Source organism: Apium graveolens, chromosome 4 (assembly GCF_009905375.1).
Source record: "Apium graveolens cultivar Ventura chromosome 4, ASM990537v1, whole genome shotgun sequence".
Classification (NCBI taxonomy): Eukaryota; Viridiplantae; Streptophyta; class Magnoliopsida; order Apiales; family Apiaceae; genus Apium; species Apium graveolens.
Genome location: NC_133650.1, coordinates 143,140,783 through 143,284,961, shown reverse-complemented (window position 1 = coordinate 143,284,961; position 144,179 = coordinate 143,140,783). Strand labels below are relative to the sequence as shown.

The 144,179-nt window shown below is 36.4% G+C and overlaps 2 protein-coding genes and 2 non-coding genes across 5 annotated transcripts; 3 read left to right on the top strand and 1 right to left on the bottom strand.

Annotated features, from left to right (window-relative positions):
* The first annotated feature begins 58,226 nt into the window (after window positions 1-58,226).
* Window positions 58,227-67,677, top strand: LOC141720331 (protein EMSY-LIKE 3-like). Its single transcript, XM_074522688.1, has 10 exons — window positions 58,227-58,694; window positions 63,867-64,069; window positions 64,156-64,265; window positions 64,362-64,608; window positions 64,697-64,918; window positions 64,992-65,060; window positions 65,248-65,490; window positions 65,568-65,636; window positions 65,719-65,782; window positions 67,316-67,677. The coding sequence occupies exons 1-10, from the start codon at window positions 58,667-58,669 to the stop codon at window positions 67,354-67,356; spliced, it is 1,296 nt and encodes a 431-aa protein (XP_074378789.1). The 5' UTR covers window positions 58,227-58,666; the 3' UTR covers window positions 67,357-67,677.
* A 2,673-nt stretch (window positions 67,678-70,350) lies between these two features.
* On the top strand, window positions 70,351-71,978 carry LOC141720330 (uncharacterized). Of its 2 annotated transcripts, none has more exons than XM_074522687.1 (3): window positions 70,351-70,582; window positions 71,019-71,062; window positions 71,305-71,978. In XM_074522687.1, the coding sequence occupies exons 1-3, from the start codon at window positions 70,451-70,453 to the stop codon at window positions 71,768-71,770; spliced, it is 642 nt and encodes a 213-aa protein (XP_074378788.1). In that variant the 5' UTR covers window positions 70,351-70,450; the 3' UTR covers window positions 71,771-71,978. The 2 variants fall into 2 exon arrangements, with proteins under 2 accessions (XP_074378788.1, XP_074378787.1); XM_074522686.1 differs by having other exon boundaries at window positions 71,284-71,978.
* An 18,771-nt stretch (window positions 71,979-90,749) lies between these two features.
* On the bottom strand, window positions 90,750-90,856 carry LOC141722321 (small nucleolar RNA R71). Its single transcript, XR_012575340.1, has one exon. It is a non-coding gene; the product is annotated as a small nucleolar RNA R71 (small nucleolar RNA).
* Window positions 90,857-138,795: 47,939 nt separating this feature from the next.
* On the top strand, window positions 138,796-138,902 carry LOC141722572 (small nucleolar RNA R71). The gene has a single exon (XR_012575585.1). It is a non-coding gene; the product is annotated as a small nucleolar RNA R71 (small nucleolar RNA).
* The last annotated feature ends 5,277 nt before the right edge of the window (window positions 138,903-144,179 follow it).

Genomic DNA, 144,179 nt, shown 5'->3' with positions numbered 1-144,179 from the left:
ATGAACAGAAAGTAGAACGGAATGAATCAAATAAATATAATGGACAAGAGGAGTAGCACTGAAATAAAGGGGACAGAATCCGTACCTCGAATATTGCAAACTCTAGTACTAATGAAATCTGCAAACGACACCGCTAAATTATTGCCCCAATCTATTTTAAAAGTTATAAGTTAAAATTATCACAATTATAATTATATTATAGGACTACACTATATAACATATTGACAATATAAATTACAGCACTAACAAAATTTTATAACTCCCTTATTTAATTATAAGATTTTATTTTATAACTAAACTGATGTAATTAAAATACCTCCTCGTTGTTTTCTAATAAAGTATAAATAATACTCTCTCTAGAAAGGCTAAACACATGTACAACTATGACTTCACTCCTGGATTATGAAACATAACCTTTATATTATTATTTAATCAACTCGCCAATCTGAATGCTAAGCCAATTCATGTCACTGTGCTGCATATTCGTTGGATTTATTACCATCAAATAGAATATATTTTTAACACTTAAAACATGATTTTGACTCCAACCTTACAAAACTAATGTCCTGATTTTAAGGCATAAACACACACGCAACACCCTTTTAAGTTAATAAAATAGTATCATCATAACTTACATTAATGCTAAGGCTTTTCAATTTTTAATACTCTAATATTATAACTTGTAATACATCATGTACCAGTCATGAAAATCACATGTCATGCTAATGAAGATTTCAATTAATGCTATAATCGTAATAAAGAATCTGCACAACTAGCATTATATTATTTAATTAATTACACAATACTATATTAGTAGTAATAGTAGTACCTGTTCTCGTCGTTGATATGAAAAAGAAACAGAGTGAACCACGAACCAACTCGGCGCCTATGTTTTCATTCTCCACATGCAATTTTAGGGTTTTATTATAACAACTCCATCTATGTTTATATGCAGGGGTGCACTAATGTCCTACAACTAATAGAATTTTAATAAATAAAATTTCTATTATCAATCCTTTTTCTTTTCTAAATGATCAATATATTTAATCACTAATTCTTATTCTAATCTACTTCTATTTTGTTATTATTATTATTATTATTTAATTATTATTATTATTAAATTATTAATATTATTCAAAATATATAAAATTTTATGTACATTACAGATATACCCCCTTAAAAATGGATTCCGTCCCCGGAATCAAACAAAACTAAATACTCGTACCTTAATCGAATAAATGTGGATATTTCTCACGAATAGACTCCTCTAACTCCCAAGTTGCCTCTCTCTCAGAATGATTTTTCCACAAAACTTTCACAAATGGAATGGTATTCCTCCTCAAAACTCGCTCCTCTCGAGCTAAGATAGCCTCAGCCTCTTCTTCACAAGAAAGATCCTCTCTAATCTTATGTAATGGATATTGAACCACGTGTAATGGATGATATTTGTAGCCCCTCAAAACTGACACATGAAATACATTATGTACATGAGATAGTTGTGGCGGCAACGCAACTCTATAAGACACTTCCCCCACTTTCTCCATAACATCAAAAGGTCCAACATATCTCGGACTAAGTTTTCCCTTCATACCAAAACGCTTAACACCCTTACAAGGAGATACCTTCAAGAACACATGATCACCTGGCTCAAATCCCCCAAACTTCCTATGTTGGTCCGCGTAACTCTTTTGACGAGATTGAGCTTCCTTCAAACTTTCTTTAACTTTCTATATCTTCTCATTAGTGATTCTAACCAACTCTGGCCCTTCAATGACTCTCTCACCAACCTCATCCCAACAAGATGGTGCCCTACATCTCCTACCATACAGAGCCTCAAATGGTGGCATACCAATACTCGAGTGCCAACTATTATTGTACGCAAACTCAACCAGATACAGTTACTTGTCCCAATCACCTGTCCACTCTAACGCGCAAGCCCTCAACATATCCTCCAATGTCTGAATCGTCCTCTCTGACTGTCCATCGGTCTGCGGATGATAAGTTGTACTAAAATTAAGCCTCGTACCCCAAGCTTGCTGGAATCCCTTCCAAAAACGCGATGTAAACCTCGTATCTCTGTCAGAAACTATCGACACAGGCACACCATGAAGTCTAATAATATCTCGCTGAAAAATCTTTGCCAACTCACGAACAGGAGTAGTCTCTCTAATAGGCAAGAAGTGAGCGGAATTAGTGAGTCTATCAACCACCACCCATATGACATCGTTCTTCTTGAAAGTCCTCGGCAAATGAGTCACAAAATCCATAGTAATGTTTTCCCACTTCCAAACTGGAATATCTAGCTGCTGCAACAATCCACTAGGCCTCTGATGGTCTATCTTCACTTGTTGACATGTAAGACATTTTCCCACAAATTTTGCTATATCTCCCTTCATTCCACTCCACCAGAAATGCTTCTTTAAATCTCCATACATCTTGGTGGAACCTGGATGAATAGAAAATGAAGAACTATGAGCCTCCTTCAAAATTTCCTCACGAATCGTCAGGTCTGCGGGCACGCACAATTTACTACCCAACCACATCACACCCTCATCATCGACATGAAATTATGTTTGCTTTCCACCAGCCACCTCGGATCTAATAGCTTCCAAACCTGTATCACTCTTCTGAGTTTCCTTAACCCTTGAAACAAGATTCGGTTCCACTTTCAAATTTGCAATGCTACCACTTGATCCTCTAACATACAACTCAACACCCAAGCGCTCCAAATCTGAAATAAGGTGCGGCTGAGTAATGAGAGATGCAACACTCCCCAAGTTTTCCTACTAAGAGCGTCTGCCACTACATTCGCCTTTCCCGGATGGTACTGAATATTTGCATCATAATCCTTAAGAAGTTCAAGCCACCTCCGCTGCCTCATGTTAAGCTCCTTCTGAGTAAAGATGTATTTGAGACTCTTGTGATCAGTAAAGATGTCACAAGTCTCTCCATAAAGATAGTGTCTCCAGATCTTCAAAGCAAAGACCACTGCTGCTAACTCCAAGTCATGGGTAGGATAATTCACCTCATATGGTTTAAGCTGCCTAGAAGCGTAAGAAATCACTTTCCCATGTTGCATAAGAACACACCCCAATCCTCTCTTAGAAGCATCACTATACACCTGAAAACCTCCACTCCCTGATGGCAACACAAGTATTGGAGCTGACACCAACCTCTTCTTTAACTCTTGAAAGCTCTTCTCACGATCATCATTCCACTCGAACTTAATTCCCTTCCTCATTAGCTAAGTCAATGGCAAAGCTATGGAAGAGAAACCTTCCACAAAACGCCTGTAGTAACCTGCCAAACCCAAGAAAATCCTCACCTCCGTCACATTGCTAGGTCTGGGCCAATTAGTAATAGCCTCGACTTTCGCAGGATCCAACTCAATGCCCCTACCAGATACAATATGCCCCAAGAATGCCACTTCCTCCAACCAGAATTCACACTTGGAAAATTTCGCAAACAACTTCTTCTCCCTCAAAATTTCAAGTACAGTACGTAAATGCTCCTCATGCTCCTCTCTGCTCCTAGAGTATATCAAGATATCATCGATGAAGACCACCACAAATTTATCCAGATAATCATGAAAGACCCAATTCATCAAATCCATAAATACCGCTGGTGCATTCGTCAACCCAAAGGACATCATGAGAAACTCATAATGACCATAACGAGTGCGAAATGCAGTCTTCGGAATGTCTTCCTCCCTAACTCGTAACTGATGGTAACCAGATCTCAAATCTATCTTCGAAAAGTACTTCGCCCTTTGCAACTGATCAAATAAATCATCAATGCGTGGCAAAGGATACCTGTTTCTGACAGTCACCTTACTCAACTCCCTATAGTCAATGCACAATCTCATAGAACCATCCTTCTTCTTCACAAACAACACAGGAGCGCCCCATGGAGACACACTTGGTCTGATAAATCCCCTATCCAACAACTCTTGCAGCTGCTCCTTCAATTCTTGCAACTTAAGTGGTGCCATTTGATAAGGCGCCTTAGAAATAGGCTCGGCACCTGGAACAAGTTCAATAGTAAACTCCACCTCTCTATGTGGTGGCAAACCTGGTAGCTCATCAGGGAACACATCTTCATACTCCCTCACAACTGGATAATCCTCGATGCGAGGTTCATCCTTCGATGTATCCTTCACGAAAGCAAGGTAGCCATCACAGCCCTTAGACAACAATTTACTCGCCTTTAGAGCAGAAATTAACTTAACATCCCCCTTCGGCTGAGACCCTTGGTATACAAATTCTGGTTTATCTGCATCCCCAAATATCACCCTTTTTCCTTGACAATCAATTGTGGCACGATGTTCACTCAACCAATCCATGCCCAAAATAATGTCAAAGTCATGCATCTCCATGGGAAGCAAGTTAACCTTACAACTTCTATCTCCAACAGCTATCAGACACTCTCGATACACATCAGAAATAACAACAGAATTCCCCATCGGGGTAGAAATAGACATATGAGGATATAATAATGAAGGTGCAACGCCTAGATGACGAACAAACGATAAAGACACAACAGAATGGGTCGAACCAGTATCAAATAACACATAAGCATCACGTCTACCAATAAGAAGTGTTCCTGAAACGGTACCTGAATTAGATACTGCTTGATTTGCAGTCAATGTAAACACTCTGGCTGTAGAATTCTGCTGACTTCCACTGTCACTACCACCGCCAGCTCCTCCTCCACCAGGGTTGCGTGACACTGTGCAATCCCTTGCCTTATGGGACATGCTACCACACAAGAAATAAGCCCCAGTCTGTCTGTAACAAGCTTTACCTGGATGATGTCCACCACATGTAGCACAAGGAGCCACTGGAATCATATTGGGGTTTCCCCCATACACTGAGTAACGGCTCTGTCCCTGATGACGATTCTGCCACTGTCTAGGCTGCTTCTGTCGCTGAAACTGCTGATTCTGATTCTGACCAACATACTGATTCCGGCCATGGAATGACTGACCACCCCTATTCTGATTCTGTCCGCGCCACTGTCCCTGCTGACCATTCTGACCTCCATACCACTGTCTACCCTGTGCAAAACCCTGATCATCCCTAGTCCTCTTACTACCACTGTTAGACTTGGAAGTCCTGAAATCTATGCGCTCCTTCTCAACATCCTTTGCTGCATCAGCCGCCTCTGCCACATCATCAAATTTAAAAGAAATTATGGAACCCCTCAGATGAGACTTCAACCCCCATTTAAATTTATCAGCCTGCTGCGCAGCAGTCCCTGCAACTGTCCCAACAAATCCAGCCAATCTTATAAACCTTGCCATATAATCAGTAATGCTCTCATCCTGGTGCTGCATAATAGAATGAAATTCCCTGAAATAAGCCTCCCTATCAGCATTAGAGAAGTACTGCTCATAGAATACTTCCTTGAATCTCTGCCATTCCAAAGCCTCTGCATACTGCTCCCCTTTAGTAGGTTTCACTCCTCTCCACCACCTCTGAGCATCGCCCTCCAACTTATACACAGCTAACCTGACCTTCTGAATCTCATCACAACCCAGTGCATCAAAAATCTTCTCGAGATGAACAATCCAATTTTCAGCATCAATGGGAGTCGGTGCTACTAAAAGAGTCGGGTTTCTGCTTCACAAACCTCTCCAACCATACAAACGGCTCCAGCTGATGGCCCTGACCATTCTGATTCTGATTACCATTGCCATTCTGATTTCCGTGTCCATTTTGATTTCCCTCTCCATTCTGATTTCCTTCTCCATTCTGATTTCCCTCGTCATTCTGATTTTCTTGGTTTGCCAAAGCCTGATGTACAGCCTGAGCCACTGCTTGCCCTATCATCTCAGTAAACTGAGCGGGGTCAATGTGAAAAGAATCACGTCTAGGAGGCATCTACAATATAAGATAGCGAACGAATGAAGATTACGAGAATAAATATGATGAAGCAGTTATAAACAGATTTTAGAATGATGAAGCAGAATTAAATGATAAAGAGCAGAATGAAACAAAATTAAATAGAACACCCATCCTATCGTCTACCCAAACTCACAGGTCAACCTAAGTAGGTTTTCTACAAGAAAGAACCTAAGCTCTGATACCATCTCTGTAACACCCCCTTCTTTAAATAGAAGGGAGATATTACTTAAAATCCAAAACCTGCAAACAAAGCACTAATATATTTCTAAACAATAATTAAACAGTCTAAAATCTCCAAAATAATATTAAATCTCCAAAATGTCTAAACCAAAAATATAAACGCTGAAATCTCTAATAAGTAATTATATCTCAATAATGATAGAAGTCTGAAATCCTAAGAACAAAATAAAGGGAGCTCTCCATTCACACAGTCCCAGATCCCCCTAAGCACCTGCCAGAAAAAGAATACGGCATGAGCCAAACGCCCAGTACGGATTTGGAATACAATTTATAAAACAAAATATCAGAAATAAATAATCAGCAATTTATAATAAAACAACAATTTTAAAAATAAGTAAGGCTGAAGCAACGAGGGGTTAGGATATTTTATACCGAGATCAGAACAGATACAAATACACACATCATAGGTACCTAATGCGTGCAACAATATGGATAACGTGTACGGCATATACAACGTCACCATAAATCAAATCACAAATCAAACTCTGGGTGCACCCACGTATCCTGAACAAATATCAAATGCGCAAAAGCTCCTCCCGAGAGCTAACAGAAGGATACGCCGTGACCAATCACACTGTCACGGAAGTGTCATGTCACTGGTGCCGCAATGACATGGCTGTAGTACCCCTACAGCTGGTTAACTCGGTATACCCTATATCACGCTAAGGGTTCAAAATAAATATTCTCGCAAAAATTTAAAACTCACCTGAGATAAGTGATACAAATTTCCAAAGTAGGTGGGTGTCATAAATAATATTTGAAAACCGCGTAAACAGATATCTAAATTTTCAAAATCAAATTTTAAAACAATTTTCGGAAGTTAAAACGGTCAAAGCAAATATTAACGGAATGAACAGAAAGTAGAACGGAATGAATCAAATAAATATAATGGACAAGAGGAGTAGCGCTGAAATAAAGGGGACATAATCCGTAACTCGAATATTGCAAACTCTAGTACTAATGAAATCTGCAAACGACACCGCTAAATTATTGCCCCAATCTATTTTAAAAGTTAAAAGTTAAAATTATCACAATTATAATTATATTATAGGACTACACTATATAATATATTGACAATATAAATTACAGCACTAACAAAATTTTATAACTCCCTTATTTAATTATAAGATTTTATTTTATAACTAAACTGATGTAATTAAAATACCTCCTCGTTGTTTTCTAATAAAGTATAAATAATACTCTCTCTAGAAAGGATAAACACATGTACAACTATGACTTCACTCCTGGATTATGAAACATAACCTTTATATTATTATTTAATCAACTCGCCAATCTGAATGCTAAGCCAATTCATGTCACTGTGCTGCATATTCGTTGGATTTATTACCATCAAATAGAATATATTTTTAACACTTAAAACATGATTTTGACTCCAACCTTACAAAACTAATGTCCTGATTTGGAGGCATAAACACACACGCAACACCCTTTTAAGTTAATAAAATAGTATCATCATAACTTACATTAATGCTAAGACTTTTCAATTTTTAATACTCTAATATTACAACTTGTAATACATCATGTACCAGTCATGAAAATCACATGTCATGCTAATGAAGATTTCAATTAATGCTATAATCGTAATAAAGAATCTGCACAACTAGCATTATATTATTTAATTAATTACACAATACTATATTAGTAGTAATAGTAGTACCTGTTCTCGTCGTTGATATGAAAAAGAAACAGAGTGAACTACTAACCAACTCGGCGCCTATGTTTTCATTCTCCACATGCAATTTTAGGGTTTTATTATAACAACTCCATCTATGTTTATATACAGGGGTGCACTAATGTCCTACAACTAATAGAATTCTAATAAATAAAATTTCTATTATCAATCCTTTTCCTTTTCTAAATGATCAATATATTTAATCACTAATTCTTATTCTAATCTACTTCTATTTTGTTATTATTATTATTATTATTATTATTATTATTAAATTATTAATATTATTCAAAATATATAAAATTTTATGTACATTACACAACGTGACATTAAGCATCCATTCAAGACTTCAAGTAGATTCGATATTAAGTATATGTTTAAATTGTAGAATACAGTGGTGGGGTTTTGTAGGCGCACTTCAGCATAGATTTTCAAAAATTTGAAAAGCAAAACTAAACTCTTCAAATAGCAATCCCTTTACGATGGCAGCCCAGTTATATCAGATGCCTAACAATTTCTGAACTCTGCAGTTTAAATAGCATTCTAACTATATCAAAAATAATTTCACCAACCACGCTATAATGGTTATTATTCTTATCAATAAAGATGAATTGTAGCCCCCTGTAAAATCAGAATATATAGGGCCAAAAGGCGGCGAACCTCAAACATTTCCAAAAGATAAATGTACTGAAATTGATGATACATAAAAAGAAGATGAAATGCTGTACAAATTCGAGTAGTTTCTAGAACAAGCGATGCAATAAATTATGTGTAGAAGTGCCCTAGATAAAATATATGCTAATAATAATATCATACAAGACACAGCGGCCACTTGATGTCTATGTGAGTCGCAACTTATGAGTATGACAATTATCTGAAAGTACATAGAAGCAAGTATGACAATTATCTGAAAGTACATAGAAGCAATATTCATGTACATGTAATCTTCACAGTCCTGTGAGTTGAAAGAAATAAACAAACAAGCATTGTTTTTATGTGTCCTTTGTCCTTTGTCCTTGCCCTGTTAACCAGTGTTTCTGTAACAGCCCGCACTTCCGGACTATTAATTCTAAATATAAAATTTAAATAAAATTAATTTTTATTCGATAATTCAAAATATATAACGAAGGTCAAAATATCGGTCAAACTTAATAATCAAAATCACAAAAATCAGAGACGCAGCTCCACAAATCCGATAATAAATGTCTAACAGTTAACTCAAATTTATTCGATAAACACGATAAGTCTTTTCCAATAAATTGCATCTAAATCAAATAGCATCAAAATCCACGTAGTTCACATCTTTAGCTTCCAAATCCCAAACCTGAAATATATTAAAACAATGAGCTGCAAAACCCAACAAGTAACCATCGTTTAACGACTCCAAAATATCTTTTTAAATAAGTTCAAAAATTCTGAATTTCTAAATCGATCAAATAATCTTTAACAGAACAAAATATTTTATTCTCACAATTCTAAATTACGCTCACACTATGCCAGCGACACGGCTCTATAATTCGATGATTCGATGGGGGCTAGTTTACGCCCTCGTTAAGACAAACTCAACAAGGCATCTATGTGTTCCGGAACGTGTGTAAAACTAGTTCTATGTTCTATGTATAACACTAACCAGTGACCAGGTTCTATAATTCGATGCGCAATCTAAAACCAGGGGATTCTATAAAAATAATCTTTTCAAAAATTCTATTTTCGATTTCACAAATTTTCGGAATTCAAACCAGACAGATTTATATATTGCAAAACAAATATTATAATTTAAGTGAATAACGAATAGTCACTTACCTTAAAGTCGACACTAAAAATCCAAAATTGATAACGCGAACAAATCCTAAAATTTAATAAGCCCAGAACAAATAATTATTCAATCTATAAATAAATCTCGATCATGCATTAGTAGAGTAAGATCACAGTAAATCATAATAGATCGAACCGAGATGTTATCTTAACACGAAAGAAAGGATGCAAGTCAGTGCACATCACACTATATATATTATTATACTGACAACAATTAATCACTTAAAACTTATTTATGCAGGATAACAAACAACCACTAAAACATTACTATTTAGATTATTTAAAGGGATAGCTAAATGGGCCTAAAGGCCCGATAACATATTACTTAGAAATTAACTTGTAAATTGTACACAGTCACTTCTTTTTAACACAGATGCACTAAAATCAATACACCACACATACTAGTAACTAGTTGCCCACCTTGAATCAAAATTTTAATATGCTTCTTAACTAAGTCAAATTAATCATTTTAATCTTCCATACACATGATCAAGTTCACTAAATATACATAGAATGTTTTTTTTATTAAATTAGAGTGATCACAAGAATTTAATAAATTCATAACTTCGATTTTTTTGAAAATTTATAAAATAAATGGTTTTCGATATAATAATTTTAAACTAAAAACTGTTACAAAACAAAAAATAAAATAAAAATAATTCATAAATAAATATAACAACACGTATGATAACATATTAAATATTAAAATATATATTATCTTATATCTTTAATTTGCTTTGAATGATACTCTAACTAGCATGCATACACATTCTAAATAAACCTAACGACATGAACAACAGTGTATCAAATTCAAAACCTGAATAAGAATATTTAAAACCATAGTAGAGTCATTCAAAAACTAATATATAAAATAATGTATGCATAAATCAAGTAACACACAAAACTTGCTTACTTGTATTAACTATACATGCGACTAACCACACACAAAAAAATATAATGAATTAAGTCACTGAGCATGGCAAAAAAGAATAGACTAACACATAATAATAATAATAATAATAATAATAATAATAATAATAATAATAATAATAATCAATATACTTCCTCCATGGCGAGAACATGGAACAAACAGAGGGCATAATTATGATCACGAAAACAAAAGAATCGGAAGCGCACAAAGTAAAGAAAATTAGGGTCGTACCTTTTTTTTGTGATCGAGAGCATGCACGAATTTTTCTTGATTATTAGAGGTTTTTATATAGGCACACCAAATCATTTGTCTAACTAGTAAATAATATAATTTCTATAAGTAAATTTCTAAAATAACTTATTTGACATACACAATTACCTAAACTAAAAGATATCGATTTTTTTTATTATTATTCTCACACTTCTTACCACAAATAACAACTCTTTTACCAACCCAAATAACTTGCACAAAAAAAAATTCAGAAAAATTTTAAATTAAAATATTTATCTAAACGAATTTATATCTAATATCTAATAAATAAACTAACTATAAAATTATGGATTTTACATTCTTCACTCCTTAAAAGAATTTGGTCCCCAAATTCACAAAAATAAAAATAAATTAAATAAGTCACTAAAAGAAAAGAAATTTTACCTTAATTGCGATAGTTATCATTTCCTGTGAGCTGAAACACACGTCCTTTTCCCATCTTGTTATCTGCTTCCTTTTCTTGGTGGCGGGTTGTGAGGACATTGAGCAATTCTGTGTCCGACTTCCCCGCAATGAAAACACGCGCCTCTGTTCCAGCGACATTCCGTATGTGCATGGTTCCCGCCACACCTGGTGCAATTTTCTTGATTTCCTTGACCACTACCTTGATCGTACACGTGTTGTTTCTTGAGTGGTCCCCCTTGAAAAGATTGTCCACCAGTTTGAGTGAACCGCCTCTTATTCCAGCTGCCAGACGCCTTTTCAGATTCTGCCAAGCCTCTCTCGATCACTAATGCTTTATTTAGGACAACCTCGTATGTCTGAAGTTCAAAAGACGCCACTGAGTTCCTGATATCACCTCGAAGTCCCTCTTCCTATCTTCTTGCTCGACTGCTCTCATCTGCCACTAAAGTCGACGTGTACTTCGCAAACTTTGCAAATTCTGCTTCGTATTGAATGACGGTTCTGTCACCTTGCTGAAGCCGAATGAAGTCCCTCTCTTTCTGCAGACGAACTGTTCTAGGAAAGTACTTGTCCTCTAAAGCCTTCTTGAACTTTTCCCATGTATACGGTTCAGAATTTTCTTCAAGACTCGTTGTTGTCTCGTTCTTCCTCTTTTCCATGAGCCACCAGTCGTAAGCGTTTCCTTGTAGTTGATACACAGCTAAGGTCATCTTCTGTTGCTCATTGCTCCCTAGAAGTCCGAAAGTTTTTTCCATCTCTTGGATCCACATCTCGACTACTGCCGGATCAGTTGCTCCATCAAAAGTTGACGGGTTCAAACGCTTGAACTGAGAGATGATGTTGGGCTTCAGTTGCTGATTCGCAAGTACAGCTAGAGTTTCAGCCAGCTGGTCAAAGACGTTTCCTCCTTCATCATTGTTGCGCTGATTGCCATTATTGTTCTGATTTTCGTTGTTGTTCTGGTTGTTACCGTTCTCCCCGTCCATCTTTTCTAAACACACAAAATAATTTCTAAACTTATAGTCAATAATCAAAAAGCACAAAAATCAAGCATATCAAATAATCACACAAACAAATGCCTAAATCTAATATAATTTCCTAAGACTTATACGATAGTCCAAAGGATCGCATCATAGGGAATGTACTAGTCCCATACCTAATACACTCCGAAGGATAGCCTGCTCTGATACCAACTGTAACAGCCCGCACTTCCGGACTATTAATTCTAAATATAAAACTTAAATAAAATTGATTTTTATTCGATAATTCAAAATATATAACGAAGGTCAAAACATCGGTCAAACTCAATAATCAAAATCACAAAAATCAGAGACGCAGCTCCACAAATCCGATAATAAATGTCTAACAGTTAACTCAAATTTATTCGATAAACACGATAAGTCTTTTCCAATAAATTGCATCTAAATCAAATAACATCAAAATCCACGTAGTTCACATTTTTAGCTTCCAAAGCCCAAACCTGAAATATATTAAAACAATGAGCTGCAAAGCCCAGCAAGTAACCATCGTTTAACGACTACAAAATATCTTTTTAAATAAGTTCAAAAATTCTGAATTTCTAAATCGATCAAATAATCTTTAACAAAACAAAATATTTTATTCCCACAGTTCAAAATTACGGTCACACTATGCCAGCGACACGGCTCTATAATTCGATGATTCGATAGGGGCTAGTTTACGCCCTCGTTAAGACAAACTCAACAAGACATCTATGTGTTCCGGAACGTGCGTAAAACTAGTTTTATGTTCTATGTATGACACTAACCAGTGACCAGATTCTATAATTCGATGCGCAATCTAAAACCGGGGGAATTCTATAAAAATAATCTTTTCAAAAATTCTATTTTCGATTTCACAAATTTTCGGAATTCAAATAAGACAGATTTATATATTGCAAAACCGATATTATAATTTAAGTGAGTAACGAAAAGTTACTTATCTCGAAGTCGACACTAAAAATCCAAAATTGATAACGCGAACAAATCCTAAAATTTAATAAACCGAGAACAAATAATTATTCAATCTATAAATAAATCTCGATCATGCATTAGTAGAGTAAGATCACAATAAATCATAATAGATCGAACCGAGATGTTATCTTAACAGGCTAGAAAGGATGCAAGTCAGTGCACATCACACTAGATATATTATTATACTGACAACAATTAATCACTTTAAACTTATTTATGCAAGATAACAAACAACCACTAAAACATTTAAAGGGATAGCTAAATGGGCCTAAAGGCCCGATAACATATTACTTAGAAATTAACTTGTAAATTGTACACAGTCACCTCTTTTTAACACAGATGCACTGAAATCAATACACCACACATACTAGTAACTAGTTGCCCACCTTGAATCAAAATTTTAATATGCTTCCTAACTAAGTCAAATTAATCATTTTAATCTTCCATACACATGATCAAGTTCACTTAATATACATAGAATGTTTTTTTTATTAAATTAGAGTGATCACAAGAATTTAATAAATTCATAACTTCGATTTTTTTGAAAATTTATAAAATAAATTGTTTTCGATATAATAATTTTAAACTAAAAACTGTTACAAAACAAAAAATTAAATAAAATTAATTCATAAATAAAAATAACAACACGTATGATAGCATATTAAATATTAAAATATATATATTATCTTATATCTTTAATTTGCTTTGAATGATACCCTAACTAGCATAATTAGGATCACGAAAACAAAAGAACCGGAAGCGCACAAAGTAAAGAAAATTAGGGTCGTACCTTTTTTTTTGAGATCGAGAGCATGCACGGATTTTTCTTTGATTATTAGAGGTTTTTATATAGACACACCAAACCCTATGTCTAACTAGTAAATAATATAATTTCTATAAGTAAATTTTTAAAATAACTTATTTGACATATACAATTACCTAAACTAAAAGGTATAGATTTTTTTATTATTATTCTCACACTTCTTACCACAAATAACAACTCTTTTCCCGACCCAAATAACTTGCACAAAAAAAATTCTGAAATATTTTAAATTAAAATATTTATTTAAACAAATTTATATCTAATATCTAATAAATAAACTAACTATAAAATTATGGATTTTACAGTTTCGCATATTTTCATTTCAAATTTCATTTTCATGTGGACAATAGAATTTCTCTTAACAATCCCCTTCCACTCAATATCGAAAAAAATAAATAAAATTCCCATTAGTTTGCTAACATGGAGGAATGCTAATAAACAGAAACAATAATCTCCGGGCACCTAAGGAAGGAAGCACATGAAAATTCGATAATCACGACATTAAAAGGGGGGTGTGGAGAATTACCAGAAAAGAGAATATTGTCATCAAATTTATCCAGAGGAACAAACTGGGTGAGCTGTCTTTTTCCGTTACAACCAGTAGATTGTTTGTGAGCTTTAACACAAACGGAGCTGCATGTTCTTACAAAACAACCTGGACACTTGTACTTTGGTGCCTTCATTTTACACACTTGGCATGTTGAAGCTGCCTCGAGATTTGAGCTTTTTGCTGCCAATTCTTCTGGCGCCATTGTCGTAAAAAGGGAGGGCTTTTTCAAGAAGTCTTTCCATGCTTAACCTTGTTTTCTGTTCACTTTCTCAAACTAACCTACTTTGTTCAATTCTTCCCAAAATAACCTACTTTTTTCAACTCTTCCCAAACTAACCTACTTTTTATATTTTCTAACTTTTAGTTATAATTATAAATTATACATTATTATTAAATTATATATATATGTTGAATTAAACAACTTAATAAACTAAAACACATAGACATAATATTTTTATTTAAACCGAAAATATTACAACTTAATAAACTAACAACTTAAAATTAAATTAAAAATATTACATTAAAGATCTTTTTGTGGACAACATGCACCGCGTCTCGTGTGACCTTGTTGTCCACATTTTCCACAAATTTTACCAGTCTGCGAGTTATCCATTTCTGTGCGAATTCTTTGACTTTGACCTTTGCTGTGCTTTTTCTTCTTTTTCTTCCTCCAATCCTCATTAGGTACGAGCTTTCCATACCCCTCCCAATTATTTGTTATTGGAAATGTCCAATATGATTGATGCGGTATTGGGGAAAATTCATATTGCCACATCTCATATAATTTTGGTAGAGTATGATATGGTTCAATGTATTGCTTCCAATCTAGGTTACATGTCATACAAGCAGCAACTATATGAGAACAAGGAGAGTGATACATGTGCCATTTTCCACAAGAACAATATCCTTTAGAGAGATCTATATGATGCTTGTTGCCACCTTTCCAAAATCCCTTATCTGTTTGTATCTTGCAGTAGTCACCTCAAATACCCCTCTTTCTTGATTGTATGGAATAATCTTATGTGCCGATGCCTTTTCTTCAATCTTTTGAAAGAGCTCTCTCGAATTCTTGCAATATACATGACCATTTTGAAGATCGTTCAGTGTTTGAGTTCGTCTTTCAGCAACAAGTTTGACACTCCGATATATATGTACTCAACCATTGAAGTGACTGGGAGATGACGAGCGGACCATAATTGACCATTATATGTTTCAACCATATTTGTTGTTGCTTGACCATATCGATATCCTCCATCATGAGACATAGTCCACATCTCTAGTGGAATGTCTCGTAGCCATTATTTAGCACTCGAACTAAGGTCTTTGATTTTTTTCATTGCTCTTTCAAATTTCCTCACTTGAGATGTATTTCCAGTGTTAGGAATATATGTGCATTAGTTTGATGATATGTTTAACAAAATACTTAAGTAGAAATTTAGTGTCAGTAGCCTCAACGGATAAGACCACTTTGGCTATCCGTTGATGGTGTAGCTTTACTTAGAAATAAGTCTAGTATTGTAGCATATTTCAGTCTCTGTATTTAAAATGTAATTCTTAGAAGTTGAGAGAAACTATAAGTCATGTTGACTACTAGATGATATGCAGATAGGAAGGCCAATTGTAAATATTTCATGCCTTGTAATTTTGTATAAATGAAGTGGTATCAACGGATGACTTAAAGACCTTCAACGGATGAGAAGCTAAGCTTCAACGGATGTCTCTAAAGCTTCATCGGATAACATCCTTCAACGGATGAGAGCATCAACGGATAAATGCATCAACGGATGAAAGCTTCAACGGATAACATCCTTCAACGGATGAAGTCATTAACGGATGAAAGCTTCAACGGATGTTCTGCTAATTAGCCGTTGATAAGTGGTAGTTGTACCTACAGACAGAGGCACATGGGTTGACAGAGAAAACTGAGATGTGGTAGCCAAATTTCAGGATCAACAGAAAAAGCAGCCGTTCTTCTTTAGTACAAAGATGCAATAGTCAACAAAGTACTGGAGTGAACAGGAAAAGAAGCAAGTGAAGAACTTATTTTACTATTGTAATTTTATATTGTTTTTCACTTGTACACTTGGTAATATATAAACCAAGAAGAAGCTAGTAATTAGAGAGAGATTTTCCAGAGCTGTTAAGAAATATCTTGAGAGAAAATTCATCTAGTTTGTACTAGGATGCAGCTGTGATCAACATTGTTGAACACAGATTTTCTAATATACCATCTCTGGTGGAACAACAAATCCACCAGAAAAGTTTTTAAAGTTTGTTGTGTTCTTTACATTTTGTGTTTGAATATATATCTGTCTGCATTAGCTCAAAGCAATTCATACACTTGTTCATCTAGAACACACTGCTTTAATAAACTTCTCAAAACCTGAAAAAGTTTTGAGATTTACATTCAACCCCCCTTCTGTAAATCTCATTGTTAGTCCTCTAGGAATAACATCCAGCCAACCAACATAACAACTTCAAATGTGCACCTGGATGAGCTGAAGAAAAATTACTACGAATATGTAAAAGACAAAAACGATGGATACCCATATCACCTGTGAAACCATTTCTTTCCTTTCTCATCGCTTCAAGGATTCCGGCATGACAATCCGAAATGATGCAAACACCCATTCTTTCCCGGCATACATATCTTCGAAGATGATTCAAGAACCAAGACCAATTGGAGGTTGTTTCTTTATCGACTAAACCGAATGCGAGTGGATATTGTTGGTTATTAGAATCGAACCCCATTACAATTAATAAAATCCCATTATACCTTCCTTTTAAAAATGTACCATCAATATTGATAACTGGTCGAGCATGTTGCCACCCCTCTATCATCGGTTTGAATGTCCACCACACACGTTTACAAACAGATGTATCGACTGTTGTAGCATCAGCTTCAGCTTCAATTGAAGCAATAGTTCCTGGATTATAGTACATCAATGCACTTCCAAATTTTAGAAGTTTGGAGTACGAAGTCGTCCAATCACCATAAACATCTTATCCTTTTATTGTAGATAGGATAAGAGTAATTTTGTTTTGTGTTTTGATTGGTTGTCAAGATTATATTGATATCAACCACAACTTTTAGATATTTTATTAAATTTTAAAGATAAAACATTATCTCAATATCTTCATTTCTATTGGTTGTCCGGATTTTATATTTGATCATATCTGATATCAATAATGTAGTGTGGTTGTCCAAACAAGTTTTTTTTAATTGCTCAAACAAGAAATATGCGAAACAAAATAGAAAAAAAATTAAAATATGCATTATATTTAACCAAGTATTAATGAATTATTATATTTTAATTTTATTTATTATTGAAAATGTTATATTAAAAAATTAATTCAGCATATATATAATTTAATAATAATGTATAATTTATAATTATAACTAAAAGTTAGAAAATATAAAAAGTAGGTTAGTTTGGGAATAGTTGAAAAAAGTAGGTTATTTTGGGAAGAATCGAACAAAGTAGGTTAGTTTGGGAAACTGAACAGAAAATAAGGTTAAACAGGGAAAGGCTTCCTTTTTCAAACTACTTCTTTTTTAAATTGATAGCGTTTTTTCAAACCGACAACTGCTATAATATATTGGGCGGGGCGCTTTTGTATTTAAATACTAACATTTTTAGGGCTAGGTATAAATTTTGGGCGTGATAAAAAAAATTGATCCAACAGTATTACAGCGATATATTATTAAGAGCATCTCCGTGGTGATTATGAAAACTCAAAAACTGTTAGCTAAAATGTAATAAAATAATAATTAGCTAAACTTTTAGCTAAGAGGAAGGTTGTGTACTTCAATGGTGTTATCTATAATTATGATATGTAAAATTATACCAGGGCATATTATTTTACATATTCTTTAAAATCACCACTTAGATGCCACATAGATATTTTAGCTAAGGGTTTTGTTTCCTTGGAGATGCTTTTTTTTTATCATAGCGAATCTGCAGCCGCTAACCTTCGAATGCACACTGGGTAAACCCCACGAGTTCACACAATAGTCTGCAAACCACGTGAACCTAGATAAACCGCACTTATGCGACATGCTCTGTTTCAGGATGCATAATCATAAATTTTACTCCTATGAGATTTGAACATGTAACCAAGAGGATAATTATCCCATTTTTAACCAACTGAGCCAACACTTGCGGGCCCCTTGGAGATGCTTTAACACAATCTCTTCGAGCCATGATGTGACAAAACTTTGTTTCTTTCAAATTGATTTAGTGCAGGAACCAACTTCCAAACTTTGTTTTTTTCAAATTGATTTAGCTCTTCTTGCATAAAAGATATTCAGTCAGGATCAAGTAGAGCTTCCTCAGTTTTCTTGGGCTCAATTTGTGACAAAAAGCATGCATGTAGACATTCATTAACAGTTTCACTTCTAGTCCTCACACCAGCATTTGGGTCACCAATAATTGCCTTTCTTGTGTGAATCATGTCCCAATTCTGGTATGATTTTGTTTAGTTGACTTTTCTGCATTTTCCTCACCATTGGCATGACTTGCAGAACTTTCTCCTCTTTCTCCCCCTAAGTTTGTGCTATCAAATTTAGGTGTTTGGGATGAGCTTCTATTCTCATGATTCACTTGCTCAGTTGAATCTTCATTCACTCTGTTGCTTGTGTTGATCTCAACTTCATCTTCTGAATCACTATCAATGTTGAGATTTTCAAACTTAAGGGCATCAGCTTCATTTTCATCAAGGCATTCCAAGTCTGGACACTTGTCATCATCAAAAGTCACATTTGTACTTTCCATAATTTCTTTTGTTCAAGCACAGAAACTCTGTAAGCAGTTCTTTCCAATGAATATCCCAGAAAAATTGCTTCAAAAACTTTAGAGTCAATTTTTCCCACATATTCAGAGTTGTCTTTTAGAACATAACACTTACTTTCAGACACATCACTACATCATATTTGACCTGTAGCAACACTTTTTTCGGTGTTACAAGCAAAACTGTTGCCTTAAATCACTAAATGTTGATCTAAGGTAACACTTTTTTTTGACGTTGCAGAGGATAGTCGATGTTACCATAGATATGATCAAATTGCTATTGTAACATAATATATAGTGTTAGTATTGATATTAAAATAATTGTTACCATAAGACTAAATATTTAGGCGGCATATAAAATTTTGACCAAAATGTTGGGCCGCCAAAACTAAATCCAGCCCGCTCAATAATTTGTCTAAAAAGCAGTCTTTGAAATTACACCTAGAGAGGGGGTGAATAGGTGAATATGGCTAACTAGAATTACTTTTAAATTTTACTTGATAATAGCTTACTGAGATTTTACCAACAGAACTATAATCTGACAATGATAGTAAGCTGAGATGACTAAATGCAATGCAGAAAATAATGTGCAGAAAAGTAAATAGAACACACAAGAATTTTAGGCAGGTTCGACCCCTAAGCCCCTATGGTCTACGTCCTGGTCCCTTACCAACTTGGTAAGAGAATATATTATTGATCAATGAAGATTACAATTACAAGATACAACAATATATCTCCCTTTAACCCAGCTGCTGATAATGGCTTGCTGAAACCCTATTTAAGAACCTGCTCTCTAAGTACTATACTACCCCGTAGTACAAACTCCTCTAGCAAGTACCACTAAACCCTTGTTTCCCTTAGCCAACTTATCCAGCAACTAATCAATACAAATTGAACAATACAAATCGAATGATAAAGTGATTACAACTCAAACTATAGACTCTCTCTAAGATAAAACACGTGAATATAATTAGAGCTCGAGAGTATTTTGAAATCAATAAAGATCAGGAGTTGTATGTATTCTTGCTTGCAAATCATCAGTCATAAAACTGCAAGAAACCACATATATAACCACACATTAACGTTTGAAACATTCTCAACAACTTACAACGGCTAGAATCCAATTCTACCGTTTAAGATCGTTGGGATGGTTTCCAACGTTCATGTGTACGTTAGATAGAAGAGAAAGAAAGATGTTCAACGTACAGAAAATATCTCTTCTATTTTGTAGAGGATAAAACGTTTTAATCAGAAGATAGAAGAAAGAGTTTGAAAGAGAAACAAACTCCTATTCTTTAGGAAATCAATTTGAATAAGTAAAAATGTTTTATAATTGAGTTCTCTATATATCATGCACGTATATTATATTAGAGAAGTCCTTACAACTAATATATATGAAGATCCTATAAAATCTCCATGAAATTCGACTTTCTTGTTGAATCTGGACTGTGCATCTTGGATTGTTGTTATTCTGAAAAACATGATCATAACTTGCTGAAATAGATTACTGTCTTATTACAGCTTGCTGTCATGATACTTAAACAGCAATGGCATTAAGCTGTTATATCCTGCAAACATTCTCAAATAACAACATGATGGCTTGCTGTGTTGTGATCATCAAAACTAAGGAGTTACAGTCTTATCTCTCTCCATCTTATTTTCACTCTCTTCTCTGTATCTCTTTCTCCCTCCCTCCCTCCCTCTCTCAATTTTATGTTTAAAAATCAGATAGTTTAATCAGATATGGCTGTGATTGCAATATGTTTGTGGATTCAATCTGTGACGCCCTCAATCTCGGGGTTAGGAAATGAGGACCCACACACCTTTAATCTAATAATTAAATAAGCATAAACCCCGATTAACTACTAACAGGATCAACAGGATAAAGTATGAGACAAGATTACAACTACCAATCATAAAATATAACTTACAACCTCAAAATATTATTAAATAAACAATATCAATTCCGGCTGGGAACCGACAGATAACCCATTGTATCTTTACAGATTTCCTTCTAAGCGCTTGCTCACTCAAAATACCACTACCTGCTCTGGCAACCGGAAGCCCTCAACACGACAGGGACCACCAGGTACGCTCTTACGAGCAGTGCGTCTAAGCCTGGCCATCTTCTTGCTTAACTGTCATGGTTAGATTAAAACAAAACATGTGAGTATAAAACTTAGCAAATAACTATATAGCAGTTCTACAATATTAAATCCATAATATACTTTACCAAACTCAGGGCATTCTACTCTATTTGTTCTAGGTGGCAGATTTCCAGCTTTGGGTTAAGGAAAAGTTATGAAGGAAAATGTGGGGCTTTCAAGGAACAGGGCTCAACGCAGGATGAAAGTCGACAGTCATCACAAATCATTAAAGGATCAGAATAGATCTTTCAGAAAGAGGAAAGCAACAGTATTACACTATATGGGATCAAATTTATGATCAACAGATTAAAATCAGGGTTCTCGATCTTTAATCTCAACATTAACACAATCAACTCTTTTCAAAACAATATAAACCATTTTTCATTTTCAAGAATCAATTTCTGAATAGGAAATTTCAGTTTCATTTTAAGTAATCAATATAGAACCCTTGATTGGACCACTTTATCTTTTCATTTCATTTTAATACGGGTGATCAGCCCGTACCGACCTCCATCCAGTCTTTAAGATACCATACGGCATAATTTCAGCCTTAAACTGGACTAGCCCCGCTAGCCTCTTACACTGATTGGACTAGTCCCACTAGCCTCTTACGTCCAATCCAATCCATCAGGAATTCGTTTGGAAAACCTTGAGTTGGAAAAAATAGGTTTTCTAAATTCATTTTTATCATTACCAGGAATATGAAATCATTCGGACTCTTTCAAGTCGAAACTCATTCTTAGATTCAATTTCAAGAATTCAAAGTTAAGGAAATGAATCAAGGATAAACAAGATGAAATTCTAAGGGTTTTGATTCAATGATAACAAGGTATTTAAGTTAAAAGAATCATACTATTCCAAGGATCAATAGGGTGATCAAGTAATGAGGTATCATTAAATAGGTTTTGTAAAGGTAATTATAGGGTTCAATACAATTCATGTCTTAACAAATAACTTGAACTGAAAAGGCAGGTTACCAAAGGGTTGAATCAGTAAGCTTATAAATAGCAGTTTATTAAGATCGAAACGGGATATCTCAAATCATTAACAGTTCCATACTCTACATGGTATGAACAATAACCTCTCTATAACTATTTTTACAAGTAATGAGAGTTACTTGCCTGGATTTGCTTTCCTGAAAGTTGAACTACTGCCACCTAGTATACCCTTTCCTTTCCTAGCCTGAATGCCCTCACGCTCCGAATCTACAATAAAACCAAAATCTTAATCAGTTCTCAACTCTCGTTCCCGGAACGATCACTCAATACGATTGCTCGATTATACTCTTGACTCAGTATACGAGTATAGCTTATACACATAAGCACATAGCACATCACACATCATATACTTTAACCTTAACCTTTATACCTAATATATATACTCAACAATCAACTTAAATCATACTGGTATAGCTTTTACGAGTACATGATTTATTCATGACTAAATCTTTTACGACCATAACTGTCACTTAGAGCTCTTTGACACCAAACCACTTTATTTCCTTTTCTTTTATACTTTAATTCGAACCACAACAACCACAAATAAGTCACCTATCTCATAGAATTTCACATGCAATTACTTAGCAAGGTATTGGAACCAATTCATCCACTTTTCTACTTGTATTCCATTCGGCCATACACATAAAACACAATCACATATACTCAAATTCATTTTCATATAATCAAACACAATAAACTCCTTTGGTAAGCATATTAAAAGCTTCATTCTTTTAGTCCAAAATTTGAATCATATTCATTTAAGAATCAACTTCGAACAGAAACATATTCCAATCAATGTCATGCAACCAAGTTCTTATTAGTAATTAGCATATATTCTCACAAAAGTCCACTTAATTCTCTTTTAATCATATGACCCATTCGGGTTTTTCAATAAATCACACATGCAAGGATCAATTTTTGACATGCAAAGTTGTATGTCACATTTCCCACTTGTTTTAAACCTTAACTTAGTCATTCAATTCATTTTCATCAAGATTTCTAAAGCACAAAACCAAACATCACCCAATGACTCAAACCTTAATCAAATTATTCAATCAACATGCATGCATTCACTTAATCATCAAATCAATCTCTTCTAAACCCATTTTTCATTCGGCTAAATCATGTTCTACAATCTCAAGGATCAAACAATGACATGCATTACTTGTTCTTCTTTAAAACTAACATGCAACCACTTTCTATACTAAATAGGCTTAGTTTACACTAAGATCAAGCCATCAAATTTAATTCCCCTTTTTAATTAGCACAAAGCCGAATTATAAACCCAACATGCAACCTTAAATTTTGATTTCCTAAACATCAAATGACTTACACACATATCAATAATCAAAACAATCCATTTTCAATCACATACTAAATTTTCAAAGAAAATACCAAAAACCCTTTTTTGATCTTTCAAGAACCAAACATGCAAGGCTTAAAAAAAATCAAATTAACACATCATTAAAACTCCACCGGCTCTCCTTGGATCATATCCGGTGGGGGTCGAACTTAAGAGAGCCCGCAACGGGTCTCCTCTCGAGTTTTAAACCACAAAATCTCCTTGATTTCACTCTTATGATCTTGTATCAAGAAATCAATTTCCTTGTACACTACCATAGAGATTATCACCAAAACACTTACACAAATACTCACACGCAAATGGAATTTGAGAAGTATACCGAAAATAGAAACTATAGAGAGCAATATCTTTGAGTTTGAGTGAAGATTAGGTGTTGCATGCAAGGAAGAGAGAAGAGAGATGGAGGGAGCCGAGAGAGAGAGAGAGAGAGAGAGAGAGAGAGAGAGAGAGAGAGAGAGAGAGAGAGTAGCCGAGAGAGAGAGAGAGTGAAAAAAAAGAAAGAGAGAAGGGGAAATGGGGTGCACGGGAAAAGAAAAGAAAGGGGGGGGGAGAATGAGTTTATAAATGATCAAGGACAAGGGCAATTTAGTAATCTACCAAATCCCTTTTAGGCTTATTTGATCCTTTCTTTTTACTCAAATATAATAAAAATCAAATATAAAATATATCTCTCTCGGAAAGTTGAAAATTATTGCAAATGACAATTTTAATATGTAGATCTCGAAATTAGCTTTCCAACCATTACTCATAATAAACTTTTGAGCGTACGGTTGATTTTATATGATTTCCGCAAGCTCGCCTTAATAATAACATTTTTCCACATAAAAATCAATTTAAAATGCAATGACCACCAAATAAATCTATTCATTATTTTTAAAAAGTCTCTAGAACTATTATGAATATAACAAAACAAATCCCATGTTTTTATCTTACTCAGATAATTTATAAAAATGCGCGAATGTTAAATAAACCTTCATTTAAAACAAATAATTCCTCTAAATTCATAAAAATGTCACAGAGCACATAGTCATGCACACATATAAGCAATCACACTTATACGATCACCTAACAACTCAGGTCTGATCATAGAATTTGTCCTTCTTTAATCTTTACCCTTTTCTACGCGTATCGGGTCACGTTCAGCCTGACGGCCCGACGCTTAGCGTTTCGATTACGCTTCTCATTATCACTATCGACCGACACGTCACTTAGGACGAAATACTATATTTAAACATTCATTTCACTCAGTCACACATAATTCACATTTTATATTCTTTAAATCCTTATTAGGACGGGTTCCATTCTACCTGACGGCCTGACACCACAGCTTAACTCCTAAGCTGACTCTTTAAATTGGAACGTTTTTACTTACGCTCCTATATTCCAATATACAGCAAAGACAATTAATCAACACTTAATCACATAATTATAATCACATCACATAAAACATACTTTATTGACTTAATTACGTCAAAAAATTCTCAGTCGTCACAATCTACCCTCCTTAAAAGGATTCTGTCCCCAGAATCTAGTCTAAGCAAATAGATAGGGATACTTCTCTTTCATTTCACTTTCTAATTCCCAAGTCGATTCTTCGACTAGCGGATTTCGCCACAATACTCTAACTAGAGGTACGACTTTATTTCTAAGTATCCTCTCCTTTCGGTCCAAAATTCAAACTGGCTGTTCCACATAAGACAAATCTGGTTGGATTTCTACTGGTTCCAATTCAATCACATGACTCGCATCCGCATTATACTTCTTTAGAAGAGATACATGAAATATATTGTGCAGATGTTGCATTTGCGGAGGTAGCGCCAATTCATATGCCACCTTCCCAACTCGTCGTAGTACTTCAAACGGTCCAATATACCTAGGACTCAACTTCCCTTTCTTTCCGAATCGGGTTAAACCTTTCCAAGGAGATATCTTTAATAAGACTTTGTCTCCAGATTCGAATTGCACATCTTTTCGTTCTTGATTTGTGTACTTTGCTTGTCGATCTTGAGCTGCAATTAATCTCTTTCGAATCATTTCTACCTTTTCCTTCGTTTGTTGAACTAGCTCTGGGCCAATTAATTTGCGCTCACCAACTTCGTCCCAATATGTAGGGGATCTACATTTTCTTCCATACAACGCTTCATAAGGCGGCATGCCAATACTCGCGTGATAACTATTGTTGTAGAAAAACTCAATTAACGGCAAATGATCGTCCCAGTTTCCTTTGAAATCTATTGCGCATGTTCGCAACATATCTTCAATTATCTGAATTGTCCTTTCACTTTGTTCGTCTGTCTGCGGATGATATGCCATACTCATTTTCAACTTAGTTCCCAAATGATCATGGAATTGTTGCCAAAATCTCGAGTTAAACCTTGGATCTCTATCAGACACGATAGATACAAGGACTCCGTGACGCATCACAATCTCATCCAAATACAATTTGACCAACTTTTCCAACGAAAATCTTTCATTTATCGGTAAGAAATGTGCTGACTTTGTCAGCCGATCGATTACCACCCAAATTGCATCATGATTAGACCTGGTTTTAGGTAATCCCACCATGAAATCCATCGCTATATGCTCCCATTTCCATTCTGGTATATCCAGTGGCTGAAGCAATCCGCTCGACCTTTGATATTCCGCTTTGACTCTTTGGCACGTATAACATTTACTTATCCATTCTGCAATTTCCTTCTTCATTTTTGGCCACCAATAACTTTCGTTTAAATCCTGGTACATTTTCGTACTTCCAGGGTGAATTGAAAATCTCGAGTTATGCACTTCTTGAAAAATCTCGTGCCTTAGTTCCACGACATTAGGTATCCAAATACGTGAGTTAACACTGTATATTCCTTTTTCATCATTTTGAGCTTTAATTTCTTCTCCCGTCAACTTATCCTTTTCGCGATTCATTACTTGCTCTTGACAACATCGGATCTTTTCCAAAATTTCGGCTTGAAATGACATCGCATATATAGCTTCATCTCCAAATTCTGGAGTCTGCACCTCTATTTCCATCTTTTCAAAATCTCTGATCAATTCTTTCGATGATGTTAACATATTCAACCTTTCCTTTCGATGATAGTTTATCGCACACTCATAATCTTTGATCAATTTCAACCACCTTCTTTGTCTCATATTCAATTCCTTTTGAGTGAAGATATACTTTAAACTCTTATGATCCGTGTAAATTTCGCACTTTTCCCCGTACAAATAATGCCTCCAAATCTTAAGGGCAAACACAATTGCTGCCAATTTCAAATCATGCGTTGGATACTTTTGCTCGTGCGGCTTGAGTTGCCTTGACGCATATGCTATTACCTTCCTGTGTTGCATTAACACACATCCAAGTCCTTTATATGAAGCATCACTGAATATCACGAATTCCCCTTTTTCATCTGGTAATACCAATACTGGGGCGGTTACCAGCCTCTTCTTTAACTCTTGAAAACTTTCCTCGTACTTTTCTGTCCATACAAACTTCTCATTCTTTCTTGTCAACTTCGTTAACGAAACGGCAATCGTAGAGAAATCTTGCACAAACCTCCTCTAATATCCGGCTAATCCCAGAAAACTTCTGACTTCCGTAGGAGTCTTGGGTCTTTCCCAATTCATTACAGCTTCTATCTTGGCTGGGTCCACTTTGATTCCTTCTTTATTAACTACATGCCCAAGAAGTTGCACTTCTTTTAGCCAAAATTCACACTTTGAAAACTTAGCATACAGCTTCTCTTTCCTCAGAATTTCCAAGGAAATCCTCAAATGCTCCTTATGATCTTCTTCCGTCTTGGAGTAAATCAGTATATCGTCAATAAACACAATAACGAACTTATCCAAATATTGCTTGAACACTCTGTTTATAAGATCCATAAATGCGGCTGGCGCATTTGTCAAGCCAAATGCCATTACCAAAATCGTAGTGCTCATATCTCGTTCGAAATGATGTCTTGGGTATATCTTCCGCTTTAATCTTTAATTGATGATACCCAGATCTTAAATCAATCTTGGAGAAACACGAAGCTCCTTTTAACTGGTCAAACAAGTCATCGATCCGCGGTAGAGGGTACTTATTCTTAATCATCAATTTATTCAATTCGCGATAATCAATGCACAACCTCATACTTCCATCCTTTTTCTTTACAAACAACACCGGTGTGCCCCACGGGGATACACTCGGTCGGATTACTCCTTTGTCCAACAATTCTTGCAACTAAGCTGCCAATTCCTTCATTTCAACTGGCGCCATGCGATAGGGAGCTTTCGATACTGGTTCCGTTCCAGGAGCCAAATCAATCGTAAACTTGATCTCTCTGTCTGGAGGTAGTCCAGGCAATTCATCAGCAAATACATCCGGAAAACCTCTTACTATTGGAATATCCTCGATCCTTACGGATTCTTTCTCCACATCCATGACATGAGCCAAATAAACTTTTGAGCGTACGGTTGATTTTATATGTTTTCCGCAAGCTCGCCTTAATAATAACATTTTTCCACAAAAAAATCAATTTAAAATGCAATGACCACCAAATAAATCTATTCATTATTTTTAAAAAGCCTCTAGAACTATTATGAAGATAAAAAAACAAATCCCATATTTTTATCTTACTCAGATAATTTTATAAAAATACGCGAAGGTTAAATAAACCTTCATTTAAAACAAATAATTCCTCTAAATTCATAAAAATGTCACAGAGCACATAGTCATGCACACATATAAGCAATCACACTTATACGATCACATAACAACTCAGGTCTGATCAGAGAATTTGTCCTTCTTTAATCTTTACCCTTTTCTACGCGTATCGGGTCACGTTCAGCCTGACGGCCCGACGCTTAGCGTTTCGATTACGCTTCTCATTATCACTATCGACTGATACGTCACTTAGGATGAAATACTTTATTTAAACATTCATTTCACTCAATCACACATAATTCACATTTTATATTCTTTAAATCCTTATTAGGACGGGTTCCGTTCTACCTGACGGCCCGACACCACAGCTTAACTCCTAAGCTGACTCTTTAAATTGGAACATTTTTACTTACGCTCCTATATTCTAATATACAGCAAAGACAATTAATCAACACTTAATCACATAATTATAATCACATCACATAAAACATACTTTATTGACTTAATTATGTTAAAAAATTCTCAGTCGTCACACAATCGAACAGCTTAAGGTTCTAATAATTAGGGTTTGAATTGGGGATTTTGGGTTTTATAACGGGTTAAATATCAAGTAGGTCACTTACTGCGTCCAAATGTTTCAAGTGAGTCACTGGTTACAAAACTGACTCAAATGAGTCACTCATTTAAATATTTATATCAAAAATATCACTCTATCATTAGTCGAAATTCTTAAAAATATTATATATTGAGTTTCACACATTTTTTATGAATGATATTACATCCAAATGAAAGATTCTGAGTTCTAGTATTTTAGATAATATTTTTAAATTTTTTAAAATTTATTTACTATTTATTTTTATTTAAATCAAATAATACAATCAAAAAATTAAAAATAAATAGTTGATAAAATTTTAAAAATCTAACAATATTATCTAAAATAGTAGAACTCGTAACCTTTCATTTGGATGTAATATCATTAACAAAAAATATGGAAAACTCGATATATAATATTTTTAAGAATTTCGACTAACAATAGAGTGATATTTTTTATATAAATATTTAAATGAGTGACTCATTTGAGTCAGTTTTGTAACCAGTGACTCACTTGATACATTTGGATGCAGTAAGTGACCTACTTGATATTTAACCCGTTTTATAACAGTTATAGTAATAGGTTATAACAGTTGTATCAATCTGTTTCTTCTCAGTTGGGTTATAGGGTTTGTATACTTCTTATTTTCATGCTCATATTTATATGTATATCATTTTGTGTTCAACAGCGATGAAAGGAGAAGCCGTCAAAAATCCTGGGAATCGGGGCCTGGGGGAATGCTAGTTAAATTGACCACTTTTTGAGAAGTCGTCATTCTTTTCATTCTACTATCTGGTAAAGTAGTGAGAGCTCAGTCCTCTATCTTTATAATTTTGTCAAGGTAAATTAGCATCAACTTTGAATTGATATTATTTGAAAGTTGTTTTAAGCTGCTGAGTGAATGATCATCTTAGCCTATTTGTATATCTATGGAGCTAAAATGGTATTACTGGTTTTTACTCTGATCAGTTTGCTAAATGGTTCTATACTCTGGAAATCTATACTTCATAGATTATTAACAATCATTTAAGATCTGAAATGAATACACCCCCTATTTTTGCATTGAAACTGAACTACGAAAAAAGTTTTTTTCTTCCTTTCCAACATACTGAAATTGAACAGCAGTTGAGGGGAAATTCCTGCTACCTATAAGTTTGTATTAAGAAATTAAACTAGAAACACATGATGAAGCTGCATTGAAAGCTTCCTCCTGCCTATGTTGCCTCCTCTATTAACACCCATTTGAACATTCATCCTATCTTCTTGATTAGCATCAGGAATTTTTGGTTGCTATACACGACCTTATGGATGTTAATCTAAGGGCATATAACCACTTAATTTTTCAGTTCTTTATTCACCTTGATGATATAAGTGTTAATATGAGAGGGCACCAGCCTTCTGTCGTCCATTGATCACATCCACATCCTTCATCGCCTTAAGGGTGTATTGATTTATTGTGTGGCTATAGGTAAAGCGTTAACGAACACCTCTATTACCACCGAGACGCTGACATTGCAACTATATCAACTATCAGTGTTACTGTGTATCCACCACAAAAATGCAAGACCGGTGCATTGATCTTTTGCGATATGAACTGCCTTGGTTGATTCTCCGACATATTAAGTCCGTTTCGATGGGCACTTGTTTTCGGTCACAACTTCTGACATCACCCTATAGGTTGTAGCACTACAAATACCAACTGAAAAATGTAATATATATGATTACAGTGAGGTTCTGTTTCCATGACAAACTACTATATATATAGCAAACATTGATTAAATGGATACGTCGCCCACATTTGTGTACCTAAGAGCAAATGGGGCGATTTTACTGCTCTTCAATTTTATGGTTTTCTATTGTAAACTGTACTTTGTTTGAATGTCTACACGTGATTCTAGCTAAAGTAGGTGGGTTAGATTGGTTTAAGTAATAGAGAGGCGGATAATTCACTTTATGTTTTTACTTTAAGGAGTACATTTCATATTTTCTGACATTGTATGCTCTGGACTCAAGTGATGCCCGCATATTCATTAAGATTTAGCTTCATTTCTTTCGGTTGCATGTCACTATGACCCTAGACTTTTTCAAAACCCTGTTAAAAATTTGCCAAATAATAAACCTAATGAATTTCTTTGGTATGTTATGCAATTCTACATATTTCTTCAGACCACTCTTGTGACCTTATCGTTGCTACCACATTTTATAATGTTCTTTACAAATGAAGAGATACCTAGATCGCCAAGCAGTCTTGCGACCACTTTCCTTGCATTTGGTAAGATTTACTACCACTACCTGTGCTGGATGACTTGCATTGCCATAGTAGTGTCTATTTTGTTTTTTCAGGGCCCCTCTTTTTCTTTCACATATATATTAACATGATTATTTTTTTACATCCAGTACTAAATCTAGCTTTTGCGTTGAGTGTTTTCGAATTCCTAATAATGCATATATCACTGGTGTCTGGTAATACTATAACTATTGAGGTATAAGTTGCTTCTTTGCTATATCTTGTTAAACTGATGTTTTAGTTGTTAAATTGTGAATGACTTGATTTTTGCTCAGGCATATAAAAAGAAGACCACTCTAAAATGGCGATTCGACCTCGGCCGAAAGAAATTTTTTCAAAAGGTGAGCTTCGCTTACTCTCTCACAGCAATGTTCAGAATGACATTAATTAAGCTATTTGTGGTGCATGACTGGTGTGAATATCAATTTATTTGCTCGAAGTCATTGCTACACTTTTCTAGGCATAGATGGAAATATAATTCGTTTATATTAAACTTATGACTGGATACTTGTATAGGGTTTTAAGTTTTCATGGAACTATCCTCTATACTCATATGGACCCTTTGGAGAAGTTTGGTTTTGTTTCAGGAACTTACTAAATTCTGATATAAATTAATATGCAGGCTCAAAGAAACTCCAATAAAAGGTCATATTTAGGTCAAACAAGTGGTTTTGTCTCCAGATGGTGATCTAGCAGCAGAGTATTTGCCTCAAGGTCTACAAGTTGCGGCCAGGTGTACCTATGGACGTCGTCATGCTAGTTGCTGCTGGAAAATGTACTATCTGCATTGGAATTGATTTGTATTTCATAAACATTAAGGGTGTGTATAAAACAACTCCCACATATGTGACTTGAAACTTTGTATTGTGTTGAATTTGAACTTTAATTTGAGTTTTTAAGTTAAATGTATTTAAGTTTTTAGTGTTTCAAGTGTGACCGATTGATATATTTATGTTAGTAAAAATTGGAAAAAGTGTTACAATAAATACCAGAGTGTTAAAAAAGAATGTTACAATCAAATATAAAATTTTTACCAAAAGATTGAATTGAGTGTTATAATAGCAAATATGGTGTTACAAAAGAGTCTATTCCAACATATTTTTGGTGTTACTAAAGGGTAAGATGTGTTGCAACAGAACTGTGGTTACACCTTCAACTTGTTACCATAGAAATAGAAAATGTAACTATAGGCACTCTACTGTAACACATTGAGAGGTGTTATCAAAATTTCAAAAAGTATAACCGTAGACACCTATTGTAGCAGGGGGCAAGTCCAACATCCCCAAATTTTCAAAAATTGTAACCATAGCCCGTTTTTTTGCTTTAGGTAACACTTTTTGGCCATTTTAACAATTTTTTTGGTGTTGCTATAGGTCAAATATGGTGTAGTGCATGCAGATGCTTCACAGTAGGATTCCTTTTTGATAAGATTGAGTAGGGTGATTTGCTAAGATTTTTGGTGATGAGATATCTATTTTGAGTGTAGCATGCAATATTGACAGCTTCTTCTCAAAAACTTGTTGTCAAATTGGCATCTTGTAGCATTGTCCTAGCAGCCTCAACCAAAGTTCTATTCTTCTTTTCAACTATCCCATTTTGCTGAGGTTTTCTTGCAGCTGAGAACTCTTGAACAATACCCTTGTCTTTGCAGAATTTAGTTAAGATTGCATTTATAAATTATGTGTAATTGTCACTCCTCAATCTTTTCACACAATTCTGACTTCAGTCTGCTTCTGAATTTTCTTGATGTGTTCAATAATGATGTGTGGGGTTTCATCCTTTGAATACATAAAATCTACCCATATGTACCTTGAGTAGTCATCCACCATCACAAGTGCATATTTCTTCCTTGAAATTGATAAGACATTAACTGGTCCAAACAGGTCCATGTGAATAAGTTACAGAGGTGCACTTATAGAATTCACAACTTTGCTTTTATGACCAGACCTTTTCATTTTTCCTTTTTGACAAGCCTCACAAACTTCATCTTCAGCAAACTCCAGATTTGGCATGTCTCTCACTAACTCCTTTTTAACCAATGTATTAAGTGCTGTGCAATTCAGGTGAGAGAGCTTCTTGTGCCACAGCTTGCTTTTCTCAACAGATTCTATCCTTATTTGCTGAGAATAACTCTACAACAAACAAGCTTCCATTTCTTTCTCATTTCAAAGCAAATTCACCAGTCTCTTGGCTGATAATTGAGCATTCTCCCCTGTCAAATGAAACCTTGAATCCTCTATCTGTGAATTGACTGACACTCAGGAGATTCACCTCAAGACCAACTACCAGTGCTACATCTTCAATGACAACATTTCTAGAAACTAACTTGCCATATCCCATTGTAAATCCTTTGTTGTTTTCTCCAAAAGTCACTAATGGGCCAACCATCTCCTCAAATTGTGATAGCAAGGCTTATCACCTGTCATATGCCTGGAGCATCCACTGTCTATGATCCATATGACCTTCTTCACCTTACCCTGCACACAATGAGGATTAAGTGTGTTTAGTTACCCAAGCAGTGTTGGGTACTTTCTTCTTGTTAACAGAATTTGCAGAAGTAGAATTTGATGATTCAGAAAGAACATTATTCAGTGACTGATTTGCATTTTCCTTTTTAGTTGTAGATCAAATTTTAAGTTCTTTGAGATCTACTCTCAGTCTATAACAGCTTGTCATCACTTTTATATTGCAAGGAATGCAATCAAATTTGTCACAGGAGGAATAGGGATCTTCAGCCTTTGCTTCATTGTATTTCCATGCTCTAACTTTTGGCTCACTAACAGCCTTTTTACAAAGATGAGTTAGATGACTTGTAGAGCCACACTTTTGACATTGTTTCCCGGGAGCATATACAACAAATGCAAATTTGTTGTTCTTGTTTATTCTAATATTCCCATTCCTGTTCTTCTTTTTCTTTCCTGCATTCTCAATCTTGATTTCTTTGATTGGTGTCTTAGAAACTTGGTTTAGCATAGGCTTCTTCTTGATTTTAGAAGTATGGGTGGTTTCTCCATTTTTCTTTACAGTATCTTCATCTGCAAGATCTTTCTTGATGACCAACTCTTCTTCACCGAAATTAACTTCACATGCCTTGAACGAAGGTGCATCAACTTTTTTCAGTATAATCGGGACATCTTGATTTGCAATTGCTTTATCTTTGTCACCTTCACTTTTCTTATTGATGTTCAAGGCATCATATTCCAAACCAATAGCTATGTTAGCACATGGTTTGTTTTTCTCATGGTACTGTCCAACCAACTGATATGTATTTATGAAAGACTTTAGCTTCACCTCATCCTTCTCCAACTTTTCCCTCAACACAGCTTCTTTTTCTCTTGCATACTTGAGCTTGTTCTTCAAATATTCATTTTATTTCTTGAGAGTTTCAAGCTCAACAAGATGCAGTTCCAAATCTTGCTTCTCAATCTCAAGCTTCTCATATATCTTTGACAACATACTCACTTACTCGGTAGCTGCCACCATGCTTGTGTGGATATGAAACATCTCTAGACTCATCTTTTCAACAATTTCTTTATATTGGCTTGTATTTAAATCTATGGTAGTTAGAGTTGGTACATCTGATTTTGATGAGGATGATTCTCCTTGCTCAAGAGCCATAAGTGCATAGCTTCTAAACTCCTCATTCTCATCTTCTTCATCAGTGTCATCCCAACTCTTGACTTCAGCTATGTAAGCCTTTCCTTGCTGTTTCCTCAAGAGAGCTTCAGACTTTGCCTCCAATTCCAAATAGGCTTTATCCTTCTTCACTTTCTTTGGCTTCCTACACTCAATAACAAAGTGACCCAACTCATCATAGTTGAAGCACCTTATCTTTGATCTGTCAACAAATCCAGTTTTGTAGCCACCTTTGCTAGCTGAGTTAAACTGAGTTTTTGGTTTCCAATTTGTTACTATTTGAGGACTGTCCCTTGTTCTTGAAAAACCTTGGCTTTTTAACCCTGGTGTTAGAGAATTTTCTAGCCAGGTAAGCCATTGATTGATCCATCTCATCTAGCTCATCAAGGGTGTAGTATTCATCTTATTCTAGCTCCAAAACAACTTGTTTCTGAGGTCCCTTGTTCTTTTGCTCAACAACATGAATGACTGGAATTTGAGCATCTTGTTCATCTTCACTTGCTTCACTATCATTGACAACTAAGGCACTGGAACCATCAACCACTATCCTTTTCTCCAAAAAGTTTCCAACCTTTACAATCACCACTATCAAAAAATTGATGTTGTTGACTGTAAAATTCGTAAATTTTATTTTTAATTTATTTATCAGATATTAGATATTAATTCGTTTAGATAAATATTTCAATTGGAATATTTCAGAAAACTTTTTATGCAAGCTAAGATTTGTTAATTGTGTAAAGAAGTGTAATAATAAATTAGAAAATTGAGATCTTTTTAATTTTAGAATTTATATGGATAGAATATTTAATTTTAGAAATTTACATAGAGAAATTGGAGAAACTTTAGCACCGAGTTTTAGAGTAACGTTAATTACCAATTTAGAGTTTTTTTGTCTATATAAGGACCCTTTTAACTCTTGAATAAGTCGTACAGAATTTTGCTCCCGCGAGGATTTGCTTGTCTTATTAATTTCGGAATTTTAATTGTCGACTTTGAGGTAAGTGACTTTTCGTTGCTCACTTAAATTATTAAATATGTTTTATAATATATCTGATCGATTTGATTTTCAAAGTTCTGATATCGAAAATAGAATTTAGAAAATAATTTTGATAGAATTCCCCCGGTTTTAGATTATGCATCGAATTATAGAACCCGATCACTGGTTAGTGTGATACATAGATTATAGAACTAGTTTTATGCACGTTCTGGAACACATAGATGCCTTGTCGAGTTTGTCCTAAAAAGGGCTTAAACTAGCCCCCATCGAATTATCGAATTATAGAGTCGTGTCGCAGGCATAATGCGGCCGTAATTTAGAACCGTGGAAATAAAATATTTTTATTTTGTTAAAAATTATTTGATCGATTTAGAAATTCATAATTTTTGAACTTATTGAAAAATAATATTTTGGGAGCCGTCATATGGTGGTTACTTGCTGGGCTTTGCAGCTTATTGTTTTAATATATTTTAGGTTTGGGCTTTTGGAAGCTAAGGATGTGAACTATAAGGATTTTCGTGCTATCTATTTTTGAATAAAGATTATCGTTGTTATAGAATGAATTTGATTATCTGTTAGACATTTATTTATCGAATTTGTGGAGCTGCGTCTCCAATTTTATGGTTTTTAGATTTAATAAGTTTGATCATTGTTTTGGCTTTCGTGGTATTTTGGATTTTTAAAATAAATTATGTATTTTATTTAAGTTGTGTATTTAGAATTAATAGTCCGGAAGTGCGGGTTGTTCCAGTTGTTATCAAGAGCAGGCTGTCCTTCGGAGTGTATTAGGTATGAGACTAGTACATTCCCTAGGATGTCGATCCTTTAGACTATCGTATAGATCTTAGAAAATTATTTTGGATTTAGGGCATTTGTTTGTATGATTATTTGATATGCTTGAGTTTGTGCTTTTTGATTATTGACTATAAGTTGAGAAATTGTTTTGTGTGTTTTAGAAAAGATGGATGGGGAGAACAATAACAACCAGAACAACAACGAAAATCAGAACAACAATGGCAATCAGGGCAACAATGATGAAGGAGGAAACGTCTTTGACCAGCTGGCTGAAACTCTAGATGTACTTGTGAATCAGCAACCAAAGCCCAACATCGTCTCTCAGTTCAAGCGTTTGAACCCACCAACTTTTGATGGAGCAACTGATCCGGCAGTAGTCGAGATGTGGATCCAAGAGACAGAGAAAGCTTTCGGAATTCTAGGGAACAATGAGTAACAGAAGGTCACCTTAGTTGTGTATCAATTGCAAGGAAGTGCTTACGATTGGTGGCTCGTGTAAAAGAGGAAGAACGAGATAACATTGAATCTTGAAGAAAATCCTGAACCGTACTCATGGGAAAAATTCAAGAAGGCTTTGGAGGACAAGTACTTTCCAAGAACAGTTCGTTTGCAGAAAGAGAGGGACGTCATTTGGCTTAAGCAAGGTGGAAGAACCGTCATTGAATATGAAGCAAAATTCGCAAAGCTTGCGAAGTACGCGTTGACCTTAGTAGCAGATGAGAGGAGTCGAGCATAAAGATTGGAAGAGGGATTTTGAAGCGACATCAGAAATTTTGTGGCATCGTTTGAACTTCAGACATACGAGGTTGTCCTTAACAAGGCGTTAGTGATCGAGAGAGGCTTGGCAGAATATGAAAAGGCAACTGGCAGCTGGAATAAGAGGCGGTTCGCTCAAGCTGATAGACAATCTTTTCAAGGGGGACCATTCAAGAAACAACATGTGTACGATCAAATTGGTGGTCAAGGAAATCAAGAAAACTGCACTAGGTGTGGAGGGAATCATGCACATACGGAATGTCGTTGGAATAAAGGCGCGTGTTTTCATTGCGGGGAAGTCGGACACAGAATTGCTCAATGTCCTAACAATCCACCACCAAGGAAGGAAGTAAATAATAAGATGGGCAAATGACGTGTTTTTCAATTTACAGGAAATCATGACAATTATCGCAATTAAGGTGTGGTTTCTTTTCTTTAGTGGCTTATTTAATTTATTTTGTGAATTTGGGGACCAAATTCTTTTAAGGAGGGAAGAATGTAAAATCCGTAAATTTTATTTTTAATTTATTTATTAGATATTAGATATTAATTCGTTTAGATAAATATTTCAATTATAATATTTCAAAAAAAAAATTGTTCAAGCTAAGATTTGTTAATTATGTAAAGAAGTGTCATAATAAATTAGAAAATTGAGATCTTTTTAATTTTGGTATTTATATGTATAAAATATTTAATTTTAGAAACTTACATAAATTAATTGGAGAAACTTTAGCACCAAGTTTTAGAGTAACGTTAATTACCAATTTAGAGTTTTTTGTCTATATAAGAACCCTTTTAACTTTTGGATAAATCATACAGAATTTTGCTCCCACAAGGATTTGCTTGTCTTATTAATTTCAGAATTTTAATTGTCGACTTCGAGATAAGTGACTTTTCGTTGCTCACTTAAATTGTTATATATTTTACAATATATCTGATCAATTTGATTTTCAAAGTTGTGATATCGAAAAAAGAATTTAGAAAATAATTTTGATAGAATTCCCCTAGTTTTAGATTATATATCGAATTAAAGAACCCCATCACTGGTTAGTGTGATACATAGATTATATAACTAGTTTTACGCACGTTTCAGAACACATAGATGCCTTGTTCAGTTTGTCTTAACAAAGGCGTAAACTAGCCCCCATCAAATTATCGAATTATAGAGTCGTGTCGCAAGCATAATGCGACCGTAATTTAGAACCGTGGGAATATAATATTTTTGTCCAGTTAAAAATTATTTGATTGATTTAGAAATTCAGAATTTTTGAACTTATTAAAAAATAATATTTTGGGAGCCGTCATACGGTGGTTACTTGCTGGGCTTTGCAGCTCATTGTTTTAATATATTCAAGGTTAGGGCTTTTGGAAGCTAAGGATGTGATATGTGTGGATTTTCGTGCTATCTGTTTTTGAATAAAGATTATCGTTGTTATATAATAAATTTTATTACCTGTTAGACATTTATTTATCGAATATGTGGAGCTGCATCTCCAATTTTATGGTTTTTAGATTTAATAAATTTGACCGTTATTTTGACTTTCATGATATTTTGGATTTTGAATAAAAGAATGTATTTTATTTAAGTTGTGTATTTAGAATTAATAGTCCGGAAGTGCGGGTTGTTCCATTGACCAAAGCTCTCTTGTAAGTGATGTAGTTGTTGTGAAGAGAGACTCTTAGCAAAATTAGTAGCTCATTGAACTCCTTATCTTGAAAGGGTCCTTCTGCAGCTTTGTGGAGTCTGTCTTTACTGACATCTTGAGAAATTTTGATTTGAGTAGAGCTCTGGATAGATTGAGATGTAGATTTTCCAGCTTCCTTTTATTTTTGAATTATAACTTATATCTCCCCTTAGTCTTGGTAGCAGGCAGGAGTAGAGGAGTTGGAACTTCTAGACTAACAACTTTAGGCAATGCAGGTAGCGGAACATTCAAGGCACCCGTAATAGCTCCCGAAGAGAGAGAATTATTGTTAGGAATATGTTGTGTACTTCATGATAAGCTAAACAAAACACCTTAGTAGATTTAACTTAGTGAATTTTGTAGCACCCGACGGATGATCAATTATAGTCCCGGCGGATGATTCAATATAGTCCCGACGGATGACTAATTGATATCCATCGGGTGAGTAGCTTATGTAATAATAAGTCATGTAGCACATTTCTGCAAATAACTTTGTATAGTTTCTGTAGTAGCTTATGAGTCATGGAGACTGCTAGTAGATGTGCAGAATAGGTTGATTAAATGTAAATATAAGATGTCTTGTAATTCTACACAAATAAAATGGAGTCAAGTGATTAATGGCTACCCGATGGATGATTAACAAAGCTACCCGGCGGATGATCAACAAGGCAACCCGACGGATAACAAACATGTACCCGACGGATGATCAATTCAAACATCAGTTGACAGTGACAATACAGTCACATGCGTTGGGTGTTTGCAAAAGGAATGTGGCAGCCTGTTTAGCAAGAAAATTAGAACAAAGAAGCATTGCCATTTTCATTCAAGCTATGAAGGTTTTCAAAGATGCTGGAATAGAGTAATGAAGTAGCATAGAGTTAGACTTGATAGTTTTTTTTATTATCTTGTCTTTTTGCTGTATAAACTTGGTGATATATAAACCAAGTGCAACAAATAGAACAACAACTAACAAGACTAAGAAAATAGATTCTCAGAGAAATATTTGTTAGCTGTATCCTTTAGCATTTCTCTGCAAGTTTTAGTTGTTCATACTTGTAAGCAGCTGTGAGCTTATTTGAGCTACACAGAGTTCTCTCGATATATATATATATATATATATATATATATATATATATATATATATATATATCTAGTGGATACATTCAAATCCACCAGAAAGTTTTAAAGACTTGTGTTATTATTACTTGTGTTTTGATTTATATAATCCTTTCATTTCGTACTTTGCAAATCAAACACATATATATTATTGAGTTAGAACCAGTTTTCAAAAATCTTAAAAAGAAACCAGAATTACATTCAACCCCCACTTTTGTAATTCTTGTTGTATTGTTAGGGAATAACAATTGGTATCAGAGCAAGCCCTTGAAGTACAAAGAGTTTAAAGATCACAACAAAACAACAAGATGAACAAGAAGGATGTTGGAGTGAAGATTTCATTTCTGGACAAAGACAATTATCACCATTGGAAGGTGAAAATGCACCTACATCTTCTTTCTCAAGATGAGGCCTATGTGGATTGCATAGAAAGAGGTCCTCATGTACCAATGAGAGCTGCGACAGGGAATGAACCATTTGTTCCCAAGCCTAGGCATGAATGTTTAGATCCTGATATTGAGCAAGTTAGGAAAGAAAAGAAGGCCATGAATATATTGTTCAATGGAGTTGATGGTGATATGTTTGATAACATCATTAACTGCAAGACTGCCAAGGAGGTTTGGGATATAATTCAGATTATCTGTGATGGTACTAAGCAAGTAAGGGAAAATAAGATACAACTGCTAATTCAACAATATGAGCACTTTCATTGTGAAGATAGTGAGTCTCTCACTGACATTTTTAGTAGGTTTCAAAAACTACTAAATACTCTGAAGTTGCATGGAAGAGTCTATCAGACAAAAGACTTCAATCTCAAGTTTCTTAGATCTCTTCCAAAGGAATGGAAACCAATGACAGTCTCACTGAGAAATTTACAGGATTACAAGGAGTTTACCTTGGAGAGACTGTATGGCATCCTGAAAACTTATGAGCTTGAAATAGAGCAAGATGAGAGGATGGAGAGAGGAAAGAAGAAAGGAGGATCTATAGCACTGGTTGCTGAGTTGGAGAAAGAGAAGAAGGTGAAGGTAGAAGCTGTTGAGTCTACTTCAAAGGTCTGTGAAAACAAGGGCAAGGGGATGGTAGCAGAAAATGAAGATTCTTTGAGCCAAGATGATATGGATGATATTGATGAACATCTTACATTTCTTTCCAGATGATTTGTCAAGCTCAAGTTTAAAAGCACTTTGGAGCAGCTAAGCCAAATAGATTCATGGTGGATAAAATAGTCATAGTAATCCTCCTATTCAACTACTTCGACCATTTCCGAATCAAAATTTAAATGTTTCAAATGTGGCTTGGCAGGGCACTTTGCCAGTGAGTGTAGAAAGTCAGATTCCAGCAAGAAGAAGTTTGAGCCTGTGGATTATAAACAGAAGTATTTTGAATTGCTCAAACAAAAGGAAATGACTTTTATTACACAAGAAAATGATTGGGCAACAGATAGTCTGGATGAGGATGAAGATGTCAGCTATGTCAATCTAGCCCTAATGACCAAGTTTGATAAAACAGAGACAAGTTCTTCAAGTAATCAGGTAATCACCACTAACCTTGCACATTTATCTAAAGCTGAGTGTAATGATGTAATTAATGACATGTCTACAGAATTATATCATTTGCATGTTACACTTAAGTCCCTCACAAAGGAAAATGCTAAAATCAAAGAAAACAATTTATTTTTGAGTGAGAGGAATAATGTGCTAGAGTCTCAGTTTATTGAATTTGAAAAATTGAGAATAGAATGTACAATTGCTAAGGATGAATTAACTGAGTCCTTGAAGAAAGAAGAGATTTTGAAGAAGCAGCTTGAACGAGAGCAAGAGGTGATTAAGGCATGGAAATCATCTAGAGATGTACATGCTCAAATCACCAAAGTTCAAGGAATTGAGTCCTTCTGTGATGCATCCTGGAAAAAGAATAAAGAGAAGCTGGAATCCAATTTGGTTGAAGGATTGCTAACAGATGTAGACTCAACGGATGATGAGAGTCATCCGTCGGATAATCAAAAAGATTATCCATCAAGTGACATAAATCCTCATTCGTCGGCTGTGAGCAAACCTGTGAGTAAAGCCAAACTTGCCAAGTTAAATGAAAAATATAGATCAGTTTCCAAAAACTTTATTTCAGGAGAATCTAGTCAAGTGAAGAAGGAGAAGGAAGTGAATGTTGGTCATCTGTCCATCAAGCAATTGAATGACAGACTAGAAAAGATTGAGGTTAAAACAGAGGCTAAAAAGAAAAAAACAATAGAAATGGGAAAGTAGGGATTAACAAACATAACAACTACACACCTGATAAGTATGTTCCAAGAAAAATCTGTGTTAAGTGTGGTAGTGCTAATCATTTGTCTGTTAATTAAAAACTTGCCATGCCTACTTCCACATCTGTACCACCTTCTTTTCCCAACATGAGTGTTATGCCTTCTATGCATATGAATGCTATGTCTGCACAGAATATGAATGCACAATTTGCTAATATGCCATTTGTACTTAATCCTTATTATGCTGCATTTAGTATGCCTCAAATGCCATTTAGCATGCCCTACTGGAATAACATGTTTGCAAATAGCATGCCATTTCCTGTTAATCAAAATGTGCGTGATAATTCTGTTTTAATGACTGGTTTCAAAGGTCCAACTCAGATGACTAAGGATGAATCTGATATCCCCAAGTCAAATGAGATTAAACCTAAGAAACAAAAGAAGAAAGCTAACAAGGGAGGACCCAAGGAAACTTGGGTACCAAAATCAACTTGATTTGGTTTTGATGTGTGCAGGAAAACAGAAAGAATATGTGGTACTTGGATAATGGTTGTTCAAGACACATGACTGGAGATTCTACCCTACTCACAGAGTTCAAGGAGAGAGCTGGCCCAAGTATTACTTTTGGAGATGACAACAAGGGTTATACTGTGGGATATGGCTTGATTTCTAAAGACAATGTCATCATTGAGGAGGTTGCCCTAGTGGATGGTCTCAAGCATAATTTGCCGAGTATCGGCCAACTTTGTGACAAGGGCAATTCAGTAACCTTCAATTCAGAAGCCTGTGTTGTGACAAACAAGAGGAGCAATAAATTGGTTCTCACTGGAGTGAGAAAAGGAAATATGTACCTAGATGACTTCAACTCATCAAATGCAGAATCTGTTACTTGTCTTCTCAGTAAATCAAGTCAAGATAAAAGTTGGCTATGACACAAGAAGCTGTCCCATCTAAACTTCAAGACCATGAATGAGCTTGTCAAGAAAGAACTGGTTAGAGGTATTCCTTAAGTGGAGTTTTCTAAGGATGGATTGTGTGATGCTTGTCAGAAAGGAAAACAGATCAAAGCATTATTCAGAAAGAAGCTTGATTCAACAATTGAAGAACCTCTGCAATTACTATACATGGATTTGTTTGGACCAGTTAATGTGTTGTCCATCTCAAGGAAAAGATTTTGCCTAGTAATGATAGATGATTTCTCAAAGTTCTCTTGGACATATTTCCTAAAGTCTAAAGATGAGGCTAGTGAAATCATCATCAATCACATAAGGCAGGTCAACAATCATCCTGATTTCAAAGTTAGAAGAATCAGGAGTGACAATGGAACTGAGTTCAAGAATTCTGTTATGAGAGAATTTATGAAGAGAATGGGATTATGCATGAGTTTTCAGCAGCAATAACTCCACAACAAAATGGAGTAGTGGAAAGAAAGAACAGATCACTTATTGAAGCTGCAAGGACAATGCTTGAAGAATCAAAATTACCAACATACTTTTGGGTTGAAGCTCTAATACTGCATGTTACACTCAGAATATTTCTTTGGTTAATCAAGCAAAGTGTATGACACCCTACCAATTGTTCAAGAACAAAAAGCCAACCCTAAATTTTCTTCATGTCTTTGGATGCAAATATTATATCTTGAGAAATCAAACTGATCAAAATAGAAAGTTTGATGTTAAAGCAGATGAATGGATTTTTGTTGGATATGCTGTTGGTAAAGTATATAGAGTCTATAATCTAAGAACCAACATTGTTATGGAATCAATACATGTTGTGTTTGATGATAAGAAGATTGAAGGACTGCAAGATGGAGATTACAATGAGAGGCTCAAATTTAATAATGTGGAGATGGTTAGAGATGATAGTGATGATGAAAGTGATCAGGAAACAATGACAAAGGATATTGCAGAAAAATCTACTACTAATGAAGCACAAAATTCAAAATCTGTCGAGTTGCAAAATGCTTCATCCGTCGGGAGACAAACTGCTTTATCCGTCTGGAGATAATCAGCTTTATCCGTCTGAACTCAAAATACACCATCCGTCGGGTCATCAAAAGAAGCTGAGAGTCAGAATAGATCACTCACAGAAAGTTCCCCTTTCTCAAATCAAAGATCCATAAACTCAGGGGGAGTTTCTAATAATCAAAACTCAATCACACATCAAGATAAAATTGAGGCCTCTTCATCTAGAGCTAATCTACCTCAACAAAGAAAATGGATAAAGGATCGCCCATTTGAGCTCATCATTGGTGATGTATCTTCTAGAGTTCAAACAAGGAGAGCAACTCAAGAAGAATGTCTATATAGCAGCTTCCTATCTAAGGACGAACCAAAGAAGGTAGAAGAAGCTCTGTTGAATCCTGATTGGATTTTAGCTATGCAGGAGGAGCTAAACCAATTTGAAAGGAATAAAGTATGGAAGCTGGTACCCAAGCCTAAAGGAAAGAATCCAATAGACACCAAATGGGTATTCAGAAACAAGATGGATAAAAATGGCATAGTAGTCAGGAACAAAGCTAGATTGGTTGCTAAGGGCTATTGTCAACAAGAAGGAATAGATTTTGATAAAACCTTTGCTCCTGTTGCAAGACTTGAAGCCATCAGAATTTTTTTAGCCTATGCAGCCCATGCCAATTTCAAGGTCTATCAAATGGATGTCAAGAGTGCCTTTCTAAATGGAGATTTGGAAGATGAAGTCTATGTAAGTCAGCCTCTTCGTTTTGAAGACCCAAATTTTCCAAATCATGTCTACTATCTTTTGAAAGCACTCTATGGACTGAAGCAAGCACCTAGAGCCTGGTATGACACTTTATCAAAGTTCCTTTTGGAAAATTACTTCACAAGAGGTACTGTGGATAAAACTTTATTCTTTAGAAATGTTAATGGCTCTAGTATACTTGTTCAAATATATGTAGATGATATTATATTTGGCTCTACGGATGAAAAACTTTGCAAAAAGTTTACCAAATTGATGCAGAGTAAGTATGAAATGAGCATGATGGGAGAACTAACTTACTTTCTTGGTTTCCAAGTTAAGCAAGTTAGTGATGGAATATTTATTAGTCAAACTAAATATATTCATGATCTTTTAAAGAAGTTTGATCTAATGGATTGCACATATGCAAAAACTCCCATGGCCACTGCAACTAAACTTGAATTAAACACTACTGAAAAGTCTGTGGATATTTCAAGTTATAGGGGCATGGTTGGTTCACTTCTGTACTTAACAGCTAGTATGCCAAATATAATGTTTTCTACTTGTCTTTGTGCTAGATTTCAGGCTGATCCTAGAGGACCTCATTTAGTAGCTATTAAGAGAATTTTCAAATATCTCAAGGGAACACCAAAACTTGGCATTTGGTACCCTAGAGATTCTGGTTTTGATCTAACTGGTTATTCAGATGCAGATTATGCAGGTTGTAAAATAGACAAAAAAGGTACAACAAGAACCTGTCAGTTTCTAGGAAACAAGCTTGTGTCCTGGTTCAGTAAAAAGCAAAATTCAGTTTTTACTTCTACAGCTGAAGCTGAATATATTGCTGCTGGTAGTTGTTGTGCACAGATTCTATAGATGAAAAACTAATTGTTGGACTATGGTCTACAAGTGGATAAGATTCCTATTTTCTGTGGTAACACAAGTGTAACTGCCATCACTGAAAACCCAATACAACATTTAAGAACAAACCACATAGACATCAAGTACCACTTCATAAGGGAACATGTGATGAATGGTATCGTGAAACTGCATTTTGTTCCAAGTTAAAAATGGCTTGCAGACATATTCACCAAGCCACCGGATGAATCCACCTTTTCAAGGTTGGTAAGTGAGTTAGGTATGCTTAATTACTCTTGAATCATTTTAGATATTTTGCAAGTTGTAATGCAGCCAGAAATTTAATTGATTCTTCAGTTTTGGATGAAATTTTGGCTAAGTCAAAATTTACATCCCGACGGATGATCGTTATCCATCGAGTTCGATCATCCGTCGGTATACAAATTTGTTAATAAAATCAATTATTTTTCTGGAATAATTTATAACTCAACGGATAATTGATTTATCCTCATCTGTCGAATTATCTCAATCCTAGCCGTTAATTCTCTGAATATTATCCATCGAGTATACTTACACTTTGTAAGCATAACACGACAAATAATTGATGGAATTTTTACATTTTATTTTTAAAAAATGGCTATTTTGGGCAATTTTTATTGGTCACTTTATTTTACTTTATTATTTTTGACAATTATTTTTTGAGATCGTATAAAAGCAATTTCACTTTTATTCATTTCTTTTATCATTCTCAAGATTTAATTGCTCTAATTTCTTTCTTCTCAAAAGCAAACTCTCTCTCTCTGCAAATTCCAAATCTCTAACAATGGCACCTGTAGTGTAAATCATGTCTCAAACTGCTTATATCTATGAGAAAAACAACTTCTCAGCTTTGGTGAACAAAGAGATTCAACAGTCTGGTGACTATCACAAAATGATGGATTTTGTGTAGAACTGCAAACTCAACTATGCCATGTTGGAATCAACCACCATTTACTGTGAGGTTGTTGAAGAGATATGGACAACTGCAGTGTGCAACTCAACAGATAAAACCATCATATTCACTTTGAAAGGTAAGCAGTTTTACATAAATAGTGATGTTATTAAAGCATGCTTCAAGATTCATGATAACACTGTAACTGCCTCACACACAGATTCTGATATTGTTGATATGCTTAATTCCATGGGCTATGCACTCACTACTTCTAAATTAAGTGAAATTAGGAGGTTGGGTCTTAGGAAAGAATGGAGTTATTTGTGTGATGTAGTAACTAAGGTGTTTTCTGGTAAAGTTAGTAACTTTGATTCCATAAATATTTCTATGCTCAACATGCTTTACATGCTAGTTAATGATAAATACTTCAATTTCAGTGACTTAATTTTGTTTGAGTTAGGCTATAAGTTAGGAGAGGTCAATAAGAGAGGTAGAAGTGTCTATTATGCTAGATTTTTCATGATGCTTGCTAACCATCTTGTTGAGGAAATTGCAATTGAGAACCCAACAAACAAGCTAAATTGTTGGGTTCAAGAAAGAAGGATAATTGCAGATTTAAACAGAGCAAACCATCACAAGGAGGTTCCCTTGTTTTACTTTCCAGTAATGGAGGGACCTCAGGTAAGTGAGGTAATTTCTCCTGTATCCGCTCTTCCAACCTCACAAATTTCTTTGCCTTCTAGTGTAGCTATGGCAACTGTGTCAATGACCCAACAGTTGCCTACCGAAGCTACCAAATCAACAAAAGTTTCAAAATACAAAACTAAGAAAGCCCCCTCTGATTTCTTTCAAAAGAAATCAGTTGTAAAATCCACCAAACCTAAAGAGGGGAGTGTGAAGGTGGGTAAGAAAGGTGAGGGACAAGGTGAAAATTAAAGAAGCCCTAAGAATAAGGATGTAGAGGTGAGAGATTCCCAGCCTAGCCACACTGCAGTTTCTCAACAAACTGCAGTGCTTAATAAGGATTCTAGCTCATTTCTGGTTTCATCCTTCCAAAAGGATGTTACCATTGAAACAAACTCTCAACCAAGAGCACAGGCCAAAAGGGTAAGGGACACAAGCTCACCCCAAACTTATACTAGAAAGAAGAAACCAAAAACCCTTGGGGATGCACAGGGTTCACACACTGTGCAAACTGGTACTAAAGACACAGTCACTGCACCTTCTCAAAGTCAGGTTGATGTGGCTCCAATAAATGTGGAGTCACAGCCAAAATCTTTAATAATTGAAGCGCCTGATACACCAAACTCTCCCACACACTCATTGGATGTTGACATTATAAACACATCACTTCCAAATTCTCCATCTTTAACTCTATTGGAGAAGCCAAAAATCCAAGCAAGTGAGCATCATCTTCTAGATGATTTGTTTGCTCACTTGCCATTTCTTTCTGAGATTGTTGAGACATCTGTGCCAAAATTTTCATCAATCTGCACAGAGTCCACAATAGTCTCCACTCCAAACTCAATTATTTCTTCTATCCCGATGGATATCTCTCATCCGTCGAGTAGTGATTGTATCCCGACGGATAAGCTTAACAGCAGTCATCCGTCGGATAGTCAAACTGCTAACCCGATCGATATTACTCATACGTTGGGTTTCTCTACACAACTTCAAATTTCATCAATCATTACAAGTGCAGAAGACTTAGTAGTAGTGCAATCACTCTTAGGACTGAGGGAAGGGAGTGATATGAGTGAGAGTCTGGGTTGCTCCCAGGAAAAAGGAGAGGAAAAGAGTGAACCAATGCAGTCCATTTCTTCAGGACTGACAAAAGTGAGTGAGAGGAGTCCCACCTTAGATGGTGAAGGTGAGGGTGTGAGGGTGGGGAGCCAAGGTGAGACCCTGATGCAAAAAAAGAGAGATAATGAGAGAAATGCAGGTACATGAGATATAAGGGTGGATGTCATTGTAAGTGAGTTAATGAATGTCCAGGATGCTAATAGGGAGGAACTATTTCAGCAAAGTCAAGATGTTATAGATTCAACCTCCTTGGATGCTGAGGCATTTACTCACCATGTTCCAGCATACCAACTTCTAGCTGGATAGGGCAATGACAATGCAGAAAGGATGCTAAATTTGGTGCACACCACACAGTCTATGCAAAGAGCAAAGGATGCAATCACAACTCTACCCTCTACAGCTGGTGATATTGACTATAAGACTGGTGGTTCAGAAGATTTCTTTGGTGGCGAGGATGCAGAAAGTGAAGAAAGGCCATTGGACATAGGGGGAGAAGTAGGCCCTAGTTCCAGATCAGGTATGCCATCTTGGGCATTTTCAAAGCAGTGTGATGAACACTATTTCAAGACAACCCTGATTCAACTTATAAATCAGACACATTATGCTCTTCACACCACAAAAAATGCCAGCACCAAGAAACTCCTTCAAGCAAGCCTTGCTTCTCTGCAACTACAACAAATCCAAGGTTTTCAACATACTCAGGATGTCACTACTATCAAAGGTGAAATTGATCAAATGAAAAGGGACATCTCTGAAAGGTTGGATTCTAAACTTCCAGAAGCTACAATGCTTGACATTAAGAGACAACTCAGGAAGAACTCTGATATTGACATAAAGATAGATGCCTTGGATACAAGAATGACAGCAATGGAAGCCTCTCTAATAGCAATTCATCACCAACAAGCACAACAAATAGACTTGCTTCAAAGGCTAGTGGCAGCACAAACCTCCTCTTCTACTCAACTTGCTGATAATAAAAAGGGGGAGAAAGAAACCTCTCCTAAGGGAGAAAGCTCAATTATCTTATTCAGTCAAGGGGAATCAAGAAGTGAGGGGGGAGCAAAAAGTACTCAATGTTCAAGTAAGTAAAGCAATTGTGCCCACAATTGTTTTCACAAAGCCACCTGCTAAAGATATCATAGATCTAATCAAAGAAGCAGCATCCAATTTGAGAGCAACTGAGAAGAAGCAATTGAGTCCAATCAATTGGAAGAAAATTGATGAGAACATCCAGAAGATATTTAGCTCAACACAGAAGCTAGACAAAGTCTTCAATCATCACTCTAAAGTAATGAAAATCTCTGTGAATGATATAAATATGAACTATCTGGAAAGGGGTCAAACTTCCTGTGTCAAATCTCCAAAGAAAGATCTCATCATGAAGGCCAAATGGAACTATTCTAAGTTTTTAGACAAGAATCCTATGGATACAGTGTTTGAGACACCAAATCCAGATGAAAAGAAACTGTTGTCAAGATCTATTGCATTCTACAAGGATCCAGCTGATTCAGCATTGAAAGGAAGAATTGCCAAAATTTACAGAAATGGTAAGGAGATTTGTGTGGTGGTTGGACACTCATTGTTTGTGGAAGTTAAGAAGGAAGAGAAAGAAAGAATAAGGCTAGAAAAGAAGCAAGCTGCTTTGGATGCTAAGAAGCAAAAGCAAAAGAAAGAATAAGCTGTTATCTTGGCCAAGTTTCAAGCTGTAAAAACCACAACAGAACCTCATGTACAACCAACTGTAATCACTGAACCTAAGGATTTGAAAATGCAAGAAGAATCACAGCAGAAAAGGAGATTTAGATACAAACTCCATTCCAAGAGGAAAGTGAACTTTAATGATGAGGAATTGGAAGATCAGTTTCCCAAAAAGCCTACAACTACAACTCAGACATCAAAACCCTCAGTGGTATTTGAAGAATTCAAAGTGGTTAACCCAACAAGAAATATTCATGGTGAACCAATTGTTCCCAAGGATGAGCCAGTAGACTGGGATAGTTTACCAATTCCTGAGCTAAATTTGCCCATCTTCAAGACAAAGAAGACAAATACTAGAGCTAGAAAGAAAGTGAAGCATGTATCTCTCAAATCCAAAGCTCTAACCAAATCCCAACCCACAGTCAACAAGAGAGATCTCATGTACATGTGTGATATCAAGGAATTTTCAGACTTGAATCTCTACTTGGATGAACTGGAAGAAGTAAGAGGAATTGATGCTTACAGACATCTTCCTGAAAGACTGCTATTTAGATATAAGGGAGGGAAAGAGATGACATGGCCTTTTCACAGATGTCTCCAAGAAAGCCAATCTGTTCTGATTAAAGTCTACTCATCTTTCAAAAAGAACTTTGAATACAATGTGACTGCAAGAAGAATAGTTCTAGAGGAGCATTTTGATAACAATTGTAAGCAATTTCTTTGTGTACTTTGTATTGTTCAACTTTCAGAAAATTTGTAGCACTTATCAGTTTTATCTACTATTTTTCAATCTGTATTTTCTTTTTGGGTGTTTTGTTATAATCAAGTTTCTATTAATTTATGGCTACAATTCCAGTATATTTAAATTGGGGGAGATTGTTAGGAATATATTTTGTACTTGAGAATGCCATACAAAAGCTCATAGGTTTTGAGAATGCCATACAAAACCTCCAAAGTTATTCTCCCTAGATCTTTTCCTTCTCTTATTGCAGAGATCTTTTGTTCTAAATGGTCAGGAAGAGTGAGCAAGAATTTAAGGTCAACTTCCTCAGCTTCATAGTATTTGTCATGAAGATGCAAGTCATTTATTAACTTGTTGAATCTTTCAAAGACCTCAGTATTGCCTTCTTTAGGTTTAGCCATGAAACCCTCATATTGCGAGACTAAAATCCTTCTTTGGTTTGATCTCACCTCTTTAGTACCTTCACACAAGATCTCTATCTTTTCTAGATCTGCTTAGCTGACTCACAGTTGATAATATTGTTGTACATCACATTATCAAGAGATTAAATGAGAATGACTTGCAAGCTACTGTCAGTGAAACTTTCTCCTTTTCTGGTTAAGTGTATGTAGATGGATCTTTATTTGCAAAGTGTCCAGGAATAACCATATTACCATCTGTTGCTTCAAGCACCCTTATTATAGGAATGAAGGGTCCATGCTTAAAAATTTCAATATACAGTGGATTTGCCATCTTGATGAACAACATCATCTTCTTAGTGTAGTTCACTTTGTCAAATACTGGGATCTTGATAATGCTAAGTTTCTGTGTACTCATACTTCCAAGATTTAATCTGTTTACTTTCAGATTTTGCTCTGATACCACTTGTTAGGTATAAAGTGCAACACAGAGGGGGGTGAATGTGTTTTCCTTTTTTTGTTGATGAATTATGAATGTTTTTGGCTTGTGGAACTAAACAACAAGATGCATTTGTAGTGATAAAAGGCTATATATAAACACACAAGCAATCTATCAAAAACTCACCTGATTTGTATTAAATCAAACTTGTTTTGCTACAATTCCATGTTCTTGAAAATAAGAACTAATCTACTTCTCTTGAGAGAATTACAAGATTTTCTAGATCTATTTTTTATACCTAAACAAAGGACCCGTAATATGTTTTATAGATCAACATGGAGGGTTTAAAGAACTTGCATTAAAATAGACTAACACATTTTCTAAAGCTCATTTGCGTGTTTCTATTTCTAGTGCAGCATATATGTACAGAATCTACTAGGTATATGACCCTCCTTTGTCCAGTTCATCTTGTCCCTTGATCTTGTATCCTTCAACTTGTATTTTTAGACTTTCCAATTTGGTGATAGTATTGTTTGTTGACTGATAATCTTGGATCTTCAAGTAGTCTGTATTCTGATTTGTGAAGTTGTTTGTCGAGATCTCTTTTATTGCATTGAAATGTCACATATCGATAAGTAAAAAGACTTATCGATATCTCCAGTTCTCTACATAGGCTTTTGACTTATTGAGGTCTCCAGTACTCTATAAGTATAAAACTTGTCGATATCTTCAGTTCTCTACATAAGATTTTGACTTGCCGATATCTCCAGTTCTATATAAGTAGAATAATAACTTGTCGATATCTCGAGTTCTGTACATAGGCTTTTGACTTGTCGATCTATGGTTCTCTACATAAGCTTTTGACTTGTCGATATCTCCAGTTCTCTACATAAGCTTTTGACTTGTCGATATCTCCAGTTCTCTACATAAGCTTTTGACTTGTCGATATCTCCAGTTCTCTACAAGTAGAATGACTTGTCGATATCTCTAGGGACTTCTTTACATGCCATTTGTGACTTCTCGACATATATCTCCATATTCCTTGATCTGTGACTTGTCGATATCAGACTTTGAATATTTTTCCTAGAACAACATTGTTCAACTCCAAGTTTCTACACTTCTATTTGAGACATGATCAGGATTGATCTTCTTTCAGAGTTTATTCTTTAGTTTGATGGTTGTTCACAGAAAAATCTTCCAGTCTTATCTACTTAGTATTTTTACAGACTCAAGAAATACAATTAAAAAATACAACGGGATTATCATACAACTTATCCTTAGGGTTATCAAGGTGACTTAGTCTTGTTATATACAGGCATATCTTGCATAACAATCTCCATGTAGGGTAGGTTTGGGGTTTGGGGATCGGGGCGGGGATAGTACTTCCCGACCCCGAGTGACCCGATGCATATTCTTATAGACAAACTTCAAATGTTTTCCTTGTAATAATATAGTTTTGATTTTTTTAGTAATTAGACCTATATACCTTAAAATAAGTGTCTAATCTCAAAATTTTTGGGTTGATCGAGAATCGAACTTTACAAGAAAAATTAGACTTAATAATTGGTCTACTGATCTAATATTTTTATTTTAAAAGTTAAATTAACTGAAACATGTTTTATACATTATTTATAATAGTTTGGTAGTTAAATTTTAAATGTTATCCCTATATTTTAGTTGATGTAAAATATAATTTGACGATATTAATAATTTGGAAAAATCGATAAAATAAAAAATAACTCGAGTTTTGATTATTCTATTTAAAATTATTTGGTCTCTTAATAAGGACATAACTTGTCTCTTAATAAGGACATAACTTGTACTAATACAATAACCATTCGAGGACGAGTACAAGAACTCAAGCAATTGGCATTATTCATAGTTAATAAGTTTGTGCAGTATTACAAAAATGTAAAGAAATTTATAATATTTGCCTCACGAAATCGTTCTCCTTTAACTAGCCAAATTGGCATTTATCAGAATGCTCGGGGTTATTGCGAGTGCTGGACATCGCCATAAATTCAGAAAATTAACAAACAACTTAACATACACTGCCTTCAAAATTATCAAAATATGAATGTCATGTTCGGTCGAACACATGAAACACCCCTCCGGATCTACCTTCAACATCTTCACAAAATAACACACTAATTATTTCACTCGCTCTCAGTTATGAATGACTTCCATTAGATACCATCCCATCATGGTACTTTGCATATTTATGTTCACGACATTTATTTACTCCAACGGAAAATGAAAACGTATAAGAAATAAGAACAACAAGTTTAAGCATACCACAGGTGGAGTAATCTCTCAGCTCACGTCTTTAATCAATCATTTGTGGGTAATTAAAATCGTCTTTGAGAACAAAAAATGAAGATTACCATGATGTAATCGAATAACGTTAGTGTTTCAGGACTATAAGGAATTTTATACAGTTGCCCGCAACTACAGTGTTTGAAATTGCTTCTCAAATCGATATGTTTCTCAGGGACAAATGTTTTTTTTGCCTTATCTCATATATATATCCAACACACACCCATTTTGCGTGTTTCCTAGAAATTGGCATGGAAACTTGGGACATATTATATACCTTTGATAGCTAATTGGGGCTCTTGAAGAACTTCTTGATTGGTACATGGTTCTTGGCCTTGATCATCCCCATTTTGTCGATGTTGCCATGTCATTTGAAGTCTTTAACTCGGTTCATTTTGGTGTTGCAGTGAGCCTTGTAGACCAAATCAACATGCTAGGATGAGGTCAAGTGAGTGCTCCCCATATATCTATCAGCTTTAATGCGATTCTTTTTGTTGGCGACCCACCAATAGGAGATATAGACTAAAGTTCAGAAGTTTCATGTAACGTTCAAATGAATTATGGTACTAATCGTTTTTGCTTTTTCTCACTCCATTGCAATATAGATTTTGTGTTATTAAGCCTTAAGTGAAGCTTAACTTCTAGCAGTTCTAATAGACGTAAGCCGATTGTTTTTTATTAATATCCAGCTTTGTATGAACCTTGATGGCTTTCTAAAACATGAGTTTTTACTTAATATTATATGTTCTTAAAAAAATTATAGATTATAAGGTGTTCGACGAATTTATCAAAAAGATTGAATTTGTTGTAACTATAACAAAGATTACGAACTCTATTTTTCTATACTTAATTCAATCTCTAAATTAATTTTAAAATCTTGTGTTGGGTGCAAAAAAAGGAAAATCGAGAAGAATGCGAATCAATCATGGGTAAAAAAAATCAAAATAGGCACCATTTGTGGACAAATGCCCAAAATGCTGATTTGCGGGTTGTTTCGCCCAAAATACCCATTAAAAACGCATCTAGATGCGTGTTCAATTTTTTCAAAATTAAAAAAGAATACGCATTTTGAGAATGAGTATTCATATTTGTCTTGTAGTGAATACACATTCTCAAAATGTGAATCCCTAAAAAAAAGGAATACACATTCTCGGAATGCGTATTGTTTATTTTTAAAATAAAAAATAAAATAAGCATGTGTTGAATGCTTATTCAGTGGGCTTTGTGTACCGTCAATCAGCATTTTGGGCAGTTGGAGCTGAAAAGTAGTGTTTTTTGGTTATTCTTTCATCAATCATTATCTTAGGAAAACATGATAAAATTTAAGGATGTTCATCATAACATAATTTAAAATGACAAAAAAAATAACAAATACTGTAAACAATATATCAAAAATTAAAGATACCTCAATTGCATAACCACGACCATGATCAAAATTTATACTTTGCTCCCGTGTTTTTTAAAGGTAAGGAAGTAACTAATTAGGATGTAAGTTAATTTCATCCCATTTTTGGAATAAAAAAATTTGAAGTAGAAACCATTCACCACTTAATTTTGTTCCTTTTTAAAATTCGGAAACACGAATATGAACGAAAACTCGTGGTTAGTTAGGGCCCGTTTGTGGTTCTTAAAAAATGTAACTTATAATTTAAAGTCAAAAAGTGACATATAAGTGATATTAATATCGTAACTTATAAGTTAATTAGGTGTTTGAATATATTTACGTACAAGTTATTTATAAGTTCATAATGTGTTTGTTAAATTATATATTATATGTTATAATTTTTTTCAACAAAATTAAAATGTAAATTACAAATTACATTAATTAATAACTTTAATTAATAACTTTAATTCATGAATATGAGAAAATTTAAAAATAAGGAAATGAACTTGTGCCTCATAAAATTTTAAATTATAGGGTTAAATATCAAGTAGGTCACTTATTGCATCCAAATGTATCAAGTGAGTCATTAATTACAAAACTGATTCAAATGAGTCACTCATTTAAAAATTTGTATCAAAAATATAACTCTATCGTTAGTCAAAATTCTTAAAAATATTATATATTGAGTTTCACACATTTTTTATAAATGATATTACATCCAAATGAAAGATTATGAGTTCTATTATTTTAGATAATATTTGTAATTTTTTTAAAATTTATCTACTATTTTATTTTTATTTAAATCAAATAAAATAATCAAAAAATTAAAAATAAATAGTTGATATAATTTTAAAAATCTAACAATATTATCTAAAATAGTAGAACTCGGAACCTTTTATTTGGATGTAATATCATTCATAAAAAATGTGTGAAACTCAATATATAATACTTTTAAGAATTTCGATTAACGATATAATGATATTTTTGACACAAATTTTTAAATAAGTGACTCATTTGAGTCAGTTTTGTAATCAGTGACTCACTTGATATATTTGGATGCAATAAGTGACCTACTTGATATTTAACCCTTAAATTATATAATATATGGATTTTAAATTGAAAATAAAATAAAATATATTGCACAAAAACCCATGATTAAAAGATTAAGAACAAAAAAGAAATTGCTACACGCTAATTATGTCAATTATAATCGGAGTTTATGTGAATTGTAAAATGCGAACGACAAAAATACTAAAAAGGCATAAAAACCATAACTCACACCTAGAGCCGGCCAAATGGGCGGGTTCGAACCGCTTATTCGGGACCGACTCGTATCGAAATCGGAGAAAATTCGGACCGAACCGGGGCGGTTTAAACCCGCCCAACTCGTTAAACTGTACGAACCGAGTACGAATTTCATTTTAATAACCCGGGACCGCACGAGCCCGCACGAGTCCGCACGAAGCCAAGCCCGCACGGACCAGGCAACTCGCACAGCCCGCACGAGCCCGCACTGTAGTTTAGTAGATTTTGTGTGTTTTTTATTGTATATATACGGCGGCTTCTAGTTCTGGCTTCTGGACTCTGGTTTTATTTTTGATTGTTAATTTTGGCCTCTGGGTTTGTTAATTTGAGGCCATGGTAATTTGAGGATTGAGGTAAACTCTCGAATAATTAAAAGGTTTTATACGTATATAGATAGATTTGTGTTATTGTGTGTGTATTTATACAAAGCTTTTTTCTCTATATATTAGGAGAAATGTTATGTACTTATTTATTCGTTTATTATAGTATATTGTTTATTCGTTTTGTAAATTCGTTTTTTCTAATTGATGATTGTAAATTCCTTTACTAATTTTACATTTATATTTTTTTTATAAATAATATTAGGAGTCCTCTCACATCATTTGAATTTTTTTTAAATTAATAAAATTTATAAGAGTTACTGTACTCCTTTTAACCAAAAAATTAAAATAATAAAATTAATTGATTACAATTATAATATTTCGAATAAATTATGTAACATAATTGAAAATAGTGTTACATTTTATTAATTATATTTTAATAAACATTAATATACTAATTTCGAATTTTATATAGTAAAAAATATTTATTATACATCTTTAATACACGAATTTTCTATTAAAAAAATACAAGCAATTAAACTCTATTTATAGTTTCTCTCTGCTTGACTTCTTGGACATCACATTCACAGCTCACATGACTTTTACATAGTAGAGTGCACATGAGTAGGCTGTAAGAAGAAAAAACAATAACAAGCAAGTCAAGAGCCCGCGGCCCGCACAGCTCGTTGAACGAGCTCACAGTACAACCCACGGCCCGCACTGTACACTCACGAGTTCAGTGTTGGGTACGGTTTTCCTTCTATCAGTTCAAGCCCAGCCCGGCACGATTCATTTAATTAACGTGCTGGTTCGGTGAGTGTCTGTTATTTCCGGGTCCAGGCCGCTCCCAGCCCGGCCCGGATACTCGCACCCCGTAAAACTGAAAACCAGAAATGGAGCAAGAGGGAGAGGGGCTTTAAAAGCGCTAAAATCCAATTTCAAATCCGCTTCACATTCTTTTTCGCACCTCTACTCGATCCTCGATTCTTCAACCACTCCACATATATACTGTGTGTATGTTAAATAAAGAAGCTGATTTCAACTAAATCCTATTTTAAAACCCTATATTTCTGTTTGATTGTTGAAGAATTGCAAGATGGAGTATGTGCCTTTTGATAACAGTGGTGAGTTTTGTTAATTCCCTTAATTTTTTCATCTTTATTTGGTTTTACTTGTTTTCTTGGTGTTTTGAGTGAGTTTAATCAGTTGGGTTTGTGTTTGTTTTCTTCAATCTTGTTTAATTTTAGTTAAGAAATCATGGGCTCATCTTGATTTGTAGGGTTTTTATACTTTAATTTGCAATAGAGATTGAGATTCTTGAAAAGTTTTGTATCTTATTTTTCATTTGAGCGAAGTTAACTAAGAAACACCATAGTTATTAGCACAGAAGTTTGTAGGTTTGAGTTTTTGACCAATGTTTTGCCTTGACCGTAGGACAAACATTGTAAAGATAATTCTTGATACGAACTTCTGATTCGTTACTGTTTGTTGAAATGTTCCCTTGTTTCGTACTCTGGTTTCCGTGAGGACATATGATGCAATTAGTATTGTCATATTTTTTATAAATGATCCTAATATGAAGGTTTGAGTGACTCCGTGACTCCTGTCAAATTGACCCGAGGACCATTAGAAGTTAAAGAAAAAGGAGCCTGGGAAACACCATTAATGGATGGGACTAGAACTAATTAGGATCTCTTTTTTAGGTATAAGTAATAGATTGCATGTGAGGCCTAAATTAGTTAACTTGTATTCCATTTTAAGTATGAATTGTGTAGACAATTAGGGTCATTATAGCCTACGGCAGGTATCTCTGGTTACTGATATTTCAAAATACCTTGTCTTTAAATTATAATGCCTGTTAAGTCTTACAATTTATTAGTGTTCTATAGTCCCAACTCCCATGTAATATTGTTTTCATGCCTTCCGTCTAGTTTAATTGAGGATTATCTTTAGTTGTAACCTCTTCACATCAGAAGTTTAAAAAAAGTACACGTTATCTGTATCATATCCTGATGTTTATAGAACATGGCCTACATAGTAGGAAAGATTGTATAATGAATTCTAATATTGGAACTTCTATCAGCAAAAACTTTTTCTGTGCAAAAGTGATTTTAAGGTAAAGTACAAAGTACATTTTATATGGCTACTGATGCGGATGTTCTTATCATTCAATTGTGTGCTTTTGTATTGTTTATATGTGGTAGCTGACTAAACATGAAGGTGGAAGACATAAAATGCTACAATACGATGTTTTAGAGTTTAAAGTGTTCGTGCACACCTATTTACACTTGAAAGAGACATCCGACAAGCAATACTTTTTTCTCTTAAAACTGATGGAGTTTAACACATGTTGGTGAGATTTAAAGAGATTAGCACGCATTGTGCGGGAGATGTTTAGAAGAAAGACTAAGAATCAACCGAGTGTATGGAGTAGGATGATTTATGAAGTATAAAGAAACAAGGGTAATAAGCAGGAAAAAATGCAAACATTTGCAAAAGCTAAGGCCTATGGAAATATAAAATGTGTCTGAAGACTTTGTAATAGACTAAAATAATAATGTTCAAGGCAAGGCAAGTGTTGGGAATTTTCATCCATAAGATGTGGAAATATTGGACCAATCAGAAGCTATAATGCTTGTGTATTTACATACACACTGAAAGTTTAGAATTTTATTCAGACTTTTTTGCTACCGTGTCAAACAGTGTTGTTGATACCACCTACTGGTGTGACTTCCTCTCAGATATTTGTGTGAAGTATATGTTTTACACTTTTACTATCAGTTCATTTATAAGAAATTTGATGCATTTTATGAGTGCAAGTCAGTCAACCGTAGATTTAGAATTTATAATTTCATTTGGTTGTGTTATCAAGAAGCATGCTTGAACTTTTTTTACATTCTTAACATATTTGAATTATATAGATATTTGTAAATATAACACATATTGATAGTATAGTGTATAAATAAATAGAAACTAAATAGCTGATTTATAAAACAAACTTTCGAATGATATGCACGGATGTGCAAGATTAATGGGAGATTTCCCAACGAGTTAAAGACTTGAACTCTTTGAATCTGTTGTTTGATACAGCTACGAGTGCAAAATCATATAAACAAATTACTTTGTGTGTCAAATCCAGGGAATTAAGAAAGTGTATCTCTACTTTCATGAGTAGTGCAAGGTTTTCCTATGTCCTAATTCAATCTGATCTCTCTCTCTCTCTCTCTCTCTCTCTCTCTCTCTCTCTCTGGTTTTTGACACACCTAACTGCAAAAACGCTTCCCAAAGGTCTTCATTGTCTCCCACTGCGCCTTACACAAAAACGCTTCCCAAAGGTCTTCACTGTCTCCCACTGCGCCTTACAATGGAGTACTTCACATTGAATACTTCTGAAAGGCACTTCCCAAATTAGGAAAAACTAGAAGACCCCAACCTATACCACTACGCACTATTTTCAGACAATGTATTGGTAGCAGCAGTAGTTGTGAACTCAACTGTATCAAATCCTTTCCAGGGGATAAAATTTATTAAGATTCTATGATAATACTTTGAACCAAGCAGAAAGGTGAATCACACCATGTCCAGGTACATTCATTAAAGAAAACACATGCATACACACGGATGGGAGATATAATGATTGCTTATAGGCATGCAGAATAAATTAGGATCACCTGGAAAACCTCTAACTGGAACTTTGACGATACTTGCTTCTGAGAGGATGATTTTAGGTGATTCTTTTATGCCACCATCCACACTGGCCACAGCTTGGAACGAGAGCTCAGATTCTCTATTCTCCCAGGATAATGCCGGACACCGATAGCACATGATCGCCTAGCTCGGAATTCTATACTTCTGTTAACCGACTGACTTTGCTGACTCAAACTCCCTATCCCGAGAGCAGCAACCGCCCATAGGTAGCTTTTTCTTCTTTTGCATAGACACACCAGCCCAGGGCTAACAGCACCAGCCAGCTCGTTCGCTACCCTTTTTAGAAAGCCTTTAGGGATATAATCCCCTCGGACTGTAGTGAAAGAAAGATTCTCTATCTTCCTAGTGATGGGTACCTATAATTGGCTAGCCTGCCCATCTTGCTACGATGACATACTTAAAAAGAAGCTATTTTGCTTCCAGGACATACCTACTATCTATCTCCTTTCTTAGACGTACTTAATAGGGCAGGTACTCCCTCTCACCAGACCTGACATTTGCTATGCCGTCAATCAAGTTTGTCAGTTCATGCACGCTCTCACCACCGTACATCTCCAGGCTGTAGCATCTTACGGTATCTGAATGGTTCTCTTGGTGGCATTCTACCTCGGATGTCGCGTCGCGTCGGGTTTTCTTTCAAGCCAATTGCTACAGTGCCACATACTCCTTATTTAATTAAATCAAATATACATGTCAAAGTCAACAGCTTTCCGTTAGGTCAACAGTTAAAATTTAACGGGATTGTCATTACTCTTAACTAGAGTGGTGCAATCGAGTCTCCGATAACTCGAATGGTTTTTTTGATATATGACCCTGAGTTTAGTGACTACTTTGAGATTTAAGCCCTTTCTCAAGTGCGCAAGATTTCACTGGATGTAACTAGATTTAGTTGACAAAATTTGGATCTCTTTTATAGGTTTAAGGAATAGATTGCAACTGTAGGCCTAAATTAGTCTACTTGTATTATCATTTGAAGTATGAATAGTGTGGGCAACTAGAGTCATTACAGACTAAGGCAGGTATCACTGGTTACTTATATTTTAATATATGCTTTTTTTTCAAATTGTAAGTCTGCTGGGTCTTACAATTTCTTAGTATTCTATAGTCCTAACTCCCAATGATCCAGTAGAGTTTGATAGATTGATCTGTGTAAAGGCTTTATCATCTATGTGAGACCCTAAGCATAGTCTTATTTGTATTACTCCTTGTCTCTTCTCTTCTAACTTGATCCCGATGTATAACTTTCCTAGATTATAAGAATATTTAGGAAAACCTAATATTGTTTTCATGCCTTTGGTCTAGTTTAGGTTTATCTTCAGTTGTAAACTCTTCACATCAGAAATTAAAAAAATTACATGTTGTCTGTATCACATTCATATCCTGATGTATATAGAACATGGCCTACATAATGGTAAAGATTGCAAAATGAATTTTAATATTAGAACTTCCATCAGCAAAAACTTTTTTTATGCAACATAGATTTTAATGTAAAGTGCAAAGTACATTTTATATGGCTGCTGATGTGGATGGTCTTATCACCCAATTGCATGCTTTGTATTGTTATTATGTGGTTGCTGAGTAAACATTAAGATGGAAGACACAAATGCTATTATACGATGTTTTAGAGTTTAAAGTGTTCTTGCACACCTATTTACATTTGAAAGAGACATCTGATAAGCGATAAGTTTTTTCTTTAGCAGAGATGAGTTGAATTGTTAGCTATACTTCGTGGTCAAATTCATTTTGTAAATTATATATCTACACACTGTTGGTGGACGCTTCTGTTTAGTTTGAGCTGGTTCTAATAGATTAATATGGATCTTATAGGTAGCCATAGACTCCTGTGGGAGCATGATTTCTGTTAAAATTAGTTTGTCGGAAGAGCTACAACCTTCTTTTGAGGCGCTTTCTAGGAAAAACTGTTTTTGTAATTGTGTTTTGTATAAATATTTTTTGTCACTTCTTTCACTTCCCCCCCCCCCATTTTTGCAATTTTGGAGGCCTACCTTTGTACATGAGGCTTATTTTAATGTTAAAAGACCCCAGAGGAATTCTCAGCATGAAGGGACATTGGCTAATACATTATTTTTTTGCCTTCTTGCATACTGTCAACACCATGAGAATGACTCGTATATTACATTTACACCAATTTTGACTCAATGAACCACAATTGGAAAAGAGGTCCCCTTATACCACATGAAAACGCCTTTTTCTAATGTGTATCAGCCATTAAATTAACATTTAACCTATCGGAAAAATCTGTTACTATGTGGTAGTGTGGTCAATGTTCAATTCTTGTCGAAGGCTAAATATATTTTACTATATGATAAACATTTTCCTAGGTGTGAATAACGTTTAGAACCATGTATTTTCTTTTGTTGACAGCTCAAAATAATCTAACTTTGATGTGCTAAATCTATTATTTTCAAGTCTAGATTCCTTAAGTTTTCGCAAGTTATGATAAATTACAAATTTTAGCTGTCATGCTCCCAAATAATATTTTGTATCATTCAGTTATTTGGTTATATAATGTGCGAGATGTCAACTGATCCTGTCACAATCAATTCATGTTCTCTTTGAACAATCAGGAGCTGATGATGATCTTCCACCATCACATCCAAATAGAATGTCGAGAGGGGCGCGTGTTGCAGGCAATGGCAGATCTGGAGCCTTAAGTTCTATTAGGGCGCATGGTGAAACTAATATGGAGTCTCAAATTCACGTTCTTGAGCAAGAAGCTTACATTTCAGTTCTAAGAGCCTTTAAAGCACAAGCTGATGCCATTACTTGGGTAATTTTTTGCCCCGTAAATGTAGTCTAACATCTAGTTTCTGGATCAGATTTAAATGTCTGCTGAATGAAATGCTTTTTTATCAGGAGAAAGAAAGTTTAATCACTGAGCTTAGAAAAGAACTGAGATTATCAAATGAAGAGCACAGGGAGCTTCTTGGCAAGGTTAATGCAGATAGTGTTATCCGAAGAATAAGGTTTACTTGTTTTACAAAATAATGTCTTATTGCTTTCTGCAAATCATGATTCAGTGAGGTTTATTTAATGATTATTCTATGGGTAAATGGCATTAGGGAGTGGAGACAGGCAGGCGGGATTCATTCTGGGATGCTCACAACTGGTCAAACCACTACTGATCCATTACCCAGTCCTTCTGTGTTAGCATCTCGTAAGAAACAAAAAATAAACCAGTCTGTACCTTCTCAATCCTTTCGTGGACCGTCTCCTTTTCACCCAACGATGCCTACATCCAACCAGCCATCATTTTCAGCTGCAAGACAAGCACCTATTACTGGAACTAAGGGAAAGAAACAGAAAAGTGTAAGTTAATTTCATCGAGTCCAATAGCCTAGTTCTTCTATTATTAATTTTTTAATTGCTCCTTCATATGTTTTCTTCTATTAAACAGGGAAATGTATTACCAGGAGCATCATCGATGAATGTGCAATATCTACCTCCTGGTTCAACTCCAAAAGGAGCACTTGGTGCTCGCAGCCTTTCTGGGGTTGCTGCAAGTGGACCTGGTGAAGGTGCATCTTTTTCTCCATTGGTTGGAAAGAAAGTGAGGACCAGGTGGCCTGATGATAACCATTTTTATGAAGCTGTTATAACTGAGTATGATCATATCGAGGTATGATTTAGGAAATTTCAGAAGATGGATTCTAGTTTAGTCGTGTTTTAAGTTAATCTGGGATTTTTTTCAGGGTCTACATGCACTTGTTTACGACATGAGAACTGCACATGAGACTTGGGAGTGGGTCAATCTGAATGAGGTAGATATAATGTCCTTCCTCACAACTCTGATGAATAATGTAATCAAGTAAACAATTACCTTGAACTTAAACATTGATGCAAAAAAATATATCTAAACATTGTAATACAATGAACTAAGGTACTATTATTCTCCAGTCATACATTGTTCCCTATCGTGAATCAATGCGTTCTATTTCTGTCTTGCAGATTTCTCCAGATGATATCCAATGGGTGGATGAAGACCCAGGGATTTCACGCCTTGGGGGTTATGAAGGATCAGGCATTGGGTTGAATAGATCTGATGGGCGTGAACTTGTTCCAGGTAGAGGTAGAGGTAGGGGATTGCCAAAAGTACAGTCCAGAGAGGAGTATCCATCTTCACAGACTGACTTAAAAAAGAAAGGCCTAAACGATCTCCAGTTATTGCATACAGATTCTCTTTTAAAAGAGGTTCGTAAAAGTAGCTGATCTGGTCTGTATTGTAATACATATTAATATCCAATCTAACATTAGGTGCATTTGAACAGGTAGAAAGAGTCTTTGGTGGCACTCGTATCGACCCTTTTGAAATTGAAAAAGCAAAGAAAATTCTGAAGGTTATAAAAAGAAAACCCATTCTGGGTGGTAATTTTTTTTCTGTATCTTTAGTTTTGATAGCTGGTATTTAATTTTGTGCAGGACCATGAACAAGCACTAATGGACGCCATTACGAGGCTTGCAAATTTTTCTGACGGTGAAACTGGTATAATTTCTCTCAAATGTTCTTGTTGTTGCTCAGCCAAGTGCTTTTATGCTAGAATGCACCAAATCGTCTTGAACATAAATTTTTTTGTACCAACTACTTAAAGATTGTCCAAAGATTTTCCAAAAAAATAGGCATTAAAAATTAACCTGGTAATCAGTTTGTGTCAAAATCTTCTAAAAGGTTCGTGTTAGTCATTATGCATATTCAAATTAGATATATTCTAGTTTCTAGAAAAAATACATTTGTACATACGTGAGGTAAAATATGCTTTCAAGCCCTACTCAAGGCAGTGGTGCTATTATCCTAATTTCTATTGCAAAATTGATGTGTTTGAAGGTAAATGCTAATTGTTACTTCTATTTTGGGATGGAATCCATGACATCATACCAAATTTTGGACCAGTAACAATGTCTACCTTGTGTTCTACTAATCGCAACTTATGAGGGTGCCTATGTGGGCATGATAAGATAATCAAGGGAATATCAGATATTACCAATAATAATATTTTAGTAAGCTTGTCTTTTGATTCACTGTTGTTATTCTAAAATGATACTCCCTCCGTCCCGGTGGGTTGTTTACATTGGGGGACGGGGAATCGGCACACATTTTAAGGCTCCCGTAAAACATGGTTCCCTAAATAATTTTAATTTTTTTTTCTTTTAAATAAAAATATAATGTTTAAACTTTAATACAGAAAAAAAAATTCTAAAAAAAAATTATAGAACTATATTTTATAGTAGCCTTAAAGTGCGTGCCAAGCATGAGACAAAAGTATGTAAAGAATCCAGTGGGACGGAGGGAGTAGTTAATGTTTGTGATGCAGTTGGAAAATTTAAATTTAGTGTCTTTCTAGGCGAAGACACATAATGTGCGAGTTTCCACTAAAGAGTATTATGATTTGTATGTTCAAGAGTATAATGATGTGTATGCCAAGTATCTCGATTACCTTCTTGCTGGAATTGTGGACTTACTGATGTGGGCCTGTGGTTAGTTTAGTAACATTGGTCATGTCATAATTAGTGTTGCACACCTCTAAAACATAGCTTAAGCAAAAGGGTTTTTCATGTTGGTGTTTTTGAATTGGCATGAACAATTTGTTGGACATCACATTTTTTTTGGCAGATGATTGATTTAAGATGATGATGGTATTGTAATTTGTGGTTCTGACTTCAAAGTAATTGAGTATCTTTGTATATAGTTAAGTTCTAGCTTCTAATCGAATAGGAGTTTGTTTCTTTGTCAAGTTTTTGACATGGTCTAAGTAAGGATACATGTATTTGTTGATTTCTACCGATTAATATTTCTGAAGTGTTTTATTTGTGGATTGCTAGTGATTCCACATGTGAATAAGTTCTCTCGTAATTCTTTCTCTGTTTTACACCATACTTCAAATGATTATCCTTGCCTTTTATTCTCATGCGCTGATAAGAAAACCGGCATATATTTTGTATCATCTACGAAGTATTGCCAGACATCATAAATGCTAATATGTAACTATTAGCTTCTGACCAGATATCTTGTTTGCAACAGATCAAGGCCGCTATTTCATGAACATGCAGCAAGTGCAGTGAAAGCAATGAAATCAGGATGCTTACAGCAATATTTATAGTAAAGAATCAAGCACCTTCGCGTAAAATGTCTTTGGTATGGTAGATTGATTGGTTACTTTACTTTAGTACCAAGTATTGTGTAATCTATAATATAGAATAGTCCATCGAGAGATGATTTGAGAAATCGTTTGTTGCACTTTCAATACAATGTATAATGATACATGTTAAGCTAGTGTGTGCAAGATTAATCTCCAAAAAATATGCTGGGAAAGACTCCAGGGACCCTATGTAAAATATATATTCCGCTGGATATGCGAAGTAATGTGCCCAGTGCCCACAATACTAACATTTCAATAAAGAGAACCCAAAATTTCTCATGCTCCTAATGAGCGCATAAAAAATTGTGAAATCTTGAAGTTAACTTTAGAAATATTGGTATTATATTGGTTCGTTAACATGTACTCGTAACAAGAGCGTGTTAGTACTGCATCAATATAATAATATAAATATTGGTATTATATTTTATTGAAAGACAAAAACTATTATTATAAAATTCGAGAATCAGGACTAACTGATTAAGATAATAATCACGATTGTCACTAAACCGGTCTTGAAATGTTTGAGGATTTAAGCTAAAAAAAATGGTGTGCACTGTAATAAATCAGAATCGAATACATTCGGTTCATATTCTGATGATACTGTTTTTTGTGTTTATGTTTGCTTACATAATGTCTCTAAATTTCCGCAAAAAAAAAATGATGTCTCTAAATAATTTAGGGCCTGTTTACTTGAACTGTTTTCGAGAAAAATTTCCTAAGAAAACTAGAAAAATAAAAAACATGTCCCAATGTAAAATTTTCAAAACAAAAAACGGGAAAAATAGAAAATACGGCTTTCCTTATTTTCCAAATTATAAAAAAGTATAGAAAACAACATTTTGATGTTTTCTAAACCTAGAAAAATAAAAAAAACACAGGCCTATAGTTAAACACCTAAGATAAATTCCTACCAAACCTAAATATTTTTATATTTTAATTATTTTTAACTTTATAGTTAATTAACAATTTTATAAATTTACTTAGAAAGTTAACAAAAAAAATTAGCAGAGTAAACAATTAATATACTACTAACTTAACTTATGGAGCTTATAAATTTTCAACACTATAATATCATATTTTAAATTAAAAAGTATAATACATATTTGTAATAAAAAAATTCAAAATAGTTTAATTTAACAATTATTTTATTAGTTTGATTAGAATAATAATTATATAATTTTTTTAATATTATTATCTACGTTATATGAGAGAACTTAAATATATAATAATTAATAACTTATATGTTATATGAATAAATAAAAGAATTCGGACTAAAACTTAGTTAAGAGTTATTTTGTAGAAAAATTTTCAATTTTTTTGTATATAATTAATAAATGAATTTTCTAATAAAAGCTACAAAGTTGTATATATATTTATGGTCATATAATTATAAAGATTCATTATTCAACCTATTCATATTTTATTTGTCATCTTTAATTATATTTTATCTAAAAAAGGTTATTTTAAACATGTTAAAGAAATATGTATATAAAATTAAATTATGAAACGTTAAAAATTTTTATTAATTGCTCTTTTATATATTTACTCAAATTATCTCGTCATTTTATTTAATATTTTTAAGAAAATAGAAAACTGATATTTGGAAGACATTTTCTCAGTTTTCGACTATTTTCTTAGAAATGAAAATTTCAGAAAATTTTAGATTAAAACATAAAATAAAAAAGTAAAAAATTTTCCACAAAGAAACATCCCTTGATTTTTTGGTATCCCAGTTCTCTGCATATACTGATAACAAAGTGTTTCTAACCTTTATCATAAGTTGGTAAAAGATCAAAGAAATGAAATAGTTGAAATGGGAAAAATGGACTCATATAATATTATTTATTTACATAACCAAACGTTTGATATTTGGCCTCTCGGGTTCTCCGTACTCTCTTATGTATTTGAGAAAAAATTATCATTTTTCTTAAATATGATGGGTCGATTTTTGATTATTTGTTTTCTAGTAAATGTAAAATGAGTCTCGTGAATCTTACTAATTAAAATAAAAAATAGAAAAAAATGTCATGCACTTTTTAAACTGGAAGTTATTTTAGTACATAGAGTACTGATCTATGTATTTATGAATCAGTTCTAAATATATATTAATATTAAATATTTTATTTCTATATTAAAACTTCCAATTTTTGTATTTGTGTTTAATATTAAGCACTCATTATCCAATCCATTTGTTAAAATTTTGAAGAAAGTGTCTACCAGGCTGACACACATTTTAAAATGTATATAAACTATAACTTTATAACTTATATTTATAATTTTATACTTTTGAATAAAAATTAGATATTTAATTTTTTATTCAAAAATAAAATAAAATAAATTATAAAATTATACTTTATTTTCAACATCATGTATATAACTCTCTTATAAACTAAATAAAGAGTCGGGAGTGAGATAATTACAAGGAAATGTTAAAATTTTCAAAGCCATTCACAAATATTGAGCTCTTAAAGAATTATTGAAATCATTCTTGCATACATAACGAATTTCTCAACTGAAACTTATACATGTATGGTTTAAAAATATTTTCGAGTCCATTTAGAGTAAGTCCAATATTGTTCTAAAAACTTGTTTTAAATTAAAATTTGAGATATTTTGGACTCCAACTAGTGATATCTTAAAACATTAGAACATTTATTTTCAATTAAAAAATTATTTATCTCCCTTTTCACAGATCTCTCTCTTCTCATCATTTATTTTCCCTCATTATAATTCAAATATATTATTATTTTAGTAATAAGATATAAATTTAAAATATTTTGTTGAATTTGATGTATAACAAATTTATTTTAAATAATTTAGACACAATATTTTATTATATTTATAAGACATTTACTAGGTAGACCATAAAATGTTGAATATAAAAGGAAAAGGGTTTTGGTAATTGGATCTTAATTATTACCGTTCTGTCCTCCTGTATTTCTTCTCTCTCTGCCTCTCTTTCTCTCTTCTCTCTCCCGACCTGGTTTCATTTCCCTAAAAACTAACCAAAACCTATCATGAGAATCAGAAAAAACACCGTCCGAGTTCCATCCGAGTCAGCAACTCAGCTGTGTCAGCTCAACCAATCTCCATGGGACGTCCCCACTACCTTCTCCGCTTCAGCTACAGTAGCACCTCCATTTTTTCAGGTCAGCTCTATTCTCCACTCTTTTAACACTATTGACTTATATATATTTCACCCTATATATACAGATCTGAGACACCCCCGTTTTAGTTACTATTCCTAATATTGCTATTGCATTTTTTGTACATCGTACTTCATATTTTTTAGGGTTTGGAGCCCATCTCGTATTGTTCCATACAAACCTCAAATATTACAATATGTACATGTTTTAGGTTAGTGAGTCTTTTCTGTTTCGGTTTTTTAGTAGTAGTATATTTATATTTGAACCTCGATTAACTACTCGTCAAAAAAAATAGTAATTTCCTTAATATTTTTTTTTGTCCCAACATAAAGGATACAACATAGTAATATTTTTGTGGATATAACATATAAACTCGTTAAAATAATATTTTTCGTTCCAGGATTGTATAACTGTATGTTTCTTTATGATGTTTATGTAGGTTCAAGAAAATGAGAGCTTGTTGCAAAATAAGGCTTTAGAGAGGTAACCTGCCGACTAATTTCTTTGAATTTAAGTGGGTTTACAATTTAGATCTTGATATTTAATACTAGGGCTTTTGTTTATATTTTGACTTTCACGCGGCCGGGTTTGTTAGGAAAATAGTGGAGAGGTACTTAAATTATCCGTCGTAATACGTGCTTTTTGCTTTACTAGCCGGATATACTGTACATGTGTTTTTTGGGGTAATAATTACATTTTTGTAGCATTTACATTAATGTGGGCAGTAAGTTTTGGGCTGGCGGGGATAAAAATGTATGTGTGGACTACGAGGAACAAGACAAAGAGTCCATCAATATTAGTTATTGTTCGAAAACTGATGAAAATGGAAACTGGATTTGTGGGCTAGAAGCTAAACAAGGATTTCACCTCCAAATCTACATTCGTCCAGTTACCAAGAAAACTACTAGCAATGTTAAGCAGCCCAAAAAATCCAAACCCGAATCCAACCCGTACAAATCTTTGTACTATTATGACGGGTTTGGTGCGACGTGGGGAAAGAGGAAAATTGCTCGAGAATTGAGCAAGAAAAGTGAAGATGTCACCGCAATGCATCTTCTTCCGGACTCCGAAATCTTCGAGGACATAGAAGAGGATGATATGGTGGGGATTGAGGTTGAGGATGGTGATGAGAATGGGAAAAAGGGAGTTCGAAAGCGAATAAAAGCAAGGTCACTCAAATCATTGATGTAAAAAAAAAAAAAGGAGCAGCAGTTTCGAGATTGTGTTCTTTATCAAGTCGTTTGAGAGTGTGGTAGCTAGCGTGTGTAGTTGCAACGCAAATATGTACCACTAGTAGTAGTAGTATTCTTTCTGGTTTGTTAGCGTGGGGTGGACTTTGTACACTCCACATTTGGCATATAAGATAATATGACTTTATATTTAGAATGATTTAGAGCAACTCCAACAACTCCTCTTTATAATTTTTAAGTTAAAATTTGAGGATTTTGGCATAAAAATGGTCTCCAACAATTTTTTAGTTCATTCTAAAAAATTTAGAATCTCTTTCTCACTTGTAAGGAGCTCTTAACTTTTCCTCGTTCTTTTCTTATTAATAAATAATGTGTTTACGCACTTCGATTTTACCATGTAGCATTTTTATTTGGTTGAAAGAATAAAATTATTAGTTGAAGAGAATTGTTTGAGAAAGAGTAATTTTCTCTCTCTTAAATAGTTAAGAGTCTATTAATTATATTAATTATAGTATTTACCCAGAAAAACTTAAGAGTTTCGAGTTTCTCGAAATTGCTGTTGAAGTTGCTCTGTGATCCGGATAGGTTTGTGGTTTATTGTTTGTTTACTTGAGTACTTTTTTTATTTAAAAAGTGGGCTAAATAATATGGGAAAGTTGATTCCGCTCAGAGTAAATATTTATTTAATGGGACTAATGTTCTTAAGTATGTACTCATCTAAGTTAGGTGAGTACAAAATATTTTTAATTTAAATACACAATATGTATTTTAATAATTGCAACACTTAATTAAAAAATTATAAATTTACTCATATGACTTATCTAAGTACATATTTAGAGGCATTTTTCACTTATTTATTATTTATTTTAAATTATAATTACACTTAAAAGATATACACTCGAGTGAATTCATATATAATTTTGACCATCCTAACGTGATATCATTTGATTCACTAAATTTATAATAAATATTAATAAATACCTCTAAAAATATGTTCGAGAAGTAAAAATAATTTTATTGAGCTTTATAAATTTTTCTTGAATGCTACTATAACCAAATTAAAGTTTGTAGATTCTAGTATTTTATATAATATATCTATCATTTAAGAAAAATGTGTATAAATCAACAAACGATTCATTTTACTTGTCAGATACATATTAGATGTATATGTTTAATATTTTTTATAACTTTGATGACTCAAATAATATCCCGTTAAAGTTAATAATTAAATTAATATATGAATTTCACTTAAATGATCACTTTGATAGTGAACTCAATTTTTAAATATTAGTAACTTTTGTGATGGGAATAGAGAATACAGCTGAATTTGGGATAATTATGAATTTGAGAACATATTGGGCACGATAAATTCAAAACAACTCAATATTATTATCAATAATAATTATCATTGAATTCTGATGGTAAAAGTCCTATACTACTTTCTTAACTAAGCTCTTATTCTAATTTTAATATTCTTAACAATAACTTAACTTAATCTATTATTGTTTAATATTCTAACTAAAAAAAGTTTCGAAACTTAATATACCACTCACAAATATTTGTCTTTTGAATTTTTTTACGTGCCACCCTGCATTAATTATTCACACCCGGAAAGAACTCGAACTCATCAATTTAAAAATATCACATAAAATAAGATAGGGCACCAAGAAAAATTACATAACCCACGCGTACAAATAATTATATATGTGTACATGTTAGGTATAAAGTGCAACACATAATGGTTTTTTGATTTTTATGCGAGTGTTTTAGGGCTTGTGGAACTATACAGCTAGTTGAAATTGTAGTGACAAATGTCTAATCTAATCACAAAAGAAATTTTATCAAAATCTCACTTGACCTGTATTCTACAAATATGTGTTATTAAAAGTAAGAACTCAACTACTTCTCTCGAGAGATTACAATATCTTCTAAATGTAATTACTACTACTAAACAAAGAACCCTTGACATATTTTATAGATCAACATGCACGGTTTACAGAACTTGCACTAAAATAGATTAACACATTTTCTAAAACTCATTTGTCTATTTCCATTTCTAGTGCAACATATCTGTGCAAAATCTACTACGTCCGTGACCCTCGTTTGTCCAATTTATCTTGGTTTATGACCTTGTATTCTTCAAACTGTATTTGTAGGCTTTTCAATTCAATGATAGAATTGTTTGTTGACTGATAATTTTGGATCTTCAAGTTGTCTGCATTCTGAATTATGAGGTTAATTGTCGAGATCTCTTTTGTTGTGTAGAGATGTCACGTATCAATAATTACAATGACTTATTGATATCTCAATTCTCTACATAAGTTTTTGACTTGTCGAGATCTTCAGTTCTCTATACGTAGAAATAAATTTTCGATATCTTTTAGTTCTCTACATATGATTTTAACTTGTCGACATCTCCAGTTCTCTACATATAATTTTAACTTGTCGATATCTCTAGTTCTCTACATTTAGATTTTGACTTGTCGATATTTCTAGTTATCTACATGTAATTTTTGACTTGCCGATATCTCCAGGTCTTTACATGTAGATTAACTTGTCGATATCTTATTGGACTTCTCTACAAGCCATTTTAGATTTCTCAACATACCTCTCTATATTTCTTGATCTGTGACTTGTCGATATCTAACTTAGAACATTTTTCCTAGAACAACATTATTGAACTCCAAACTTCTACACTTCCCTCTGAGGCATAATCAAGATTGATCTTCTTCCAGAGTTTATTTCTTAGCTTGATGGCTGTTCATAGAAAAATCCTCCAGTCTAATCTACTTATACAGACTTAAGAAATACAATTACATAATATAATGGAATTATCATACAACTTATCCTTAGGGTTGTCAAGATGATATAGTCTTGTTATGTACAGGAATGTCTTGCACTACAATATATCCACGGCCATACTTAACAACTATGTATGTATTAGCACACGTGACAAATTGAGCATCCCAATTAAGAAGTCATGGGCGATTTAAAATAATTCATGGACGATTTAAAATAATATCACAAGTCCTCGATGAAAAAATATCACACATAATTATATCGTAAAGTTAAATCTAACCAAGTATCTTATATTGACTCAAATCTTCATATCATTAATCTAAAATTTCATATAAGCATCACTCACTGTATCATTTATATAATTACAAGTATCAATGGTAAGAAAATATAACTTAAAAGCACATGTGAGTCGAGTGTGAAAGATTTATTGGTGATAAAGCTAGCGATTTCATACACGACATGAAAACACGACACAAAAATTACGGGTTTGGTTTTACCTTTTCGATACACAAACACGAAAGTACATGAAAACGAAAGTATACGTATAAATTTAGTGTAGGTTTCGGTTTTACCCATTGGTACACGACACGAAACGAAAGTACACGAAATAAATAAGTATAGAAATAAAAATTTCAAAATTATATATATATATATATATCATAAATAAATATTTCCCTAATTATTTTTGTATACATTGAAGTTAGGTATAATTGGGCCACTGTAACACCCCCAAATCCGGGGTCGGGGATCCGAGTTGTCACGAGTTCCATTTCCCTTAATAACACTTAATCTTAATTAACAACCAACTACTGCGTACTGTGACCCCACAATACACACACACCACAAGTTATAGTCTCAGAGATGAATACCAAAAATAACACAAGTCATTTTATTCCACAATTATAAACCATTACGCCTTAAAAGGGTTTTTGAATAAATTTATATTTTCTTTGCCATTATTACAGATCATAAATATACATAAGTCTGGTACATCAACAGTTGAAAGCCTAACCTATTGGTAATTCCTACCTCAGCTACAGCGGCATCAACGCTTCCAGAAAACTGCGGAACGTTTCCTAACCGCTTGCGAATTGGGAGCTTGGTCATGTTCATCTTTTCTATCTGTTGTTGTGTGATGAAAGAAGAAAGCAAGGGTGAGCAATAAGCCCACCTAAATAACATGAATAATAATTAAAAATATATGAGCATCTTCATAGTACTCAAGAAAGTCTTGGTCAAGAATAAATGAACCAAGTTTGATATCTTAATGCGACGAAGTCGTAAAATATTCAGTATATATATACATATATACTTTTCAAAATCTTTGAAATCCTCTGATATGTATAATACACACAGAGTTTCAGTTTATAACTGTTTAAAAATATCGTTGCAAGGTGATCTCATATATCTAACTTTGTCTCAACGTTTTTCTGAAAATCTTTGTCATGCATAAGATAATCATTAACTAGATATAAGTCGAAAAGATGAAGTTACAAGATACTCCAATATACTAATATCTTTTCCGAATACTACTCGAACTACCACCGTTTAAGTTATAATCAGTTTCAAAAGTTCATCATATATCGATGAAGTTACAAGGTAAGAATTGTATATAACTCATTTTCACAAATACTCTTGAGGGCTTTTATCCGCTCAAGGAAACTCAAATCTTTGATCACTGATAAAATATGAAGTTATGAGATACTTCAATTCATGGAAACATCATTTTGAAAACTCGAACCTGTCAACACTCAACAGTCGCCCAGCCGTAGCCTTTCTATCGAAGTGCTCTGGGTAGTGTTGCAGAAATATCTAAACTGGATGATGAACTCATTACGGGAGTTTGCTGCGCCAGGAAGACCACTCACGATGATCAGTCGCAGTAGTGCAACCCCACCATTTTCTACATGTAGAGGAGAACAGTCGGATTTACTTGTCGACCGAACACTGAACTCCTAAGGAATGGACCGTCTTAGCGGAACTTCCGGGCCATTCGGGCCAATATAATAAGGTTGGGCCGGAGCCACTCGACTATTTACGCCACTCCCAGTTCAGATGAAATCCATGACTCTGAAACATAAATCTCGTCCCCCTTTCCCCAAGTAGAAACTTGTTGATACTGCTCCACCAAGAAGCCATATCTAGTTGGAAAAGAATACTCACCGATATTTCCCAGGCGATTCCTATTAATGGATTAAACTCATTCCAAGAATTTTACTTCCCGAGGGTTGGGTAAGTAATCAAAAACTCTTTTATCAAAACAACAACCTCGTTGCGAATATACAAATACATCACGGAGTCGGATCCCTAAGATTTTTTTGAGCGAGTATTTAAATCCCCTTCGAAAGAAAGATCTTAAATTTGAAAACGAGTTTTGGGATCCACTCTAACTTTCAAAAATAGTTTTGATAAAGTTTGAGAATAATCTCTGGAAATATTTAAAGTAAGAATGATTTGATAGTATCAATCATTTTCCGAATACTTGGCGAATATTGACACATTATTCTTTAAGAAAATATAGAATATTATTAATAAAATAAGCGGAGTCATAAGTCCTCGAATAAATATTCAGACTAATATTCATTAAATAAAACAAGCGGAGTCATAAGTCCTCGAATAAATATTCAAACTAATATTCATTTATTAATAGAAATAAAATAAGTTTCAAAAGTAGAAACTATATTCAAATAATTAAACTAGTCTTTGATCGTAATATGAATCTTATATGAATATTCCAAAAATAATATTCACTTAGAATATAAAACTATCGAATAAACCTTCTTCGATTAATAGTTTTGAAACTATATATATATATATATATATCTGTAATTTATTCGGGAACATCGCCTCCCGGTTTAGAAAAATGTTCAACTCTGGTCCCCTATACTAAGGGTATACGCAAGTAATGCCTATCTCTAACATAGGTATTATGCAATTTATAATAATTGAATCGATAATGAAATATCAAGATTATGAAACAGACATGCATATATATCATATCAACATGCTCCAATATATTGCAAGACTTGCTAATAATAACGATGCACTTATCTCAAGATAATGCATCAATATATTTACATCACAAGAACAGTATAACTGGTAAAAAAACTTTCCTGAGCTTTACGGGATAGACTTAAGCTTAGAATGGGTCCGGTAACCTATGAAAAACAACATAAGCCGGAATTAGACCACGGTCGCTTAAGAAACTAGTCAAAAATCACTCATACCCTAACGATCGCTTATACGCTTAACGATTTGCATTAATTGCTCGCGTACCCTCGGCTCCACTAATTTTAATAAATTAACCGTTACGAATTTTAAGGCGACTCTTTCGCGAGTACTTTACCAACTGCCTAATCCACCTTACATAATTTTTTTCGTGTTTTGATTAATTATTTACGGGTCTCAATTATGGTCTCAAAGTTACTCGAGGTTTCGGGGTTCGCTCACGAAACGCCATTACTTAAAATGGTCGTTTCTCCTAAACCGTAAATCGGATCTAAGCGAACGACATATCAAAATGAAGCTTGAATCATAAACTTTCTAAGAATGGTAATGGTCAGTTCATGGTAGTGAGTGTTCGGGTGAAAAAGTTATGCACCAAAACAGTCTAAGGAAAATTGGGCATTACGACGACTAAAACTTAGCGATTCCCAAATTTTACCAAATCAATTCAATATCAAACCACCACCAATCAACACCATTCCACCATCATTCAACCACAATACAAGATCATTCAACCATAACTCAAGATCTCAACTTATTCATCTAAACCAAGTCAAAATGTGACCAAGAACTTCAAATCTAACAAGTATCACTCCTAACTCCAAAATCAACAAAACCACTTACTAAACAAAGCTCTAAACATGATTACACACCCATTACACTAACCCATCATCTAAACATTAGGAAATCCAAACAAACCAAACTTAAGACTAAGGGTTTGAGAAGTTATACCTTTCTTAGAGAGTGGAGAATCACTTAGGGAGCCTTGAATAACCACTAACTATCTCTACTAAGCTTGGATCTAGAAGAAAACATAAGAAAACACAAAGTTAGTTTCTTAAAAATACTATTCATCAAGAACTTTGATGAATTGATTAGATTAGTAAACCTTGGAATCTTGGCTTCAAACTCATAACATAACTAAGTCATGAATTATGGAAGCTAATGAAATAAACCTCTTAATTTTTTGAAGGTGTGTAGCTTGAGTTTTGAAAATTTCTCCTTGCTTTTTCAAGAAGAAGTCGAAGCAAAACAATGGGGGAAAGAAGAGAGAGTTTGGTTGGTTAATTTTGGGAAGTGTGAAATGAAATGCATGGTTGCTTTCCTTTTGGCTTGGCAAATTATTAGCTTTACCATGGTAAGTTTTACTTGGCTATAAATCAACCAACAAATCAAAACTCCTTATCATGCTTATGTCACCATGCTTGTGTCATATTTTAACACATGGCTTCTCCTTGTCATGTGATGACATCATCATCCACTAACCTCTTTGATTAACCCTTAATTACTTGGGTAATGACCGCTTATCTGTTATACGGTTCGCTTAACTTTCGTTCTCGTTTGAGGGATCATATCCGGGATCTTATTACTTGGGTTCCCCTAACCTTTCTCAATATTTTATATTCCTTTTATGATCCTCTCTTATAATCCTTGAATTTAAATCCTTTTTATCATGTTACCTTATACTCTATTATTTCGGTATCTGGTGGATTTTTGGGAAAAAAATAAAGTTTTCGAATCCGAATTCTGACGACCTTTACATACACTCATTTACTTTATGGAATACTAATACAATCTTAGAATTTCCATAACAGTACTCCTATATAACGTGGTCTGATAATTTTCCTTAATCAGCATTGTCAGCAAAAGTTACTATTCATCAGGGTTTCAAAAATTTCCAAAAATTGGGGTTATTACAGTCTCCCCTCCTTAAAAGGATTCCGTCCCGGAATCAGATAGAAAATGAATAGGGATACTTTCTTAGCAGTGCACTTTCTAACTCTCAAGTCAATTCTTTTCAAGGGAATACTTTTAATAATACAAGGTTCCCTCCTTCATACTCTTTGTCCTTTCGGCCATACCGGCGTACTCCTCGAGTCGATTTTGGGTTTCTACTAGCCGTCCTCTGATTAGATCTACTATGTCCTTGGTTAATTGGACTAATTTGGACCTGAGCATCTTGCGCTCTCCCACTTCATTCCGATACAAGGGGGATCGGCATCTCTTTCTGTATAGGGCCTCGTAAGGCGACATTCCGACACTATCATATCATCCATCATCATAAGAAAACTCTATACGTGCTAAGTGATCATTCCAAATTCTTTCAAGTCTATCGCACATACTCTCATCATAGCTTCTTGCGCTATAGGTTTTGCTTCTCAATACCCACTATTTTCCTGTCCGTAATCGTTACTATCTTCCGTATCAATACCCACTCTTTTCCTGTCCGTAATCGTTACTATCTTCCGTACCTAATACTATAGTGGTTACACTTTAGTTTGTTGGCGTTCTATAATCTTTTAACAATTGCGTCAACCTTAGTATCACGAACGCGTTAGATTCGGAATACCACCGCACTGATACTACTTACTTTCTAGCTGCTTCCATCTTTGAAAGCTTGACCTATCGTATAGAAGTAAAAGAATTTATTGAGAGATCACTATGATCATGAACACTTGTTACATCACATAGTTAGTACAGAAGGTGGTCATCCTTTAGTACTTGACAAGCAATTAAATAATAGATGGTATCCTACTAGGATTCTATCACACAGATAGATAGTCATTCAGCAATACCTCCCCTTCTGGAAGGGTTGTTTTTCTCAGCTTATACAAAATGAAAAGGAGAGAAAAGAACGAATTTAAGAGCATTATATAAAAATATACTTCCACAAAACATCTGGCTTGTAATCTACCTCTGAACTATAGAGGTTTATCACAGGAGAACAAAAAAATATATATATGTATACATCTCAACATCAAGTATTATAGCATCGCAATTCATGTTCCTGAATCTTTTACTATTCCGTCCATCATTCTATGGACCCATGCTCTTGCTCGAGCTTATAAACAATCACCTTTGAAACTCCCTCGATAATGAAAATCGAATCTGGGATTTCATTCTAGACATCATCGTTACTAGAATTCTATGCTTTCCCCACAACCTTCCTCATATAGTAATACGACTCTATGTCGATAAGAAAGAATAATTATTTAATAGGTAGATAATCCACTAGTTAGTCTATCAATGATAACTTATACATCACCATGACCCGATTAGTGGTACTCAATCTCAACACCCATTACAATACAACTCTCCCGGTTGTTATCATCTCATTATTCGCAGAATCATTACTGCATTACTATGGTCCACCGCTGACCTACTGTCGTCATTTATTTTCCATGAAATCTTAATAGCTAACCATACGGAGTCCATACATGTATAGAATTCTTCTAAGGAGGTAACATAATCACCATTCATGATTCATGAAGAACATTCCAGATCCTGACGTACATACATGACATGAAGCAGATAAAATTACAGAAAAGTTTCAATCAAGCAACGATAACAGGTTAATACCATTATTAACCATATGTCTTTATTTGGAGACATGAAGTTTAAAGGTTCATTTAGTCCTTTCGTAACATGGTCCTGGCTTATCTCAAGATAGGACCTTCTAAGATAGATAGCCTGCTCATGGAGATTACATGAATTAAATCTTTACCAAACTACTATTACGGTTGAGTATCACACAATCATCAGAAGGAATATCAATCTTTCAAACCATAATACAACCTTCACGGCTTTAACCATCATTACTGTATTCCTCTGGCACGAGCGCCTATAATCGCTCTCTTACACTTAGAGTGTCTGCCACCTCATTGGCCTTTCCAGATAGTAATAGTTCCTTACAATCAATGTCTTTTGAACGATCTTCAACTAAATTTTCTACTTTATTTCCAATCACTGCTTTTGTGAAAATGCTCTTCATTAAGCTTTGGTGAGGAGAGGAAAAAAATATCACCATTTTTCCATAAGTTACTGCCTCGGTCTTTAGAGGCTAACATTGTCACGACTGACTCTCGATCATACTTAGGACGTCTCTTATCTTGGGTCCTTCTTGTTTTCACCAATCTCGACCTTCATTGGGTCGATCTATAGTTTCTTATGGTTAAACACGTGCCCACTTGGCATTATTATAATTACGTCATATTTTCTTTATCAAAATTTCTATTCTTCAGAACTTTGAATATTACCTTTCTCCTTGTAAAACCACTAAGGTTATCCTTGAATCGTCCCTCCTGTATTCCCTAGATACAGGGCATATCAAAATACCATTTACTAATACTAGAACCATTGTCTATATACTTCTAAAAATTACTCCACTGATCCTTAAAGGTTGTTGTTATCCTGATCCTTTCCAATTTATACTGTCGAAACTCATACTGTCCCTATTAAGGGTGAAATGCCAACCTTTATGCATTCCCCTAGGATTTATCTTAAGTTATCGAGGTTCTGTCCTTAATTCCACCTTTAAAAGGTACTTGCATTCTTCCATGGATAATCAAGTCATATATCCCTAATAAGGGTATCTTATTCAATCATTCCCACCTTGATAGTCTATACCTAATTTCACAATAACATCCTTATTCAAACTGAGATCAATCCATATGGCCTCCAGAAGATAACAATGGTTATCCGCATTTCTTTCCTGATTTGGTAATGATAACAGGGATGTTCTGGAAGATATTGGTTTTGTTCAAAGTGAACTTTTTAGTTCTAATTACTCATTTACCTCTGTTATTTATCTTAACAGTCATCTCAATGTTGGGATATCTTTTGTACCTGGTGTTTCACAGGTGTTACATACACTTCACATTCTGGAAGGTCACTTCCTTCATCCAATTTCATAATTTCTTACTTTTTTTTTCTCCTCAGTCTATCCGCGTCTTATTATTTATCCTTCGAACTATCTCAAGGTTTCCTGGAATCCTCCCAACTTAAAGGGGATAACATATATGTATCACTTATGCCTTCAAACTTCAACTTTACCTCATGGTCAATCACCATCACCCTGATGATTACCCACTTCTCTTATCTTTATTGATAGGGTTCCTTAGGATTTCCGCATTCCTAACTCCCTTATCGTTCTTCAACTTTATTTCCTTTATATCCCTTTATATCCCTTTCCTTTCCAGTCTTCTTATATTCATTACTATTAAAATCCTTTCATGGACCAACGTAGTGTAATTCTTGATTTCAAACATCCTGTCACTCTGGATTCATGTCCTTTAAACGAACCTTGACGAATTTCACAACCTAGATTCATAATTCATTATGCTCTTCCGCCTTTGGTCTGGCTCTAACTTTTATATGCTATCTCTCTATCTTCCCTAGCCTTTCACTAGAGGGTGGCCTCTCTCTTAGGAAGGTAAGTGATAAAAACAATCTTTTGCGCTTCGTCAATCATTTAGAATCTCAAATGATTCCTATATTTCCTTTAGCCAGGCTCTTGCCTCGACTGGGTCAACCTGTTCCTTGGAATTCTGAGAGCTTAGCGACTTATAGGTCATGAAAGAATTTCCCACTGCATTATTTCCTCAGGGTGGTGGTTGGGGGTAAAAGTATAAGTTTTGTTTAGGCAGGTCCATGAAATGCCCCATAGGAGTACCATCATGGTTCTCCCTATCTTGCTCGACTTCTGTTTTCTCAGTATGAAATGTTTCATCCTTCTCCCATAATTGGGGTTATCTTATATGTTAAAATTTTTGTTTTCCACTTAATTATGTTATGGGTTCCTTCTTTCTTGATGGCGACCTCCCTGACTATCACATTTAGGGTTTGCCCTAAATCTTATTCCTCGAACTATGGATTTCATCTAAGATCCAGTCCTTAAGCACTTAAACGTTTGGAACCCAAATTCTGTAGGAATACCTCGTTATTCCCTTATCATCTTTCTCGGTATTAATCTCTTCTCCAGTCATTGGCTCTCTGCCTTCATTCATCACTTTTTCTTGGCACAATATGATTTTTTCCTATAATTCAGGTTGCATTACAATCTCAAATAGCCTTTCAGTACCGGCTCCGGTTACCTTCAATTCTATTTCCATTTTCTCGAAATCTTTTATCTACTCTCCCGAAGATATTATCATCCTGAGTCTCTCCTTTCTATCAAGGGCATCAGCCACCACATTGGCTTTACCTGGCTGATAAATAATCTCATAATCATAATCCTTGATTAGCTCTAACCACCTCCTCTGGTGCATATTGAGATCTTTCTGCGTAAATATACTTGAGCTCTTGGGGTTTGCGTAAACCTCGCACTTCTCTCCATACAAGTAGTGCCTTCAATATTTAGGGTGAAACTATTGCCGTGAGCTCAAGATCATGGGGGGATATCGAATTTTTATATTCCCTTAATTGTCTTGACGCGTACACGATTACCTTGCCGTGCTGTATAAGCGTGCACCCTAATTCCTTGTGCGAAGCATTACTACAAATCACAAAATCTCTTTTTCCATCCGGCAACGCCAATATAGGGGTCATCACCAATCTTTTCTGCAGTTCTTGGAAGCTGTTCTCGCATTTCTCTGTCCATTCGAACTTCTTAGTCTTACGAGTAAGCCACGTTTAAAGGGGCTGTGATCTTTGTAAAAACTTGAATGAAACTACGACAATAACCAACCATTCCTATCTCTGGCAGTCTCCCTGACTATGGTCATAAATTCCTTTATGGTCCTCTCTTCATTCCCGTCAGGATCCTCCATAGAATCCTCCCCAATAATAATCCCTTCCGGGATAACATCCTCAACCACTACATTCTTAATATGAATCTCATCTGGTCCCTCGTTAGGGTAATCCATTGGGTCCATAATCCGATCCCCAATATATAGTAAAACATCATCATGTTATTGCTTTTGAACTTCAGGGTTCGGAGTCCCGCTACCATATACGATAACGATCTATGTTACTATCATGATATTTATAAGGGTTCCCGTAAGAGTTTTAATTGTCAGTACTACGTTTGGTAGTCCGACTATGAACTTGGCAAGAGTTCTTATTATCTTAGTGAACTTGTCATTTTAACGACACATCATCTCTGAGGTTTATAACGCTTAGCTCTGATACCATTTCTGTAACACCCCCAAATCCGGGGTCGGGGATCCGAGTTGTCACGAGTTCCATTTCCCTTAATAATACTCAATCTTAATAAACAACCAACTACTGTGTACTGTGACCCCATAATATATATACACACCACAAGTTATAGTCTCAGAGATGAATACCAAAAATAACACAAGTCATTTTATTCCACAATTATAAACCATTACACCTTAAAAGGGTTTCTGAATAAATTTACATTTTCTTTGCCATTATTACAGTTCATAAATATACATAAGTCTGGTACATTGACAGTTGAAAGCCCAGCCTATTGGTAATTCCTACCTCAGCTACAACGACATCAACGCCTCCAGAAAACTGCGGAATGTTTCCTAACCGCTTGCGAATTGTGAGCTTGGTCCTGTTCATCTTTTCAATATGTTGTTGTGTGATGAAAGAAGAAATCAAGGGTGAGCAACAAGCCCACCGAAATAACATGTATAATAATTAACAATATATGAGCATCTTCATAGTACTCAAGAAAGTCTTGGTCAAGAAGAAATGAACCAAGTTTGATATCTTAATGCGACGAAGTCACAAAATATTCAGTATATATATATATACTTTTCAAAATCTTTAAAATCCTCTGATATGTATAATATACACAGAGTTCCAGTTTATAACTGTATAAAAATATCGTTGCAAGGTGATCTCATATATCTAACCTTGTCTCAACGTTTTTCTGAAAATCTTTGTCATGCATAAGATAATCATTAACTAGATATAAGTCGAAAAGATGAAGTCACAAGATACTCCAATATAGTTATATCTTTTCCGAATACTACTCAAACTATCACCGTTTAAGTTATAATCAGTTTCAAAAGTTCATCATATATCGATGAAGTTACAAGATAAGAATTGTATATAACTCATTTTCATAAATATTCTTGAGGGCTTTTATCCGCTCAAGGAAACTCAAATCTTTGATTATTGATAAAATATGAAGTTATGAGATACTTCAATTCATGGAAACATCATTTTGAAAACTCGACCCTGCCAACACTCAACAGTCGCCCAGCCGTAGCGTTTCTATCGAAGTGCTCTGGATAGTGTTGCAGAAATATCCAAACTGGATGATGAACTCATTATGGGAGTTTGCCGTGCCAGGAAGACCACTCACGATGATCAGTCGCAGTAGTGCAACCCCACAATTTTCTACATGTAGAGGAGAACAGTCGAATTTACTTGTCGACCGAACGCCGGTCTCCTAAGGAATGGACCGTCTTAGCGGAACTTTCGGGCCATTTCGGCCAATATAGGCTGGGCCGGTGCCACTCAACCACTTACGCCACTCCTAGTTCAGATGAAATCCATGACTCTGAAACGTAAAGCTCGTCCCCCCTTTCCCCAAGTAGAAACTTGTTGATACGGCTCCACCAAGAAGCCGTATCTAGTTGGAAAGGAAAACTCACCGATATTTCCCAGGCGATGCCTGTTAATGGATTAAACTCATTCCAAGAATTTTACTTCCCGAGGGTTGGGTAAGTAATCAAAAACTCTTTTATCAAAACAACTACCTCATTGCGAATATACAAATACATCACAGAGCCGGATCCCTCAGATTTTTTTGAGCAAGTATTTAAATCCCCTTCGAAAGGAAGATCTTAAATTTGAAAACGAGTTTTGGGATCCGCTCTAACTTTCAAAAATAGTTTTAATAAAGTTTGAGAATAATCTCTGGAAATATTTAAAGTAAGAATGATTTGATTGTATCAATCATTTTCTGAATACTTGGCGAATATTGACACATTATTCTTTAAAAAAATAAAGAATATTATTAATAAAATAAGCGAAATCATAAGTCCTCGAATGAATATTCAAACTAATATTCATTAAATAAAACAAGCGGAGTCATAAGTCCTCTAATGAATATTCAGACTAATATTCATTTATTAATAGAAATAAAATAAGTTTCATAAGTAGAAACTCTATTCAAATAATTAAACTAGTCTTTGATCGTAATAAGAATCTTATATGAATATTCCAAAAATAATATTCACTTATAATATAAAACTATCGAATAAACCTTATTCAATTAATAGTTTTGAAACTATATATATATATCTGTAATTTACTCGGGAACATCGCCTCCCGGTTTAGACCGAGAAGCTGTACAAGATCCAGGCTATTGTTCAACTCTGGGTCCCCTATACTAAGGGTATACACAAGTAATGCCTATCTCTAGCATAGGTATTATGCAATTTATAATAATTGAATCGATAATGAAATATCAAGATTATGAAACAGACATGCATATATATCATATCAACATTCTCCAATATAATGCAAGACTTTCTAATAATAACCATGCACTTATCTCAAGATAATGCATCAATATATTTACATCCGTACAGTATAACCGATAAAAAAACTTGTCTGAGCGTTCTGGAAAAGACTTAAACTTATAGTGGGTCCGGTAACCTATGAACAACAACATAAGCCAGAATTAGAACATGGTCGCTTAAGAAACTAGTCAAAACTCACTCATACCCTAACGGTCGTTTACAGTCGCTTATACGCTTAACGATTTGCATTAATCGCTCGCGTACCCTCAGCTCCACTAATTTTAATAAATTAACCGTTATGAATTTTAAGGCGACTCTTTCACGAGTACTTTACCAACTGCCTAATCCACCTTAAATAATTGTTTTGTGTTTTGATTAATCATTTACGGGTCTTAATTATGGTCTCAAAGTTACTCGAGATTTCGGGGTTCGCTCGCGAAACACCATTACTTAAAATGGTCGTTTCTCCTAAACCGTAAATCGGATCTAAGTGAACGACATATCAAAATGAAGCTTGAATCATAAACTTTCTAAGAATTGTAATGGTCAGTTTATGGTAGTGAGTGTTCGGGTGAAAAAGTCATGCACCAAAACAGTCTAAGGAAAATTGGGCATTACGACGGTTATAACTTAGCGATTCCCAAATTTTATCAAATCAATTCAATATCAAATCACCACCAATCAACACCATTCCACCATCATTCAACCACAATACAAGATCATTCGACCATAACTTAAGATCTCAACTTATTCATCTAAACCAAGTCAAAATGTGACCAAGAACTTCAAATCTAACAAGTATCACTTCTAACTCCAAAATCAACAAAACCACTTACTAAACAAAGCTCTAAACATGATTACACACCCATTACACTAGCCCATAATCTAAACATTAGGAAATCCAAACAAACCAAACTTAAGACTAAGGGTTTGAGAAGTTATACCTTCCTTGGAGAATGGAGAATCACTTAAGGAGCCTTGAATAACCACTAACTATCTCTACTAAGCTTGGATCTAGAAGAAAACATAAGAAAACACAAAGTTAGTTTCTTGAATACACTATTCATCAAGAACTTTGATGAATTGATTAGCTTAGTAAACCTTGGAATCTTGGCTTTGAACTCATAACATAACTAAGTCATGAATTATGGAAGCTAAGGAAACAAACCTCTTAATTTTTGAAGGTGTGTAGCTTGAGTTTTGAAAATTTCTCCTTGTTTTTCAAGAAGAAGTCGAAGCAAAACAATGGGGGGAAGAAGAGAGAGTTTGATTGGTTGATTTTGGGAAGTGTGAAATGAAATGCTTGGTTGCTTTCCTTTTGGCTTGGCAAATTATTAGCTTTTTACCATGGTAAGTTTTACTGGGCTGTAAATCAACCAACAAATCAAAACTCCTTGTAATGCTTATGTCACCATGCTTGTGTCATCTTTTAACACATGGCTTCTCCTTGTGATGTGATGACATCATCATCCACTAACCTCTTTGATTAACCCTTAATAACTTGGCTAATGACCGCTTATCTGTTATACGGTTCGCTTAACTTTCGTTCTCGTTTGTCGTTTGAGGGATCATATCCGGGATCTTATTACTTGGGTTCCCTGATAAGTGGCATTTTATACCACTTAGAACGTCTTAAAATGGCTTAAATTGGTGTCTTGAAATCAAGTATTTTGTGTATTTGATGCGTTTTTCTAGTGTTTATGCATTTCAGGGTATTAGTTGCATTTCGGAGGAGGAATCATCAAGAATAAGCCTTGGCATGTGTTCACCATTGAGAGAGGAAAAGAATGGGCAGATTACGGCGAAGAAACGGAGCAAACTTGGAATTTTTCCAGTAGGGTCCTGCGCGCCCGCGCAGCAATGCTGAGCGGCCGCGCAGCAGCCTTGCGCGCCCGCGCAGAAATGCTGAGCGGCCGCGCAGGGTCGGGGAAAAAGATATATTATTTTAGACTTCTACTTCTGTTTGGCTTCCAACTTCTATGTAATCTGAGTTTTATGGGACTATTATATAGGTAGATTTGAGACGTTTTTCACAGAGTATTAAGAGGAGATTATGTTTTAGATTGTGTTTTGCAAGAAGCGAAGGAGATAAGGAAGAAGACCGATTTAGCACACAACAACGAAGAGGAAGCATATATTCTTGTGATTCTTGTTTCGTTGTAACGTTGGATGCTAGTTTTCTTGCTTTGACTTATTTACTCTTGTGACGTACTCTGTTTTAATATAATCAGTTTAGTTATTATTTTCTTGTGTTTGTTTATCATGATTTCATATGAACCCATGATAGCGATAAGTTCTATTATGGGCTAATCGTGATCATGGGGTTGCAATGGATTTATTATGGAATTCTTTAGTTAATTGTTTAATACTTTAGTATGTGATGATTGCATGATATCTAGTATTGGTTGTGCGTATTCGTCTTATGTGCGTCGCGAACATATAAGATAGGGTGTTAATCTCTTGTGAAGCGACGGTGGATCTTGAGATTTAGAACTTGCCATGCTAGCATAGGTTCATGTACGTTGTGCATGATTAGTGGGTAACTCTAACAGTTTTATTTGCCTTATGTAATCAAAAAGGGATAACTTGTGCTTAAATCGTTGTGTTGTCAATTTCTGTAGACATATAGGAACTTAACATAATTGATGACTATTCAACTTCTATCTTAATTGTGGATGTTTGGTAGAATGGTATTAGTACAATGAAAGTTGGCTTTTATCAGTTTCGTGTTATTCGATTAATATCATCACTGTCACATGCTAAAGGTAATAACTATGGCTATAGAAGGAAGTAATAATGAAGTTGTGATCTCATGAGTGTTTTATTATTGATAAATTGAAGTGTTAGTTAAGTGGTTAATTAAGTAGTTAATTATAGTTAATATTTAATCAATAATTTTAAGTGTTATTATCTTAACATTGAGAAGTAGTCATACATTGGTGAGTGATTTAAATTAGACAATAAATTAGTCTGAGTCTCTGAGGGAATGAACTAGAAAGTATTCTATATTACTTGAGAACGCGTATACTTGCGTGAATATTAGTGCGTGATTTCGCCCTAACAAGTTTTTGGCGCCGCTGCCGGGGACTCGGCGTATTTGTTTAGTTTATGTACTTACCATCATTGGTCATTAGGACTCAGTGATTAGGACGTAGTAGTTAATTACTCTTTTCGGTTGTGTTTCAGGTACTTTAGCAAGCGTTTATGCAAACTCGTTCTCGTGCTCGCAAGAGGACCTTAGATACAGCTGAGGAGAAAGACGAAGTTCTTGATACACCGGAGAAGTTAGATTTTGAGGATTCGGATTCAGGAACTGAGCAGAAAGAACCAGTAAACATGGGAGATCGTATTGTTCAAGCTGATCCAGCTCTTATAGATTTTTCTCGGCCTAAAATTGATGACATTCAGTCAAGCATCCTTCATCCGGCTATTCAAGCTAACACCTTTGAAATCAAGCCGGGCACTATTCAGATGGTGCAGAATTCTGTTTCTTTTGGAGGAGCGGAAACTGAAGACCCCAACATGCACATAAGGAATTTTGTCGAGATCTGCAGCACTTTTAAGTATAATGGCGTGACTGATGAGGCTATCAAGTTGAGGCTCTTCCCATTCTCACTGAGGGATAAGGCTAAAGACTGGTTACATTCTGAACCAGCTGGGTCCATCACTACGTGGCAAGATCTTGCGCAAAAGTTTCTGGTGAAGTTTTATCCAATGGCAAAGACTGCTGCTATGAGGAGTGCTCTTACTCAGTTTGCGCAGCAACCTACAGAATCTATGTGCGAGGCTTGGGAACGCTACAAGGAAATGTTGAGAAAATGTCCACATCATGGAATGCCGGATTGGATGTTAATCACTGGTTTTTATAATGGTTTGGGGGCCCAATCTCGGCCCATGCTCGATGCAGCAGCTGGAGGCGTCTTATGGGCTAAAAGCTATACTGAGGCGTATAATCTTATCGAGACGATGGCTGCAAATGAGCATCAAAACCCAACTCAGAGGATGACGTCAGGCAAGGTCGCAGGTATTCTGGAAGTTGATGCAGCCACCGCTATTGCAGCCCAGCTCCAAGCGCTATCAATGAAGGTTGATTCTCTGGCTACGTATGGAGTTAATCAAATAGCTATGGTTTGTGAGCTTTGTGCAGGTTCTCATGCTACGGATCAGTGTTCTCTTGTCAATGAATCTGTTCAATATGTGAATAATTATCAACGACAACAGCAGCCTGTGCCAGCGATCTATCATCCTAACAACATAAATCATCCAAATTTCAGCTGGGGGAATAATCAGAATGCTATTCAGCCACCATATCAGCAAGGAGTGAGTAAACAGTTTAACCCACCTGGATTCCAGCAACCACAGCAGTATGCTACAAGGCAATCATATCCTCAACAGGGAAGTGCAGCTGCACCTACTAGTGCTGATTTTGAGGAACTTAAGCTGCTGTGCAAGACTCAGGCGGTTTCTATCAAGACCTTGGAAAATCAAATCAGTCAGTTAGCCAATGCAGTGCTCAATCGTCAACCTGGCACTCTTCCCAGTGACACAGAAGTACCAGGCAGGAAGGAAGCTAAAGAGCAAGTCAAGGCTATTACCTTAAGGTCTGGAAAAGTAGCTTATGCTGAAAAGGCAAAAGAAGTCGAAGCTGAAGTTAGAGATGAAGAATTTAAGCAAAAGGAGAAAGCAGCGGAACCAAGGAAGACTACTGTTGAACACACTCTGCCTGAGGCTAATACAAGGAAGAAACAACTCTATCCTCCACCACCTTTTCCTAAGAGATTGCAGCAACAAAAGCTGGATAGACAGTTCGGGAAGTTTCTGGAGGTGTTCAAGAAACTTCACATCAATATACCTTTCGCTGAGGCTCTGAAACAAATGCCTAGTTATGCGAAGTTTATGAAGACTATTCTTTCAAGGAAGGTGAAACTGGATGACCTTGAAACCGTTGCTCTCACGGAAGAATGCAGCGCGATTCTGCAACAAAAGTTACCACCAAAACTGAAAGATCCAGGAAGCTTCACCATTCCTTGCACCATTGGCAATCTAACTTTTGACAAGTGCCTTTGTGATTTGGGAGCAAACATTAATCTGATGCCCTTGTCGATCTTTAAAAAGCTGGATCTGCCTGATCCAAAACCCACATACATGTCGCTACAATTGGCTGACCGTTCCATTACTTACCCAAGGGGCATAGTTGAGGATGTGCTCGTCAAGGTGGATAAGCTCTTCTTTCCTGCAGATTTTGTTATTCTGGATTTTGAGGAATATAAGAAGATTTCCATAATCTTGGGGAGGCCTTTCTTGGCTACTGGCCGTACCTTGATAGATGTGCAAAAAGGGGAACTTACTATGCGGGTCCAAGATCAGGATGTGACCTTCAACATATTCAAGGCAATGAAATTCCCTACAGAAGATGAGGAGTGCTTAAAAGTGGATGTGATTGATTCTGCGGTTACTTCGGAACTCGATCACATGCTAATGTCTGATGCATTGGAAAAGGCCTTAGTGGGGGAATTTGACAGTGATGATGAAGATAGCAACGAGCAATTACAATATCTGAACGCTTCTCCCTGGAAGCGAAAGCTGGATATACCATTTGAATCTCTTGGTACTTCTGACCTCAAGAACGCTGAAGGGAAGCTCAAACCATCAATAGAGGAAGCGCCTACCTTAGAGCTCAAACCATTACCTGAACACTTGAGGTATGCTTTTTTAGGTGATTCATCTACGTTACCTGTTATTATTTCAGCTGACCTATCAGGTAGTGAGGAAGACAAGCTCTTAAGGATTTTGAGAGAATTCAAATCGGCTATAGGATGGACCATAGCAGACATCAAGGGGATAAGTCCTTCATATTGTATGCATAAAATTCTGCTAGAGGAAGGAAGTAAGCCAACTGTGGAACATCAGCGAAGACTGAACCCGATCATGAAGGAGGTGGTGAAGAAAGAAATTCTGAAATGGCTAGATGGAGGCATCATTTATCCTATTTCTGACAGCTCGTGGGTGAGCCCCGTGCAATGTGTACCTAAGAAAGGAGGTATCACTGTGGTCGCAAATGAAAAGAATGAGCTCATCCCTACTCGAACAGTTACAGGATGGAGAGTATGCATGGATTATAGAAAATTGAACAAAGCCACAAGGAAGGATCACTTCCCTCTTCCATTTATTGATCAAATGCTTGACAGATTGGCGGGACATGAGTATTTTTGTCTTCTGGATGGTTATTCCGGGTATAATCAGATTTGTATTGCACCAGAGGATCAGGAAAAGACTACCTTCACTTGTCCATTTGGCACATTTGCTTTTCGTAGAGTTTCGTTTGGGTTATGTGGCACCCCGGCCACCTTTCAGAGATGTATGATGGCTATATTCTCTGACATGATTGGAAATAACGTTGAAGTGTTCATGGATGACTTCTCCATCTTTGGACACTCATATGATGAATGTTTAAATAATCTGCGCGCCGTACTCAAAAGATGCGTGGAAACTAATTGGGTGCTTAATTGGGAGAAATGTCATTTTATGGTGCGTGAAGGCATTATCCTTGGGCATAAGGTCTCTAGCAAGGGTCTGGAGGTGGACAAGGCCAAGGTGGGAGTCATTGAAAATCTTCCCCCACCTAATTCGGTGAAAGGAATCCGTAGTTTTCTCGGTCATGCGGGTTTTTATCGGCGATTCATCAAGGACTTTTCAAAGATATCGAAGCCGTTGTGCAATTTACTTGAGAAAGATGTGTCTTTTAAATTTGATGATGAATGTTTGGCAGCATTCGAGACTCTCAAGGAGAGTTTGATCACGGCACCAGTTATTACAGCACCAGATTGGACAGAACCGTTTGAGATGATGTGTGATGCGAGTGATTATGCGGTAGGTGCAGTTCTGGGACATCGCAAGAAAAATCTCTTCCATGTGGTCTACTATGCGAGTAAGACTTTAAATGGGGCCCAATTGAACTACACCACTACTGAGAAGGAGCTTTTGGCTATAGTCTTTGGCTTTGAGAAATTTCGATCTTATCTGCTTGGTACGAAAGTGACAGTATTCACTGATCATGCAGCTATTCGCTATCTAGTTTCTAAGAAGGATTCGAAGCCGAGACTCATTCGTTGGGTGCTTTTACTTCAAGAATTTGAGTTAGAGATCAAAGATAGAAAAGGTACTGAGAATCAAGTAGCTGACCATCTCTCTAGGTTGGAGAATCCCGATTCTACTTCACAAGATAGGACGTTAATCAATGAATCTTTTCCGGATGAGCAGTTATTTGCAATTCAGGAGGAAGAACCATGGTTTGCAGATATTGTAAACTATCTTGTCAGCAATATAATGCCTCCTAATTTGACATCCGCGCAAAAGAAGAAGTTTCTGCATGAGGTGAAGTGGTATATGTGGGATGAACCATATTTTTTTAGACAGGGAGCTGACCAGATCATCAGGAGATGTATCCCGTTCTGTGAGACGGAGGGGATATTACGAGACTGCCATTCCACGGTTTATGGTGGACACTATGGAGGTACGAAGACGGCAGCTCGTATTCTGCAAGCAGATTTTTTCTGGCCTACCTTGTTCAAGGATGCTCATCAGTTTGTTTTAAGGTGTGATCGTTGCCAAAGAGTGGGAAATTTGTCAAGGAAGGATGAGATGCCATTAAATGTGATGCTTGAAGTCGAGGTCTTTGATGTATGGGGAATCGATTTCATGGGGCCTTTTATCTCGTCTTGTAATAATTAGTACATCTTGCTGGCAGTCGATTATGTCTCAAAATGGGTCGAAGTTAAAGCTTTACCGACAAATGATGCAAAGGCAGTGCTAAATTTTCTTCATAAGCAAATTTTCACAAGGTTTGGAACACCTCGGGTAATCATAAGTGATGAAGGATCGCATTTTTGCAACCGTAAGTTCACTTCTATGATGCAGCGTTATAATGTGAATCATCGAGTAGCTACTGCCTATCATCCGCAGACAAATGGTCAAGCGGAAGTGTCTAACAGAGAGATAAAGCGCATTCTAGAGATGGTTGTTTGTCCGTCAAGGAAGGATTGGTCTTTAAAGCTCGATGAAGCTGTTTGGGCTTACAGAACAACATACAAAACTCCACTTGGGATGTCACCATTTCAGTTGGTGTACGGTAAGGGATGTCATCTACCGGCGGAGCTTGAGCATAAGGCCTACTGGGCATTGAAGAAATTGAACCTGGATTTAGATGCAGCTGGTAAGAAAAGAATGCTTCAGCTTAATGAACTTGATGAATTTCGACTTCAAGCGTACGAGAATAACAAAATGTATAAGGAAAAGGTGAAGAGGTGGCACGATAGGAAGCTACATCCTAAGTTATTTGTGCCAGGGCAACAAGTTCTGTTATTCAACTCTCGGCTCCGACTTTTTCCTGGGAAGTTGAAATCAAGGTGGTCTGGACCTTTTATTGTGAAAACTGTGTTTCCACATGGAGCGGTGGAAATTTTTGAGAATGATTCGGACCAAGCATTCAAGGTTAACGGTCAGCGGTTGAAACACTACTATGGGGACATGGCAAACCGAGAGGTGGTTGGTGCCATGTTGTTGACTACGTGAGAAAGGTACGGAACGTCAAGCTAATGACGAAAAAGAAGCGCTGCGTGGGAGGCAACCCATGAATTGTTGTTACAGGAACCCTTAGAAGTTAATAACCTATCCAAAAACACAAAAAAATCAGAAAACAGGGGCTGAAAATTTTTTTTTCCAGAGACCCTCTGCGCGCCCGCGCAGCTATGCTGAGCGGCCGCGCAGCTTGCTGCGCGCCCGCGCAGAAATGCTGAGCGGCCGCGCAGGGGTCGAGTTCCAGAATTTTTTTTTACAGTTCAGAAAAAAAAAAAAAAACAAAAACACAAAAACCCATTACAGCCCATAAACCCACGAATTCTTTTCCTATTACCCCATGATTTTATCCCTCAACCCCACTCCTAATCTAATTTAACCTACTCCACACCCTATATATACATACACCTATCCTACATATCTCCCACAACTTCCTATACTTAAACCCTCTCATAAACATCAAAAATCAGTTCTTACACACTTTTATTCACAAATCAATGGCACCCAAGAGAGCACGCACTATTGACAGCAGCAGCACAGTTCCTACTGCTGATTCATCAAGGGGTACTGCTGCAAGGCCTCGGTTAACTGACAGAGCTGCGGAGGAGGAGTACACTAGGCTGTTGGGGAAGCCGATTCTGAAGGAGAGGGGGTTTTTACCATCAGGGAGGGATGGTGAGTTGTTGCCCATGATTGCAGAGAAGGGGTGGATAGCTTTTTGTGAGTCACCCGAAGCAGTACCGATGAGTGTTGTTCGCGAGTTCTACGCGAACACGAAGGCTGAAAAGAATGGGTTTTCTGTAGTTCGTGGGCTGACAGTTGATTATCATCCTGCGGCGATTCGCCGTGTGATTGGACAGCGAGAGAGAAAGCCCGAGGAGGAGAACTGGAATGAAAAGACTGCTGAGGATTTTGACTTGGATTTGATTTGTGCGACTCTCTGTCGACCGGGCACAGTTTGGAACCGCAGTCCAACCAATAATGAGTATCGTCACTTTCCGGCGATCGCCATGAACAGGTATGCCCGTGCATGGAATGCATTTATATGTGCTAATATTTTGCCTTCTTCACATGCACACGAGGTCACAGTTGAGAGAGCACAGTTGTTGTGGGGAATTCTGAATAAGGAATACTATGTGGACCTTGGTAAGTTTATCTACCAAGGAATTCTGAAGTTTTTGAGGGGAGCAAAGCATATGAACATCCCTTATGCATCCACGGTTACAAAGCTATGCCGAGCAGTAGGAGTGAACTGGCCGGGTCATGAGCAGTTGCAGTTGCCAGCAGCTCCGATAGATTCTGGCACTCTGAATGGGATGCAAGAGTGGACCGGTGGTGAGCCTGAGGAGCATGGGCTGGGTTATCGTCTTCCAGGAGGGCGTCCAGCACGAGGTGCTATTATGGCCAGGCCAGGGCGTGGTGAGGCTAGTTCTTCGAGAGCTCAGGAGGGTGCTGGGATGGGTGATGCCCAGTATAGGAGGCTTTCACGGCAGATGGATGCCATGTATGAGACGCAGAGCAGGTTTGCTCAGGAGCTCACCCTTGCGTTAGGGACTGCTTTTCGAGGCCTTGGAGCTGATATCCAGTGGCCAGTTTTTGGTGAGGACTCTGCATACCCGCCGCCTGATACTCCACCCACTGAGGGTGTTGATGATGATGACTCCGAGTAGGTATACCCTGTGTTCCTTTCTACTACCTTCACTGGGGACAGTAAAGATTTTAAGTTTGGGGGTGGTAGTTAAGGAATATTTTGTGTGTGTCATATAGCTGCATATTCATGAGAGTTAGTTCATATAGTTGCATAATTTTTGCTATAGAGTTTTTTTTAGCTTTATTTGTTTGTCATATCATATAGCTCATGCATATACCATGATCCCTTTTGCAATGATTTATCGACTGAATTGTGATATTGATGCGAGTGTAGTGATAGCATTAAAGTGATATTAAGTTGTGTAGGTTGATATGCATGCTAGAAGCACTTGTATTTTCACTAAGTCTTAGAGAATGCTTAAGGGCTAGATTGTTGTTATGATCTGATTATTTTCGAGGATAATCTATTTATTATGCTTAGAATTTGATAATAGGTTCTTAGTGGTAAGGGCATGAAAAAGAAAAAAAAATGGAGTAAAAATGGAATTTGTTGCTAGTTGTGGCTAGGCGTCAAATGGCTAGTAGCCGGCTCACATGTTATGCGAGTAGTCTAGGTTTGAGCAAGATGGAGTGAAACGCACTTGCTCAGAGAAAAAAAAAAAATTTTGCATAATTGATCAAGAGTGGGCTCTTTGGTATTCGAGTTATTAAGTTCTTAGGGGACTTTGTGCCTAGTGACCTAAGGCTTTTAGAGTCTGGGATCCGCTAACCTAACGCTCGTTACATGGATACCATTTTATAAGTCTTTTGTGGACCTCACTCATTGCACAGTCAAATAAGCATTTGAGTTGTAAATAAAAAGCACGATTCCGTAGTAAGCTCCAGAGTTCTTGTAGTGTTGTATATCACTTTGTGCCTAGAATTTTTTATTCTTTGTATAATCGTAGGATTGCCTTGAGGATAGTCTAGTCATAGTAATTGGTCTAGTTCCGAAGCATATCTGTTAAGCATTTGCACACACCACGTTTCTGGCTGTATGTCTGTTTGCATGAGTTTATTGATCTTTAGTGTCTAATTGCATTCGTTGAGACGTGACAATTTGGTTGGTTAATTGTAGTAAGGGGGATCGTTGCATTTTCATATAGATTGCATTCATGCATATTTTTTATTTGTTTTGAGTCTGTGACGCTTGAGGACAAGCATCGATTTAAGTTTGGGGGTGTGATAAGTGGCATTTTATACCACTTAGAACGTCTTAAAATGGCTTAAATTGGTGTCTTGAAATCAAGTATTTTGTGTATTTGATGCGTTTTTCTAGTGTTTATGCATTTCAGGGTATTAGTTGCATTTCGGAGGAGGAATCATCAAGAATAAGCCTTGGCATGTGTTCACCATTGAGAGAGGAAAAGAATGGGCAGATTACGGCGAAGAAACGGAGCAAACCTGGAATTTTTCCAGTAGGGTCCTGCACGCCCGCGCAGCAATGCTGAGCGGCCGCGCAGCAGCCTTGCGCGCCCGCGCAGAAATGCTGAGCGGCCGCGCAGGGTCGGGGAAAAAGATATATTATTTTAGACTTCTACTTCTGTTTGGCTTCCAACTTCTATGTAATCTGAGTTTTATGGGACTATTATATAGGTAGATTTGAGACATTTTTCACAGAGTATTAAGAGGAGATTATGTTTTAGATTGTGTTTTGCAAGAAGCGAAGGAGATAAGGAAGAAGACCGATTTAGCACACAGCAACGAAGAGGAAGCATATATTCTTGTGATTCTTGTTTCGTTGTAACGTTGGATGCTAGTTTTCTTGCTTTGACTTATTTACTCTTGTGACGTACTCTGTTTTAATATAATCAGTTTAGTTATTATTTTCTTGTGTTTGTTTATCATGATTTCATATGAACCCATGATGGCGATAAGTTCTATTATGGGCTAATCGTGATCATGGGGTTACAATGGATTTATTATGGAATTCTTTAGTTAATTGTTTAATACTTTAGTATGTGATGATTGCATGATATCTAGTATTGGTTGTGCGTATTCGTCTTATGTGCGTCGCGAACATATAAGATAGGGTGTTAATCTCTTGTGAAGCGACGGTGGATCTTGAGATTTAGAACTTGCCATGCTAGCATAGGTTCATGTACGTTGTGCATGATTAGTGGGTAACTCTAACAGTTTTATTTGTCCTATGTAATCAAAAAGGGATAACTTGTGCTTAAATTGTAATAACCCCAAAATTTTTCAACTTTTTGTAACCCTTGTGAATAGTGTTTTAGCTGAATGAAGAAACTTTTCACGCCACACTATGTAGGAATTCTGTTATGGATATTCTGGGATATTATTAGTACTCTATGAAGTATATAAGTGTATGTAAAGATCGTCAGAATCCAATTCCGAACACTTTGGTTTTTCCCGGAAATCCACAAGATACGGAGAGAATTGAGTATAAGGTAACAGGATAAAAAGGATTTAAATTAAAGGATTATAATAGAGGATCATAAAAAGGAATATAATGTATTGAGAAAGGTTAAGGGAACCTAAGTAATAAGATCCCGGGTATGATCCTTCAAACGATAAACGAGAACGAAAGTTAAGCGAACCGTATAACAGATCAGCGGTCATTAGGCAAACGATTAGGAAGTTAATCCAAGGGATTAGTGGGAATGATGTCATCCAACCAATAGAAAGAGGACAAGGAAGGGAGGATGACATCATGAGGATGACATAAGCATGACATGGGAAGGAAGGAGGTGTGGTAGCTTTGTAACCACACAATTTCAAGGGCAAGAAAGTAATTGACTAAATCAAATATAAAACAAGTCAACCAAGCCAAGTAAAAATCATTCTCATCAAAAATCAAAAGCAACCAAGGCATTAGTTCTTCATTTGCTCTCGGCTTTTAGCATTTTTAAAGGCATTGAATTTCAAAACTCAAGATCCAAGCCTCCTAAATTGGTAAGATAATTCCCTAATCATCTTCATGCTTAGTTAGGACTATATCATGAGTTTAAGCCATTAATTCTTTCTCAATCTTCTTCATTTAATCAAAGAAGAAGACAATGAATAGTGTTTTCAAGTTTTTAACTTGAACTTTTTCTTGTTTTTCTTGAAGATCCAAGCATTCTTAAGACTTCTCAAAGCTTCTTAAGGCTTCCTAGCTCTACCCACCACTTCAAGGAAGGTATACCATCTCCAAACCCTAGATTCTTATATATTATAAGATGATTTTGATTAGTGGGTTGATATTGTAGTTTGTTGTTATGATTTAGAGTTTGGGATTTGGAATGGTAGTGAAATGGAATGGTAATTGTTGTGGTTTTGATTTAAAGGAACTTAAGTATGATTAAAGTTAAGTTTAAGCATAAGTATGAATGATTAAATTGAATTGGTTGGGGTTGTTATGATGTGATAAGGATGGATGTTGGTTGTATGTTGGATTTGAGGATGGTTTGTGGTTGGTTTTGTATGGTTTAAAATTTGGAAATCGCGTAAATATAGCCGTCGTAACGTCCGATTTTCTTTGGACTGTTTTTGTGCATAGCATTAGCACCCGAGAACCCCCTGCTAGATTATGACCACTGCCATGTTTAGATAGCTCATGTTACGAGCTTCGTTTTGATATGTAGTTCATTCGATTCCGATGCACGGTTTAGGAGAAACGACCGTTTCAAGTAACGGCGTTTCGCGAACGAAACTTTTTCCTCGCCTTACTTTGAAATGTAGGTTAAAGACCAAAAAGGGTTAATTAATGTATGAAACATTTATGGTAAGTGTGTTAGGCAGTTGGTAAGACATTCGCGAAGGAATCGCTTTAAAACTCGTAAAGGTTAAATTATTAAAAATGGTGGAGCCGAGGGCACCCGAGTGACTTAAGCAAATCAGTGAGCGCAAAACAAGCATTAGAGTCTAAGTTAGTTAAAGTATAGATTTACAAGTGATTTTGGTTTAATTCCAACTTACTTGTTGTTTATAGGTTATCAGACTCGTCCCGAGCCTTTCTCACCCCCAAGTCGCTCAGGCAAGTATTCTATCCGTTATACTGTTGTTGTGATGTATACACTTGTATATGCATTATCTTGCGATAGATGCATGTTGGTTATTTAGCAAATTCTTGCGATATATTGTAGCATGTGATATGGTATATATGCATGCCTGTTTCATATTCTTGAAATATATATCTGTTGGTTCAGTTGATAATACCTATGCTAGAGGATAGCGGTATCTTGCATATACCCTTAGTATAGGGACCCAAAGGTGAAAATATTTTCTAAAACCGGGAGTCGAGGATCCCGAGTAGATTTTGTATATATATGGATATGGATATATATATATATATTTATATATATATATATATGGTCATAGTTTTCAAAACTATTAATCGAATAAGGTTTATTCGATAACTTTAACTTTATTTTATTATTGAATATTATTTTGAATATTATTCGAAGGCGTATGACTCCTTTTATTATTTATTGAATATTATTTGAATATTCATTCGAGGGCTTATGACTCAGTTTATATTATTTAATGAATATTATTTGAATATTCATTTGAGGATCTATGACTCCGATTATTTGCTGAGATATATTCTTTATTTTATTAAAGAATAAGGTGTAAATAATCAAACTTATTTTCGATTATTCAAATAAAGATAATACTTTCATATAAGTATATCTTTGGTTATTTAATACTCGTTTCAAGTATAAATTTTAATACTTCTACTTCAATTATTTTTATAAAGACTATTCTTTATGGGAATATTATTTAAATAATAATATTCAGTCATTTTCTAAATATTCTGGGGACTGATTTACCTCATTAAACCAGCTTTACTCCAAACACTCTATAAAGTGTTTTCGAGTCTTCAAAATGTTTTTTTAAAAGTCAGAGCGGATTCCAAAACTCATTTTTATATTTAAGATCTTCCTTTTAAGGGGATTTAAATACTCGCTCAAAACCTGGGGAATCCGGCTCTGTGGTGTATTTTATATTCGCAACGAGGTTGCTGTTTTGAGAAAAGAATTTGATTACTTACCCAATGTTCGGGAAGTAAGTCCATTTGATTGAGTCGGCATAAGCGACATGCCGGGTTACGGTCTATTATTGTGTAAGTGGCTGGGTGGCAGTCCATCAACGCGTGAGGGGCCGGGTAACGGTCTAGCGCGAGGTCCTAATGCGGCCAGGGTGATGACCGGTGAGGAATTCATCCATCTACAGTAGAAAAGGTTACTTATTGGTATCTTTGCCTGATCAGCAAGATATCTGGTTTATGCCAAAATTCTTTTCCTTTCCAAAATTCATTGGATGTTTCAAACTCTGTTCATACTTTACATAACAGAGGTTCCAGGAAATGTTTTAGAGATATATATATGTGGATATATATATATATCGGGACTAAATAAAGTATCTCATAACTTTTTCATTCAACAATATTTCAAAGATTGAATCTATTCAAGTCTCAACTTGTGGTCTCATCTATGGGATGTTTTTCTTAAAACTTATAATACTTTGAACGGTGGTAGTTCAAGTAGCTTTATAAATGATATAAGCGTGGTGAAGTATTGGTGACTTCATTCCTTGTTTTTACTTATATCTAGTAAGTAATTATCTTACGCATGACAGAGATTCTATTAAGTATCCATTTAGATACTTATATTATTGTTATCACTATATATATTATCTTGCGAGCTGTAAGGCTCACTCTTGCTTTATTTCTTCATCACACAACAACAGTTAGGAGAGATGACCAGACTCCAGCAGACCCAGCGCAAGCGCGTGGGAAGCGTCCCGCGTCTTCCCGATGATGTTGTAGCTGCTATAGCTGCAGAGGTAGATCCATTGTAGTTCAGGCATTCTACTTTTGAGAATCAAATTATGTATAATTATAACTTGTGGCAGATAATGGCAATTAACTGTAAATTATCAAGTAATCATTTTGGATTGTAATAATTTTAAATTGTGGATTCAAAGACTTGTACTTATTTTAATTTCATCTCTGAGACTATAACGGGTTGTGGTGTGTGTTAGTATGGGGTCACAGCATGAGGTTATTTATTATTAATTAAGTGAAGTGATATTGTGGAAAGAAAGACCGTGACAACCCGGATCCCCGACCCCAGATCTGGGGGTGTTACAGAAATGGTATCAGAGCTAAGCGTTATAAACCTCAGAGATGATGCGTCGATATAATAACAAACTCACAAAGATAATAAGAACTCTTGCCAAGTTCATGGTCGGACTACTTAAAGTAGTGCTGACAGTTAAAACCCTTACGGGAACCCATATAAGTATCATGATAGTAACTTAGCTCGTTTAATGTGTAGGCGCCTGAGATAGAGGACCCTGAGATGTTCGAGCGTGAGCATGATGAGGCATTGTTAGATGTTGAGGATCAGGAGGAGCCTGAGATGGAGGAGGATGAGGAGGACCCCTCAGAGGAGCCTGAGACGGAGGTCATTGCTGTTTCAGATGAGGAGGACCCCTCAGAGGAGTCAGAGACAGAGGTTATTGCTATTCCAGATGAGGAGGACCCGGATGAGGTCCCAGTAGCTGAGGAGCGTGTTGGACCTATGGTAGTGTATGCTGGTATCCCTTTACCCACACTTCCGGTGGTCAGAGCCCCTACCCCTTGTAATATCCGGGATATAACGTGTAATTATTTTTACTATTAAATAATTAATATGTGTGTTCAGTATCTATTCTGTGAGTTAATTGTTAAGTGATATATGTACTTGAATATTCAAAAATAATATTAATTGAGTATTTTATTTTTATATGTCCCAAATAAAATATAGATAATTGTTATATCTTCCTAATTATTTTTGTGTTGATTTATAGATTTATAAGAATCATATGAAATTTTTAAAATCTTTTTCCGGGTAATTAAAATCTATTTTATAAAAACGGGAACCAACCGACGTCAACCGTTGTTACGTTTTTGGAACCCAAAACTCTACCGAGAACTCCTTCCTAACCTAATTGTAATATTCCGAGCATTTTCCATGTTTCGACTTTTTCGATTCGGCGTACGGTTTGTCCTGCGCGGGTCCCGGCACAACATTTTCGATACAATATTCGTTTCGGTAAATTAATCAAACCCGTATTTTCGATAAACGGGAGCTTTTTATTAAACTATCCCAATTATCACTTCGTAGTACGTGTAACTGGGTGCTGAGACCAAGACCGCAGTACAAATTGTACTGATTGGGATAACTATCCCGAAAACCGATACCGTTTGGATCAGTTTTTATAAATAAACGTACCATTTTATATCCGGAATGATTCAACGGGATACTAATTTTCCGTAATTATAAATAGCCTTTTACCGTATTTTATTTCGTATCAAAATCATTTGCAGACAGATAAATATATAATTTTACAGAGAAAAATCATATATTCATAAACCTTTCTGAGAATCAAACCAACTTTTGAAGGTGTTAGTGATCTTTGTTTGAAAAGCTCGAGTACTGGATTTGAAGGTCTTGAGAAGCTCTATCAGAATCTGTAATCCATACACCTGCAGAATCAAAGGTTGAATTTCTAAAAATTTAATTATTTTCGAATTTATTTTATTAAAAATATGAATTTTTGTTCGGATGATTGTTTGTATGATTTGATGATTGTATGTTGTAGAGCTTGTTTTCCTGATGATTTTCATATGTCATACGTCTGAGTTGGAGTTCAATAACATGTTCAAATTTGAGTTTGATTTTCGAATTTTAAAATTAGGATTTATAACCCGTATGAATGTTCTTAATTGAAATTTGGGGGTTTCTTATTCTGTGATAGATTGATGTTGTGATATAGTGGATTGTGTTCTCTGTGAAATTAGCAATCCAGTCGTATAAGTTTCATGAACCAACGAAGTCTGTAGAGAAGGGAGTTGTGTTTTAAAGTTTTCCGATGTTCGCCGGAAACTGGGAAATTTCACGGCCAAATTCCGGCCAAATCAGGGATTGTTAGGTTGTTTTGATTGCATGGTTGTGTTCCTGGTGTTGTGTAGAAGTGATCTGGAGCTTGTGGCAAGGTGAGGAGGCCGGAATCGTGTTCTCCGGTCACCCCTGTGTTTTCCGGCGACTGGACTGTAAAAATTGCAGTTTGGTCCCTGAAGTTTTGGGGACGATGCAGTTTGGTCCCTGTAGTTTTCAGACTTTGCAAAAATAGGATTCCTGTTTTAAAAATGTTTAAAAATCATATTTCCCATTTATTTTTATTATAAAAATTCGTTTTTAATTTCTGAAAATTCTAAAAATTATTATTTTAATTCCGAAAATTATTTTTAATTCACAAATAAATCTGAATTAATTATTTAATTAATTTCAGTTAATTTTTAATTGATTAATTAGTCAATTAATTCGAAAATTAATTGATTAATTGATTTAATTAATTATTAATTGATTTTTAATTAATTATTTAATTAGATTTAATTATTAAAAATGATTTAAAAATTCTGAAAAATAGTTTAGAGCTTTAAAATATTATTCTAAATTATTTTCAAGGCTCGATAATTATTCTAAAATTGTTTCGGAGCCAGAATTGGTCAGCCGAACCCTGTTTATTAACTTGAAATTTGATCCAACGACCCGTTTTAATTCCGAAAAATGTTTTAAAAATTATTTTAAATACCCGAAAGCACATTTATGACCTAAGACTTCTTTATAAATGATATGTCCTTGATTACGTGATGTATTATGTGTTATATGTGACATGTGGTTTGACTATCGGTCTATATAGGCGGTGTATACTTCGTTATTGCGTAGATTTCAATCCGTTAATCGGATTTGGGTAAAACGAAGGGTAGATAAAAGAGTGCGTTGAATAGAATCTTGTGAGTTGATGATTGATAGATGCTTATGATATGTGAGCAGAAGAGGCAAGGCGTAGAAAAGGGAAACAGATAGTTGAGGAGTAAGCCGATTGTGATTGGAAGCGAGTACAGAGTAGTAAGCTAATTCCAGGCAAGTGTTCTGAACTTTCTCGAGATATTGAAATTCTTGATAGTCTTGTTGACATTGCAAGTGCTTTGAAGCACAGAAACCTAAACCCTGATTTCAGTTATTGTTCTTGAGCTATGAACCATATTCTTTCTAAGCCATTGATTATTATAAACCCAAACTTAAACCTCAAGTATACGATACTATTCCATAAATACATGCAAACAAAATCCCAAACACTGAACTGAATTACTTATACATTCAACCATTGTATCCTATGCTTTGAGAGCTCAAATCTTTGAAACCCTGAAATATTGATTCTTTTGTTATCCAATTCTTTCAGTTCCCAGCATTCAAGCTTGTAAACTATTTTTTTTGATCCTTACAAAGATTGAAACCCTTTCATTGTTAAACAGTCATTGTTGTTAATGATTCTGGTTATTGTTTATTATTGCATATTCTGTTATTATGTTAGAATTGGATTGTTTTTTTTATAAAATTGTGGACCAGATTCGTGGTCAGACCATATAATGGTCAAGTTAGGCGAATGTGTGCCTTGGATCCAATAGTTAGAGCAATGCTGTGTGCCTTGCTCGGGGTTAGTGCGTGACTGATCAGCAGCCTAACCTTGGTTTTTAAATTAAAAGTATATTATCCAATTCTAAATCATAATCCATTGTTCACTTGATATCATAAATATATTCACCTGATGATCATTATTCTCAGTTTTGTTATTGTGACTTGCTGAGCTAGTTAGCTCATTTGTGCGATGTTGTTTATATTCTTTCCAGTTAAAAAGGAACCAGTTGGTAAAGAGGATCCCCAGTCCAGCGCGAGAGCTAGGGGTTCAGGTTGAGAAAGCTGAACTAGTAGACTTCTTTTGGGATAATTTATGTTTGTAAAAGTTTGTAATAATGTTTGATACTCAGTGTGAGTTGAAATAGTTGGGATTTGAACGGTTTGTAATATATTAGTGTGTTGGATTGTGTGCATACTTTAACCTGTCGCGGTCCGTGGTGGTGGATAAGTAGGGTTACTGCATATAATTATTATTATCTTTATTATTGTTATAAGCAGGTTATAATTAAGGTATGTGTGTGGACCCCAAACTTCTGACCCGGGTTTGGAGGGCGCCACAGGTTGGTATCAGAGCTACAGGTTATAAGTCACTGACACAAGCCTAGGTTAACGGGAATGGGTAGAGGGTTAAGATTAGAAGTAAGGCATAGGATGAGAGAACGTTGAGAGGTTGAGTGCTTCGGTATATCAGGTATTAGTATAAGTTTGCATTATGGAACGAGATTCTTATATTACGATATGATTTCAGATAGCAGAGATGGCCGACTCTTTTATTCCTGTATCAGCTGATCATTCAGAGCCTTCAGTTGGAGTGCCGTTTTCGGATCCACGTCCTATTATTCCATCAACATTGGCTATTCTACCTCCACCGGTGTTGCAGCCCGTACCACTGCAGGCTATTCCACCTCCAGGTGTGAGGCCACCTATCAGAGGACCCCCACCTGCGGATTCAGGCTTTACTAGTCATTCAGTCACGGGAGTACCTTTCCAGTTCTCTTCCTATCCTGTCCCATATCATCAGTTTGAGGCTTGCCTTATGGATCAGCGATTTCTACAGGGTCAGATCCAGGAGTTATTGCATATCATGCGTACCAGAGAGATGGGGAGTGGTGAGAGGCGACTTAGAGAGAGGCTCCAGGCGTTTCATAAAACAGCTGCTGTGAGGATTGCTGAGGCTACACATGCGGACATCACCCCTGATTTCCTAGTCGAGTGGGCTAAGTGGGTTCTAGAGGAGCTTGAGGAGATAGGAGGTCCAGATTTGCCATGAGTCAGAGATTCAGAGATGGAGATGCTGAGAAGTGTTGTTATGGTTATGTAGTATGTACAGTAGTGTGTAGTGTGTATCAGTAGACTTTTGAGTTGTATTTATAGACTAGCTATGCTGACTAGTGAATAGGTTGTTGTACCCTTTTTGCTTTTACTTTCGAAGCGTCTTTACGCTTGTACTACCCTAAAACTTTTGATCTATATATATCAGTACCTTTTTCCTTTCCAGCACTGTCATTTATTTTATTGCACCAGTCATACCCTGCGATACCATGTACCCCGTTTTCCATAACTGTTTATATTCTGTAAAGAAGCATGCAATTTACTTAGTTACAACTGTTTTCAAAAGAGATATTCCTGTTTTACAAAACTTTTCTTTTATGCAAATATATGATTCAAAAGCTAAATAAATTGATTGATTCTTTACAGAAAATGCCTCCTAAAAGAAATACCCGCACCAACACCCGAAATGAAGAAACCAACAACAACAATCAAGATGATACAAACCCGAATGTGAACCCAGGACCTATGGACCCAGCAATAGCCCAGATTCTTCAAATCTTGGCTCAACAAACAGTTCACCTAGCACAACAACAACAAAGACAGACCAATCCCCAGGTAACCTTCAAAACTTTTCAGGCAATAAACCCACCAGAATTCAAGGGTTCCTTAGAGCCAATTGAAGCAAATGTTTGGTTAAAGGAAATAGAGAAGGCATTTGCCTTAGTGAAAGTGAAGGAGGAACAGAAGGTTGAGTTTGCAAGTTACTATCTGAAGAATGAAGCCACCTATTGGTGGGAGATGGTGAAGACATTGGAAGGTACGGATGTTATTACTTGGGAAAGGTTCAAGGAATTGTTTCTAGAAAAGTATTTTCCTCAGTTTGTTCAGGATCAAATGGAGTTGAAGTTTTTAGAGCTAAAGCAAGGGAATATGTCGGTAACAGATTATGAGGGGAAGTTTGAGGAATTGTCAAGGTATGTACCGTCGTATATTGATACTGATAGAAAGAAAGCTAAGAGATTCCAGCAAGGCTTGAAACCATGGATCAGGGGAAAGGTAGCTACTTTTGAATTAGAGACTTATGCAGGAGTAGTACAGAAGGCTATGATCGCAGAGACAGAGAGTGAGATGTTCCAGAAAGATAAGGAAAGCAAGAAAAGGAAAGTTGAGGGAAGTGAGGGTCAGTCACAAACAGGGAAGTTTCCAAATTTTAAGAAGGGCAAGTTTCCGCCAGGGAGAAATTTTAATTTCAGAAGACAAAATGCAGGAGACGGAGGACAAGGCAATCGTCCAGCTAATGTAAATCAGCCGAATCAGTTGAGATTAACTTTTCCAGATTGTCAAGTTTGTGGAAAGAAGCATGGAGGAGTTTGTAACAAGTTGAATGTGGTATGTTTTAAATGCAACCAGAAAGGGCACTATTCAAGGGGGTGCCGAAATCAGCCAGCAAATAAGGATCAGCCTATCCGGAATCCAGCAGTGAAGGTTCCAGTCATTGGATTTACATGCTTTAAATGTGGAAAGCCAGGACATATGGCCAGGGATTGCAAGACACCAGCCCCAGTCAGTAATGCATTGAGGATTATGGGATCTACCCCAACAGTGAATGAGACTCCAAGGGCTAGAGTTTTTGACATGTCGGTGAAAGATGCGATCCAGGATACGGATGTCGTGGCAGGTACGCTTAATGTGAATTCTTTATGTGCCAAAGTGTTAATAGATTCGGGAGCAACTCGATCATTTATTTCACAAGACTTTGTTAGTAAATTAAATTGTCCAGTGGAATGCTTAAATGAAATAATGACTGTGGAATTAGCAAATCAAGAACGTGTAACTGTGAACCAAGTTTGTGGAAATTGTGAGGTTGAGATTTCTGGTAGTAAGTTTTGTGTAGATTTGATACCATTTAAGTTAGGAGAATTTGATGTAATATTAGGGATGGATTGGTTATCTAAGCATGATGCTCAGATAGATTGTCGGAATAAGAAAGTAATGGTGAAAACGCCAGACGAAAGAATAGTAACGTTCAAAGGTCAGAAACAAATAAAGAAGTTCTTAACAATGATTCAAGCCAAGAAATTATTACGGCAAGGATGTGAGCATTTCGTAGCATATGTAATCGACAGGAGTCAGGAGCCAGCAAAACTTGAAGATATTCCAGTAGTGAATGAATTTCCAGACGTATTTCCCGACGAATTACCAGGACTTCCTCCAGATAGAGAAATTGAATTTGCGATCGACTTAGAACCTGGAACAGAACCGGTGTCCAAAGCCCCATACAGAATGGCGCCTGTTGAGATGAAGGAGCTAGCAAGGCAATTGCAAGAATTGTTAGAGAAAGGAGTAATTAGACCTAGCGTATCCCCGTGGGGAGCCCCGGTATTATTTGTCAAGAAGAAAGATGGAAGCATGAGACTGTGCATTGACTATAGGGAGCTCAATAAGCTGACAATCAAGAACAAGTATCCGTTACCCAGAATCGATGATTTGTTTGACCAATTGAAGGGAGCCAAGTATTTCTCCAAAATTGATTTAAGATCGGGATATCATCAACTAAAGATCAAGCCACAAGATATACCAAAGACAGCTTTTAGAACAAGGTATGGACATTATGAATTTCTAGTGATGTCTTTTAGATTGACCAACGCCCCAGCAGCGTTTATGGATCTGATGAATAGAATTTTCAAAGAGTATTTGGATAAGTTTGTTATTGTGTTTATAGACGATATTTTAATCTATTCCAAGACGAAAGAAGATCATGCGGAACATGTGAGAACGGCTTTGGAGATTTTAAGGAAGAAGAAGTTATATGCTAAACTGTCGAAGTGTGAGTTTTGGTTACAGGAAGTTCAGTTCTTAGGACACATAGTCAGTAATGAAGGGATCAAAGTAGACCCGGCAAAGATCGAAGCAATTACGAATTGGGAGAGACCGAGAACACCCACTGAGGTAAGAAGTTTCCTAGGATTAGCAGGATATTATCGTCGATTTGTTCAGAATTTCTCAAGGATTGCCACATCATTAACAAAGCTTACACGAAAGAATGAAAAGTTTATATGGAACGACAAGTGCGAAGGAAGTTTTCAAGAATTGAAGCAGAGATTAATCACGGCACCTGTTTTATCACTTCCGGACGATCAAGGGAATTTCGTAATTTATAGCGATGCTTCTCATAAGGGACTAGGATGTGTTCTTATGCAGCATGACAAGGTGATTGCTTATGCGTCAAGACAATTAAAACCACACGAACAGAAATACCCTACTCATGACTTGGAGCTAGCAGCTATAGTTTTTGCTTTGAAAATTTGGAGACATTATTTATATGGAGAAAAGTGTGAGATTTTCACGGATCACAAAAGTTTGAAATATATATTTACCCAGAAGGAACTTAATATGAGGCAAAGGAGATGGTTAGAGTTGATCAAGGATTATGATTGCTCGATTAATTATCATCCCGGTAAGGCGAACGTTGTAGCAGATGCGTTAAGTCGGAAGGAAAGGTTAAATGTGTTATCTGTACCTGAAGAAATATATAAAGAATTTCAGAAATTAGAATTGGAGGTTAAAATTTGCAAGCCTGAAGAAGCAAAAGTATACAGTATGATTTTCCACCCGGAGTTACTGGAGAAAATAAAGAAATGCCAGAAAGAGGTAATGGATCAAGATATAAATAGTTTGGTAGGTGAGGAATTATGCACGCAACAAGATGATCAAGGTATTCTTAGGTTTTCTTCAAGAGTTTGGATTCCACCAGTGACGGAGTTAAAGAATGAAATTTTACAAGAGGCACATAGTTCAAGATATTCCATCCATCCAGGGAGTACCAAAATGTACAGAGATCTGAAGAAGAATTATTGGTGGCCAAATATGAAGAGGGAAATTGCGGAATGGGTTAGCAAATGTTATACCTGTCAGAGAGTTAAAGCGGAGCATCAGAGACCAAGCGGATTGCTACAGCCATTGGAGATTCCAGAATGGAAGTGGGAACATATTACCATGGATTTCATAGTTGGATTACCAAAGACAAGGGCTAATCATGATGCCATTTGGGTTATAGTGGATAGACTTACCAAGTCAGCTCATTTTCTGCCTATAAATGAAAGATTTTCGCTCGACAAGCTAGTTCATATGCACCTAAAAGAAATTGTAGTTCGTCATGGAGTTCCAGTGTCTATCGTATCTGATCGAGATCCAAGGTTTAATTCAAGATTTTGGAAGAGTTTTCAAGAATGTTTGGGAACAAAATTGAAGATGAGTACGGCCTATCACCCGCAGACGGACGGCCAAAGTGAAAGAACAATCCAGACAATCGAGGACATGCTACGTGTTTGTGCTATTGATTTCAAAGGAAGTTGGGACGAGCATTTACCCCTGGTAGAATTTGCTTATAACAACAGTTATCACGCCAGCATTGGGATGCCACCTTATGAAGCCCTTTATGGACGCAAATGTAGATCTCCATTATATTGGGACGAAGTAGGAGAACGTAAAATACTCGGACCTGAATTGGTGCAGCAGACAAAGGAAGTTGTTGAACTTATCCAGAAAAGATTAATAGCCGCACAAAATCGTCAGAGGAAATATGCAGACCAGTCAAGGAAAGACATGGAATTTGAAGAAGGGAGCTTGGTATTATTGAAAGTATCACCGTGGAAAGGACTAACGAGGTTTGGGAAGAAAGGGAAGCTAAGCCCAAGATATGTCGGACCTTTTGAGATCCTAAAGAGCGTTGGCAAAGTCGCTTACGAATTGGCATTACCTCCTCACATGGAGCACATTCACAATGTTTTTTATGTATCGATGCTCAAGAAATATAATCCAGACTCCAGGCATGTAATAGAATATGAGCCAATAGAGCTTCAGGCAGACTTATCATATGTAGAGAATCCAATAGAGATTTTAGAGGAAGGAGAGAAAATATTGAGAAATAAAGTGATAAAGTTAGTAAGAGTATTGTGGAGAAACCCAAAGGTTGAAGAGTCAACCTGGGAGTTAGAAAGTGATATGAGAGAAAAGTACCCTCATTTGTTTTCTTAGGAGATTCTGAGGACAGAATCCTTTTAAGGGGGGAAGGATGTAATATCCGGGATATAACGTATAATTATTTTTACTATTAAATAATTAATATGTGTGTTCAGTATCTATTCTGTGAGTTAATTGTTAAGTGATATATGTACTTGAATATTCAAAAATAATATTAATTGAGTATTTTATTTTTATATGTCCCAAATAAAATATAGATAATTGTTATATCTTCCTAATTATTTTTGTGTTGATTTATAGATTTATAAGAATCATATGAAATTTTTAAAATCTTTTTCCGGGTAATTAAAATCTATTTTATAAAAACGGGAACCAACCGACGTCAACCGTTGTTACGTTTTTGGAACCCAAAACTCTACCGAGAACTCCTTCCTAACCTAATTGTAATATTCCGAGCATTTTCCATGTTTCGACTTTTTCGATCCGGCGTACGGTTTGTCCTGCGCGGGTCCCGGCACAACATTTTCGATACAATATTCGTTTCGGTAAATTAATCAAACCCGTATTTTTGATAAACGGGAGCTTTTTATTAAACTATCCCAATTATCACTTCGTAGTACGTGTAACTGGGTGCTGAGACCAAGACCGCAGTACAAATTGTACTGATTGGGATAACTATCCCGAAAACCGATACCGTTTGGATCAGTTTTTATAAATAAACGTACCATTTTATATCCGGAATGATCCAACGGGATACTAATTTTCCGTAATTATAAATAGCCTTTTACCGTATTTTATTTCGTATCAAAATCATTTGCAGACAGATAAATATATAATTTTACAGAGAAAAATCATATATTCATAAACCTTTCTGAGAATCAAACCAACTTTTGAAGGTGTTAGTGATCTTTTTTTGAAAAGCTCGAGTACTGGATTTGAAGGTCTTGAGAAGCTCTATCAGAATCTGTAATCCATACACCTGCAGAATCAAAGGTTGAATTTCTAAAAATTTAATTATTTTCGAATTTATTTTATTAAAAATATGAATTTTTGTTCGGATGATTGTTTGTATGATTTGATGATTGTATGTTGTAGAGCTTGTTTTCCTGATGATTTTCATATGTCATACGTCTGATTTGGAGTTCAATAACATGTTCAAATTTGAGTTTGATTTTCGAATTTTAAAATTAGGGTTTATAACCCGTATGAATGTTCTTAATTGAAATTTGGGGGTTTCTTATTATGTGATAGATTGATGTTGTGATATAGTGGATTGTGTTCTCTGTGAAATTAGCAATCCAGTCGTATAAGTTTCATGAACCAACGAAGTCTGTAGAGAAGGGAGTTGTGTTTTGAAGTTTTCCGATGTTCGCCGGAAACTGGGAAATTTCACGGCCAAATTCCGGCCAAATCAGGGATTGTTAGGTTGTTTTGATTGCATGGTTGTGTTCCTGGTGTTGTGTAGAAGTGATCTGGAGCTTGTGGCAAGGTGAGGAGGCCGGAATCGTGTTCTCCGGTCACCCCTGTGTTTTCCGGCGACTGGACTGTAAAAATTGCAGTTTGGTCCCTGAAGTTTTGGGGACGATGCAGTTTGGTCCCTATAGTTTTCAGACTTTGCAAAAATAGGATTCCTGTTTTAAAAATGTTTAAAAATCATATTTCCCATTTATTTTTATTATAAAAATTCGTTTTTAATTTCTGAAAATTCTAAAAATTATTATTTTAATTCCGAAAATTATTTTTAATTCACAAATAAATCTGAATTAATTATTTAATTAATTTTAGTTAATTTTTATTTGATTAATTAGTCAATTAATTCGAAAATTAATTGATTAATTGATTTAATTAATTATTAATTGATTTTTAATTAATTATTTAATAAGATTTAATTATTAAAAATGATTTAAAAATTCTGAAAAATAGTTTAGAGCTTTAAAATATTATTCTAAATTATTTTCAAGGCTCGATAATTATTCTAAAATTGTTTCGGAGCCAGAATTGGTCAGCCGAACCCTGTTTATTAACTTGAAATTTGATCCAATGACCCGTTTTAATTCCGAAAAATGTTTTAAAAATTATTTTAAATACCCGAAAGCACATTTATGACCTAAGAATTCTTTATAAATGATATGTCCTTGATTACGTGATGTATTATGTGTTATATGTGACATGTGGTTTGACTATCGGTCTATATAGGCGGTGTATACTTCGTTATTGCGTAGATTTCAATCCGTTAATCGGATTTGGGTAAAACGAAGGGTAGATAAAAGAGTGCGTTGAATAGAATCTTGTGAGTTGATGATTGATAGATGCTTATGATATGTGAGCAGAAGAGGCAAGGCGTAGAAAAGGGAAACAGATAGTTGAGGAGTAAGCCGATTGTGATTGGAAGCGAGTACAGAGTAGTAAGCTAATTCCAGGCAAGTGTTCTGAACTTTCTCGAGATATTGAAATTCTTGATAGTCTTGTTGACATTGCAAGTGCTTTGAAGCACAGAAACCTAAACCCTGATTTCAGTTATTGTTCTTGAGCTATGAACCATATTCTTTCTAAGCCATTGATTATTATAAACCCAAACTTGAACCTCAAGTATACGATACTATTCCATAAATACATGCAAACAAAATCCCAAACACTGAACTGAATTACTTATACATTCAACCATTGTATCCTATGCTTTGAGAGCTCAAATCTTTGAAACCCTGAAATATTGATTCTTTTGTTATCCAATTCTTTCAGTTCCCAGCATTCAAGCTTGTAAACTATTTTTTTTGATCCTTACAAAGATTGAAACCCTTTCATTGTTAAACAATCATTGTTGTTAATGATTCTGGTTATTGTTTATTATTGCATATTCTGTTATTATGTTAGAATTGGATTGTTTTTTTTATAAAATTGTGGACCAGATTCGTGGTCAGACCATATAATGGTCAAGTTAGGCGAATGTGTGCCTTGGATCCAATAGTTAGAGCAATGCTGTGTGCCTTGCTCGGGGTTAGTGCGTGACTGATCAGCAGCCTAACCTTGGTTTTTAAATTAAAAGTATATTATCCAATTCTAAATCATAATCCATTGTTCACTTGATATCATAAATATATTCACCTGATGATCATTATTCTCAGTTTTGTTATTGTGACTTGCTGAGCTAGTTAGCTCATTTGTGCGATGTTGTTTATATTCTTTCCAGTTAAAAAGGAACCAGTTGGTAAAGAGGATCCCCAGTCCAGCGCGAGAGCTAGGGGTTCAGGTTGAGAAAGCTGAACTAGTAGACTTCTTTTGGGATAATTTATGTTTGTAAAAGTTTGTAATAATGTTTGATACTCAGTGTGAGTTGAAATAGTTGGGATTTGAACGGTTTGTAATATATTAGTGTGTTGGCTTGTGTGCATACTTTAACCTGTCGCGGTCCGTGGTGGTGGATAAGTAGGGTCACTGCATATAATTATTATTATCTTTATTATTGTTATAAGCAGGTTATAATTAAGGTATGTGTGTGGACCCCAAACTTCTGACCCGGGTTTGGAGGGCGCCACACCCCTCCACCACTATCTTGGATTCCTGATGATGACAGCTCAGAGACCCATAATTCCGAGCCTAGGCAGACCGAGGAGGCACCCTCAGCGGCTCCGGATTCACCACCTCTTGACCCTGCCCACAGGCAGTCTTCGTTAGCTCATGGATATGTTCAGGATGTATTGAGGACCCGAGTGGCTGTTGCCGAGGGCCGACTAGATGAGGCCAGGAGGGAGTTGGATGCAGAGAGGGCGGGTAGGCGTACCCGAGCTTATGAGACCAGGGCTTCTATACCCCGATCCTTGAGGAGGGAGCTTACGGGGATAGAGCTCACGTCCCGAGCGAGACTCAGATCTCTCCAGGGGGACAGGCATGGTAGGATCTCCAGGCGGCAGGCCGACTATATCTTCCGTCGTGCGATGGAAAGGGTTTGGGAGCTGACCCGCTCCGGTGTGTGATTCAGGATTGATGATGGAATAGTCTAGTTGTCTAGTTAGCCGAGGCCTTAGTAAGAGCCAATTTTCCGGGATAGTTGACTTGTATATAGCATCCCTTTTTCTGACTAGACAGATAGACTCTTGTGTATCACTTTTGGGACAGATGACTGTAGCACTGTTGTACTTTTGACCAGATCAAACTATGTATTTCTCGCATTATGTATATATTTGTTTCCTTTCGGTTCAGTTCCATAGTGACGGGATCACTGTTTTATTATTATTATTACTGCACTTCGTATTAGAACTTTCTTAAAATAATAGAATTGTGATATACGTTCTCCCCATTATAAGAGCTGTGCAAGGCACAATGTTGTATATGATTGTGACCTAACGTTGAATTTTCCCAATAATTGTTTTTATTATTATCAGAATCATGCCGCCAAGAAAGATTGGAACTAGGGCGAACCCTGGGTCTGAGGACCAGGGAAGCCATAATCAGGACAATAGAAACCAAGAACACAGTGAAGAGGAAGATGAGGATTATGTGGAACAGGATGACTCCCTGTATGAAGAGGAAGAGGAAACATATGAGGTTGAGGGATTTGAGATAGAGGCTGAAGAAGGAGAAACCGAGGTTGAGCAACCAGTACCAAACCCAGGCATGGATCCCATGAGCCAGTTCATGCAACTCCTAAGACATAATTTGGAACGTCAACCCAACCCACCCCCTCAAGGAAGTAACAATGCAGTGGCAAACTCTTTCAGGGCTTTTAAGTCCCTTAAGCCCCCTGAGTTCCACGGATCAGCCGACCCAGTTGAGGCAAGGGCATGGTTAAAGGAAATGGAGAAATCTTTTGAGATTTTGAGTATCGATGAGGCACAGAAAACTGTATTTGCTACCTACCTTCTGAAAGGAGAAGCTAACTACTGGTGGGAGGCCAAGAAAAACATGGAGACAGATGCTATTATAACCTGGGAGAGATTTAGTCAGTTGTTTCTGGGAAAGTATTTCCCGAGGTTTATGGAAAACCAGATGGAGCTCAAGTTCTTGGAGCTAAAGCAGAATAACTTGTCTGTAGCAGAGTACGAGGCGAAATTTACTGAGTTATCAAGGTTTGTGCCGGAGTTTGTGAGCACCGAGGAAAAGAAAGCTAGGAGGTTTCAGCAGGGACTGAAACCATGGATTCAGAATAGGGTGGCAATCCTTGAGCTTACGGACTATGCCACTCTGGTGCAAAAGGCAACGATTGTAGAAGTCGGAAGTGAACAGATGCAGAAGGAAAGAGAGAAAAAAGGAATAAAGAGGAAAAGTATGAGCATGGGTGGAGGTTCCGCAGGAAGGAGCTTCCCAACTAGATTTAATCGAGGAGCAGTGTCCCTACCAGGAAGGAACACTGGGTTTAAGCGGCCAATGAGTGTGAGTGTGAGCCAGGGCGGCCAGAAGTCAAGAATGTCCTATTCCAACCAGTCTCGACCCCCATTGCCAGCCTGTAACATATGTGGAAGGAATCACACTGGGGAGTGTAAAGAAAGGCCAGTAACCTGTTTTAAGTGCGGTCGGGATGGCCACTATTCAAATAAGTGCCCATCATCAACCCCTGCCGTCGTTCCAACCACCAATTGTCATCAGTGCGGACACCCAGGTCATTGGAAGAAGGAATGCCCAATGAACAAACCAGCAGCTTCGGGAGCAAGCAGGGCTGCTTCCAATAAGCCACCTACTGCGAGGACTTTCAACATGACAGTCCAGGATGCTATGAAAGATTCAGATGTGATAGCAGGTACCCTTTCTCTAAATTCAGTCAGTGCAAATGTTTTATTTGATTCGGGAGCAACTAAATCTTTTATATCAAAGGACCTTGCGCGTAAGTTAAGACTTAAGGCTGAACCCTTGATAGAACCCTTACAAGTAGAAATAGCCAATCATGAAATTATTCCTGTTAACCAGATTCACCCCGCCTGTGAGATAGGCATAGGGGAGCAATCTTTCAGTGTTGATCTGATTCCTTTTAAATTAGGGGAGTTTGATGTGATTTTGGGAATGGACTGGCTATCTAGCAACGATGCTCAGATAGACTGTAAAGGGAAGAAAGTTAAGTTAAATATCCCCGGGAAGAAAGAAGTTATATTTAGAGGAAAGAGGCAGACGCAGAAATTTTTGACTATGGCCCAGGCCAAAAGGATGCTACGAAAAGGAAGTGAGGCTTACCTAGCCTATGTGGTGGACACGCAGAAGGAGGTGCCCAACTTACAAGATATTCCAGTAGTCAACGAATTTGAAGATGTATTCCCCCAAGACCTTCCGGGATTACCACCCGATAGAGTGATTGAATTTGCTATCGAGTTGGCCCCAGGGACGGCGCCAGTTTCAAAAGCACCTTACCGGTTAGCCCCGTTAGAAATGAAGGAATTAGCTATCCAATTGCAGGAACTCTTGGATAAGGGTATGATAAGACCCAGTGTGTCTCCGTGGGGAGCACCAGTTTTATTTGTTAAGAAGAAAGATGGGAGCATGAGGCTGTGCATAGACTATCGAGAGTTGAACAAGCTAACCATAAAGAACAGGTACCCATTGCCTAGAATAGACGATCTGTTCGACCAGCTAAAGGATGCTGTTTATTTTTCCAAGATTGACCTGAGAACTGGATATCACCAACTAAAGATTAAACCCGAAGATATTTCCAAGACAGCGTTCCGTACCAGGTATGGGCATTATGAGTTCTTGGTAATGTCCTTTGGATTAACCAACGCCCCAGCGGCTTTCATGGATTTAATGAATAGAGTATTTAAGAAGTACTTGGACAAGTGTGTGATAGTTTTTATCGATGATATTTTGATCTACTCAAGGACTGAGGCAGAACATGCAGAGCATTTGAGGAATACTCAGAGAGGAGCAGTTATATGCCAAATTCTCGAAGTGTGAATTCTGGCGGAATGAAGTACAGTTTTTAGGACATGTGATCAATAAAGAAGGAGTATTGGTCGACCCCTCCAAGATAGAGGCGGTCTCAAATTGGGAAAGGCCAACCACACCCACAGAGGTAAGGAGTTTCATAGGATTGGCCGGCTACTATCGTAGATTTGTACAGGACTTTGCGAAGATCGCAGCCCCTTTGACACGACTTACTCGTAAGACAGAGAAGTTTGAATGGACGGAGAAATGCGAGAACAGTTTTCAGGAATTAAAGAAAAGGTTGATAACGGCTCCGGTATTGGCATTGCCGGACGGAAAAGGAGATTTTGTGATATATAGTGACGCGTCGCACAAAGGATTAGGATGTGTGCTTATGCAGCACGGTAAAGTTATTGCGTATGCGTCGAGACAACTGAAGGAATACGAGGTTAGATATCCTACTCATGACCTTGAGCTCGCGGCAATAGTATTTGCTTTAAAAATTTGGAGGCACTACTTGTATGGAGAGAAGTGCGAGATTTTCACAGACCATAAGAGCCTCAAGTACATATTTACGCAGAAAGAGCTCAACATGCGCCAGAGGAGATGGTTAGAACTAATCAAGGACTATGATTGTGAGATTCTCTATCATCCAGGGAAAGCCAATGTGGTGGCTGATGCCCTTAGTAGAAAGGAAAGACTCAGAATGATAACGACTTCGGAAGAGTTGATAAGGGATTTTGAGAGAATGGAAATAGAAGTAAAGGTAACCGGAACCGGAACTGAAAAGCTTTTTGAGATCTCAATGCAGCCAGAGTTATTGGAAAAGATCAGATTGTGCCAGGAGAAAATAATGAATGAAGGCAGAGAGTCAATGACTGGAGAGGAGATCCATACTGAGAAAGATGATAAAGGGATAATGAGGTATTCCTACCGAATTTGGGTTCCGAATGTTCAAGAACTTAAAGATGAGATTTTGGATGAAAGCCATAGTTCAAGGTATTCCATTCACCCGGGAAGTACCAAGATGTATAGGGATTTGAAGGAATATTACTGGTGGTTCAACATGAAGAGGGACGTAGCAGAATGGGTAAACAAGTGTTTGACTTGCCAAAGAGTAAAGGCAGAGCACCAGAGACCCAGTGGACTTTTGCGACCCCTGGAGATTCCCGAATGGAAATGGGAACAGATAGCGATGGATTTTGTTGTAGGCTTGCCAAGGACGAAAGCCAATCACGACGCCATTTGGGTAATTATAGACCGACTGACAAAGTCAACTCATTTCATTCCTATCAATGAGAGATACACAGTCGATAGACTGGTGGACATTTACCTTAAGGAAATAGTAACGCGACATGGAGTCCCAGCGTCCATTGTCTCAGACCGAGACCCTAGGTTCAACTCCAGATTTTGGAGGAGCTTTCAGGAATGTGCGGGGACCAAGTTAAATATGAGTACCGCGTACCATCCCCAAACGGATGGACAGAGTGAAAGGACCATCCAGACACTAGAGGATATGTTGAGAGTCTGTGCAATAGACCTTAAAGGAAGTTGGGATGATCACTTGCCGTTGATCGAGTTTTCTTATAATAATAGCTTTCATGCTAGCATCGGAATGCCGCCTTATGAGGCCCTGTACGGAAGAAGGTGTCGATCTCCCTTATACTGGGATGAAGTAGGAGAGCGGAAGATGCTCGGACCCGAAGTGGTCCAAAGGACCAAAGATATAGTGGATCTTATCAGAGGGCGACTTGTAGCAGCCCAAGACAGACAAAAGAAATATGCAGACCTAGCCCGAAAGGACAAGGAATATGAAGTAGGGGACTTAGTACTGTTGAAAGTATCCCCTTGGAAGGGGTTAATGAGGTTCAGAAAGAAAGGAAAACTAAGCCCAAGATATATTGGACCTTTTGAGATATTAAGACGGGTTGGAAAGTTAGCTTACGAGCTAGCCCTACCCCCTAATTTGCAACAAGTTCATAATGTGTTCCATGTGTCAATGCTAAGGAGGTATCATCGGGATGCCAGGCACATAGTGGAGTACGAGCAGGTGGATATGCAGCCAGATCTAACTTACGTGGAGAAGCCAGTAAGGATTATGGATAAGAAGGAGCAGGTGCTTCGGAACAAAGTGATCAAGCTAGTCAGAGTACTATGGCAGAATCCTAATGTGGAAGAATCAACTTGGGAACTAGAGAGCACAATGCTAGAAAAGTACCCCCATTTGTTTTCTGTTTGATTCCGGGACGGAATCCTTTTAAGGAGGGGAGACTGTAATAACCCCAAAATTTTTCAACTTTTTGTAACCCTTGTGAATAGTGTTTTAGCTGAATGAAGAAACTTTTCACGCCACACTATGTAGGGGTTCTGTTATGGATATTCTGGGATATTATTAGTACTCTATGAAGTATATAAGTGTATGTAAAGATCGTCAGAATCCAATTCCGAACACTTTGGTTTTTCCCGGAAATCCACAAGATACGGAGAGAATTGAGTATAAGGTAACAGGATAAAAAGGATTTAAATTAAAGGATTATAATAGAGGATCATAAAAAGGAATATAATGTATTGAGAAAGGTTAAGGGAACCTAAGTAATAAGATCCCGGGTATGATCCTTCAAACGATAAATGAGAACGAAAGTTAAGCGAACCGTATAACAGATCAGCGGTCATTAGGCAAACGATTATGAAGTTAATCCAAGGGATTAGTGGGAATGATGTCATCCAACCAATAGAAAGAGGACAAGGAAGGGAGGATGACATCATGAGGATGACATAAGCATGACATGGGAAGGAAGGAGGTGTGGTAGCTTTGTAACCACACAATTTCAAGGGCAAGAAAGTAATTGACTAAATCAAATACAAAACAAGTCAACCAAGCCAAGTAAAAATCATTCTCATCAAAAATCAAAAGCAACCAAGGCATTAGTTCTTCATTTGCTCTCGGCTTTTAGCATTTTTAAAGGCATTGAATTTCAAAACTCAAGATCCAAGCCTCCTAAATTGGTAAGATAATTCCCTAATCATCTTCATGCTTAGTTAGGACTATATCATGAGTTTAAGCCATTAATTCTTTCTCAATCTTCTTCATTTAATCAAAGAAGAAGACAATGAATAGTGTTTTCAAGTTTTTAACTTGAACTTTTTCTTGTTTTTCTTGAAGATCCAAGCATTCTTAAGACTTCTCAAAGCTTCTTAAGGCTTCCTAGCTCCACCCACCACTTCAAGGAAGGTATACCATCTCCAAACCCTAGATTCTTATATATTATAAGATGATTTTGATTAGTGGGTTGATATTGTAGTTTGTTGTTATGATTTAGAGTTTGGGATTTGGAATGGTAGTGAAATGGAATGGTAATTGTTGTGGTTTTGATTTAAAGGAACTTAAGTATGATTAAAGTTAAGTTTAAGCATAAGTATGAATGATTAAATTGAATTGGTTGGGGTTGTTATGATGTGATAAGGATGGATGTTGGTTGTATGTTGGATTTGAGGATGGTTTGTGGTTGGTTTTGTATGGTTTAAAATTTGGAAATCGCGTAAACATAGCCGTCGTAACGTCCGATTTTCTTTGGACTGTTTTTGTGCATAGCATTAGGACCCGAGAACCCCCTGCTAGATTATGACCACTGCCATGTTTAGATAGCTCATGTTACGAGCTTCGTTTTGATATGTAGTTCATTCGATTCCGATGCACGGTTTAGGAGAAACGACCGTTTCAAGTAACGGCGTTTCGCGAACGAAACTTTTTCCTCGCCTTACTTTGAAATGTAGGTTAAAGACCAAAAAGGGTTAATTAATGTATGAAACATTTATGGTAAGTGTGTTAGGCAGTTGGTAAGACATTCGCGAAGGAATCGCTTTAAAACTCGTAAAGGTTAAATTATTAAAAATGGTGGAGCCGAGGGCACCCTAGTGACTTAAGCAAATCAGTGAGCGCAAAACAAGCATTAGAGTCTAAGTTAGTTAAAGTATAGATTTACAAGTGATTTTGGTTTAATTCCAACTTACTTTTTGTTTATAGGTTATCAGACTCGTCCCGAGCCTTTCTCACCCCCAAGTCGCTCAGGCAAGTATTCTATCCGTTATACTGTTGTTGTGATGTATACACTTGTATATGCATTATCTTGCGATAGATGCATGTTGGTTATTTAGCAAATTCTTGCGATATATTGTAGCATGTGATATGGTATATATGCATGCCTGTTTCATATTCTTGAAATATATATCTGTTGGTTCAGTTGATAATACCTATGCTAGAGGATAGCGGTATCTTGCATATACCCTTAGTATAGGGACCCAAAGGTGAAAATATTTTCTAAAACCGGGAGTCGAGGATCCCGAGTAGATTTTGTATATATATGGATATGGATATATATATATATATATATTTATATATATATATATATATGGTCATAGTTTTCAAAACTATTAATCGAATAATGTTTATTCGATAACTTTAACTTTATTTTATTATTGAATATTATTTTGAATATTATTCGAAGGCGTATGACTCCTTTTATTATTTATTGAATATTATTTGAATATTCATTCGAGGGCTTATGACTCAGTTTATATTATTTAATGAATATTATTTGAATATTCATTTGAGGATCTATGACTCCGATTATTTGCTGAGATATATTCTTTATTTTATTAAAGAATAAGGTGTAAATAATCAAACTTATTTTCGATTATTCAAATAAAGATAATACTTTCATATAAGTATATCTTTGGTTATTTAATACTCGTTTCAAGTATAAATTTTAATACTTCTACTTCAATTATTTTTATAAAGACTATTCTTTATGGGAATATTATTTAAATAATAATATTCAGTCATTTTCTAAATATTCTGGGGACTGATTTACCTCATTAAATCAGCTTTACTCCAAACACTCTATAAAGTGTTTTCGAGTCTTCAAAATGTTTTTTTAAAAGTCAGAGCGGATTCCAAAACTCATTTTTATATTTAAGATCTTCCTTTTAAGGGGATTTAAATACTCGCTCAAAACCTGGGGAATTCGGCTCTGTGGTGTATTTTATATTCGCAACGAGGTTGCTGTTTTGAGAAAACAATTTGATTACTTGCCCAATGTTCGGGAAGTAAGTCCATTTGATTGAGTCGGCATAAGCGACAGGCCGGGGTACGGTCTATTATTGTGTAAGTGGCTGGGTGGCAGTCCATCAACGCGTGAGGGGCCGGGTAACGGTCTAGCGCGAGGTCCTAATGCGGCCAGGGTGATGACCGGTGAGGAATTCATCCATCTACAGTAGAAAAGGTTACTTATTGGTATCTTTGCCTGATCAGCAAGATATCTGGTTTATGCCAAAATTCTTTTCCTTTCCAAAATTCATTGGATGTTTCAAACTCTGTTCATACTTTACATAACAGAGGTTCCAGGAAATGTTTTAGAGATATATATATGTGGATATATATATATCGGGACTAAATAAAGTATCTCATAACTTTTTCATTCAACAATATTTCAAAGATTGAATCTATTCAAGTCTCAACTTGTGGTCTCATCTATGGGATGTTTTTCTTAAAACTTATAATACTTTGAACGGTGGTAGTTCAAGTAGCTTTATAAATGATATAAGCGTGGTGAAGTATTGGTGACTTCATTCCTTGTTTTTACTTATATCTAGTAAGTAATTATCTTACGCATGATAGAGATTCTATTAAGTATCCATTTAGATACTTATATTATTGTTATCACTATATATATTATCTTGCGAGCTGTAAGGCTCACTCTTGCTTTATTTCTTCATCACACAACAACAGTTAGGAGAGATGGCCAGACTCCAGCAGACCCAGCGCAAGCGCGTGGGAAGCGTCCCGCGTCTTCCCGAAGATGTTGTAGCTGCTATAGCTGCAGAGGTAGATCCATTGTAGTTCAGGCATTCTACTTTTGAGAATCAAATTATGTATAATTATAACTTGTGGCAGATAATGGCAATTAACTGTAAATTATCAAGTAATCATTTTGGGTTGTAATAATTTTAAATTGTGGATTCAAAGACTTGTACTTATTTTAATTTCATCTCTGAGACTATAACGGGTTGTGGTGTGTGTTAGTATGGGGTCACAGCATGAGGTTATTTATTATTAATTAAGTGAAGTGATATTGTGGAAAGAAAGACCGTGACAACCCGGATCCCCGACCCCGGATCTGGGGGTGTTACATAAATCGTTGTGTTGTCAATTTCTGTAGACATATAGGAACTCAACATAATTGATGACTATTCAACTTCTATCTTAATTGTGGATGTTTGGTAGAATGGTATTAGTACAATAAAAGTTGGCTTTTATCAGTTTCGTGTTATTCGATTAATATCATCACTGTCACATGCTAAAGGTAATAACTATGGCTATAGAAGGAAGTAATAATGAAGTTGTGATCTCATGAGTGTTTTATTATTGATAAATTGAAGTGTTAGTTAAGTGGTTAATTAAGTAGTTAATTATAGTTAATATTTAATCAACAATTTTAAGTGTTATTATCTTAACATTGAGAAGTAGTCATACATTGGTGAGTGAGTTAAATTAGACAATAAATTAGTCTGAGTCTCTGAGGGAACGAACTAGAAAGTATTCTATATTACTTGCGAATGCGTATACTTGCGTGAATATTAGTGCGTGATTTCGCCCTAACATTCCCCTAACCTTTCTCAATATTTTATATTCATTTTATGATCCTCTCTTATAATCCTTGAATTTAAATCCTTTTTATCATGTTACCTTATACTCTATTCTTTCAGTATCTAGTGGATTTTCGGGAAAAAAACAAAGTTTTCGAATCTGAATTCTGACGACCTTTACATACATTCATTTACTTTATGGAATACTAATACGATCTTAGAATTTCCATAACAGTACTCCTATATAACGTGGTCTGATAATTTTCCTTAATCAGCATAGTCAACAAAAGTTATTATTCATCAGGGTTTCAAAAATTTCCAAAAATTGGGGTTATTACAGCCACAACCTTTAATCGGTCCATTTACTTTTGAGTGGAAATCTTATTAACTTAAAGAGTATACTTTTTAGTTTTTAGGTTTTGTTAGTCTCTCTATCTCAGCCGCTTCCTTTCCTTTTCTTCCAAAGCTGTCGTGATCGTCTTCTGAAATCTTGATTTGTGTTTGAAAGAAACAAACATTAGTATTCCTATAATCAACCATAATTTTCATCACTATTTTTTATGTGAATATATATGTATATAGTACACATATCAATTTTTTTTTGAAATTGATTATACAGTTTGAAATATGAATTAATAGACTGAAGTTGAGGTGATATGAACAACGATAGACTGAGTTTGATTCTGTCAAAGATGATGAAAACGGTACTTCATGTACATTTCATTTTTTTCCGTGTTTACACGAAATATTTCGTTTCATTTTTGTTTTAGACACTCGGTACATGAATTAATTTCATTTCGCTTTAGCTTTTTATGACACGAAACACGAAAGTACACGAAATGAAAGTACATGAACGACAAACAATTCCAGCTCTAATTGATGACATACATGTGATTCATCCGCACCATATGTGGTGCTTGCATAATCCCAAGATTAGTTAATCTCTCTAAATGGTCATATGCTTCTATATCTTAGCTAGTCATCTCAACATAAAAATTAGCCATATATTATTTCTCCACCACATCTCAGTTAGTCATCTCAACATATAAAATAGTTATAAATTATATTTTCACCGCAATCATATTTTTTGAATGTGAGTTATTTAGGTTAATAACACTAAGGTATTTCATACCCAATTCTTTGACAGCTCGAGCATCGACTTGTGTTACTATCTTGTAATAAGAGTAGTGATGGCAATCGGGTCGGTCGAAACAGGTTTAACAAAAATCAAACCCGAGCCGAATTTTTTTACCAAATACGAACCTGAACCCGGAAAAACCTGAATCACTAAACCCAAACTCTAGTAAGAGATTACTATACCAAATTGCACTTTGATTCCCATAAACTCTAGTAAGGGATTACTATAATCTTATTCGAGGAAAGGGCTAATAGAAATGACGATATTGAAATTATGGGGGTTGAATTAGAGGTTCAGATAAGGCAATGTATCAGACATTTATGGATGCAATTGTTGGTGAAACAAGATAATAATATTGGCCTATAGTATATTTATTTTGAATCGTGCTGCTGAAAACATATTTAACGATAAAAATTAAGTAATTTTAGACTTTAATGCAATAATTTGTACAAAGTATAATCCTCTTTAGTACTAATATAAGTAATATAATATGTTATTTATTATACTAATACTACTTATACATATATACATGTAAAATATTATTTATATATTAACACTTGTTTCAGGTCGGGTTCGGATTCGGGTCAGAACGAAATGGATTTCGGGTTTTCGGGTCGGTTTTAAAACGGTATGCCTTAAACCCAAACCCGAACCGAAAATAGTTCGGGTTTAAAAATTAAACCCAAACCCGAACCAAAACCCGAAATATTCGGGTTCGCTAAAACTCGATCGGATCGATATGGATCGGGTATCCATCGGTTCGATATAAATTTTCATCCCTATCTACTAATGTACAACAAACTTGGGTTGCCTCCCAAGAAGCGCTTGGTTTACGTCGTTAGCTTGACGTAGAAACTTGAGATTAAGTAGATAATAAAAGGGCATTAACCACCTCACGGTTTGCCGTATCCCCATAGTAATGCTTCAACCTATTTCCATTCACCTTGAACTCTTGGCCTGGATCATTTTCAAAAATCTCCACCGCTCCATGTGGAAACACAGTTTTGATAATAAACGACCCTGACCACCTTGACTTTAACTTTCCAGGAAAAAGACGGAGACGGGAGTTGAATGACAGAACTTGTTGCCCTGACACAAATGATTTGAGAACTAGACCCATATCGTGCTACCTCTTGACTTTATCCTTATACATTTTGTTGTTCTCATATGTTTGAAGTCAAAACTCGTCGAGTTCATTCAATTGAAGCATTTTTTTCTTACCAGCTGTATCCAAATCAAGGTTCAACTTTTTCAAAGCCCAATATGCTTTATGCTCGAGCTCCACATGCAAATGATATTCCTTATCATAAACCAACTGAAACGGCGACATGCCTAGTGGAGTCTTATAAGCTGTTCGATACACCAAAACAACTTCATCCAGCTTCAAAGACCAATCCTTCCTTGATGGACACACAACTTTCTCTAAAATGCGCTTGATCTCTCTGTTAGACACCTCAGCTTGACCATTTGTCTGAGGATGATAGGCTGTAGCAATGTGATGATTCACATTATACCACTACATCAAAGCAGTGAACTTGTGATTACAGAAATTTGATCCCTCGTCACTGATTATAACTCTTGGAGTCCCAAATCGTGTGAATCTCTACTTATGAAGAAAATTTAGAACTACCCTCGTATCATTTGTCGGAAAATCCTAGAATCAACCCATTTCGAGACATAATCAACCGCCAACAAGGTATACTGATTATTGCAAGACGAGACAAATGGCCCCATGAAGTCAATTCCCCAAACATCAAAGACCTCAACCTCGAGAAGCATATTAAGAGGCATCTCATCCCTCTTAGACATATTACCCACACGCTGACATCGATCACACTTCAAAACAAATTGATGCGCATCCTTAAACAATATAGGCCAGAAAAATCCTGCTTGAAGGATACGAGCTGCTGTCTTTTCTCCACCATAGTGGCCTCCATACGCAGTCGAATGACAATCTCGCAAGATCCCCCCCGTTTCGCTGTATGTTAGGGCGAAATCTCGCACTAATATTCACGCAAGTATACGCGTTCGCAAGTAATATAGAATACTTTCTAGTTCGTTCCCACAGAGACTCAGACTAAATTATTGTCTAATTAAACTCACTCACCAATGTATGATTACTTCTCAATGTTAAGACACTAACACTTAAGATTGTTGATTAAATATTAACTATAATTAACTACTTAATTAATCACTTACTTAACACTTCAAATTATCAATAATAAAACACTCATGAGATCACAACTTCATTATTACTTCCTTCAATAGCCATTGTTATTACCTTTAGCATGTGACAATGATGATATTAATCGAATAACACGAAACTGATAAAAGCCAACTTTCATTGTACTAATACCATTCTACCAAGAATCCACAATTAAGATAGAAGTTGAATAGTCATCAATTATGTTGAGTTCCTATATGTCTACAGAAATTGACAAAACAACGATTTAAGCACAAGTTATTCCTTTTGATTACATAGGGCAAATAAAACTGTTAGAGTTACCCACTAATCATGCACAACATACATGAACCTATGCTAGCATGGCAAGTTCTAAATCTCAACATCCACCGTCGCTTCACAAGGGATTAACACCCTATCTTATATGTTCGCGACGCACATAAGACGAATTCGCACAACCAATACTAGATATCATACAATCATCACACACTAAAGTATTAAACAATTAACTAAAGAATTCCATAATAAATCCGTTGCAACCTCATGATCACGATTAGGCCATAATAGCACTTATCGTCATCATGGGTTCATATGAAATCATGATAAACAAACACAAGAAAATAATAACTAAACTAATTATATTAAAATAGAGTACGTCACAAGAGTAAATAAGTTCAAAGTAAGAAAACTAGTACCCAACGTTACAACGAAACAAGAATCACAAGAAAATATGCTTCCTCTTTGTTGCGGTGTGCTAAATCGGCCTTCTTCCTTATCTCCTTCGTGCCTTGCTTAAAAACACAATCTTCTTCAATCCACACTTGTGAAAACGTCTCAAATCTACTTATATAATAGTCCCATAAAACTCAGATTACATAGAAGTGGAAACCAAACAGAAGTAGAAGTCCTGAAATAATATATTTTTTTCCCCGACCCTGCACGGCCGCTCAGCATAGCTGAGCGGGCGCTCAGCTTGCTGCGCGGCCGCTCAGCAATGCTGAGCGGGCGCTCAGACCTCTACTGGAAAAAATTTGATTTTGCTCCGTTTCTTCGTCGTAATCTGCCCGTTTCTTTCCTCTCGCAATGGTGAACACATGCCAAGGCTTATTCTTGATGATTCCTCCCCCGAAATGCAACTAATACCCTGAAATGCATAAACACTAGAAAAACGCATCAAATACACAAAATACTTGATTTTAAGACACCAATTTAAGCCATTTTAAGACGTTCTAAGTAGTATAAAATGCCACTTATCACTGTACGGAATACATCTCCTAATGATTTGGTCATCTCCTTGTCTAAACAAATATGGCTCATCCCACATGTACCACTTCACCGCATGAAGAAACTTCTTCCTTTGAGCATAATACAAGTCTGGAGGCATGATATTACTCACAAGGTAGTTCACAATATTTGCGAACCACGGTTCTTCTTCTTGCACTCCAAACAGCTGCTCATCGGGAAAAGACTCATTAATCAATATATTATCCAGTAAAGTTGCGCTTGGATCTTCCAAACAAGAGAGATGATCAGTGGCTTGATTCTCAGTACCTTTTCTATCCTTGATCTCTAACTCAAATTCCTGAAATAAAAGAACCCATCAAATCAATCTAGGCTTCGAGACAAGATAGCGAATAACAGCGTGATCGGTGAAAACTATCACATTTGTCCCAAGCAAATAAGATTGAAACTTCTCAAAACCATAGACAATGGCTAGGAGTTTTTCTTTGTAGTCGTATAATTCAGTTGAGCACCATTGAGGGTCTTACTAGCATAGTAGACCACATGAAATATGTTGTTCTTTCTCTGCCCAAGAACTGCTCCAACTACATAGTCACTTGCATCACACATCATCTCAAAAGGTTCATCCCAATTAGGTGCAATTATGACAGGTGCCGTTATCAAACTCTTCTTCAAGAACTCAAAAGCAACTAGGCACTCGTCATCAAACTTGAACGGGACATCTTTCTCTAGAATATTGTACAAAGGTTTAGAGATTTTTGAGAAGTCCTTGATGAAACGCCTATAGAAACCCGCATGACCAAGAAGGCTGCAGACTCCCTTTACAGAAATTGGTGGAGGAAGGTTTTCGATAATCCCCACGTTGGATTTATCCACCTCAAGACCTTTGCTAGAGACCTTGTGCCCAAGAATGATGCTCTGTCGCACCATAAAATGACATTTTTCCCAGTTGAGAACCAGATTGGTCTCAACACACCTTTCGCATACCAAAGAGCCCACTCTTGATCAATTATGCATAAACTAATTATTATTATTATTATTATTATTTTTTTTTTTTTTAACTTCTGGGCAAGTGCGTTTTGCTCCATCTTGCTCAACCCTAGACTACTCGCACCATATGCGAGCCGGCTACTAGCCATTTGACGCCTAGCCACAACTAGCAACAAATTCATTTTTTTTCTTTTTCATGCCTTTATCACTAAGAACCTATTATCGAATTCTAAGCATAATAAGTAGATTTACCTCGAAAATAACCAAATCATAACAACAATCTAGCCCTTACGCATTCTCTAAGATTTAGTGGAATTATAAGTATTCTAGCATGCATATCAACCTACACGACTTAATATCACTTTAATGTTATCACTACACTCGCATCAATATCACAATTCAGTCGATAAATCATTGCAAAAGGGATCATGGTAAATGCATGAGCTACATGACATACATAACAAAAAAAAACTATATGGCATAAATTATGCAACTATATGAACTAAGCTATCATGAATATGCAGCTATATGACACACACACAATATTCCTTAACTACCACCCCCAAACTTAAAATCTTCACTGTCCTCAGTGAAGGTAGTAGAAAGGAACACAGGGTATACCTACTCGGAGTCATCATCATCATCACCCTCAGTGGGTGGAGTATCAGGCGGCGGGTATGCAGAGTCCTCACCAAAAACTGGCCACTGGATATCAGCTCCAAGGCCCCGAAAAGTAGTCCCTAACGCAAGGGTGAGCTCCTGAGCAAATCTGCTCTGCGTCTCGTACATAGCATCCATCCGCCGTGTAAGCATCCTATACTGGGCATCAACCATCCCAGCACCCTCCTGAGCTCTCGAAGAACCAGCCTCATCACGCCCTGGCCTAGCCATAGTAGCACCTCGTGTTGGACGCCCTCCTGGAAGACGATAACCCAGCCCATGCTCCTCAGGCTCACCATCGGTCCACTCCTGCATCCCATTCAGCGTCCCAGAATCAATCGGAGCTACCGGCAACTGCAACTGCTCATGAGCCGGCCAGTTCACTCCCACTGCTTGGCATAGCTTTGTAACCGTGGATGCATAAGGGATGTTCATATGCTTCGCTCCCCTCAAAAACTTCAGAATTCCTTGGTAGATAAACTCACCAAGGTCCACATAGTACTCCTCATTCAGAATTCCCCACAACAATTGTGCTCTCTCAACTGTGACCTCGTGTGCATGCGAAGAAGGCAAAATATTAGCACAAATAAATTCATTCCATGCACGAGCATACCTGTTCATGGCAATCGCCGGAAAGTGACGATACTCATTAGTGCCGGTCCTGAAGGTCCAAACTGTGCCCGATCGACAGAGAGTCGCATAAATCAAATCCAAGTCAAAATCCTCAACAGTCTTTTCATTCCAGTTCTCCTCCTCGGGTTTCCTCTCTCGCTGGCCAATCACACGGCGAATCGCCGCAGGGTGATAATCAACTGTCAGCCCTCGGACCACAGAAAACCCATTCTTTTCGGCCTTCGCGTTTGCGTAGAACTCGCGAACAACGCTCATCGGTACCGCCTCGGGTGACTCACAAAAAGCTATCCACCCCTTCTCTGCAATCATGGGCAGCAACTCACCATCCCTCCCTGATGGTAAAAACCCTCTCTCCTTCAGAATCGGCTTCCCCAACAGCCTAGTGTACTCCTCCTCCGCGGCTCTGTCAGTTAACCGAGGCCTTGCAGCAATACCCCTCGATGAATCAGCAGTAGGAAGTGTGCTGCTGCTGTCAATAGTGCGTGCTCTCTTGGGTGCCATTTGATTCGTGAATAAAAGTGTGTAAGAACTGAGTTTTGGTGCTTGGGAGAGAGTTTAAGTGTAGGAAGTTTGTGGGAGATATGTAGGATAGGTGTATGTATATATAGGGTGTGGAGTAGGTTAAATTAGATTAGGAGTGGGGTTGAGGGATAAAATAATGGGGTAATGGGAAAAGAATTCGTGGGTTTATGGGCTGTGATGGGTTTTTGTGAATTCATGGGTTGCCTCCCACGCAGCGCTTCTTTTTCGTCATTAGCTTGACGTTTCGTACCCTTCTCAAGTAGTCAACAAAATGGCACTAACCACTTCTCGGTTTGCCATGTCCCCATAGTAGTGCTTCAAACGCTGACCGTTAACCTTGAATGCTTGGTCCAGATCATTCTCAAAAATTTCCACTGCTCCATGTGGAAACACAGTTTTGACGATAAAAGGCCCAGACCACCTCGATTTCAACTTCCCTGGAAAAAGTCGGAGCCGAGAGTTGAATAAGAGAACTTGTTTCCCCGGCACAAATAACTTAGGATGTAGCTTCCTATCGTGCCACCTCTTCACCTTTTCCTTATACATTTTGTTATTCTCGTACGCTTGAAGTCGAAATTCATCAGGTTCATTAAGCTGAAGCATTCTTTTCTTAACAGCTGCATCTAAATCCAGGTTCAACTTTTTCAATGCCCACTAAGCCTTATGCTCAAGCTCCGCAGGTAGATGACATCCCTTACCGTACACCAACTGAAACGGGGACATACCAAGTGGAGTTTTGTATGCTGTTCTGTAAGCCCAAACAGCTTCATCGAGCTTTAAAGACCAATCCTTCCTTGACGGACAAACAACCTTCTCTAGAATACGCTTTATCTCTCTGTTAGACACTTCCGCTTGACCATTTGTTTGCGGATGATAAGCAGTAGCTACTCGATGATTCACATTATAACGCTGCATCATAGAAGTGAACTTACGGTTGCAGAAATGCGATCCTTCATCACTTATGATTACCCGAGGTGTTCCAAACCTTGTGAAAATTTGCTTATGAAGAAAATTTAGCACTGCCTTTGCATCATTTGTCGGTAAAGCTTTAACTTCGACCCATTTTGAGACATAATCGACTGCCAGCAAGATGTACTGATTATTGCAAGACGAGATAAAAGGCCCCATAAAATCGATTCCCCAAACATCAAAGACCTCGACTTCAAGCATCACATTTAATGGCATCTCATCCTTCCTTGACAAATTTCCCACTCTTTGGCAACGATCACACCTTAAAACAAACTGATGAGCATCCTTGAACAAAGTAGGCCAAAAAAAACCTGCTTGCAGAATACGAGCTGCCGTCTTCTCACCACCATAGTGTCCACCATAAACCGTGGAATGGCAGTCTCGTAATATCCCCTCCGTCTCACAGAACGGGATACATCTCCTGATGATCTGGTCAGCTCCCTGTCTAAACAAATATGGTTCATCCCACATATACCACTTCACCTCATGCAGAAACTTCTTCTTTTGAGCGGATGTCAAATTAGGAGGCATTACATTGCTGACGAGTTAGTTTACAATATCTGCAAACCATGGTTCTTCCTCCTGAATTGCAAATAACTGCTCATCCGAAAAAGATTCATTGATTAACGTCCTATCTTGTGAAGTAGAATCGGGATTCTCCAACCTAGAGAGATGGTTAGCTACTTGATTCTCAGTACCTTTTCTATCCTTGATCTCTAACTCAAATTCCTGAAGTAAAAGCACCCAACGAATGAGTCTCGGCTTCGAATCTTTCTTGGAAACCAGATAGCGAATAGCCGCATGATCAGTGAATACTGTTACTTTCGTACCAAGTAGATAAGATCGAAATTTCTCGAAACCAAAGACTATAGCCAAAAGCTCCTTCTCAGTAGTGGTGTAGTTCAATTGGGCCCCGTTTAAAGTCTTACTCGCATAGTAGACCACATGGAAGAGATTTTTCTTGCGCTGTCCCAGAACTGCACCTACCCCATAATCACTCGCATCACACATCATCTCAAACGGTTCTGTCCAATCTGGTGCTGTAATAACTGGTGCAATGATCAAACTCTTCTTGAGAGTCTCGAATGCTGCCAAACATTCATCATCAAATTTGAAAAGCACATCTTTCTCAAGCAAATTGCACAACGGCTTAGATATCTTTGAAAAGTCCTTGATGAATCGCAGATAAAAACCCGCATGACCAAGAAAACTACGAATTCCTTTCACAGAGTTAGGTGGGGGAAGATTTTCAATGACTCCCACCTTGGCCTTGTCCACCTCCAGACCCTTGTTAGAGACCTTATGCCCAAGAATAATGCCTTCACGCACCATAAAATGACATTTCTCCCAATTGAGCACCAAATTAGTTTCCACGCATCTTTTGAGTATGACGCGCAGATTATTCAAACATTCATCATATGAATGTCCAAAGATGGAGAAGTTGTCCATGAACACTTCGACGTTATTTCCAATCATGTCAGAGAATATAGCCATCATACATCTCTGAAAAGTGGTCGGGGCGCCACATAACCCAAACGAAACTCTGCGAAAAGCAAACGTGCCAAATGGACAAGTGAAGGTAGTCTTTTCCTGATCCTCTGGTGCAATACAAATCTGATTATACCCTGAATAACCATCCAGAAGACAAAAATACTCATGACCCGCCAACCTGTCAAACATCTGATCAATAAATGGAAGAGGGAAGTGATCCTTCCTTGTGGCTTTGTTCAATTTTCTATAATCCATGCATACTCTCCATCCTGTAACTGTTCGAGTGGGGATGAGCTCATTCTTTTCATTTGCAACCACAGTGATACCTCCTTTCTTAGGTACACATTGTACGGGGCTCACCCACGAGCTGTCAGAAATAGGATAAATAATGCCTGCATCCAGCCATTTCAGAATTTCTTTCTTCACTACCTCCTTCATGATGGGATTCAGTCTTCGTTGCTGTTCCACAGTTGGCTTACTAGCTTCCTCTAGCAGAATTTTATGCATACAATATGAAGGACTTATCCCCTTGATGTCTGTTATGGTCCATCCAATAGCCGATTTGAATTCTCTCAAAATCCTTAAGAGCTTTTCTTCCTCACTACCTGAAAGGTCAGATGAAATAATAACAGGTAACGTAGATGAATCACCTAAAAAAGCATACCTCAAGTGTTCAGGTAATGGCTTGAGCTCCAAGGTAGGTGCTTCCTCTATTGATGGTTTGAGCTTTCCTTCAGCATTCTTAAGGTCAGACGTACCAAGAGATTCAAACGGCATGTCCAGCTTTCGCTTCCAGGGAGAAGCGTTCAGATATTGTAATTGCTCGTTGCCATCTTCATCATCGCTGTCAAAATCCCCCACTAAGGCCTTTTCCAATGCATCAGACATTAACATGCGATCGAGTTCCGAAGTAATCACAGAATCAATCACATCTACTTTTAAGCACTCCTCAACTTCTGTAGGGAATTTCATTGCCTTGAATACGTTGAAGGTCACATCCGGCTCTTGTACCCGCATAGTAAGTTCACCTTTTTGCACATCTATCAAGGTACGGCCAGTAGCCAAGAAAGGTCTTCCCAAGATTATGGGAATCTTCTTATCTTCCTCAAAATCCAGAATAACAAAATCTGCAGGAAGAAGAGCTTATCCACCTTGACGAGCACATCCTCCACTATGCCCCTTGGGTAAGTAATGGAACGATCAGCCAATTATAGAGACATGTATGTGGGATTTGGATCAGGCAGATCCAACTTTTTAAAGATCGACAACGACATCAGATTAATGCTTGCTCCCAAATCACAAAGGCACTTGTCAAAAGTCAGATTGCCAATGGTGCAAGGAATGGTGAAGCTTCCTGGATCTTTCAGTTTTGGTGGTAACTTTTGCTGCAGAACAGCGCTGCATTCTTCCGTGAGAGCAACGGTTTCAAGGTGATCCAGTTTCACCTTCCTTGAAAGAATAGTCTTCATAAACTTCGAATAACTAGGCATTTGCTCCAGAGCCTCAGCGAAAGGTATATTGATGTGAAGTTTCTTGAACACCTCCAGAAACTTCCCGAACTGTCTATCCAGCTTTTGTTGCTGCAATCTTTTAGGAAAAGGTGGTGGAGGATAAAGCTATTTCTCCCCTGTATTAGCCTCAGGCAGAGTGTGTTCAACAGTAGTCTTCCTTGGTTCCGCCGCTTTCTCCTTTTGCTTAGATTCTTCATCACTAATTTCAGCTTCTCCTTCTTTTTCCTTTTCAGCATCAGCAACTTTTCCAGACCTTAAGGTAATAGCCTTGACTTGCTCTTTAGCTTCCTTCCTGCCTGGTACTTCCGTGTCACTGGGAAGAGTGCCAGGTTGACGATTGAGCACTGCATTGGCTAATTGACCGATTTGATTTTCCAAGGTCTTGATAGAAACCGCCTGACTCTTGCATAACAGCTTAAGTTCCTCAAAATCAGCACTAGTAGGTGTAGCCGTACTTCCCTGTTGAGGATATGATTGCCTTGTAGCATACTGCTGTGGTTGCTGGAATCCACGTGGGTTAAACTGTTTACTCACTCCTTGCTGATATGGTGGCTGAATAGCATTCTGATTATTCCCTCAGCTGAAATTTGGATGATTTCTTTTGTTTGGATGATAGGTCGCTGACATTGGCTGCTGTTGTCGCTGATAATTATTCACATACTGAACATATTCGTTGACCAGAGAACACTGATCCGTAGCATGAGAACCTGCACAAAGCTCACAAACGATAGCTATTTGATTAACTCCATATGTAGCCAAAGAATCAACCTTCATTGATAGCGCTTGGAGCTGGGCTGCAATAGCGGTGGCTGCATCAACTTCCAAAATACCTGCTACCTTGCCTGACGTCATCCTTTGAGTTGGGTTTTGATGCTCATTTGCAGCCATCGTCTCTATAAGATTATATGCCTCAGTATAGGTTTTAGCCCATAAGGCGCCTCCAGTTGCTGCATCGAGCATGGGCCGAGATTGGGCCCCCAAACCATTATAGAAACCAGTGATCACCATCCAATCCGGCATTCTATGATGTGGACATTTTCTCAACATTTCCTTGTAGCGTTCCCAAGCCTCGCACATAGATTCAGTAGGCTGCTGCGCAAACTGAGTAAGAGCACTCCTCGTAGCAGCAGTCTTTGCCATCGGATAAAACTTCACCAGAAACTTTCGTGCAAGATCTTGCCATGTAGTGATGGACCCAGCTGGTTCAGAATGTAACCAGTCTTTAGCCTTGTCCCTCAGTGAGAATGGGAAAAGCCTCAACTTGATATCCTCATCAGTCACGCCATTATACTTAAAAGTGCTGCAGATCTCGACAAAATTCCTTATGTGCATGTTGGGGTCTTCAGTTGCTGCTCCTCCAAAAGAAACAGAATTCTGCACCATCTGAATAGTGCCCGGCTTGATTTCAAAGGTGTTAGCTTGAATAGCCGGATGAAGGATGCTTGACTGAATGTCATCAATTTTAGGCTGAGAAAAATCCATAAGAGCTGGATCAGCTTGAACAATACGATCTCCCATGTTTACTGGTTCTTTCCGCTCAGTTCCTGAATCCGAATCCTCAAAATCTAACTTCTCCGTAATATCAAGAACTTCGTCTGTCTCCTCAGTTGTATCTAAAGTCCTCTTGCGAGCACGAGAACGAGTTTGCATAAACGCTTGCTAAAGTACCTGAAACACAACCGGAAACAATAAGTAACTACTATGTCCTAATCACTGAGTCCTAATGACCAATGATGGTAAGTACATAAACTAAACAAATACGCCGAGTCCCCGGCAGCGGCGCCAAAAACTTGTTAGGGCGAAATCTCGCACTAATATTCACGCAAGTATACGCGTTCGCAAGTAATATAGAATACTTTCTAGTTCGTTCCCACAGAGACTCAGACTAAATTATTGTCTAATTAAACTCACTCACCAATGTATGATTACTTCTCAATGTTAAGACACTAACATTTAAGATTGTTGATTAAATATTAACTATAATTAACTACTTAATTAATCACTTGCTTAACACTTCAAATTATCAATAATAAAACACTCAAGAGATCACAACTTCATTATTACTTCCTTCAATAGCCATTGTTATTACCTTTAGCATGTGACAGTGATGATATTAATCGAATAACACAAAACTGATAAAAGCCAACTTTCATTGTACTAATACCATTCTACCAAGCATCCACAATTAAGATAGAAGTTGAATAGTCATCAATTATATTGAGTTCCTATATGTCTACAGAAATTGACAACACAACGATTTAAGCACAAGTTATTCCTTTTGATTACATAGGGCAAATAAAACTGTTAGAGTTACCCACTAATCATGCACAACATACATGAACCTATGCTAGCATGGCAAGTTTTAAATCTTAAGATCCATCGTCGCTTCACAAGAGATTAATACCCTATCTTATATGTTCGCGACGCACATAAGACGAATTCGCACAACCAATACTAGATATCATACAATCATCACACACTAAAGTATTAAACAATTAACTAAAGAATTCCATAATAAATCCGTTGCAACCTCATGATCACGATTAGCCCATAATAGCACTTATCGTCATCATGGGTTCATATGAAATCATGATAAACAAACACAAGAAAATAATAACTAAACTAATTATATTAAAATAGAGTACGTCACAAGAGTAAATAAGTTCAAAGTAAGAAAACTAGTACCCAACGTTACAACGAAACAAGAATCACAAGAAAATATGCTTCCTCTTTGTTGCGGTGTGCTAAATCGGTCTTCTTCCTTATCTCCTTCGTGCCTTGCTTAAAAACACAATCTTCTTCAATCCACACTTGTGAAAACGTCTCAAATCTACTTATATAATAGTCCCATAAAACTCAGATTACATAGAAGTGGAAACCAAACAGAAGTAGAAGTCCTGAAATAATATATTTTTTTCCCCGACCCTGCACGGCCGCTCAGCATAGCTGAGCGGGCGCTCAGCATAGCTGAGCGGGCGCGGCCGCTCAGCAATGCTGAGCGGGCGCTCAGACCTCTACTGGAAAAAAATCTGATTTTGCTCCGTTTCTTCGCCGTAATCTGCCCGTTTCTTTCCTCTCGCAATGGTGAACACATGCCAAGGCTTATTCTTGATGATTCCTCCCCTGAAATGCAACTAATACCCTGAAATGCATAAACACTAGAAAAACGCATCAAATACATAAAATACTTGATTTTAAGACACCAATTTAAGCCATTTTAAGACGTTCTAAGTAGTATAAAATGCCACTTATCACTATACGGAATACATCTCCTAATGATTTGGTCCTCTCCTTGTCTAAACAAATATGGCTCATCCCACATGTACCACTTCACCGCATGAAGAAACTTCTTCCTTTGAGCATAATACAAGTCTGGAGGCATGATATTACTCACAAGGTAGTTCACAATATTTGCGAACCACGGTTCTTCGTCTTGCACTCTAAACAGCTGCTCATCGGGAAAAGACTCATTAATCAATATATTATCCAGTAAAGTTGCGCTTGGATCTTCCAAACAAGAGAGATGATCAGTGGCTTGATTCTCAGTACCTTTTCTATCCTTGATCTCTAACTCAAATTCCTGAAGTAAAAGAACCCATCAAATCAATCTAGGCTTCGAGACAAGATAGCGAATAACAGCGTGATCGGTGAAAACTATCACATTTGTCCCAAGCAAATAAGATTGAAACTTCTCAAAACCATAGACAATGGCTAGGAGTTTTTCTTTGTAGTCGTATAATTCAGTTGAGCACCATTGAGGGTCTTACTAGCATAGTAGAACAAATGAAATATGTTGTTCTTTCTCTGCCCAAGAACTGCTCCAACTACATAGTCACTTGCATCACACATCATCTCAAAAGGTTCATCCCAATTAGGTGCAATTATGACAGGTGCCGTTATCAAACTCTTCTTCAAGAACTCAAAAGCAACTAGGCAGTCGTCATCAAACTTGAACGGGACATCTTTCTCTAGAATATTGCACAAAGGTTTAGAGATTTTTGAGAAGTCCTTGATGAAACGCCTATAGAAACCCGCTTGACCAAGAATGCTGCAGACTCCCTTTACAGAAATTGGTGGAGGAAGGTTTTCGATAATCCCCACGTTGGATTTATCCACCTCAAGACCTTTGCTAGAGACCTTGTGCTCAAGAATGATGCTCTGTCGCACCATAAAATGACATTTTTCCCAGTTGAGAACCAGATTGATCTCAACACACCTTTCGCATACCAAAGAGCCCACTCTTGATCAATTATGCATAAACTAAATATTATTATTATTATTATTATTATTTTTTAACTTCTGAGCAAGTGCGTTTCGCTCCATCTTGCTCAACCCTAGACTACTCGCACCATATGCGAGCCGGCTACTAGCCATTTGACGCCTAGCCACAACTAGCAATGAATTCCAATTTTTTTTTTTCTTTTTCATGCCTTTATCACTAAGAACCTATTATCGAATTCTAAGCATAATAAATAGATTTACCTCGAAAATAACCAAATCATAACAACAATCTAGCCCTTACGCATTCTCTAAGATTTAGTGGAATTATAAGTGTTTCTAGCATGCATATCAACCTACACGACTTAATATCACTTTAATGTTATCACTACACTCGCATCAATATCACAATTCAGTCGATAAATCATTGCAAAAGGGATCATGGTAAATGCATGAGCTACATGACATACATAACAAAAAAAAAAACTATATGGCATAAATTATGCAACTATATGAACTAAGCTATCATGAATATGCAACTATATGACACACACACAATATTCCTTAACTACCACCCCCAAACTTAAAATCTTCACTGTCCTCAGTGAAGGTAGTAGAAAGGAACACAGGGTATACCTAGTCGGAGTCATCATCATCATCACCCTCAGTGGGTGGAGTATCAGGCGGCGGGTATGCAGAGTCCTCACCAAAAACTGGCCACTGGATATCAGCTCCAAGGCCCCGAAAAGCAGTCCCTAACGCAAGGGTGAGCTCCTGAGCAAATCTGCTCTGCGTCTCGTACACAGCATCCATCCGCCGTGTAAGCCTCCTATACTGGGCATCAACCATCCCAGCACCCTCCTGAGCTCTCGAAGAACCAGCCTCATCACGCCCTGGCCTAGCCATAGTAGCACCTCGTGCTGGACGCCCTCCTGGAAGATGATAACCCAACCCATGCTCCTCAGGCTCACCATCGGTCCCCTCCTGCATCCCATTCAGCGTCCTAGAATCAATCGGAGCTGCCAGCAACTGCAACTGCTCATGAGCCGGCCAGTTCACTTCCACTGCTTGGCATAGCTTTGTAACCGTGGATGCATAAGGGATGTTCATATGCTTCGCTCCCCTCAAAAACTTCAGAATTCCTTGGTAGATAAACTCACCAAGGTCCACATAGTACTCCTCATTCAGAATTCCCCACAACAATTGTGCTCTCTCAACTGTGACCTCGTGTGCATGCGAAGAAGGCAAAATATTAGCACAAATAAATGCATTCCATGCACGGGCATACCTGTTCATGGCAATCGCCGGAAAGTGACGATACTCATTAGTGCCGGTCCTGAAGGTCCAAACGGTGCCCGGTCGACAGAGAGTCGCACAAATCAAATCCAAGTCAAAATCCTCAACAGTCTTTTCATTCCAGTTCTCCTCCTCGGGTTTCCTCTCTCGCTGGCCAATCACACGGCGAATCGCCGCAGGGTGATAATCAACTGTCAGCCCTCGGACCACAGAAAACCCATTCTTTTCGGCCTTCACGTTTGCGTAGAACTCGCGAACAACGCTCATCGGTACCGCCTCAGGTGACTCACAAAAAGCTATCCACCCCTTCTCTGCAATCATGGGCAGCAACTCACCTTCCCTCCCTGATGGTAAAAACCCTCTCTCCTTCAGAATCGGCTTCCCCAACAGCCTAGTGTACTCCTCCTCCGCGGCTCTGTCAGTTAACCGAGGCCTTGCAGCAGTACCCCTCGATGAATCAGCAGTAGGAAGTGTGCTGCTGCTGTCAATAGTGCGTGCTCTCTTGGGTGCCATTGATTCGTGAATAAAAGTGTGTAAGAACTGATTTTTAATGTTTGTAAGAGGGTTTTAGGTGTAGGAAGTTTTGTGGGAGATATGTAGGATAGGTGTATGTATATATAGGGTGTGGATTAGATTAGGGTTTGGAAATTAAGGGGTAAAATGATGGGGTAGTGGTAACAAATCGTGGGTTTATGGGCTAAAACTATTTTTGTGTTTTTTTTTCAGAACTGACAAAAAAATTCTGGTACTCGACCCCTGAGCGGTCGCTCAGCAAAACTGAGCGGGCGTTCAGCTTGCTGCGCGGTCGCTCAGCAAAGCTGAGCGGGCGCTCAGGGGGTCACTGGAAAAAAAAAAATTCAGCCCCTGTTTTTTGATTTTTTTTTTGTT

Bases quoted from the DNA above. Each gene is read 5' to 3' on its own strand.
- LOC141720331 (XM_074522688.1), top strand. From the start codon at position 58,667: ATGGAGTATGTGCCTTTTGATAACAGTG. The intron at 64,070-64,155 runs GTAATTTTTTGC...CTTTTTTATCAG, and splicing joins AAGCTGATGCCATTACTTGG to GAGAAAGAAAGTTTAATCAC. The intron at 65,491-65,567 runs GTTCGTAAAAGT...GCATTTGAACAG, and splicing joins CAGATTCTCTTTTAAAAGAG to GTAGAAAGAGTCTTTGGTGG.
- LOC141720330 (XM_074522686.1), top strand. From the start codon at position 70,451: ATGAGAATCAGAAAAAACACCGTCCGAGTTCCATCCGAGTCAGCAACT. The intron at 70,583-71,018 runs GTCAGCTCTATT...ATGTTTATGTAG, and splicing joins TAGCACCTCCATTTTTTCAG to GTTCAAGAAAATGAGAGCTT. The intron at 71,063-71,283 runs GTAACCTGCCGA...ACATTTTTGTAG, and splicing joins CAAAATAAGGCTTTAGAGAG to CATTTACATTAATGTGGGCA.